This window comes from Peromyscus maniculatus, chromosome 11 (assembly GCF_049852395.1).
Source record: "Peromyscus maniculatus bairdii isolate BWxNUB_F1_BW_parent chromosome 11, HU_Pman_BW_mat_3.1, whole genome shotgun sequence".
Taxonomy (NCBI): Eukaryota; Metazoa; Chordata; class Mammalia; order Rodentia; family Cricetidae; genus Peromyscus; species Peromyscus maniculatus.
In genome coordinates, this window is record NC_134862.1 from 41,717,079 (window position 1) to 41,858,446 (window position 141,368).

General features: G+C 50.1%; 3 protein-coding genes and 1 long non-coding RNA gene across 10 annotated transcripts; all 4 read left to right on the plus strand.

Moving 5' to 3' along the window:
- Positions 1-24,829: 24,829 nt before the first annotated feature.
- LOC121821242 (uncharacterized) lies at positions 24,830-43,601 on the plus strand. 3 transcript variants are annotated; one of them, XM_076547363.1, is made up of 2 exons: positions 24,830-24,926; positions 38,228-43,601. In XM_076547363.1, the coding sequence occupies exon 2, from the start codon at positions 38,262-38,264 to the stop codon at positions 38,361-38,363; it is 102 nt and encodes a 33-aa protein (XP_076403478.1). In that variant the 5' UTR covers positions 24,830-24,926; positions 38,228-38,261; the 3' UTR covers positions 38,364-43,601. The 3 variants fall into 3 exon arrangements, with proteins under 3 accessions (XP_076403478.1, XP_076403477.1, XP_076403476.1); XM_076547362.1 differs by lacking the exon at positions 24,830-24,926 and adding an exon at positions 31,948-33,307; XM_076547361.1 differs by lacking the exon at positions 24,830-24,926 and adding an exon at positions 34,472-34,613.
- A 15,106-nt stretch (positions 43,602-58,707) lies between these two features.
- On the plus strand, positions 58,708-92,592 carry Lemd1 (LEM domain containing 1). Of its 4 annotated transcripts, XR_013043246.1 has the most exons (8): positions 58,708-58,820; positions 60,355-60,462; positions 61,075-61,275; positions 64,607-64,677; positions 72,406-72,489; positions 86,912-87,017; positions 90,855-90,928; positions 92,142-92,234. XR_013043246.1 is itself a non-coding variant. In XM_042258118.2 (7 exons), exons 2-7 carry the CDS (start codon positions 60,381-60,383, stop codon positions 92,401-92,403), a joined length of 774 nt encoding a protein of 257 aa, XP_042114052.2. In that variant the 5' UTR covers positions 58,708-58,820; positions 60,355-60,380; the 3' UTR covers positions 92,404-92,592. The 4 variants fall into 4 exon arrangements, 2 of the variants coding, with proteins under 2 accessions (XP_042114052.2, XP_042114055.2); XM_042258118.2 differs by lacking the exon at positions 86,912-87,017 and having other exon boundaries at positions 92,142-92,592; XR_006061945.2 differs by lacking the exon at positions 86,912-87,017 and having other exon boundaries at positions 58,709-58,820; positions 90,855-91,008; positions 92,142-92,255.
- A 31,837-nt stretch (positions 92,593-124,429) lies between these two features.
- LOC121821245 (uncharacterized) lies at positions 124,430-126,043 on the plus strand. Of its 2 annotated transcripts, none has more exons than XR_006061951.2 (3): positions 124,430-124,524; positions 124,645-124,739; positions 125,906-126,043. It is a non-coding gene; the product is annotated as an uncharacterized LOC121821245 (long non-coding RNA). The 2 variants fall into 2 exon arrangements; XR_006061950.2 differs by having other exon boundaries at positions 124,447-124,544.
- A 6,851-nt stretch (positions 126,044-132,894) lies between these two features.
- Positions 132,895-139,844, plus strand: Klhdc8a (kelch domain containing 8A). Its single transcript, XM_006988814.4, has 5 exons — positions 132,895-133,552; positions 136,325-136,489; positions 136,722-136,937; positions 137,515-137,616; positions 138,626-139,844. Exons 1-5 carry the CDS (start codon positions 133,177-133,179, stop codon positions 138,817-138,819), a joined length of 1,053 nt encoding a protein of 350 aa, XP_006988876.1. The 5' UTR covers positions 132,895-133,176; the 3' UTR covers positions 138,820-139,844.
- Positions 139,845-141,368: the final 1,524 nt, after the last annotated feature.

Here is a 141,368-nt window from a genome sequence, read left to right on the forward strand (position 1 = left end):
CTCTCTCTCTCTCTCTCTCTCTCTCTCTCTCTCTCTCTCTCTCTCTCTCTCTCTCTCCCTCCCTCCCTCCCTCCCTCCCTCCCTCCCTCCCTTCCTTCCTTCCTTCCTTCCTTCCTTTTTTTTTTTTTGAGACAGGGTCTCTGTGTAGCTTTTGAGCCTGTCCTGAAACTCACTCTGTAGTAGCCGAGGGCTGGCCTCAAATTTACAGAGATCCACTTGCCTCTGCCTCCCCAGTGCTGAGATTAAAGGTGTGTGCCACCATCACCTGGCCCATTTTTTGTTGTTTGTTTTCATGTCTGCAGGTATGTATGTACACCACATGCATGCAGTACCCTCAGAAGCCAGCAGAGGGCACAGGACCCTTGGAATTGGAGTTTTAGAGAGTTGTGAGTCAGCCTGTGGGTGTTGGGAGCACTCTACAGGACAGCAAATGCTCTTAATGGCTGAGCCGTCTCTCTCCAGGGCCTCCGTTTTTCCTTTTAACTGTGGCAAAAACACTCCTAATATAAAATTTACTCTGAGTGGCATTTAGTATGTTTACAATTGCTGTGGTTTGTATCCTGAGTGGCCTTCAAAGGCTCAGTCCACCTGGAGCATGATGGCACACGCCTTTAATCCCAGCACTTAGGAAGCCGACACAAACAGTTCTCTGTAAATTCAAGGCCAGCCTGATCTACATAATGAGTTCCAGGCCAGCCTAGGCTACATAGTGAGACCCTGTCTCAGAGAGAATCCCAGAGGTGGCATCATTGGGAAACGTTGGATATCTTTGAGGCATGGTGGCTCTTCCTTGAAGGGGAGTGTGGTTCTTTCTTCCTGGATTCTTACCTGTGAAGTGAGCGGTTTTGTGCCCACCCCTGCCCCTGGCATTCCACCGTGCTAGCTACTCTCACAGGCCCACAGCAACAGAGCCAATAGGCAAGTTCACTCAGGGATTTGTTACAGTGAGGGAGGAAAGCTGACTGACAGGAATTTGTGGTGTGTTTAACTTTTCATGTCTAGCTTCTAATATTTAGTATGGTATTTTAAGAGTTTCCCCGGGGGCTAGAGAGATGGAGATTAAGAGCACTGGCTACTCTTCAGAGGTCCTGAGTTCAGTTCCCAGCAACCATATATTAGCTCACAACCATCTATAATGAGATCTGGTGCTCTCTTCTGGCCTGCAGGCATACATGCAGGCAGAACAATGTATACATTAAATAAATAAATCTTTAAAATAAAAAAGAGTTTGTCCATGTTTTAATACATGTCAGTACATTATCTTTTTTGTCTATCTGAAAAATATTCCACTGAGGATTATGCTATGTTTTGTTACCCATCAGTCTATTGGTGGAGAATTGGGTTGTTTTCGGACAGTTCTGAAACACAGACAAACCCAAACATTGAGATTCCCGTATGTATGTGGCCTCCAGCAGCCATGTCCCATGTATAGCTTTGAGCCTTGACAGTCATTCTTATTGCTGGGACTAGTGGCTCACGCCTTTAATCCCAACACTCGAGAGGCAGAGGCAGGTGGATCTCTGTGAGTTCGAGGCCAGGCTGGTCTACAGAGTGAGTTCTAGGACAGCCAGGCCTACATAGTGGGATTCTGTCTTGAAAACACAGTCATTCTTATTAGTTGAGACAGAGTCACGCTGTGTGGCACCCCCTCCCTGGCTAGAATTCACTACAAATACTATGCTGCCTGTCTCTGTAGTCTCTGGGGTCACAGGCCTGGATCAGCCTTGACATCTGCCAATAGAACTGTATGTCTTTAAATCACTAGTATTCGCCCGGCGGTGGTGGCGCACGCCTTTAATCCCAGCACTCGGGAGGCAGAGGCAGGCGGATCTCTATGAGTTGGAGGCCAGCCTTGTCTACAGAGTGAGATCCAGGAAAGGCACCAAAGCTACACAGGGAAACCCTGTCTCAAAAAACAAAAACAAAAACAAACAAAAAATCACTAGTATTATTTAGAGCATAATAGAAAATGATCTGTCATCCACCAGCTTGGCCAACTGGGAAGAGCCTCTCACTCTCCAGACTCTCTTCTCATACGCTGTTGAATTTGGGATCGATGTGCAATAAAAATATTCAAAAGCCAAAGGCAGCTGAGCCAATGTCTACCGCTTTGCCTCCTGCCACCTAGATCACCTGACCGATTAAGAAAGAAGTTATTCCTTCATGTGTCTGGGTGTTTGCCTGTGTATGGGTATGTGCACCATGTGTGTGCACTGTCCAAGAAGGACAGAAGGAAGCAGGACAGGACAGGAGTCACAGTGGTCTCCAGCCACTGTGTGGGTGCTGAGAATCAAACCCCAGGTCTTCTGGAAGAGTTCCCAGCAGTCTTAGCCACAAAGCCATCTCTTTAGCGCCCCCGCCCCCCGAGCCACCCCACCCCTTACCAGCTTTACCACACATTAATTTTCAAGCTTTAACAGCTTTGAAATTGTCATGCAGCTTGGGAATGCTCTTTGCGTTCTTAGTGGTTTAATTGTGTCCTTTACAGTCGTGGCTCTAAGTAAGTGTGATATGCTGGGAAGGGAGGGCGGTAAAAGCAGACAGCCCGAGAAAGCACCTTCCCGAGGAGTACGTTAGCTCCGTCTCCTGGGCTGTGGACTGACTCCCAGCTGAATGAGCTGTGTGAGATGAAATACTGACTTCCTCTAGCTGACGTGATGTCAACTTCATTTTCAAAGCCAAGCGGGCCCAGCTCTCAGGCACTGGTGTTTCTGAAGCACAGGTCTGCTGTGGCTGCCTCGGCAGGGCAGCGATTCCGTGAGAAGCGTGTGTGTGTGTGTGTGTGTGTGTGTGTGTGTGTGTGTGTGTGTGTGTGTGTGTGTGCCAGGAAGGTTTCTTACTGTCTCCTCTCCCAAAGCCCGTCCTCCTGCCCCACCCTCCCAGCCTTCTCCCACCCCGGCGAAGCAAAATACAAACGTGGAATACTTTTTGCCTTCATTAAAATGGGCCAGATATTGTAATTACGTCCCAGGAAGCAAAGGGCTTTGCTGAAGGGAGGAAGGGATTCGGATGAAAGTCAGCACCACATGCAGAATTCATGAGTGGGGCTAATTGGGCTCCACTCGGAAGCTGATCTCGGCTGCTTGGGGGAAGCATACCTGAGCCAGACTGTCCTGGCCCTGCTCAAACCTTGATTCCTTCCAGAGCCTTCCATGGGGCCAGGGAGCCTCTGAAATTTAGAGTCTAAATACTATGGCAGACCAAGAGTAAAGCCTTAGCGTTCACGGCTCCTGGAGTCGTCTCTTTTCTGCAGTCAACCTGTGAATTGTAAGAGAGCAGAGGCAGGTCGTGACCCTTATGGGCCCCCACGGGTGTGTGAAGGTATTTGGAAGGGATACAGAAAGAGGTCAGAAAGCAGAATGGTGCTTCTCGGTGTCACCCAGGCCACCTGCACAGGTGCCACTTGCCTTCCCTGGAGATAGCATTTCCAGGAATCCACCCAGGGATGGAGGATGGTGTAAGAGGTAAGGGCAGACTCCACACATTATCAAGCTTCCCAGGAACTATACTCAGAAAGCGAGAGCCCCGCTGAGACCAGGCATTGAGCTGGGGATCTCACAGTGCTTTGCATCCCTGGTGGCCTATTATGGCCTGGATATGAAGTGTCCTCCTAGTGATCACGTGTTGAAAGCCTGGTCCCCAACTGGTAGGTCTAGTCACTGACAGGTGATTGGCTGATGGGGGCTCTGACCTAATCAATTCACCAGTTCGTGATGGATTCATAATTTGATGGCATTATGGAGAGATGGCAGAAAGCCGGAGTTGGGGCCGGGTTGGTGGAAGATCATTTGATGGCTGTGTCTCGTCTCTGGACCTTTTCTGTCTTCCCGCTTCCAGGCTGCCATGAGGTGAGCAGTCCCCTCGACCATATGCCGTCCTTCTCCTCGCCCCTCTGGTTTCTCTCGGTTCCCTAGCTGGGCTCTCCTGCCCTGCCATCTTCTGTCCCCTGCTTGCCCGTGTTTGAACTTAGTTGCAAAGAGGACATGGGATGCTGTGAAGAAAGCATGACCCACTCCCGTGACTGCACAAACGACAGAAGCCGGTCCCTCCTGCCATCCCTCTGTCGATTCACTGTGACACTCCTCGCTCGCGCTGGTCTCTCTCCAGCTCCCAGCGCAGTAGGGACCTAGCCTTCAGGCTCCCTGCTGCCCTGCCAAGACCTTCGGGGAGACACAGGCATCAGGGCCAGGCTGAGATGTACAGTCTCCGGTGCACTTAGGTCAGCTAGCCAGTCACCTCCTGGGACCAATTGCATGGAGAAGACGAAAAACCAGGCCAATATGCTGACCACATTTTTATGTTCTTCATTCCAATCCAGAATTTTCCCCATGGGCTTGCTGGGAGCAACTCAGAAGAGAAAAGCAGAAATCACCTCTGTCAGGCTGGGAAGGAGAGCGCCAGGGAGAGGGCGCCAGGGAGAGGGCGCCAGGGAGGAGGGGACCAGGGAGAGGGCGCCAGGGAGGAGGGGGCCAGGGAGGACGGGGCCAGGGAGGAGGGTACCAGGGAGGAGGGCACCAGGGAGGAGGGCACCAGGGAGGAGGACGCCAGGGAGGAGGGCGCCAGGGAGGAGGGCGCCAGGGAGAGGGCGCCAGGGAGGAGGGCGCCAGGGAGAGGGCGCCAGGGAGGAGGACGCCAGGGAGGAGGACGCCGGGGAGGAGGGCGCAGGGGAGGAGGGCGCAGGGGAGGAGGGCGCCAGGGAAGGGGGCCAGGGAGGACGGGGCCAGGGAGAGGGCGCCAGGGAGGAGGGCGCAGGGGAGGAGGATGCCAGGGAGGAGGGCGTCAGGGAGGAGAGCGCCAGGGAGAGGGCGCCAGGGAGGAGGGGGCCAGGGAGGACGGGGCCAGGGAGGAGGGGGCCAGGGAGGACGGGGCCAGGGAGGAGGGGGCCAGGGAAAGAGGACACCGGGGAGGAGGGCGCAGGGGAGGGAGGGTGCCAGGGAGGAGGGGGCCAGGGAGGACGGGGCCAGGGAGGAGGGGGCCAGGGAGGAGGGCGCCAGGGAAGGAGGACACCGGGGAGGAGGGGACCAGGGAGGAGGGGGCCAGGGATGAGGGGGCCAGGGAGGAGGGTACCAGGGAAGGAGGGCGCCAGGGAAGGAGGGCGCCAGGGAAGGAGGGCGCCAGGGAAGGACGGCACCGGGGAGGAGGACGCCAGGGAAGGAGGACACTGGGGAGGAGGGGGCCAGGGAGGAGGGCGCCAGGGAGGAGGGCACCAGGGAGGAGGGTGCAGGGGAGGGAGGGCGCCAGGGAGGAGGGGACCAGGGAGGAGGGCGCAGGGGAGGAGGACACCAGGGAGGAGGGCGCCAGGGAAGGGGGCGCCAGGGAAGGGGGCGCCAGGGAGGAGGGGGCCAGGGAAGGAGGGCGCCAGGGAGGAGGGCACCAGGGAGGAGGGCGCCAGGGAGGAGGGCACCAGGGAGGAGGGCGCCAGGGAGGAGGGCGCCAGGGAAGGACGGCACCGGGGAGGAGGACGCCAGGGAGGAGGGCGCCAGAGAGGAGGACGCCAGGGAGGAGGGCGCCAGGGAAGGAGGGCGCCAGGGAAGGAGGACGCCAGGGAGGAGGGCGCCAGGGAAGGACGGCACCGGGGAGGAGGACGCCAGGGAGGAGGGCGCCAGGGAAGGAGGGCGCCAGGGAAGGAGGGCGCCTATCGTGGCAGCGGAAGCTCTGTCCAGCTGGGCCGCTGCAATCGAGAGTGGTGGGGCAGGGTCTTAATTTCTCCGAATCTCTGACCCCAGCCAGTCACCACCTTTGGCCCTCCACTATGGGAACTCTGGGCCGGGACAGCCTGTCCAGGATACCTGAGTTCATTTTCCAGTAGAAGGAAGGGATCTTGTGTAGCTAGTGTTCTTTCCAAGTAAGGAAAAGTCTATTTCGGTCACCTCTGAGGATACAGGGCACTCAACACGTAGACAGAAGGGACAAACCGTTAGACGGAAGAACAATCTTAATTAAATTAGCATGGCACCATTAAAATGTCATTGGACCGCCTTTCTATGAGCGTTTTATAGCAGGGTTGGGAACCCTGGGGCTAGAGACCAGGATGTGGGGGTTGTCTAGGGGCCCGCCCTTGGGTGGGAAGGCACCCCGCAGATCCAGATGGGCGGGATTCAGCTTCTGTCTTCTCTGTCAGTCAGACTGTGTGCTGGTGAAAGGATAGTCGGGCATCCCTGGAAAAACAGCCTTGTGACCAAGGATGCCATATTCATGTCTCAGGACAGCCCAATGTAGGCGGTGCTATTATTATTATTATTATTATTACTATTATTACTATTATTATTATTTTATTGCAAGATCATCTCCTGCAATGGGGAGGCAGTTCTGGGACAGGGAGATGCCATCCTCAGGGACGCCATGGTTGAGAGGTGGCTCAGCAGTTGGTTTTCCTCGTAACATGTGACAAGGAATGGTTATCTTGCAAAATAAACCAATTTGTGTTTGCTTATTTCTAGGTCCCCAGTACAGTGCCTGGGACATAGCAGCAAATTGATTTGCTTAATAAACATTACAGAGCACTTACTACACACTCACTTTGAAATGGGAGTCGGATTCCAGCAGGAGCAGAGGCGGAGGTCTAATCTATTAATAGAAGAGTCATATCATAAACACAGAAGGCAGCAAATGAAGTGACCGTAGGTAAGGGTGTGTGAGACTGTGAGTTATGGGGTAGCCAATACTGTGAGCACGGGGCACTTTTCCCAGGAGTGACTCTGAACACGTGACTGAACAAGGAACGAGGGGAAGGGTGTGCCAGGCAAAGGGAACAGAAAACGCGAAGCCCCTTGTCAGGAAGAACTTGGCTGCTGGGGGAGAGACAGGGTGAGAGAGCTGTAGGAAATGAGGGGAGAGGGGTCAGGCCATGTAAACCCTCCTAAGCCCAGTTAAGAAGCTTGGGTTTTATTCTAATTCCGGTAAGAACTCTTCGGAAGGCATTAAACAGTGGGAGGGCTGTGATCTAATTCATGCTTTATAGCGTTCATTCTGACTTTAGGAGGAAAGTGGACTACATAGGGTGGTGGGTGGAGCTGGGAGAACAGAGAGGGGCTGGAGCATCTCAGTGAAAGGGGTTTCTAGACTCTGTGAGTATGGGGGGCACTGAATCTTTTGGGGATCAGGCCTTCTTTAAAAAATAATTTTATTTATTTTTATTTTATGTGCATTGGTCTTTTGCCTGTGTGTGTGTCTGTGTGAGGGTGTTGGATTCTGGAGTTACAGACAGTTTTGAGCTGCCATGTAGGTGCTGAGAATCGAACCTGGGTCCTCTGGATAGAGCAGTCAGTGCACTTAACCACTGAGCCATCTCTCCAGACCTGGGGTTCAGGTCTTACTGGTAGACTAGATATGAAGGGTGAAGGAGAGAAATCAGGATGTTCCCAGTGTTTTGAACAGAGCTGCTGGCACTGTTAAATGAGATGGGGGAAATTGGGAGAGGAACAGGCTAGAGGCAAGGGAAATCAGGGGTTCTATTATGGACATGCTAAGTTAGAGGTACATAGTAGTCTGTGGTCATGGGTTCCCCTAAAAGATGTGTTGAAGTCCTAACCCCCAGTAACTGTGAATGTGACTTTACTTAGCAGTAAGGGAGTTTGGCATGTAGCTTAGTTGGTAAGAGTGTTTCTCTAGCATACATGAGTTCCATCCTTGGTACCACATGAACCAGGCATGGTGGTACATGCCTGTAGTCTCAGTGTCTGGGAGGTAGAAGCAGGAAGACCAGAAGTTCAAAGTCATTCTTGAATACACAGGGTATTCAAGGCCAGCCTGGGCTACATGACACCCTGTCAGAAATAGGGGGATTGGGGGGGGGGAAGGGAAATAGAAAATAGGGTCTATCAGGCTGGAGAGATGGCTCAGAGGTTAAGAGCACCAACTGCTCTTCCAGAGGTCCTGAGTTCAATTCCCAGCAACCACATGGTGGCTCACAACCATCTGTAATGAGATCTGGCGCCCTCCTCTGTATACATAATAAATAAATAAATCTTTTTAAAAAAAAAGAAAGAAAAAAAATAGGGTCTATGTTGGATATAATCAAGTGAATGGGGGACCACTGGAGTAGTCCTGAGATAGTATGTGATAAGCATCCGTATAAGAAGAGGGAAACTTGTCCCAGGTGCACTTACAGAGGACACCATGTGAAGATCCAGACATGGGGAGGGACCACCATGCAAAAATGGAGACGGCAGATTAGCATACTACGGCCACACACGGAGGAAGGCTAGGGCCATCTGAAGCCAGAAGAGATGCAGAAGGAACCTTTCCTAGAGGCTCAGGGGACTTGATATCTGTCAGCACTTGGATTCTGAGCTTCTGAATTCCATGTCTACAAGATGATGGGTGTTGGTTGTTCCAAGATGCTTTCATTTGTGCGCACTGTGGTGGAAGTACCAGGAGAATCACACAGCATCCTAGCAAAGAGGCTCAGTGGCACTGGGACCAGTTGAGCCTGGAGCTCAGGGGACAGTTGTCTTTTGTTTGTTTGTTAGTGATTTTATTTTGTTTATTTATTACTTATTTTTGGTTTTTCAAGGCAGGGTTTTTCTGTGTAGCCCTGGCTGTCCTAGAACTCACTTTGTAGACCACACTGGCCTCGAACTCACAGAGATCCGTTTGCCTCTGCCTCCCGAGTGCTGGGATTAAAGGCGTGTGCCACCACCACCCAGCATAATGATTTTACTTTATGTGCATTGATGTTTTGCCTGCATATATGTCTGTGTGAGGCTGTTGGATCCTCTGGAACTGGAGTCACAGACGGTTGTGAGCTGCCATGTGGGTGCTGGGAATCAGCCATATGTCCTCTGGAAGAGCAGTCAGTGTTCTTAACTGCTAAGCCATTTCGCCAGCCCCATGATCCACCTCTTAACTACAAGGAGGATTGTTTTATATATATATATATATATATATATATATATATATATATATATATATATATATAAAAGTGTACGTGTATGGGTGTTTTACCTGCATGCATGTCAGTGCACCACATGCATGCAATGCCCCCACAGGCTAGAAGAGGATGTCAGATTCCCTGGAACTGGAGTTACAAAAGGGTTGTGCATTACCATGTGGTTACTGGAAAATGAAACTGGCTGGTGCTCTTAACCACTGAGCCCTCTCTCCAGCCCGGACAGCTGGCTTTTCAGGCTACCTATAGGACTAGATAATGATCTGGAGAGTGAATTAGGAAAGCTGGGAAGAACGGCTGGTGGGGAGGGCATAGGAATAGCCAGGGAGACAGGGCATGAGGGTATTTCAAGAAAAAGAGAGTCCTTTATGGCACCCCGGGACTGTGATTAGAATCAGGCTTGCTTTGGCCTTCCAATATGGCAAGATGGAGGCTGAGGCTGAGCTTCACAAAGGAACAGTCCAAAGGCTGTTAGGGTCACACGTGAAACTAGGGTAAACCGAGGAGACAAGAGCAAGACAGTACAGAGTAACCCCAGGAACTGCCTTGAGTTTACTGTAGCCTAGCAGAGGTAGGTGGGGCGCAGTGGCAGAGTGCCCAGCATGTGAACTGTCCTGGGTTCCATCCTCTGCACCGGAAAAAAAAAAAAGTTGCTTTCTAAAACATTATCCATGTATGTACCGGTGTGTGTGTGTGTGTGTGTGTGTGTGTGTGTGTGTGTGTGTGTGTCTGTCTGTCTGTCTGTCTGTCTGTCTGTCTGTCTCTGTGTTCAACAAAAATGAGGCTTCACCTGGGAAAAGATATGGGAGTCAAAGGAAGGTAGACTTTATTATTTATTTTTTTTAAATGTTTTATTTATTTTTTTGAGACAGGGTTTTTCTGTGTAGCCCTGGCTGTCCTGGAACTCACTCTGTACACCAGGCTGACATCAAACTCACAGGGATCCGCCTGCCTCTGCCTCCCAAGTGCTGGGATTAAAGGCGGGCACCACTGCTGCCTGGCTGGTTTATTTATTTTTATTAAATGTGCATGAATGTTTTGCCTGCATGTATGAATGTGCCTGGTGTCTGCAGAGGTCAGAGTGAAGGGTTGGATTCTCTGGAACTGGAGTTACATACAGTTATTAGCCACAGTGTGGGTGCTGGGAATCCAACCAGGGTCCTCTGCCAGTCAACTACTCTTGACTGGGAAGCCATCTCTCCAGCACCTGGGAGGTAGTTCTGAAAAGCTGGGAAACTTGAAGGCGTGGTTTTCCATTAGGGGCAATGACCTTGGAGTGAAGGAGAGGCTGGTGACTGAGTGCATGGGGGTATCTGCAGACACAAAGTCGAGGGAGCAGCAGAAACAGAAGGATCCGGGACGTAGACGGGGAGCCGCCTCTGACGGGACCAGAGACTTCATCTTTCATGACCGCAAGGACGTGCCAAGTGGAGATCTCTCAAGAGATGGCTGGATTCTGTGGTAGGGGGTGAGACTTGTTGTATGAGACAGTCTCATGGAGGGTGGGGGAGACTTGAAGAGGGGATGGTGATAGACAAGGGAGGGATTAGTCTTTGGGGAAGGGAAGAGCAATACTCTGAGGAGGTGTGGAAGGCTCTCCAGGGAGGGGTCGGTGCTTTTTAAGATCTAAAATGTTAATCCCGCTAAATCAGAATAAAGACCTTTATCCAAATTCTTTGGTCAAAGTAAGCAAGCTTTAATTTTCTGTCAGAGAGGGCTGTCTCCCTAAAGTAGGACTTGAGAAAACAACATCAAACACAGGAGAGGGTAGGGTTTATATAGTTCCCCCACCCCCACATTGCAAGATTAGGGGGTCTTCGAGGGTTGGGGAATTTCCAGAAGAATTTTGGTTAGGTAGGGACATTTCAAAATTATTTAGCAGAACATCTTACCAGGGTGGAGGTCAGGGTGGAGGGCGTGAAACATGTCAAATTCCAGAAAATGGATCGAGACCTTGCCAAATTCAAATTTTACAGAAAACAATATAAAAGATGAACTTATTTGACCTTGAAACAAGATGGCTTTTAATCTTAATATGGAGTTAGGCTGGTCCCTCACTCCCCCCTTGTCTTGTGTGTCCTTTTCAAATCCTTGATAGGGAACTCTCATTTTTTTTTTTTAACTTTTATTTTCTGTGCATTGGTGTTTTGCCTGCACGTGTGTCTGTGTGAAGGTGTTGGATCCCCTGGAACTGGAGCCACAGATGGTTTTAAGCTGCCACGTGTGTGATGGGAGTTGAACCTGGGTCCTTTGGAAGAACATCCAGTGATCTTACCCGCTAGCTAAGCCATTGCTTTGTCATTTCTATATGGTGTATGGGCTGAGAATGCACCATATGGGCTAATTATGTCTGATTGGTTAGCTAGAAAGTATAAATTTTTCTTAAAGTCATTCTCTTTGTTCTGCATAGAGCAGGTTGAGTGTCCTATCATATTGTAGAACTATTTCGGCTAATGAGTTTACCTGTTGACAGATCTTGTCCTATTTGGTTTTAACACATACATTTTTGACAGTAAGGGAGCCTGGCATGCAAATAGGCATTATATGTAGCCATTTTGTCCCTTTGCTACGAAGTCTCCTTTGGATCTAACATTTTAGTCTTTGTTGAGTATAGGGGGCAATGTATTCTCTTCTGTAACTGGTTCTCAGCAGAATTAGGATATTCAGGGCCCAGGAAGTGGGAACCTTAGTTAAAGGCCAGGAGGGGACTCAGGCCATGGGGCATTCGTCAGAAGCATCTGGTTTCTGACCCAGCTGAAGAGATCAGGATCAATTATGTCAGCCGGACAAGTTCATATCAGCTTTCAGCAAGTCCAGGGCTCTCTGATTTTGTAGGACTACCTGGGTCTGGCAATGGCGTAGATCGTCTTTGAAACAAATTTCAGTCTGTTGATTCCTGGATGGTGTTTCAGCCAGGTGGAAATCTGCTGGGACAGATAGAGACTAGGAACAGAAATCAAAGTTAACAAACTTAAAGGGAAATCATATTTGGAGCTTCCCCCTCAGGAATAGGCAATAGTCAGGGATGCTTAGGTTGCTGATTGACATTACAGGAGTCCTCATCTGGAGTCCATTTGACCTGTAACAGGTGGATTCAAGTTGTGATTCCATGATGTTTATTCCATTAAGTTTACAAAAAAGATAAAAGTTTTAGAGATATGAACATTACCATTGTTTGTAATCTGCATTGAAATCCATATTGGAGGAAGAGCAGCTGACAGGGATCTGTCAGACAGCTGGACAGCTGGAGTAGATGCGTGCCTTTGATCATAGCAAAAGCTATGGCTTTGGGTTAAAAAGCATGAACATCCTTTTTTTTTTTTTTTTTTTGTCCAGAGGGCTGGATACAGATTGAACAAATGTGTATTTAGCATGATGAGAAGCATCTTCAAGTCTGTATTTAGAAGACAACCAAAGGAAATTTACCATTTTGAGCTTGTGACTGATAACAGTAGTCAATGCTTTACTAGCTTACCAGAACTTCATTGATCAGTGTTAAAACTCTGAACTTTTACAATCTTAGTATAACAATAGAATAGAGGGGGAAAGAAATCTGAAACATTTCTTATTTTTAAAAAATATTCATCTATTGATTTTATATTCCATCCATAGCCTCCCCCCACCTCCTCCCCTCCCAGTCCCTCTCCCCCATTCCCTCCTCCCACCCCCAATGCCCTCCTCTTCCATCTCCATCCAGGAAAGGGCAGGTCTCCTATGAGGATCAATAAAACCTGGCGTACCAAGTTGCAGTAACACTAAGCACCTCCCCATGTATTAAGGCTGAGTATGGCAGCACAGTATGAGGAGTAGGGTCCCCCAAACCAGTAAGAGAGCTGGGAGATACCTCCTGTTCCTACTGTCAGGAGTCCCATAAGAGGACCAAGCTATACAACTCCAACATGTATGCAGAGTGCCTACGTCAGTCCCGTGCAGGCTCCCTGGTTATTGATTCAGTCTCTGTGAGCCCCTATGAGCCCAGGTTAGTAAACATTTCTTATTTAAAAAAAAATATCTTAAATAATTTCCTTCGTCCTTTATAACTTGCATTTATATTTTTAGACCTTCATAACTTATTTAAACTTTTATATCCTCAGATCTTTATAACTTGTATTGACCTTAGAACATTTTTTTAGACCCTCAGAACTTACATGAATTCAAAAACTTTTTATCTACTCATTTACCCTGAGACACAGGTGGTAGATTACTAAAAGCAGTCATTGCAAAGCAAGCTCCTTTAAACAGTAAAAGTGTCCACAGTTTGTGCCGGGCCCTGAAACAAGCGAGGTATGTGGCAGTTTCTTCCAGTGGTTACCGTCACCACGATCCAAATCTGCGCCCCATCTGTCTTCTTTGGAGACCTTAGGGTCACCTCTAAGAGTGGGAATTTTTGTCTATCATAGGAAGCTTTTTCCATTAACCTTCTCCCCCTCACAAGACAGGGGCTTCTCTGTGTAGCCCTGGCTGTCCTGGAACTCGCTCTATAGACCGAGTTGGCCTCAAACTCACAGATTAAAGGTGTATGCCACCACCACCTGGCCCTGTTAATTTTTTTTTTAAGATTTATTCATTTATTATGCATACAGCCTTCTGTCTGCATGTATGTCTGCAGGTCAGAAGAGGGCGCCAGATCTCATTACAGATGGTTGTGAGCCACTATGTGGTTGCTGGGACTTGAACTCAGGACCTCTGGATGACTCTTAACCACTGAGCCATCTCTCCAGCCCCTCACTAAACATTTTATTCTTTTATTTTTTTTTAAAAGAATCAATCTTTTTTTAAAAATTTATTTTTATTTTACAAGCATTGATGTTTGGCCTACATGTATGTCTGTGTGAGGGTGTTGGATGCATTGAAACTGGAGTTAGAGGCAGTTGTGAGCTGCCGTGTGGGTACTGGGAATTGAACCCAGGTCCTCTGGAAGAGCAGCCAATGTTCTTAACCACTGAGCCATCTTCCAGGCCCTCATTAAACATTTTAAATACCACATTCAGCAGATCTCTGAAGTTTTGAGGGCCATCTATTAAGCATACCTGATTTTAAATAAACTTTACTCCGTTTTAGTTACTTGTTTGAGGCTTAATCTTGAAAACATATTCAGAAGGTTAAATAAAGCTTACCCCTGTAAATGAATTACATTTGTACTTAGCATGACTATAAGTATAATTTAGAGCACATTAGAGAATTTGGTCATTTATAAGGTGACTGACTATATTAACTTGCCTGTCTTAATTCTTTCTATAACAAGTTATTAGCTTTTATAAGATTATAGGATTCAAACTTTGTGCGAAATTGATTAGTATTTTCAACACTAGCCCTTAGAAATGTTGAACGTGCAGTGGGAATCTTAGCTGAGGTGTGGCAGGCCCAGCAGAATTTAACAGGAGACACAGCAGCCATGGACGTCCCACCTGTATCCATCAGGAAGAGCCAGTCCTTAGCTTTTGCGTCCTTTGCTACCGGTCACCAGCACCTGCATATCAAAGCGTCTGGGCTTCCATCCTGTCATGTTGTGTGTGCTCAGCGCCAGCAACAGGCTCTGCACATTGCCAAAGTCAGTGTCTTCGCTTCAAGGCAAGACAGACTTTCAGAGGCCGTCTTTGCCCCCGAGGTCCCCATGGGGCCAGCACTCCTTTCCCCTCTCAGCTTCTTTTCTTTCTTTTCTTTTCTTTTTCTTTATCCACCATCTTCCTACTGTTGTGCTCTGGATCCCTTTTGGCCATTTTCACTTAGACCCTTAGCTGGGGAGTCTGCTTCCATGAGGACCTTTGGAGATTTTCATTTGGCTCTTCAGGTGGTGAAAATCATATGCATAGTTGTAGATATCTAAGGCTACCTAGAATCCATTCCATGTAACACTCCAGCAATGTCTGGCAGCAACAGTCCTCTTTTTTTAAGTGTGTGTAAAAATAACAAAGAGGAAGTAACTCATGAGTTAGAGGAAGTCGCTTTCTAGGCACAGTAACAGACTTCAGTCGGGACTGCGTGCTTTACCAAAAAGCAAATACCAGAACTATCTTAAGTTTTTGTACTTATAGTTGTGGCTCTTATTCATTAACTTTTTTAAATCTTTTATCTGGAATAATATAGATATGTGCCAAAACCCTGGCTGGATCCTATATCATGATGTTAAATCTCTGTTGGTCCTTCCAAGTTATATTTTAATCAGAAGACCCAACTAAGGATGCGGTTCCCGCTAGTGACTGTCAGGTGGGCATCCAAATCTGGCCAGAGAGGCAAGCGGCCCTAAGCCAGGAGGGGGCCTGGGCTGATTTTTTCCTGTGAGACAGTTTCTTTTTCCTACTCTCTTATTTGGTTTTGCTTTTGCCAGCAATTTTGTGTTGACTTTTAGAAAATGGATTATTTTTAGGCTTACTCCTCCCGTTAAAGTGTAAACCAGAATTGGCAAAATTATTAGAGGAGTTTTTGCATTTATCAGGTGACAGCATCTTTGGTTTGGTAAATGCAGACTCAATGAATTTGAGGATGTTTAAGGGTAAACATTTTGGCTCAATCCATGACATTTGGGATAAAGTTGTCATCCAGAAGACCTGTTACTTAGTTTCTTTTTAAGAACAGTTCTTGACCATAGCAAACAAAACTTCATTTTACATCTTGAATTATTGTAATCGTCTAGTGGTGTTTCCCAAGTTTTTCAAACAAAAGTTGAACCCAAGTCATGTGTACAGTATGTTGTAGTAAATTAAAATTACTCACATATAGATATTTAATTATCAACCATTTTGTTATAAGTTTTAAGTTAACCTTTTGTATAGACTTTATAAATCTTTAACCATACCCAATTTATAAATTTGGGGTACAGAAAATTCATGTAATAGTTTTATAAATCTTGAGATAAGTTTATATCTTAACAAAAGTCTGAGGAAGTCGAGTGAGATCAATAGTCTATTTTTGTTCTCTTTTTTTTTTTGTTTGTCACAAAATCAGGTAGCTCACCTGTCAGAGGGCAGACAGAAAACTTTTAAATAACTATGTTTGGGTCTAGAGAAGGGAAAATGTTACCACACTCCGGAGCCAGTTTTTCAATAAAGCGGAACAGCATAAGACAATATTTCAATATTATCTATATCAAAAAATTGAATTCAGTGAGCTGGGGGAGCGACCTGAGAACAGAGAATGCTCAGGGAGAGAAATTCTAGGCCCTGGTTAGTAAAGTAGCCATGGCAAGCCACCAAGCCCCCAGCACCCACGACGGCTGGGGCTGGGTCTTCCCTGGCTGCGTCCACTCTTCCTCCCGCACTTTGGGCTGCAGTTCTCTCTCTGCTGTGTTACAGCCCCTGAGTTCTTTCTGCTGCCCACCATCCTGCCTGCCACAGTGTGGCATTTTATCCCAGCCAGCACCTAGCGGTGGACGCAGGATGGGAAAGGAAAGCAGCTGTGACCAAGGCAGCAGATTTAAGAAACAGACACGGGGGCGGGGGGGGGGGGGGAAGCAAAGGAAAGAGACCAGTAAACATAAGACACAGAATATTCATAGAGTCAAAAGAGACTGGTCAAAAACAAAACTTGTGGCGGCCACCTTCATTCATACATTTAACTGGGCTTGGCTGATGTCCATCTCCATTCTCAGGACCCAAGAATCAGGCAGGCAGAGGACTTTTCACTAGTGTCCTGGGTAGGAGACAGACAAAACACAGGCACCAAAAACAACAAACAATTTTATAAAATAAAACAAACAAACCAATGGGCAGTGCAATGTCTTACTAGTGCCCTGGATAGGAGTTCATGTACCTCATCAGGTACCTGTAGCAGGAATCTTAAAAATTCTTATTAATAAAATCAAACCCGAGGCGAGTTATTGGGGTCCATGCTGGTAGATCAGAGAGACAGAACAAGTCACAGCTAACCTCACCTGGTCAACTTCTCAGCTGGTCTTGTTTCCTCAGACTGGAAGCTTCTGTGTCCTCATCCTGAATGAATCTCAGCTGAACTGTGTTGCTCCAAAGCCTGAATGCTTAACCAGCCAAAATCTTAACCAGCCAAAATCTTCTAGTTTCTGGTCCTCACGCCTTATATACCTTTCTCCTTTCTACCATCACTTCCTGGGATTAAAGGCCTGTGTCACCATGCTTGGCTATTTCCAATGTGGCCTTGAACTCACAGAGATCCAGAGGGATTTCTATCTCTGGAATGCTAGGATTAAAGGTGTGAGTGGCACCATTTTCTAGCCTTTGTATCTAGTGGCTGTCTGTTCTCTGACCCCAGATAAATTTATTAAGGTACACAATATTTTGGGGAACACAATACCACCACAGGTACCTCTCTGCCCCTGAGATGGGATCCCACCAGAAACAGTACCAGACATCATACAAGGAGATGCCTCCTCAGACAGGTGCTGCTGGCCTCTTTTTAGTGTGGCAGTTCGCTCTAACCCACCAAACCAAAAGCATGCCTTGGAGCCTTGAAACATCTTCAAGATGCACACAGCTTCCTGAGGCAGCATTCCAGTCCTGGAGCCCTGGAGTGAAGGTCTGGCTTCAGAATTTGGGTTGGGGTCTTGATCTCACTGGGGCTTCCAATTGTTAGTCCCACTGAACAAGAATAAAGATCTTTGGTCAATTAAGCAAGCTTTATTTTCTGTCAGACAGGGTGTCTTAGGGTTTCTATGCTGTGAGAAACACCATGACCAAAAATCAAGTTGGGAAGGAAGAGGTTTATTAGGCTTACACTTCCACATTGCTGTTCATCACTGAAGGAAGTCAGGACAAGAACTCAAACAGGGCAGAATCCCAAAGGCAGGAGCTGATGCAGAGGCCATGGAGGGATGCTGCTCACTGGCTTGCTTCCCATGGCTTGCTCAGCCTGCTTTCTTACAGAACCCAGGACCAGCAGCCCAGGGATGGCCCCACCCACCATGGGCTGGACCCTCCCCTATTGATCACTAAATGAGACAATGCCTCACAGCTGGATGGTATTGAGGCATTTCCTCACTGAGGCTCCTTCCTCTGATGACTCTAGCTTGGGTCAAGTTGACACCCAAACCATAGGGTTATCTCCTTAAAACAGAGTTTGAGAAAATTGCATCAAACACAGGAGAAGGTAGAGTTTATATAGCCCTCCAAACTGCAAGACTAGGGGGGTTTTCAAGGGTTGGGATATTTCCAGAGGGATGTTGGTTATATAGGAACTTGGCTGAACATCTCAAAATTATTTGGCAGAACTTCTTGTCAGTGTGGAGGTCAGGGTATATAGGGTGTGGAACATGTCAAAATCCAGAAAATGGGTCAAATCCAAGTTTTACAGGACACAGGAATGAACTTAATTTTTGACCTTGTAACAAGATGGCTTTTAATCTTAAGATTGAGTCAGGCTGGTCCATCAACTTGTCACTCAGTGTGATGGTGAGGCTTCCTTTAGAACATAGATGAAGGTTTAAGAAGCTGTCTGGGTTTAATCAGAAGTGGAGCTTTGTCCAGCAAGTCAGTGGAGGAAAGATGCATGAAGTCGATTCCTGTGAGATGGAAGGGTAGTTGGAAGGAACACATTTAAGAAATGTGATAGGAGAAAGACGGGGGTGGGGGTGGGGTCAGTGACAGATGCCTGGAAATGACAGTATTGAGAATGCAGAGATTGGTGGGGACCTCAACAAGCTTCTGGTCAAGCCGGCAGCAAAGCAGGTGCCTACCGTACTCCTGAGTAAGATGCTGCCGTTTCTGCAGGAAGAAGTCTGCAAACGGCTCCATGCCCCTCACTGTTCTCCACGCTTCAGCCCCTGTCCACGGGAGGGGTGTCTTCGGTGGTCAGGCAGGACAGAAAAGGGGATGATAAACGCCAGAGTTTAAGGACAGTTCTGGAGGATGCATTAGGAAGGGATGAGAAGGCAGTGAGGAGTGGGGGGTAGGGTTTCATCAGCAGCTGTTAAAGAGAGGTCTGCGCGTTCTGGAGCATGGTTGGGGAGGACATGGGAGGGGATAGGACTGTGTCAAGAGTCATGGTGGGTCTCGTCCTGACCCTGTTGCCAAGCAAGGTGGTTGATCGGTTAAGGCTACATACAGGGTCACTAAAGCGGCTCCGCCTGGGTTTAGGTCCTCGGCATAGGGAATAAATAAAAGCTGAAATACAGTCCACAGCTAGTTGGCAGGCAGGAAGACTGATCAAAAATTGAATAAAACTAATTGTTGTACTTTGTGTTAAGAGCTATGCCGGTACATGGTGTGTTCATCGACGAAGTTGAGGCTGTATATAGATACTTACGTCCCACGGGTAAGGCCTGGGTACTGCTGTTGGAACAGGCCCTGGCCCCAGGAAGAGCACACAGTGACTTCCCAGAAATCACTGTGGGTGATGGCAATCCCGAAATACCTCTGACTACCGTGGAAAACGTTTGTCCCTTCCGTGAAAGTTACAATGGCTTTTAAGACTGATTGAAGGCTGGGCTCTGGCTGGATTTTGCCTTAATTAGGACAAGGTAGACAGGAAGCAAAAAAAAAAAAAAAAAAAAAAAAAAAAACAACAAAAAACAGGTGAGGAAGTGACCTCCTCAGTGTTTAAACTGCAGTACCTTCCTGTCTGCTGATCAGACTCAGGCCCACACTAAAACAATGCAGCCTCAGTGCAGACCTTTTTCTGGAAATTTGCTGAGAAAGTAGATATTTTCTTTATTCTAGATGATAGCTATCCCAGCCCTTAGCTGCTGATCCTCCCATTTGTTTGTTTGTTCTTTTATTCATTCATTCACTCACTCACTCACTCACTTATTTATTTTTTTGAGGCCTGCCTAGACCTTTGACATTTGTTGGTTGGTTTGTTTGAGACAGGGTCTCACTGTGTAATCCCTGCCTGACTCGGAATTTGCTATATAGACCAGGCTGGCCTCAAACTTACAGAGATCAGCCTGCCTCTGCTTCCTGAGTGCTGGGATCAAAGTAGTACACCACACACCCCAACACACTCCCCCCCCCTTTTTAAAAAAAAAAAAATAAGATAGGGTCTTATTAGGCAGTGGTGGCGCACACCTTTAATCCCAGCATTCAAGAGGCAAAGGCAGGCAGATCTCTGTGAGTTTGGAGCCAGCTTGGTCTACAGAGCGAGATCCAGGATAGTCAGGGCTACACAGAGGGGGGGAAAAAATCCAAAAAACAAACAAACAAAAAAGATAGGGTCTCATTGTACAGCCCAGGCCTCGAATTCATGATCTTTCTGTTTCCACCTCTCAAATGCTGCAATTACAGAGCTGTACAACTGTCCTTGGCTGTTCTCCAGAAGGGTTATTCTCTCTCTCTCTCTCTCTCTCTCTCTCTCTCTCTCTCTCTCGCGCGCGCGCGCGCGCGCGTGTGTGTGTGTGTGTGTGTGTGTGTGTGTGTGTGTGTGTGTGTGAGAGAGAGAGAGAGAGAGAGAGAGAGAGAGAGAGAGAGAGAGATGCGCACGTGAGCGCTCATGTCCACTGTACACATGCAGGGAGGCCAGAGGTCAGTGCATGTGTCTCCCTCGGCAGCCCTTCACCTTAGTCTTCTGAAACAGAATCTCTCATAAACTCGCTGAACTCACTAAGTGCCTAGGCGGCATGACTGCCCAGCAAGTCCCCAGGACCATCCTATCTCTGTGTCTCGGAACTGGCTACAGCCCATCCTTCCCCTGCCTACTTAAGATAAGGGTGCTGAGGATCTACCCCAACACAGTACTGAACTTGGGTCCTCAAGATCGTCTCGCAAGTGCCCTTACCCTCTGAGCCATCTTCCAGCTCCCCCGTACTGACTTATTTCTGCTCTTCTAGTCTCTCCCATCATAACTGCTTCCTCCTTTGAACCGTGATGGGCTTTTCCTTCTCCAGGATGTGTCTTTCCTATTCCTTCCCCTCCCCCACCACCATCAGACACCAGTCCAAAGCTTTCTTCTAAGAGGCCTCTAATGTTCCCACTGATGTTATGCCCCAGTGTCTGAGGTGACCTGGCCTGGTCTTCGTGTAGCTGAGAGAGTGTCTCTTTGTGCTGGCTGATGAATGGCTGCCCTGTCCTGGCCCAGGACTCAATACCTGCAGGGTAACAGGAGAAGGTGCCCTCCCTCCCAAGTTCGCACCTGGCGCTCTCAGCTTTTCTTGGGGCCACAGGCTGCCAGGCAGTCAGAAAACTGCCTCACTAAGCTTGAGAGGCACAGCACAAGTTTGCATACCCGAATGCCTCCCATCCATGGGGAGGTGGGGTGGCCCAGACCTCATCACTCTGGTGCCCCCTGACTCGTCTGGTTCTCTGGAGGGATTTGGGTCTCTCCGCATCCCAGCATGCCTTGCACCTACTGTTTCCCCCTGTGACCCAGGGTTTGAACGACAGAGATTCTAGGCTAGAAAATATGTGAACTGGCTCACCATCGACACCTGTGTTTGGGTTGTGTGCAAACTCCCAGGCAGCGCCGGGCGTTGGTGGGGCACGCCTTTAATCCCAGCACTCGGGAGGCAGAGCCAGGCGGATCTCTGTGAGTTCGAGGCCAGCCTGGGCTACCAAGTGAGTCCCAGGAAAGGCGCAAAGCTACACAGAGAAACCCTGTCTCGAAAAACTAAAAAACAAACAAACAAACAAACAAAACAAAAAAACAAAACAAAACAAAACTCCCAGGCAGCATTCACTTCCTAAGAGCCGATGATTTCCGTCAATAGCACACCTTGGTATTTCAAACTGCAAAACCCCACCCAGTTCAACAAAGGGGCATGAAGTACTCACATTAGTGATGTCCTCATATTTTTACTATCTCATTAAAATGCTGCATTATTTATTTTGCACGGGTAATACGGGCCTTATAACTACTAAACAATAAGCCCTAAAAGGTAGGCCCTGCCCCGCACCCGGTCCTTCCCAGAAGTAACTACTGTCCCCAACCAATAGCTTGTGTGTTTTCCACAGATACTCCACGCACAGCACGTTACAGCCTCAGTCTTCATGAGACCCTCCCACATATTGTGAGTACCATTTGGCCGATGAAGGAATGAGCCATGCCCCAGGAAGGCTAAGTGAAGAGCGGGTAGTCACAGCGGCAAATCCAAAGTCCAAAGTTCATCCAGTGTCCACACCAACTTGCTCCTAAATTTATTCTTGAATTATCCCATTTCTTTCTAGGCAGACTAGACTCCGGGTAGCGGTTTGGGGCAGAAAAAGGCTGTTGGGAGCCCTGTCCCAGGTGCTGAATGAAGGCTTTTGGAAGAGGCAGAGGACCCCTTAGTCCCCCGTCCTCATCAGTCTCACTGACAGCAGCGGGGAGGAACACTGAGTGTTAGCAGAGAGCCAGCAGGAAGCCACACACTCTGCCTGGGCATTGAATCTGTGCGTGGTACCAAACAGGCTGCTCTCTTCTAACTGACTCAGTTTCTCATTTATCTGCAGGACAGAAACTTAGTCACAGGACTGTTGCGAGAACCCAGACTCAACAAAGGCGGAAGCGCCCGGCAAGCAAACAATCCCAGCTCACGGAAAGGGGTCCAGGCCAGTGCATGGTGGCTCCTCCCGTGGGATGGCCCGGTGCTACCGGATGAAGTGGTGTGAGCCCCTGGGGTGCCTGGATGAGCAGGCATCCATTTGGCTCAGTTGGGTATGGGCTGTGTTGGAAGATGGCAATGTGGGAGTGAGCCCTGGGTGTTAGTTTGCAGACCCTGAAGGTTAACTCTACGGAGCCCTAGTTCCCCAGGCCTCCCTCCTCTGCGTGTCCCGTCTACAGGGTGGACATCCGGTTACCTTTGAATGAGCAGTTACCAGCAGCTCATGGACCTACACGTCCCTCCGCTTAGAGCTCTCTCTTTTCCCTCCTCATCTCATCTTTCATCCTTTATCTTCCCTTTCTCAGAGAAACCTTTCTGGGCTCATTTCACACACAGACACCACGGACATACACACACGCACACTTCCTAATTAGCTCCTATCACACCAGTGGCCATCTTGCCACCAGACTGTGTGTTCCAGAGGACTGGACACCAGTGCATCCTCAATGCTTACTCTAGAGCCTGGCATGTAAGACATGCTCAATGATTTGTTGCATGAATGACTAGATCGAATCATTCCTGTTTCGGGGATCAGACCTTGCCTGAACACAGGAGGAGCACCACCGCCTAGGCCGAGCTTTGCCTCCTCTCAATCTTGCTTCTTGGCTTGGTATTCCTCCCTAGTTGCCACCACACAGGATGGTCCTGAATATTGCTTGCTAAATAAATGAATGGATTCTTCTTCGCAAGGAGCTTTTAGAGGGCATTTCTTGAGCAGGCAGTTTTAAATTCTCTTCCCTGGAGGGTCCAAGGCAGGCCCAGGGAGTGTGCAGCTAGACTGGGTTGGAGCTGAGCAGGCTGGAGAGAAGATAGGAACAACCTTTCTTTCTCTCTCTTTTTTTTTCCCCCTCATTGTTGCCTGTGGGAACGGAGGTCAGGGCCCAGGTCACTGAAGCTCTGTAAACCCTCCCTGGTTGTGATGGGCGAGGCCAGTGTGTGGGTCCCCAGCTCTACAGCACTTTCTCCTTCGGAGGAGTGGGTGAGAAGGGACAGAGAGATACCGAGGCCTTTCCCCCCAGTCTCCTGTCCCCCAAGACACCAGCCAGATTGGGAAGGGAGCGGGGGTCAGGCTAGTTCGGAGGAGGGGTGGCTTGGCCAGACGGCTGGTGTCCTCTGGTGTCTGGAGCCCAGCCCTGGGCTCTCAGCCCCCGCGAAGGGAGGCGAGCCGGAGCTGTGCAGTGAATGCAAAGAGCTGGGCGAGCTCCCAGCCCGGCGCCGCCGACGGCGTCCTCAACCGCGGCCCAATGAGAAGACAGCAGATAATTTATTCTCTAATCCCGGTTCGGGTGCCGGGCGCGGGCGAGTGGCGTGGGCTGGGGGTGGGGTGGTCCCCTCGTCCTCTCTCCCGCTCCCGCGGCCACCCCTCCCCCGCCCGCGGGCTCGGGCCGCGCACACACACACACACACACACACACACACACACATACACACACATTTCCTGACAATTAGCGAGCACACCTTGGCCGCGCGGCCTCCGGCAGCGCCGCCGCTTTTGTCTCCCGCCCGCCGGGCGCAAAGTTGCCGCTGCGCCGCGCTGCTCCGGCTGCCAGCCGCCCGCCGCCGTCGGGGGGCGCGGAGGGCGGGTGGGCCGGGCGCCGGCCCGGGGCTAGGGGGCCGCAAAAGAGAAGCGGAAGAAAAGTAAGGCAGCGCTGGCCCCTTCCTTTGTTACAGCCTGAGTGTGAGCGGGCGTGAGCGCGCGCGGGAGTGCCGATGCGCGCCAGGCGGTGCGTGTGAGTGTGCGCGCGCGTGTGCAAGGGCCGCGCGTGTGTGTATGTGTGTTTGTGTGTGCGTGCGTGTGCGCGCCCGCGGGTCGGGACCCAAAGGCGCGAGGCGGCCGCGCGGGCAGAGAGCGGACCCGCTTCGCGGTCTTTCTCGGCCGCGCAAGAACTCGGGCGTGCGGGCAGGTAGCCGGCCCGCTCCGGCTCTTCCCGGGACGGACGCAGCTCCCGGCTGCTCTCAGATGGAAACCCCACCCCGGCCGGGACCCGGCGGTCTGCCGGCGGAGGACTGGAGGGAGCGGCCCGCCAGGGTCTGCCCCGCCGCAGGGGGCGCCGGAGGTGCGGCGAGTTCCGGGAGGAGCCGGCCACGGTCCCTGCGAGCCCCGGAGGGCGCGAGGCTTGGGAGGTGGTTTGTGGGGCCAAGGTGCGAGCGGGAGGGGGGCGGGGGCGAGACGAAGTCTGTCTAAATGCCAGTTCCCTGAAGTTCAGCGCGTCGGTTGTCATTTCATCCCTTAATGCATATTTATGCCATGCCGAAATAGGCTTCATAATTAACTCCTGGAGTCATCTGCAGAGGTTAAAGGGACCCCGAAGATTTGTGCTTTGATTGGGTACCCGGGCAGTGTGTGTGTGTGTGTGTGTGTGTGTGTGTGTGTGTGTGTGTGTGTGTACGCGCGCGCGCCCCGTGCGAACCCATTGAGAAGAATAATTATTTTTCTCCGCTGGAAGCTACAGCCGAGAATCAGACGAGGAGGGAAGAGAGAGGTTGGAGAGGGAGAGGGAAAGAGGGAGACAAAGGAAGTGAGTGCGAGAGAGGAGCCGGCTCAGCATCCGAACTGTGAGTACTGAGCAGAGAACAGGCAGAAAGTGCTGGGAGTCTGGCGACCCCTCTGCGGGCCGGGTTGGGGGGCCGGGAACCGCCGAGGACTGGCGTCTCTGCTTTGGGTTGGGCGGGCCCCCTCCACCTCCGGCAAGGCTCACCTGGAAGCCAGATCGGATCCGCTGCTGCCTGTGCCAACCCCTGCCCTGGCTAGGCAGAGAGGAAGCCCCCCACCCAGGCTCGGTTGCCTTTGTTCCTTCTAAAGGATTTCACAGTTAGTGGGCTTCAGGAGGGAATGTGAGGGAGCTCGCCCTCCGAAGCTGAGTCTACCTCCCCTGGCTGAGTGAAAGCCACTCGGAGTGAAAGCTTCCCTCTGTCCTTCCGCTGCTGCTGCGTGGTGGAATGCGGTGAAGAAGGGGCTGTGACTGACTGAGGCAGGGACCAGGACTTTGCGGCACCTGTGCGTTTGTTTGGCACCTAGGAGGGGAGAAACAGCGGTGTCTGGTACCCCAAGAGCAGAAAGAGGTCCTGGAAGCCCTTGTGGAGGAGGCCGGGAGGAGCCATGTCCAGTGCAAAACCAACTCCAGCAAATGTGAGGCGAACATGTACCCGGGAGGAGGGAGACGCCAGCTGCTTCATTCTCCCTCCGACCCTCTCCAGTCACTGTGGTTTTGGGGGTCTGGTAGGACCTCTGAGCCCTGAGCTTCCTCCCAGGCCTCGTCCCCTTTGAGGGCCCTTGCATACCTAACAAGGGCCGGAGAGAAGCCACCCAGGAACCCGGGCTGTGGTAGAGGCCCGGCGAGGCAGCCTTGAGAGGATACTCCCCTTCCTGAGAAAGGGTCCCTGAACACGCAGAGTGCCCCCAAAGGAAGGCCCCTGCCTCTCCAGAACTGATCAGGAGAGGGCGCCAGGGGGCCAGAGGGAGAGCCCTCCTTCCTAACCAACATTCCACAGCCTCCCCTTGGAAGCACCGGGGTTCAACCCTCAGTCTTCGTTAGCAGGAGTCTTCCCTCCTGATCTGATTTCATTTTTCCCTGCTGAATTTTCAAAGGTACTTTCCTCTGCCGGTGAACAACTTAGTTCAGGGCGAACTTAGCAGGGGACGTCAGCTCCTTGGTGAGTGGGTTCTGCCTTGAGAGAAGAGGATGGTCCTCCAAGAAGTCCCCATGGTGCCAGGTTGTGGACTTAGGCCTTCAAGGGTGCCCCAGCTGAGGCACACGGCTGGACACAGCTTTTGCTTTTCAGATTGCCCAGTTCCATCAGGGCTGTCTCAGATGCAGGCTCGGACTCACCCCTTCTCGGGCTTCCTCCAAGGGGTTACTGAGCACTTCTTCCAGCCTCTGCCTTCTTACCACACATACAAAGATATGACTCTCCGGGATGCAGGCTTCAGAAGCAGGGTCATTCTCCTAAGAGCATGCTGAGGACACGGAGACCTGAGAGTAGGTGTGGTCAAGTCTGGCCTGTCCCTTGGGAGTCATGTCACAAAACTGATTGGTGGAGGGACCTAGAGCAGCTCTGCCTTGAAGTCATGGTCAGTGGCTTGTCCTTCGCTGGTACAGCCATGAGTCCCATCCAAAGGTCTTACACAGTGTTTGGCCCATTGTATATACTTAACGAACATTCGCTGAAGGGGTAGCTGTCCCCATTCATCTCATCATCTTTGGAGGATTAGGGGACATGGCTAAAAGGACAGCACTAGTCCTGGGCAGAGATGAGAACCATTTGATATTTACTCATGGTATTCTCAGGCAAACTGCATGCAGATTTGCCAGTGGATCCTTATCATGTTTTTCTCCAGCAGCGTGGCTGACTGGGAACCAAAACTGTAGCCTGCGTTCTGTGCTCGGGGAGCTTGAACTCTGGTGACGGAAGCCTCCTCCTTGCACTCTTCCTCCTATAACCCAGCCAACAGCTTAGTAAGGATGGGAGGCTGGTGGTACCAAGGTTGGGGAGACTTGTCCCCCATCTTCTCTACTATGATTCGCCTGAGACTACTATCAGGCTGCTGTTGCCTCCTCCTCCTTCTCCTCCTCTTCCTCTTCACCCTTCTTCAAGGTCCCAAGGACCTGCTAGGTTAGAAATTGCCTCCCTTTGCCTGGAAATGTTCTAAAAGGTCAACTGGAGAAGCCCCTGGGCAAAAGAAAATTTACGCCTGACTTCACTGTGATTTCCTGTTCGATGGATGAGCATCCGCCTCCGCTGGGGGCCGGGGGTGGGGGGCTCTCAAAGTGTTGGTGAGAGAGAACCTGAGCTGTTCATGCTTTGGGGTAGAAATGGAGGGTGAGCATGTCAGACTCCAACCATGGGAAAGGCTTCCTAGTCTAGGCCTAGAGAGAGGGAGGCCATGCTGTCCTCTGTGGTAATTCCTGATCTGTTTCTGGTCTGGAGGACAGTGTATAGGAGCCTACAGGTCCTTCAGGACCTAGTCTGGGTCTGTGCTGGGCCAAGGCTGTACTCACAGATCCATCCCAAGCACAGTTCCAAATTGGGAGGTCTATTTGGAGCAGAGGCAACAGATTGAATCTCTTGAGGATCCTTTGAACCTTCAGCAATGCCTCCCACCATGGTGGGTGGAATCGGATTGCTATATTGCTCCTCATCACATCCCACAGCCTGAGACCTACAAGCACGCAGGCTGGTGACAGCAAGTGCCTTAGTATCGTCCCAATGTCCCCTTGCTCTGCCACCATGGGCGGAGGAGGCAGGTCTCCTGGGCCCCAAGTAACCCCAGAAGACACATAGGTTGAGAAGAACCTCTGAGAATCAGTTCCATTGTGGACTCTTGAATCTTGATGGGACCATAGGTTTGGTTAATTGAACTTATGAAAGACTTCCACACAAGCATCCCGTTTATTATGGGCCTATTGGGTGTCCAGTGAGGATCTGGAGAATGTTTATGCACATGCGCTTGGCTGTTTCTGGGAACACTGAGTCCCCACCCGCCATGGGAAGGGTGCCATTCTACTATCCTTGGGCTAAGTCCCGTCTGTCCCTGGCCCTTCTCTCTTGTGGAGAGCGGGTATTTTATTGGCATATCCCCACCTCTCTCCTTTGAGAGGCCTGCTCTGCTTGGCTTATCTTTAGTTGGAACCATCATAAGTCCAAGACCCAGAAGTAGCCTGAGGCCCTTGAAGGGAAGTGTTTTGAGAGGTAGTTCCTAAAGAGCTAGCATTCTCCCAGCGAATCAGGCTTCAGTTCTAGCTCGACCTGCGTTCTCCAGTTTGGGCAGAGTTTGTGAGGAAAGGGGACCTCACCGGCGCTCAGTGTCTGCTTTCCCAACAGGCAGTGGGCTCCTGAGGGAATGGCCAGGGCTCAGGGACACTTGAGGCCTGTGTGCTGGGCCCTCTTCCTCAGTCTACGCAGGCTCCCTCACTCTTCTGCTTCCCTAGCTCTCTCTAGTGCCCTTCAGCTCTCAGCTTCAGCATCCCCTACTTCCATGTGTTTTCCTCTTTCCCCCTCCCCCTCCATCCCCTTCCCCTCTTCCCCTACCACACACCCCTCTAGCAAAAGAGAAAAAAAGTCTAGAAAGCCTCCGTTTTCTTAGCTGTAACTGTGGTGTTAACATTACTGGGCGTAATTAATAGACGGTGGGTGGGTGCGTGCACGAGACTTTCCACTCAAAAAAAGGAGACGTTCCTTTTGCCGGTGGAAGATGTTCTCACATTTCCATGTACCTTCCCCTCCATCCCCCGCAGTTTCCCTCAGTGATTCCTCAGAACAGCGATTCTGTTCCGACGACGCTACCATTTCCTCCACCCATCCCGCCTCCTGCCCTTGGCCCCTATCTCTTTCCTCTTTCCTGCCTTCTTTCGGCCCCTGCCCGCCCTCCCCCAGCACCTGCCACAGGCCACAGGGTTATAGTGCCAAGGGCAGGGCAAAGCTGATGTCTCAGCTTCTCATCAGAGGCCCAAGAATGTGTGGAGTCATGAGGGACTGGGAGCCAGCCACAGGAAGAATGGGGCCTCTGTTGGGACAACTTTCCCCAGGCCTGAGCTTAGCGGAATAGCACACCTGAGAGCTCCGGCAGCGTAGACACTCTCCGCCTAAGGTTGCAGAGAGGTGACGGAGACAGGATGCAGAACTTCAAAAATTCCATTTATTTATTTGGTGAGCGTGTATGTGTGCAGGCATGTGATCCCTAGCGTACATGTGGAGGTCAGAGGACGACCTGGAGACCAAACTCTAGACTTGGTGACGAACAGCTTTAACTACTGAGCCTTCTCCCCAGCCCAGGTTTGGGCTCTTGAGTCATTTACCTGAAATCCTTAGAACGCTGGAGAGACAGACCAGAGGCTGTGATGGGACAGGGAGACACTGCCGTGGCCCGGACAGAGGTCCCTAGGTACAAAGAATGTGCCTTTGGGAACCCAGGCTCAGGCCCCCACACCGACAGAGCCGTGGGTTTAGGAGTGGATCAGAGGGTGGAAATGGCGTCTGTGTGAAAGGCTGACTCCTTGGGGTCTCACAGAACTGTGGTCTTGTACTGCCTTGGGGTCAGAAAACAGACTTGAGGACCCAGGGTTTTCCTGGCCAAGGGAGGTGGGACCCACTTGACCTGCGTGTCCTTCCTCCGTATTTCAGGTGAGGTCCAGCCGGACCAGAGCCTGAGACCAAATGGCTGTCACCACCCCCCCCCCAAGCCCCACTAGGCCTCTGGTCCTAGAAATAGCTTAGGGAGCACCCCCATTCCAGAGCTTTCTTGGGGGTTGTTGCGTGTGCTGGGTCTGGCAGTCAGGACAGACTTCGATGGCCAGGAATTGGAGGCCACACTTGAGCTGTCTGAAGAAGGAACAGGGTTGACCTGTGCTGACCCGGGTTTTCTGAGGCAGGGGAGTAAGTGGGAGCGGGGTGTATGGTGAGGAGTGAAAAGAGGCAGGGGGGTGGGGTGGGGTGGGGGGCTGCAGGGAGCTGCCTCAGGTCTCCTGCCAAAAATTAAACCATTAAAAAAAAAAAAGAAAGAAAGCTGGAGAGGAGTGGCCCAGGAGGCAGAGGACCAAACAGGCCCTCCACACCAATAGCCCGGCAGGGGATGTGAGTAATACTCGGCTGGTTCTGAGGAGTGAGATCAAAAGCAGGGAGATACAAGAGGTTTGTGCTTCGCCGACCAGACAGCCAGAGGCTCAATGAGACCTTTGTTAACCCAGGCCCAAGTCGGAATTGAAGGAATACCTGACTGCCCGCCCACTGCCCGCCCGCCCCCACCAGTCGGCTAGGGGGAGAGGCGGGTCACCAGAGAGTCGAGGCAAGTTAGGCACAGCTAGGCCTGGCCAAGAGTGGGTGGAGGAGGGAGGAGGCCTGGGCCAGGCCCGGAGCTTGGAGTGAGCCGAGGAGTGAGTGAGTAGCTGCCTGGGAGGCCGGAAGTGGCTCTTTTGGAATTATAAAGGGAACTGTGGGGGCCCACCCGGTGAACCTGCCATCCCAGCCCCTGGCCACTGTTCCTTGGAGGGGACTGTGGGCATTTGACCTGGAGCATACAGCTTCCTGTCGGTCTCAGGGCTGGGGTTCTAGGGATCAGTCGAAAGGATTGAGATGAGAGGCTACCGAGCTGAGGGCTGGTGACTTCAGGTGTGAGGCTGGGTGACGCTTCATTAAGGTAGGCTGAGTTTGGTGTGCGTGTGTGTGTTTGTGTGTGTGTGTTTGTGTGTGTGTGTGTGTGTGTGTGTGTGTTGGTGGTGGTGCATGCTGGGAGTTCAGTTAAGAGGACTGCTTCACCATGCCTCCTGCAGAGTGCGTGTGTGTGTGTGTGTGTGTGTGTGTGTGTGTGTGTGCGTGTGTGTGTGTGTTGGTAGTGGTGCATGCTGGGAGTTCAGTTAAGAGGACTGCTTCACCATGTCTCCTGCAGATAGCTATCCCAGCTTGCTCGCCCCCGGCACAGGTTGGGGTTGGGGCTAAAGGAGGGTGCAAGCTACTTCTTGAAAGAGTCAGGTTCTGATCTGGGCCGGCCTCCCCCCACATTGGGAGAAGTTCAGACTGAGTCTGGAGGTCTGAGTCCCCTGAGGCCTTCCTGGTTTTGGATGAGAAGGCGCCTTTGGGGGCCCACGCTTTCATGGCAGATGCCTACCGCTGACCCATAGTGGGAGAGAGAAGAGGAAATTAACTTGTATTTAGGACGACACACTTTCCCCAGGGTCCCCAGACCCCTCCCTCCAACTCACCGGATGGATTGCTCAGAGCTGGCTGCCCTCGGCTGATGGGGATTTCGGCCCAGACCTTTTCTCACCTGTCAGTCTAGAGCAGCAGTTCTCAACCTGTGGGTCTCGACCCCTTTGGGGAGGTTGCATATCAGATACTTAAATTACGGTTCATAACTAGCAGAGTTTCGGTTATAAAGTGGCAACAAAATAGTTTTATGGCTGGTGGGGGGTCACCACGGTATGAGGAACTGTATTAAAGGGTCGCAGCGTTAGGAAGGTTGAGAACCCCTGGTTTAGGAGAATGGTACAAGTCCCTGTACCAGTTTGGGAAACATGAGACACCCCCAAACGGGGGAGGGGAGCGCAACCCTTGCTCCTCCTCTAAACGAAGCACACTGCTGTACTGGAAAGGGTTAATTAAGCCTGACCAAAAAAAGAAAAAGAAAAAAAAAAAAAAAAAGGAGCCCACTATGGGGCCTGGACATCTTGAAAAGACTGCCCTTATTTGCGAGGGGAGAGGGTAGTTAGGGACCTGGGAAGGGGCTGGATGCTAATTAGGGGAATCTGAGGAGGTCCTTTATGGCCAGGAAGCCGCACCTCCCCATACCCACCACGAGGGCCATTGTGTGGGGCCTTTGAAGGGCTACCCTGGAAACTCATTACTGCCGTAGCTTTAGTATTCTTGGGGCCCACCAGGTGGTGGGGGGTGGTGAGGGAACGCAGTGGTGGGGGTGGGGAGGAGGGAGGTGTGAGATCCCCCAGTTTCCTGCTCTTTGAGATTGCCGCCGCCGCCGCCGCCGGACCCCTCGGCTCTGCTGTGGCCTATGGCTTTTCATTCCTATGTGATTGCTGTTCCGAACTCATGTAGGGCTAAAAGCCATGGGCTACAGTGAGGGGCAAGCTCCTCCTACACCACCGCACTCCCTAAGGACCGGCCCCAGGGGGCCCCAGAGCGGGGAGCGGTCGGCACACTAGTAACTCTGGATTTGGGGCTAGGCTGTGTGACCTTGGCCACGTCACTTCCCCTCCTGAGTCCGGTCCCTTCGTTCTGAAGGGTTAGGCCCGGGGAAGAAGCGTCACGTGGCGCGAACGCCTTACTGAGGAGTCAGTTCCCTCTTATGGAGCTACGGAGGCCTGGGTTAGTGGAGATCGGGGGATGCCTTCAGCCTTAAGGTCTCGGGCCTGTTCCTCCGTCCATCTATGCTCTGCTTTGTAGTCTTGGTCTTTTATTTCTCCTCCAGCTTGACATCCTGAGCTGCTCTGTCCCGACGCTTAGGGGTCTTTTGAGGCTGAAATGGGAGCATTCGGGCCAGCTACGCTGCTGCTGCTGCTGCTGGTGGTGGTGGTGGTGGTGATAGCATGTTGCAGAATAAACTCTGAAAACTTCCTGAGTCCATCCGGGCCATCCTGGGGAACCACAGAGATGGGAATGAAGCGGGGCAGTCTGGCTGGAATGAGGAGGGAATCACCCCTCCTCCTACAATGGGCTCCCCATTCCAGTCTAACATGGACTGCTGAAGCATGTTCAGAATCAGAAGGCCGGTTACTTAACCTTGTCTTATTTAGAGCCTCCCATTCCCCAACTAGCATTTACCAAGTGCCTAGTTACCACAGTTCTAGCCAACTTACCTATATTAACCTGTTTGGTCTCCAAGACAGCCCTGTTTATTATTAGCCCATTTTATTGACGGGAAATATAAAGGCTAAGGGAGCTGGAAAACTGGCCCAGGGCATGTGGCTAGTAAGGAACCGAGATGGGAATTGAACCCAGATTGTCGGGTGCCAAGAACCTTGCTTGATCTTACCCCCTGCTGGAGCTTTGTGGGAGTCAAACCAGTACCAAGCACGCTATCACTTCATTCCTGGCGGTCTCTAGGGGATGCATGGCCCTAAATTTCACTCCGTTCTCTTACTCTTGAGCAATCACTGACTTCCTTTATTCAGAGTGGGCAGAGGACTAAATCAGAGCAACAGAGGGAAAGCGAAAGCCCACACCAGCTGGAGTTCTGCTGTGGCTCAATCAAGCTCCTTGCCCTCTTGGCTAGGCTTAGCGGAAGGACTCAGGGGTGATGGCTAGCCGGAGCCAGTCCCCTCCCGGAGTCGCTGACCAGACGCCTGAGTTGGCCTGGCGTTTTGTTCAGCTCTAGGAACCTCCTCACTGGAAAGTTTGAGCAGAACAGTCAGCTCCCCGCTGCCCTCTGCCTCTGGGCCTGTCTCACGAACCCCCTTTTCTAGTTTGCCCAGGAAGACCCCAGCACCCAGGTAGGGGGCAAGTGAATAGCTTCAAAGAGTTTCCCTCTTGTGAAGCAAGGCACATAGTAGGACTGTACAATAAATATTAATGGAAGGAATGGTGAGCTGGGGAAAAGGTGAGAGATGGCCCCCTGTAGCCTGGGGCTGGGGGATGGGCGCTGCCCTGGGATCACAACCTTGTCCTCCTTTGCTTGCAGCCTTGGTGCCCAGCCACTATGGGTGGGGCTGGCTTGGAGAAGATCTGCAATGGCGTATCTCCGTAATTGTTGAGATCCTCTGAATAGGCAAGCTGGCCTCGTGCCCTCTTTCCCTGAGGATTCACAGAGCAGCCCTGCGTCTGTCCTGCCCCTGCCTGCAGACAGCCGAAACCCAAAATATCCTAACTGAGCAATCTAAGTCTCCGAGCCAGTCATCAGCTCGACCCAGCATGAGGCTTCCCTAGGGAGACAGGTCCATGTTTAACTACACTGAGACAGGTCCATTTCTCTGGTGGTATTTGTCTGTGTCTGGTGGAAATGGAGCTTGATTGCTAAGCTTCACTTCTAAATGCAAAGGAGATCGGCACGACTGCTGCTTCCCTCTTTCTAGGGGACAACACCTTCTGGTGGGAGTCGTCTGCCTCAGGTGCCTGGCTCCGCCCTGCCGGGAGTCAGGGGTAAGCTGCGGAGCCCCTTCCACAGGGTGCAAAGACATTATTACAGAGTATTGCCTCTCTCACTCTGGCTCCCAGCTACTGTTCACTCCAAGTCCGTCAGGACCACTCTTAAGTCCTTTGCTGTCCTTGTAGTCCTGAGGAGGGGCTTTCCCTCTTTTTCTGTAGGTAGACAATCAAGGCACTTGGGGGGGGGGGGAGGCACTGCGGCCTCTACAGGCCGTGGAAGGCAGAGAGGCTTCCAGGTCCACGGAGCTCCTTCCCTAACAGCCCAAGAAGGGGTTAACTTCCAAGGAGAACACAGACTTCTCCAGACGAGTGCCCTGTGCCCAGCTTGGCGGATGGCAGCCCCGGGAAGAGGCCCTGGGATCTGTAGTTTGTGCTCCCACCCACCCCGGGTCTGCCTGTTTATCAACACTGCAGCGCAGACTACAGTTCCCAGAAACCTGGAGGCCAGGCTTTGGGGGGAAGGGGTGGGTGTGAAGCTGGGAGATGGCTGGGGAGGGGAGAGGAGAGGGAGGAGGTGGGAGAAAACCCAGTTCACCCCCTTCCTTTTGAATTCTTTCTGGTGTGTCTGCTGCTCCGCCCGAGCTAATCCCCAAATCCGGTCTCCTAAGCCGCAGCTGCTTCCCTTTGCAGGGATGAACGGCTCTGGGAGGGAAGGTGAATTCATATTTTAATTACTGAGGCTCGGGTGCGGAGGGCACAGGGGAGGGGTGGAGGGTTCGGCATTGTCTCCCCGGGGCTTAGGGCACCCCTCCTCACTGAGTCACTTCTGCTGGTTACCTGGGGTGGGTCTTGCTGGAAATGCCTCTTCTCCTGCCTCAGGAGGGTTTGGGGTGGAAGAAACAATTGTCAGAGATTCCTGGCTTGTCCCAACACTCAAGTCTCATATACCCCCCTTACCGCCCACTTTGGTGGAGGACATTGCCAACATTCGAGAGACACTGAAGAATTTTAATTCTGCCAGCCTGAAGCCCCGGCTTCCTCCCTCCTCGTTTTAGAAGTGTTTTCTTGCCCCTTGGTTCCTGCACATGTTCAGATTGTCCCCTTGAGGTGGGAGGGTCCGAGGAGAGTGGGGTCAGACAGAGAATGTGGTGTGAGGTCAAAGGCAGGCAGGGATGAGTCGTGAGGCTGGGAGGGGGGTGTCTATCGTTGGCTGGGAAGGAAGGGTGATCTGTGACTTGGCATCTCTTCTGTTTGGCTCCCAGGAAGCAGGCTTGGCAGAGGGACATCTTGGTCATTAGACCCCAGACCATTCTAAACTGGGCTAAAAAAGAGCCAGGTGGAGCTGAGGGGGCGTGGGGACAGGAGCATTGGCCAGTGTCAGCCCCCTCTTCATTTTGGAGTTTTCGGATGGCCGTTTGTCCATTGCTTACCCACTCTTGAACGGTGGCTTGGGTGAGGACGGGGTGGGGGTGGGGTTCCCACCGGAGCATAGATGAAGCGGGGTATTCCAGGATCTATAGGACCCAGTCGGTGGGGGATCATGGGATCTGACATCTCCAGGAGGCCTCCAGCCCGTGTTGAAAGTAAAGCTTAACTACCAAGTGTGGAGGATGCAGGCAGGGAAGGGCGTGCATGCCTGCCAGGGCAGAACACGGGTGCAGAGATTTGGCAGTGGGGCTCTCAGGGCCCCTGCTGGTGGGACCTGGGGGGGGGGGCTGGAATGAAGCCACAACACTCAGACACACCGATTGGAATTCTCTGCCCCATGCATCACCCACTTTGGGGACTAAGTCCAGTGGCCTTCGTGCCCGGGCTTCCAGGGTTATACCCCTCCCTGTATGAGACTCCTAGCAAGGATGAGAAGGAGAAGCTGGAGGACTTGAGGGCCAATATTTGGGCAGAGTAGCCTGGCTCTCTGCCTTGATCTCGCTGCCTTTGGGAGCAAAGAACCCAGGAGTCCCACTGAGCGGCCGTATCGCAGCTCAGCTCCTGGGGGGCTCTCTCCCTGTGCCCCATAAACCCTCCTATACCTGCCCCGACTTTCTCCACGGGGGGGGGGGGGGTAAAAACTAGTGTTTTCATTATCCCCTAAGGATTCTGGGCAAGAACAGGCATTAAAGGGGAAGAGGAAAGAGGGTCCTGGTGTCCTGGGACTGAGAGACTCTAGACCGGCTGTGGGGCGGGGGTGACACGCAGTTTCAAGAGCGGGTTTCCTCCTCAGGCATCCATGTGGTGTGTGTCCATTGCTGTTTTTTTTGTTGTTGTTGTTGTTGTTCTGATGACTTAAGAGGGCTTTCTGGATAATACCCTTCACCTGCACCCCAGCATGGAGTGTGTGCATTAGTTACCGATGACAAGGGACCCCACTGGCTCTCTCCCTCCCCTCCAGATCGAGGTAGGACTCCCAGGGCCCCACGTATTCCCTCAGGTTTGGGCTGTAAATGTCAAGCCTTGACTAGCCACCTGGTATTCAGAAAAAAAAAAAAAGAACTGGAGGCCCAGAGAGGTCTATGCCCACCTCAGCGTCAAGAATAGGACCTTGCGTGGACGGCCCCCACCCCTGCTTTGTCATGAGGGGGATCCAGAGATTGCCGCAGTCGGTAGATCTAGAAATATAGTAGTTGTGTCTCGGTTCTGTCTATATATATCCGAGAGACTTCTCTGCTCACTATATATACTCCGCCAGAGTGGGTGTGTAAGTGGTGCTGGAAAGCAGGTTATTAAATAGCAGGCTGCCTCCCTACCCGTGCTGACTCAAGCTGGGCCTCCTGCCCATCCAGCTGGTCACTGGAAATGCAGTATCCCTATTAATTACAGCGGTTGGATGTATTACCCGGGACTGGGGGTGGATCCTGACCGGACCAGCTCCACAGCAGACATTCTGCTGTGCAGGACAAGCACGTTGGAAGTCTGTCCTGAAGGAGTTCCCCAGGAACTGTCCAGACCGTCACCACAAGGGTCGGGACTGGTTGGTTCCTCAAGAGACCGGAAAGCCACTCCACAGGTGTGCCTTGAGCGAGCAGGGTACCAACTGTGCCATCTCTGCAGGAGATGAGGGGGAGGCCGGTGCCTTGAGCTTCCGCATTCCAAACCCTGTGTCCTCCTTCCTGCCCTCACTGGGTTTTGCTCTCCGGCTTTCTCCCGGTGTTCTTCCTAGGGAGAGAAGCCGTTCCCAGCAGGCCTGTGGTGCCGGCCTGACCTCTGGGTAGGGTGCCTACCTTCCTGGTCCAAGCTGACTGGAAGGCATCTCTTTCCCCCTCACAGCAGGATTGTTTAGGGACAGGATGGGCAGAGACGTGAAAGGGGGCGGGGAGGAGAGGGGGGACGACGACCATGCCGATGAGTAACACAAGGAGAACTGAAATGAGTGGATAAAGAGTAGGCTTCCCCAGCCTGAGCCCATAGCCCCGGCCAGACTCCTGTGTTCCACCTCAGGCCTTCCCCAGCCTCCACCTTCACCTCAGACTGACCCTTTTACCCGGGGAAGGGAAGGTAGGCCACCCTCCCGGCCCTTTGTGCGGTGCAGGAACTAAATGCAATGCCTGTTAGCTGGAGGCCCCCCTCCTCCTCACTGTCTGCATCCCACACTGACCAGGACAGCATCAGAGGGATTGCGTGCTGCCTCCTGTCCCCTGTAGGGGTCTCTAAGAGTTTCAGACAACTTGGGGTTGTTAGGGGAGGACAGAATCTGAGACTCCATTCTAGATCTGTAAGTAGAGGCTTCTTCAGCCTGTAGACTCCCGCGCCTGGAGTGTTGGATGTGTGATCTCAAGAATCCAGTGGACATCCCACCCCCACCCCCCATGTGATATTGGAACCTGCATGAAATGGCGTGTCCAGAGACTGTTTTAAGCCTGCTTGCTTCCTGTTCCCCAGCTGCCGCTGTGTGGGGATGAGGTGAGGCGGAAGGCCAGGCACAACACAGGTAGCAGCTGGCTGGCCTTCCTGGTTTGCTTTTTTTTTTTTTTTTTTTTTTTTTTTTTTTTTTTTTTCCCCAAGGTTTCTGGGTTTCTCTGTGTAGTTTTGGTGCCTGTCCTGGATCTCACTCTATAGACCAGGCTGGCCTTGAACTCACAGAGTTCTGCCTCCCGAGTGCTGGGATTAAAGGCGTGCGCCGTCACTGCCCGGCTGGCCTTCCCCTGAAGGTGATGCCAGTTCCACACGGAGCAGGAAATGAGAAGCTGTGGCTTGGTGGCGGAGCTCCCTTACTTGATGGTAGGACAGGCAGCAGCCTCAGGGAGCCCCAAGGGTTCTGGGAACGATAACCCCAGCTTGCTTCTCTTTCTTCTTGCCTCTCTCCTACTCTCCCACCCTGCCTTCCCCTACAGATATCTGGTGAGCATTCCCCTCCTGGCCCAGGGCATGCCCCAGTTCACTTTCGCCTGTTTCTGTGGTCTTCACGGCTTCTGCAAGATGAAGAGGAAGAAGGAAGACGTTCACAGAGAGCGGGAAACAGCGGTGTGAGCAGAACCAGGGCCTCCTTGTCAGCTCCCAGTGGCTCCGGGCCCGAGGCTGCTCACTGTTATGGAGCTCAGTGCCTGTGCCTTCCGTCTTCATCCAACGGGAGTCTGCCTACCGTGAGGGCATCCGCCTCTTGAGCCTTCTTATGGCCACCCCTATCAGCTCCCAGTCTTCTGTGCTCCTGGAGCGAGGCCTCAGCTACACAGAGGGATTTCCAGGACCCACCACTTGCCTTCTTCACCAGACTGGGCAAGGAAGGAGGCTCCCAGGCTCGTCTCAGGGCTGCGTCTCCCTTGAGGCTAATGTGGCCTCGGGAGAGGGAAGTAGCTGTTCTTACAAACGCCTTGAAGAGTTCGATGTTTGAGACACTACCTCCAAGCACAAGATGGAGTCTCTGCTGGGGCCCCAAGGTCTCCGTCCCCTCCCTGCATCCTCTTGGGCCAGCTGGGCCAGGACGGAGGTTGGAGGCCCAAGTTAGACATTTGAGGGGCCAGGCAGTGGGTGACTCTTCTCTGTGTCACAGGCCAGTCTTCCCTCAGTTCTGGTCCTGGATCACCAGTTCCGTATAGTCCTCACTTCTTTTGGGAGCACATAGATGTGGGGAGACCTCTCCCCAGGTACTAAGCCCCTCAGGGACTGTCCCCAGATCTAGGCCAGACCACTGCCCCCATTTTGTTCATTCCTCCCCGGCTTATCCTCTCCTCTCCTTGGGAAGCTGGAGAAGGCATTACGCTGGCATGTGGCACCTTCAGAGGACTCTTGGATCAGGGAACCCTAGGATTTCCCTTGACTTTTCCCCTCATCTTCCCAGTGCGCTGTCAATCTCCTGCTTCAGGGTCTTGTGTCCCATATTCATCTCTAGGACTTCAGAAGCAAAGTCTAAAGCATTTCCTTTCTTCCCCTTCCTCTCTCCTTCCTTCTCCTTCCTCCCTGGCCTTGGCCTTGTGCCCGGATCTCTCAGGTGCTAGAGGGAGAGCTGGGACCTAAGAACGAACTCCAGCAGTAGACATCCTTTCTGTAGCTTCTGGTCCGCTAGCCGGCCGCTCTCCTGATGGGAACAGTTCAGCAAGGAAAGGAGTCACATTCCCACCACCATCTGGGACAGAACAGATAAACAAAGGCCTGGCTGAGGAGGAGGAGGGTCCGAGATGAAGGAAGGCCTGAACTCAGTGAGGGCCTCTGAGCAAACAGAGAAGGGCTGTTTCTTTGGCTTTGTGCATAATCACTGGCATCAAGGTTGTCTTGGTAGAGCCTGAGCACAGCCAAGAGGCTTCTCTATCCTCCATCGGCTTCTCGTGTCTTCCTTAACACCTGAGCCACCCTACTGTCTGTTATTTTCTGTCATATTCAAAGAATCCTGAACAAATCCTTCCCTCAGGGAAACATCAAGCCTCTGCAGCAAAGGCCAGTGAGGTCACAAGGAACAAAGCAAAGATCCAGTTTCCTCTCAGACAGTGGAGTCCTTGGGTGAGGCAGAGATGGCGGAAAAGTTTTTGGGGCATACTTTGCTATTGAAGCCAGAGATCCCTCCCCGAGTGTTGCTAGCTGCGACCTGCCTTCCAGGCTGCAATCAGAGAAGCCTCTCTGGAACTGGAGGATGAAATCATATCCTCAGTACGAAGAGGCGTTGGGTGTTATGTCCCAACCACATAGGCTCACCCAGAGGACAGGTCAGAGAATGGAGAACTTAGGTCTGGGAAGGGTAAGGAGGGGGGCAGCTCTCTGGTGCTCGCTTCACAGCCCAAGGGAGGCAGCCCCGGGGGTTGGCAGAGAGCTGGCTCAGAGAGCTGCTTACCCCACAAAAGTGCCCTTGGTGTGGGAGAGACATTGGATATCTCGAGCCCTTACTATAGGACCCTGGGTGGTTCAAGGTTCTTGGAGTGTACGAGCCCTGCTGCTTGCAGACAGCTGGCTGTCCTTGCTCCCTACATGCCCGGTGAGGTGAGGGGTAGGCATGCCGCAGAAGACGTGGCTTGAGGAGGCGGCGGTAGCAGCGTCTAGCAAACGCACACTTATTATTTTGACTCTTTTCTCAGGGAGATGGGGAGTCTGTCCCTCTCAGTGTCTGGGAAGCAGCCGGAAACCTGTTCCCAATTCAGCTTCTGGCTAGGCTCAACCAATATTGTGTTTTCTGCTTAATGTTTCCTTCACTCTGCCTGAGGGAAGGCCAGCCCATGCATGGGTCTTTTTAGACTCTACTGAGGTGGCCCTCTGCTCTCAGGGTGAGGCACACCTTTCATTCCTACGGCGTGGTGCTCATCTTCCCTAGAGGATGGGTTCTGCGTTCCCCCTCTTGGGCTATGGAACTAGTCAGTGAAAAGTGTGTGTATATAAATGGCTGTTGAGGATTTTAGGACTTGAATGCCCTCTAAGACCCTGGCCCAGGACCCCCAAGGGCTTCTTGTCTTAGGTTCAAAATAGTTCATTAAAATGTTATTTCCATTCTCCGCTCCTAAAGGAGGTAGGCGTTTGAATGTAGTATATGGATCCATAGAAATATATAAAGACGTTGTTCATTTTTAGATGAAAATAAAAAGCAATAATTTAACTGAAAAAGATATATGAGATGCAAAGAGCCCTGAGCCAAAAGCCGGTTTCCTGGGTTCTAGCCTTGGTTGAGTACCAGTGATCCTGTGACCTTGGATGAATGAGTCAGGCCTTATTTCCGGGACTGATTCTTCAAGGGTAGAAGGGATTGCACCCATGTACTCTGGAGTCCAGGCTTTGTGGGGTTTCAGGTGTCCTGTGCCCCAGGGGATGTGTTCTGAGGGCAGCATAGTGAAGAGGGCGGGCTGGAGTCCCAGGCAGATCTGAGAAGTGCTGGAGTGTGAGGGGAAGCCCCAGCCCCAGCTTCTAGAATGTTCCTCCAGTGAGGGCTGGGACACCAGGCCCTGTGTGGGCCGCCACTGTTGCCATCTTTGTGCTCCTATGGCACACATACTGAAGAGATTCAGAAGGGCCTAACATCTGCTTGAGTTCGCTTTGTGTAGCTGCCCATGGCCCATCTCTAAGACGATGGAGCCTTCCTCCCCACCCCCCCCACCCCCCACCCCCGTCCCTCAGGCTGGGTTTGTACAGCAGTGGGTAGGAGAGGAGGCACTGGTGCCCTTTGTGTGGGGAGTTACAGTTTTCCCGCCTCCCCTGGGGTTCCTCCACTGACTCCTGACCACAGAAACTGCTTCCTCTCTCCCACGGATGAGTCCCACACCTGCCTTCCCTACCCAACATGAAGAGCACCTTGTATTGGATGTAGCCAGATATGGCTGAAACTTGGAGATGGACCCTTGGTTCCCAGCTTCACCGGGAGAGGGAGTCCGGACCGATGCATTCAGGGGCCTCCTAGCTGCTGCTCTTCACTCATCCTGGAGGTTACTGCTGTGCCTGGCAAGTGGTTGGGCTGACAGCCCCCCAGGAACCAAGAAGTAGAGTCTTCCCTAGGAATCCCCCTGCTGTATCTTCAACACACAGGAAGAGCAATCGTAGCCATCACCACCTGCTCGCTCCTAAAAGCTTCAAAATACATGTCGCTAAACGATCCAGGACCAGGGTGCCTGGCTTGTCAGAACAAGCCCTCTGGTCCCCCAGGCCAGCTCTGGAGTAGTTAGTGCCCACCATGCGGGAGTTGTGGCATAGGCCCCTTTTCTAGATTCCTGTGGGCTTAGAACCTCACGTGGAAAGCAGACTATCCACAGGGAGCTGCTCAGAACAGCCTTACACCAAAGAAGACATTTCAGTAGCAGGGGCCCTGTAACATGGGCAGTCTGGGCCCTGGCAGACGCACCCAGGCTCTGAAGTTCACGGGTTTTCCCAGTGGGCTTCCAGTCAGCCCCCTTCCCTGCTGGGGCGGCCTCTCTCCTCCCTCCGCTCATTCCCGCATTCCATCTGAGGGGCGGGAGGGATGCCAGCGGGGGAGATGGCAGGACCTAGACACATCCTCAGGACTCTCCCAGCCTCCCTTGCCATGGCAACGCTGCTATTTTTATCCTGTTGTTCATGATGCTCAAAGCTCTGACTTTCTCTGTTCCAGAGAGCCCAGCTGCCTTCTGCCCTCACCCCTCAGCGTAGCACCTTCTCGAAGAGGCCCGAGGAGGGAAAGGAATGCTGAGGGGAGGGGGCACATCTAAGTCATCCCTTAACCAAGGGGACCTATTTGGCTTGCTGGCTTCAATAATCAGTTATGTGTTTCCTGGGAGGTCAGAACTATGGTCAACCTGGGTGACTACCATCCGGATGTCTCCTCAGTGAGCCAAAACACACACTGCTGCTTCTGTTGGGGACACCCAGTCTCCTGAGGACTCTCCTGTTGGCACAAGCAATATATAAAGAACCCTGCTTGGCTGGTTACGGCAGTCAGATAACTTGATGTTGCTGTGGAATTTAAATGACTTCCCTTCTGTCCCTCTACCAAAGAGCTAGGACAAATGCATCTATGTCTTTGTCTAGTCATTTTGCCCAAAGCAAGACAGCATATACTCCCCAGGCTAGGAAAGCAGACTCCCTCTAATTTAGCCATATTCCCTTCAGGAAATCGAGGTCCCTCTTCCATACCCCTGCAAGGTGCTGGGGACGAAGCCCAAGGCCTCAGGACCACTGGACAAGTGTTCTCCTGATGAGCTGCATCTTTACCCTGTAGCGTAATGATGTTCTTGAAGGCAGCATTTAGTGAGAGGTGTTCTTAGCTGTTTCTTCTGCCTCTCCTCCAACGCCTCTGATTGTCTTCCTGTGTCCCGAATTCCACCACAGTGGCAGGGAATCCCTGAGAATCATTGGTGCTAATGGTCTCCATCTATATGCTCCTCTGTCAGTCGGTGAGATGTGAACTCAGCATGTGCGGTGGCTGGGTTATGGGGTACATTTTATGTATGTCCCCCAATACCTTGATCCTGGAAACAGGTCCAGATCTTAATTCAACGGACCGCAATCTACATCTTGTTAACCTCTGCTTCGGTTGAGTTGACTCCTGAACGGTTCTTCTTCCTAGGGTGACTGAGACCCATTTACCAAGCCTCGTTGGTTTCGTTTTGGCCCTAGCTGCACGGTTTCCGACATCTCTGCATCTGGAGTAAGCACTTTTCTGGTTGCCACTGGAAAGCATGCTGGCAGATTCTGCGCCGATAATTGCTGTAATAAACACACTTTATTACGTCCCTTTGCAGCGAGTGAATTATGTTGTCAAGGCATGTGGGGCATCCGCGTTGGCTTCACACTACAATACACAGCAGCAGAAGTCAAATGTGTCTCTGCCGATCGGAGAGGAGGGAGAAGGGAGCTGGGTGGCAAAGTCGGGAAGGTATACACAGGGGATGAGAGCTGGGGGAGCACTGGGGGACACCCGAGGCGCTGAGCCTTCTTTGTACTATCTGTAAACTGAGGGAAAGCCAGCCTCCTGCCTCCTAGCGTCTCAGGGAACTAGTGGGTCACACTGACTGGTGCTGGAAAGGGTGGGCAAAGGGGCCGTGGTTTAGAATTGCACTAGGATCTCATGGCTTACAGCTACTTCAATATAAACTAAAGATCTTTACTTGGGCTTCTCAGAACTATTGACAGGATGCACGACTGTCAGTCTTGCAAGGAAAGAAAGATGGAGGCACATTCATAACCAAGGTTACCAGGGGGTATGAACTGTGTGTCAATAGAGCTGCAAAAAAGAATTATTGCATTGAGAGTCCACTTGGATTGAGGGGCCAGCGCAGAGATTCTACTACTGTGAAGAAATGGGGCCCTAAGAAGGGACAGAGAGCTGGAGCCATCAGCCCTAAACTCAAAGCCTGTCTCCTGTAAGGAAGGAACAGCTGTAGATGAATTGATTAACTCGGGTCTCCTGATAGCTGGGGATTACAGGCGATGTGCGGTTTTTGTACGGCAGTGTGCACTGACTGTTCATGGCCAAGGTGGCTCTCTTCTCCTAGGTCAGTTTCCTTAATGCCTGGCACAAACTATTCACAAAGTGTTCCTAGGCTTGCCAGGAACAGGCCTACATCCTGTGCTTTTGGTTCAGGCGTCTTCTTGCATGACGGCCCCAGCCCCTCCGTTATCTGCATCACAGCTCTTACCCTGAGGAAATAAAGTGCGCTGTTGTCCCCTGAATTCATTAAGTCAGTATAGAGTCCTGACCCTGAGCAGAGCGCCGTGGGAGCCACTGCAGGAGGAATGGGAAGTCAGCCAGCGCCCCCACCCCTTAGGAGCTTCAATATGACAGAAAGCAACAGGACAAGGCTCAAAGAATGCAGGATCCTCTAGGCAGAGTTCAAGCAAAGTGCTTGAGAGCCCGGAGAGGCCTCTCGGAGGGGACGGATGGAGCTGAGCCTTGGAGGCCAGATGCACAGGCAAAAATCCAGCAGGATCGCTGTGGGGACCTCTAACATCACAGGTGGGTCCTGTTGTTCCCAAGTTCCTCTCCTCTCCCTAAACCTGCCTCTTGGCCTCTCCTTAGTGCTTTCACAGAAAGCTTTGACCCCATGGGGCTAGACTCCAGGAGGGAGGTGAATGATGAATTTATTCCAGCATCAGTGACTGCGTCAGAGGTTCTGGGACAGGGTTTGCTAGGAAGGAGAGAAAGAACCCGAGAGCAGAGCCGGGGAGATGGTGCAATGGTTAAGAGCACCCGTCGCTCTTGCAGAGGACCTGGGTTCAGTTCCCAGCCCCTGCAGGGGGCAGCTCATAACTGCCTGTAACTTCCAGGGGATCCAGCACCCTCTTCTGGCCTCTCGGGCACATTGCATGCACACGGTGCTCATAGAGTACCTGAGAACATCAGTAGACACTTAGCCGAGGGTATAGGGCACTGTCTGCAGAGGGAAGGGGGCACGGACCAGCTGGCTGGACTCTGAGCATGAATGCGCTCTGAGAATTGTACCTGGCTGGGCCACTAACACCCGAACACAGGCGTGTTTACTCTCTAGTCCGCTTCCTCCTTGCTTTCATTCACTCTTCTTTGAAAGAGCGAGTTTGGAACTCTCTAGGACATCATACACTCCCCCCCCCCTCACCCTCTATTGCCCGACAAGAAAGGGAGTAAGACAGCAGGTTGGCACACCAAAGTGTCCTTGATGGCCCTGGCTTTATCTTAGATGAAACACTGGTGTTCAGAGAGACAGACCTTGATGTTATCCGTCCCGTTCCCTACCTCTGGAGAGAGTGACTGCTGCTCTTCCCTTCACAAGGTTGGTGAGGACGAGGCTCCCCAGGTCCCGTCTGTCTCAGTGTTCGACTGGCCGTGGCAGCCCACTGAAGTCGCTTCACGTCCCACACCTCTGCTACTCACCTGGAGAAGGCAGACAGTAACGCCAGCCCCTTGAGTGTTTGTGAGGACCATCAGGTTACACGCGCGGGTGCTTCCTTAGCTTACAAATCTGTTCCACTGCAGCTAGCACAGTGCTCGGTGTAGAGAGACTCAATGAGCACAGGCCAAACTGAGCGGAGGACAAATAGGTATGGGGGTGTGAGGACAGCTGTGCACCTCTCTTAATCCCAGCACTGGGGAGGCTGACACAGAAGGATTGTGAATTCAAGGGCAGCTTGTGGTAACTAGCAAGATCCATCTCAAAACAACAGCAAACGCAAGAGTAGCTAAACAACCTCCTTTGTCAGGTCATAGACAAAGACATCGTGTATAAACACATTTGCCTCCAACTGCAAGGTGATGCTAAGTTGAAAGGGAATTCTTCCGCTGCAGTGCGCCTACTACCCTGCAGGAGGCGCTCTCGTCATCTCAGCCTCCGCGGAGCAGGGGCTAGGATTGGCACCGAGGATGGGGGGAAGCACGCAGGAAAAACAGCCCCACGCGTCACTCACATATTTACATCCCAACTGTCAAAATAGTTATTTTTAAGTCGAGTTCCGTCTGCTACAAGTTTAAAATCAAGCTGTGCGGGGGCGGCCTAATGAGCGTGCGCAGAGCCTGGGACCAAGGAGGGTGGCGCCTGGGGTTTGGAGGGGTGTGTGCGTGCATGTAGCAGCTCTTCTTATGGCCACTTTAGCCTTGGCTCTGAAAGCTGCAGACACCCAGCTCCTGCATTTCCAAGATGATGGACAGGTCGCTCCTGTCCCAAAGGAACCAACCGCACACGCGTGCAAGGACAAGAGGAAAGTCTGTCCGGTCTTCACTCCCTCTGGTCTTGTCCATGCGGCCCTGGTCCCTGACAGACCCCCCCCCCCCCCCCCCCCCGCCGTAAGATGTCCGCAACCCTACTCTTCGAGCTACAACGTGGGTCCATGTCCATCTCCAAGAAAGCCTCTATGTCGGAGCCTGAAGGGGAGGACCAGACATGGCCCACAACCACTGGCCCCATTAACTCTTCCTTGGAGGGCAAAGCTCCTCTGCATGAATTCTGTGTGGGCTGGTCAGCACTGGGGTGGGCCTGAAGCTAAGGACCCTTGGGTCCGCAAGGAGCAGAAAGAATGTCTTGCTCCTCAGTGTCAGGCCTGTCGAGAATTCGTTTTTCTCTGCAAAGAGAGGGGCCGGTGGGTTTGACACTCAGGATGCTTCTGTCTCTTGCTCACTCCTCGGGGGCCGTGGGATTTGAGACAGACGCTGGCTGGCCCTGCTGCCATCAATATGTGTCCCAGCCCTGTCCAATGTCTGCTCTGTAATGAGGAGTGCTTCGGAATGTCACCTCCACTAATGGGGGAATCGACACCTGTGCACAGCCAGAGCCACCTCTCTGTCTTCATTAGGCAGTCCCCGGCCTAGCTGCAGGCTGCTCTGGCTGGGTGACAGATGACAGGCAGAGGAGCCAGAGCGGCACACTCCTGCTGTCCAGGATGCATTTGCAGACAATGACCCCAAATGCCCCCTCCCCCAACCAACACCAAAATAGACAGCTGAGAAAAATGTCCTTCAAGAACGAGGCGCGACGACAAGGACAGTTAATGGCTGGAAAGCAGGCTAGAGAGAACAGAAGAGCCGATTCCTGGGACGGGCGCCTCTCCTTGCCACTGATCTTCCATTTGGGTTGTGTTGGGGGTGGGGAGGTGTCTCTGCCTCCTTATGGCCCCAGCTATCATCACAGGCTGCTTTTTTTTTTTTTTTTTTTGGCCTCTTCTAATAAATCTGTCTGCTACGCCAGTCACAGCATGAGCTGAGAACATGTTCTGATTCTAGACTTCTCTCCAGCCCAGGCCTACCCGTAGCCTTCCAGCAAACCCCTGCTCCCTTTAATTCTTGGCATTCTTGTCCTCCTGATATAATGGGACAGCAGCATAAGTCATGACACAGAATGGCAGCAGACACTGGCCTGGCTTCAGAGGACCCCTTTCCTCTTGTAATCTGTCCTTTGAAAAAGGCCAGCAGGAAAAGACTAGTGTCGGGACTGGAGAGCTGGCTCCGCGGTTAAGTGCACTGGCCATCCTTTCAAAGGACCCTGGTTCAATTCTCAGCTCACAGTTTGTCTGTAACTCCAGTCCCAGGGGATCCAACACCCTCCCCTCACACAGACACCAATGCACATAAAAAATATTGGAAGAAAGGAAGGAAGGAAAGAAGGAAGGAAGGAAGGAAGGAAGAAAGGAAGGAAGGAAGGAAGGAAGGAAGGAAGGAAGGGCCAGCATGTTGGCACCTGACTACAATGGGAGCACTCAGAAGTCTAAGCAAGATGATACAGAAGTCCCAGACAGCCTGGACTGTGTAGTGATACCCCTGTCTCAAAAAAACCAACAGGGATCTGGAGACCAGAATTTGAATCTCAGATTCCACATGGTGGCTCAACTGTCTGTGACTCCAATTGCAGATGATTTGATGGCCTCTTCTGGCAAGTTATACATGCAGGCAAAACACCATACCCATAAAATAAAAATAATTTAAAAAAATGAAGCAGGGCCTGAGCTGTGCAAGCCTAAGCACGTGAGTTTGCATGCCCAGGGCCTGTGTAAAAGCCGCCTGTGTCCCAGCACTGGGGAGGCATAGACAGGAAGGCACCTGGACCGCACTGACCATCAGTCTAGCTGAGTCGGTGGACTCCAGGTTCAGTGAGAGACTGTCTCGGAAAATAAAGAGGGCTGGGGAGACGGCTGAGCAGCTGAGAGTACTCGACGCTCCTGCAGAGGACCTGGGTGTGACTCCCAGCATGTCCTGGCAGCATACAACCCTCTCAGACTCTGGTTCCATCCTCACCTGGCCTCCGTGGGAACAAGGCACACATGCCGTACACACAGTATATTTACATGGATGCAGACAAAACAGTCATACGCATAAAATAAAAATAAATAGTTTAAAAAATAATGTGAAGAGACAGGGCTTCTGATATGCTTTCCCAGAATCCCCGGAAGACCCCTGACATCAGCTGCTGACTTCTCACTCCACACATGTGAGCAGATGTGCATGTGTGCCTGCACTTACATGTGCACACACCCATATGAATGCATGTATATATCATACAGAGAGAGAGATTACATGTGCACACACCCATATGAATGCATGTATATATCATACAGAGAGAGAGATTACATGTGCACACACCCATATGAATGCATGTATATATTATACACACACACACACACACACACACACACACACACACACACACACGCACACACAGAGGAAGGACTATTGTGAGCTTGAATGCAGCTGGGCTACCCTGTGGTTTTCAGGTTAGGCTAGGCTACAGTGTGAGACCCTGCCTAAGAAGAGGATTGCAAAGATAGTTTACGAGGACCTGAGTTTGATCCCCAGAATCCACATGTAAAAACTGGGAGTGGTGGTACATATGTGTGGCTGTGATTCCAGTGCTGGGTATACAGAGACTCTGGGGTTCCTTGGCCAGCCAGCATAGCATAGCTGGTGAGCTCCAGGCTAATAAGAGACCCTGACTCAAACCAAATGATGGAGCATGCTTTTAATCCCAGCACTCGAGAGGCAGAGGCAGGCGGATCTTTGTAATTGAGGCCAGCCTGGTCTACAGAGTGAGTTCTAGGACAGTCAGGGCTATGAAGAGAAACCCTGTCTCACAAACAAACAAACAAACAGGGGCTGGAGAGATGGCTCAGAGGTTAAGAACGCTGACTGCTCTTCCAGAGGTCCAGAGTTCAATTCCCAGCAACCACATGGTGGCTCACAACCATCTGTAATGAAATTTGGTGCCCTCTTCTGGCCTGCAGGGATACATGCAAGCAGATCACTGTAGACATAATAAATAAATAAAAATTTCAAAACAAAGGAGAAAAAGAGACCCTGACTCAAACATCTGGGTGTGGTAGTGCACATCTGTAATTCCAGCACTTGGTAGGTAGAGGCAGGAGAATCTTTGTACATTTCAGGCCAACCTGGTCTATAGAGAGAGTCCTAGGACAGCCAGAGCTACATAAAAGACAAAAGACAATGTGGACAATAAGTGTGAGGTTGACCTCTGGCTTCCATACATGTGGACAGTGGGGGGTGGGGGGGATGGACAGACACAGGGACTAAGGAGTCTCAGGGGTAAAGCAGTCTTCTATACAATTTTCATTAGAAACTGACTCAAGAAAATCTTTTTTAAAAAAGTATCCTGATTACTCTAGGTGGTGTTGGAGAGGTATTCTTGTAGCGGGGGGGGGGGGGGGGGGGATCTGGAATTGCCTGTGGTAACTGCTGGTCCAGAGGATGCGTGGCAGCTGGTTTCTTGACTGGGGACCTGGGGATAGAGGCAAGAGTGACCTCCCTTGCCAGGACCTCACTGTGAAGGGTTAAGAGGAAGCCCTGTAGGAGTCTAAACCTCTCCATAGCCTTTCTTCCCTGTCGTGAGGAAAGGCACCCCCATCTACTAAGATATTCAAGCACACATCTGAGTCCATGCACCTCCCCACCCTGTCCTCGATCCATCACCAATTCCTCATGGCTCTTCTCCCACATCCCTTTCCGGGGACTGCTCCCACCTGCTACTGCCTGAGTGTAAGGGTCCTTTCCCACCTGGCCTCTCCAGGACCCTCTGCTCCTTACTTTGTGCTGCCCTAGGCACCCTGACCTTCCCATCGATCCTGGACCACGGGCATCATCCTCCCAGGCCACCCCTTCCTCTCCAATATCCTATCTCCACATTGCTCTCTGAAACCTAGTTCACTCCCTTTGCTTACTGGTCTGCTTTCTCCTCCTAAGCCAAAAGCTCCAGGGGGCAGGAACCTCAGACTTTCTTTACACTTGAATCCATAGCAACAAGGACAGCAGCAGGTATGTAGTAAAATTTAGGAAATATTTATTGAGCAAATGAATGACTGAAAAACAAATGAATGGACCACTATAGCCTAATGACGCCCATGTACCCGGCTCTGCAGCATCCTTATCATCCTTTCAAACGCAACTGTCATCGCGTCATTCCTCTGTCCAAAGCCCTCTGGTGACAAGATGTTGACACCTACTGAAGCAAGGCTACTGTTGGCTTCATTACACGCGAGTGTCGTTTACGAACCCGAATATGCTTCAGCTGTTTTAAAATCATGGGAACAAACGAAAGCCCTCCATAAAACTGTCAGGAGCTCTCGCCGTCTCAGAATAAAGAAAGCCACAGAACTCCTGGGTGTGCTCTGAGGCCTTTTGCAGACTGCGCCCTGCCGGTCAGCCTCGCGGGCTGTCCAGCCGCCGTCCACCCTTGCAGTGCTCAGGAAACATCCACGCTTCTCTGTCCCAGGGGCAGTTAGGATTCCTGGAACCGATGTTTCCATTTCCTTTGGTGACTACAGAACTGACTAGGGCACTGGTGTGTTTCTCGAGAACAGTGTCCCACTAGAGGCCCCTCACGTTACTCCAGGTCCAGAGACTTCATTCCTCCTCTGTCCCTTGCTGCTACTTTCTGGTTTCTTTTGCCTCTGCTACTGCTGTCTTTCTGTGGCTGTGACAGTCCTCACTTAAAGTCCCCTTGCAGTTTAAAAGACAGGAGTAGATGTCCCACAATGCCATCAACGCCTTGGTCTGTTTCTTACCAAATGGTGTTGTTTTCTCCAGGTGCTTCTGGGGGGGCGGGTATGAACCCATTCCTCTAGTGTATTCTCTCTGATGTCACTCAGAGAAAGCGGCTCCCTGGCTGGGCTGGCTTTTACAATGAGGAGGAGCAACTTTGAACTTCCTAGGCAGAGGAGAGGGCAGCGGCGTCTATCCTCTCTCACCAAGGGTCTAGTGCCATGGGATAGTCATGTGCCTTCCTCCCCCGGTGAGCATTCGCTGATTGTGACAAGCACCTGAGACATGTTATCTCCTCGAGGAGTGACAGGGTGGGAGAGTGATACAAACAGAGACAGTGTTACAAAAGGTCCAGGTTGTAAACGAGGCCATGTCACCCAAGGCTAAGTTCCTAACTTCTCCAAAGCAGTGTCCTAGGGTCCTCTGGTGCCCCCTCCAGCAGACCCTGGCAGACCAGAGCCCTCCGCGATCCCTCCACCGCTGTTCGTGGAGTTACAAGAGCTGAGGCGGGGGGACCCATAAATGTCCCTCTCTGCTCTCTGTCTGCTCTGTCCTGCTGGGTATTGCCATCACTCATCCCAGCTGTCACCAACATGCCCTCTGGACATCTCCAGGTGCTCCCCATCATCAGTGGCCGGCCCCATAATAGAAAGACCATAGAAACAGAAGAGGCCTGGCACTGCCACCTCTCCAGAAATCTGAGTGTTCTGCAAACGATCACAACCCCATCCACTGGCCTCTCTAAAGCCACTTCCAGGGCCAACCCTGTATTCACAATGTGCTCTTACGTAGAATGTTCATCCCAGCCTGACCTCCTCCAGACAGCTTCCTAATCACCAGAGCCATAATCAGCGGTGATTTGGCTCTCCGACTAAGTGTATGTGAGCACGTACTGGGGGTGGAGCTGAGGACCTCAGGGAGGAAGCTTTTCCATTGAGCTATGTCCCCAGCCCATGAACTTTGACTTTTTACTTACATTTTTCCTTGTTTATTTGAACTAAAAAAAGAAAGGAAGGAAGAAGGAAGGAAGGAAGGAAGGAAGGAAGGAAGGAAGGAAGGAAGGAAGGAAGGGAAGGAAGGAAGGAAGGAAGGAAGGAAGGAAGGAAGGATGGAAGGAAGGAAGGAAGGAAGGAAGGAAGGAAGAAAAAGAAAGAAGGCCAGGTGGTGGTGGCGCACGCCTTTATCCCAGCACATGGGAGTCAGAGCCAGGCGGATCTCTGTAAGTTTGAGGCCAGCCTGGTCTATAGAGCGAGATCCAGGACAGGCACCAAAGCTACACAGAGAAATCCTGTCTCAAAAAACAAAACAAAACAAAACAAAACAAAAAAACAAAACAAAAAAACAAAAACCAAGAAGATCTAGAGTGTAGTTTCTTTGGGGTCTAGAGCCCCACTGTAGATGGCCTTCTAATCACAGCTTCTCTAAAACGTCTTGCATGTGGCTTTGTGCCAAAAATCTCTGGCTGAGGGCTGTGAACCCCCAAGACAATCACTTATCAGCATTAGAGTCTTGTCTCATTTGTCTTTCAACAGGCCAGGAGGCCAGACCATTTCACTGTTAAGGAGTGGCTTTGGAAAGCAGGGTAGATGGGTAGCTTCCTATCTCTCTGTGGCAGGGGAATCTTTCCTCAGAGTGCACTATTTTCAGGGTTTCCCATAAACTCAAGTATAGGCCATTGCCATTGCTCTTGGCTGTCCATCAGAACTTGCTGGAAAGACCCTATTGCTGAGGACACCATCCACTGTGGTCACAGAACGTGGAGTAATCAAGCTGGTATTGTCTAGGACGCTTTCTTCCTTTGGGCTAGCTTCCATAGTACTGGAAGGGGCTAGGCAGGTTGCTGGGGAGGATGGTAATCATGAACCTTACTCAATTGTGCATCCTGTGAGCTACAATAACAAGACACCTGGCAAGATATGGCCGTGGGTGCAATAGTGGTAGGTGTGTTATGGGAATAACCAGCTAGCTGTCTTCTGATTGGATCTGAGGGCCACTCCACAAGAGGAAACTCACACTCGGTGCTGTAAACCTGACAGAGGATCAATAGTTTGGGAGCCCGTGGGCCTCAGTTATTCTTTTACTAAATCGACGTGGTATCAAACTCCACATTCCTCTCTCTATACCCGTAGATTAGTGCAGCTCTCAGAGACATCATCAGAGACGTTGCTTCTGTGTGCAGCGGATTAATGCAGCGGTTAATGCAGAGACTCACAACTGAGCCAAGTGTAGAAGGTGTCTATGGAGTACTCGGCCACAAGGGGGACATCCAAATCATGCTCCCTTCTCCCAAAGCTCAGGGTCCGTTGTGGATGAGGGGACAGCAAGATTGTAAGAGAGGATGGGGAAGATCAGAAAAAAACAAAACAACAACAACAAAATCAAACAAACAAAAAAAACCAGTGTGTTCTAGACAAGATGGGACCGTTGTACTCACGAACACAGCCCCTGTATTGCCTGCACAAGACTAAGTCTATCACCGTGGAGGTGGGAGGGACTCACAAGCTCCACCCCTAGCTGAAGAGCTGTTGACACTGGATGACTTCTGGAGGAGGGGTCAGTGTTCTTTAAGAGTGTGGCCCCGGATAGGTAAACCATGCCTAGTGGATGGCCCCACCCCATGAATATAAGGGCAGCATTCTTTAGACTCGGCGGGTTTAAAAAGAGAGAGAGAGGATAGGAAGGAAGGGGTGGATCTGGGAGGAGTTAGGGGAGCATGTGATCAAAATCCATTGTATGCTCATATGACATTCTCAAAGAATTAATGAAACACACCCAGAAGAACACAATTTTTGTGGAGTCCAATAAGCAAAGCATTGACTGGAGTTGCTGGGGCTGGCTGCCTTTCTGTGTCCCGACTGCCGACTCATCAACTCGGAGGACTCCTTGCGTTTGTGAACCCTTGTTTGAAAGCACTGGGGAAAAGCTGGGTGGTGGTGACACACCTTTGTAATCCCAGCACTCTGGAGGCAGAGGCAGGCGGATCTCTGAGCTCCAGGACAGCCTGGTCTACAGAGTGAGTTCCAGGACAGCCAGGGCTACAGAGAAAAACTCCGTCTCAACAAAACAACAACAACAACATATCTAAATAAGGAAGCTCACATGCTTAAAAAAAAGATTTATTTTTATTTTTATTTTATGTCTAATGTGTTTTGCCTGGTGCCCTCAGAGGTGAGAAGAGAGCATCGAATCCTCTGGGGCTGGAGTTACAGATGTTTGTAAGTCTCCACGTTGGTGCTGGGAGACACCCCTGGTCCTCTGTAAGAGCAACAAGCGCTCTTTGCCGGTGGGCCGGACCTGAAGCTCCAGCACATGCTTTGTTAAAAACACATTTGCTTTTGCGTTTATACAGCGGCCATGATGTGACTTTCTCTTTGGTTTCACATATATTGTTGGGAATTTTTCCTCCTCTCTCCACATCTCTTAACAGGAAGTCCTCTTCTGGCCTTCACCATTCTGGTCAGCCATTTTTTCCCTTTCCCTGGTACAGGTAGCTCCCTGGGAGCAGACACTCCACCTTACTCCCGTTCTCACCTGCAGCCACACCCTGATGCCAGAGGCTTCGGCTGCCTGGGGGCAGGAGTCTGGAACCTTAGGGACCCCTGCCAGCACACAGTCCCCGGCACACAGTGATCCAGGGTGGCATCGATTTCAGTGGCATCCATCTCACCTTCTACCCCCCTCTGCCCCCTCCCCTGCCCAGCTGGCAGGGGCTCCAAGACCATTAGTTAATTTTAACATTCGCCTAAGAAAGATTAATTAGGAAGGCAAATTTTTAAAAGGTGTAATTAATCCCAGAGCCAAACAAAGGGAATATGGATTATTTGCGTCGCTGCAGCCTTCAAGTAGGGTGTAGCCAAGGTTGAATAGACTTAGGCCGATTCACTTTTGAAGTGTATGACTCTGTGGGCCACACTGGATATGGTCTCTTTTGAGACAAGAGACAGGGACAGGTGGAGCCTCTCTGAGAGAGCAGAAGAGACGTCTATTTGGGTGTCCTGTCCAGGATCGTCCTTTCCAGGTGCCTGCGGTAGCCCCTCAAATAGCTTCTAGACTTTTCTACCCGCTCGCCCTTCACTTACCGTCATCCTGCTTAATCTAAATAGGACTTCAGAGCCACATCCCACTTAGAAACTTCTAAACGCATCTAACGGCCAAGCCCCTCACTGTAGCCCACGAGATCCCCCACAGTTGGACCCCACACAGCCTGACTGGTTTTCCTTCTCACTCACCCCCTCCTGGCTGTCACCCAGGCTCCTTGTCACAGAGCACTCTGTTTCTGGAAGTCTCTGCCTGAATGACACTTTGGGGCCTCTCCTGTTGACACTTATCTTATTTTCTTTTAATGGTCTGTATTCTTTTCTCTTAACGGAGATGCGGAGCTCTTCAATGATACTGTGATTTTTTTTTTTGGTCTCGGTTCTGGCTTTTAGAGCTGACGGCAGTGGGCTTTGCTCCTGGAAACCCACGCACACCCAGCCTTCCCCGAGGAGCGGCAAATTCAGTTTGGAATACCTGAGGTCATGGCGGCTCTAGCCCTTTGCCTTGTAGCTGAGGCTCTGAGGCAGGTGGCTTCAGAACGAAGCTCAGAGACAGTGACTGACTCGACCTGAGACTGACAGCTGCTGGTCTTCGCTTTGGCTGAGTTCCCCTTTGCAAAACTGGAACTGCAAGTCTACTAGCTGCTCCCCTACGTAAATTGCATTTACATTTAAATTGTGTATTCTTCCGAAGGATGGGGTTAGTAAATAACTGGCAGATTAGGCTTGAGGAGAGGAAATTGTGCCCCGTATCAAATCTGAGACTGAAGAGACATCTGGCTTTTACTATTTCCATTATTTTGGTTTAATAACAGCATGTGGCATTAAGGGAAGAGAAAATTGGATCTACATTTTAATGAAAGGAGGAAACTCAGGATTTAGATACCTTATCATATTGAATACCTAGTCGATTGGCAATTAAGCTCACCTCAAAAAAAAAAAAAATGGGATAAAATGTCTTCACAGCTATGGAGAGAATAAAAACAAAACAAGCCAGTGCCCAGAACCTCACGGGTAAGACTGACAGAAGGCTGTGCACACTGACGCCAACGATTTCAGGCTTTCACGGGGCACAGGAATTCTCCGATGGAACAGCGTCGACAATAACGGCATGCATATGCATGAGGACGGTCTGTCTGAGGACGACTACAGAACGGGAGCTCAACCCAGAGATGCTGCTCAAAGTCGGCTGAGTTTAACCCTACTGGTCTCAAATTCCAGGGTTTGTCCAGAGAATAACTCAGAAATGCCTGTCTCCTTCCAACAGTCTCACTGTTTAAAATGGAAGTGATTCCACCTGCTGGCTGATTTTTGCTGAAAGCAATTCTGGGCCATGTAAACAAAATGCTTCCGCATCCTAATAAGGCAAGCCTATCATTTATTTGCTTTGATTGAAACGAATGTGTCAATTTTCTAAGCCTTTGTCTGGTGAATTCAGTGTTTGGATGTTGATAAATGATCACATCGTGTGTTTGGAAACTGGTGCTCTATTCAGAACTTGGGAGTCACAGTCTGGGAGCACTGAGACAGCATTCCTAGCACTCCACCCCAAGATGCTCCACTCTTTCCCAGGGCCTGGAAAAGGCTGGAGGCCCAGGACCTTCATGAGAAGAGTAAAGGGATGGGCCCTCCAGGAGGAGGGGACTGGATATGGAAACTCTGAGGCCAGAGCTCAAAATAATTAAAATCATGGAAATCCTTAGGCTTTTACTGGGTGCCAAGTACTTCATGCGTTTTAATTCATGGAGGCCTCATGTCAGTCTCATGAGGAGAGTTCCAGCTGTCATTGCCTCTGCAGATAAAGGGGGAACTCAGTCATCTGCAGATGGTAAGGGATGGAGCTGGGGTTCGACTCTGGGCAGGCTGGCTCCTCTCTTTCCTCTAGCCCCTCTCAGATGGCTTCCTTTCCTCTGGTGTTTAATGAACACACTGTGTTTTCTCACAGTTACATTTTGTCTTGCATAATTGTTTTGAAAACCACAGCAGTTTTTCTTGAAAGGCTCCAGCTACTAGTATGACGGCTCTTTCCCTAAAATAAAGCAACAATAAGATCTCCTCTTTGCAATGTGATGGTGATATATGTCTCAGCTGTCTTGCGGGTATCCAGAGAATGGAATGAGACATGAACGTGTTTTAAAGAGGCCCAAACTATGAGACTTCTGTGTGGTCAGAACATGCCCTCCATCCCAATTCTTTTCTTTCTTTTAATTAAAAAGACAAACAAGTTTGAGGCCAGCCTGGTCTACAAAAACAAAAACAAACAAAACCACATTCATCTATTGCATATGTATGTGTTGTACATTTGGACACTTGCATGCCACAGCGTGTGTGTGTGTGTGTGTGTGTGTGTGTGTGTGTGTGTGTGTGTATGTAGGTTGGAGGACAGACAACTTTCAGGTGTCAGTTCTTTCCATGTGAGTCCTAGGAATGAAACTCAAGCCATCAGGCTTAGTGGCAAGTGTCTTTACCCAGTGAGCCAGCTTGCCAGCCCCTGATTTCTTCTGTTCTTTCTTTCTTCTTTCTTTCTTTCTTTCTTTCTTTCTTTCTTTCTTTCTTTCTTTCTTTCTTTCTTTCTTTCTTTCTTTCTTCTTCCTTCCTTCCTTCCTTCCTTCCTTCCTTCCTTCCTTCCTTCCTTCCTTCCTTCCTTTCCTTCCTTTCCTTCCTTCCTTCTTTCCTTCCTTTCTCTCTCTCTCTCTCTCTCCCTCTTTAAATTTTATTTATATATTTTTTATGTATGAGTGCTCTGTCTGCATGTACACCTGCAGGCCAGAAGAGAGCGTCAGATCCCATTATAGAAGGTTGTGAGCCACCATGTGGTTGCTGGGAATTGAACTCAGGACCTCTGGAAGAGCAGTCATTGCTCTTAACCACTGAGCCATCTCACCAGGCCCTCCTCCTCCTCCTCTTCCTCTTCCTTCTTTTTCATTTTTTTTGTGGGGGGGTGGAGGTGGGATTCGAGACAGGGTTTTTCTATGTAATAGCCCTGGCCTGACTGTCCTGGAACTCTCTTTGTAGACCCTCAAATTCACAGAGATCCACCTGCCTCTGTCTCCCCAGTGCTGGGATTAAAGGCGTGCGCCACCATGCCTGGCTCTTAGTTTCTTAATTGAACAATCCTTCACATGGACCAGAGTCTCTTCCGCTCTCCTATCTTCCTGCCAGTCTGCAGATGGCGGCCTGGCTGCTGGCATTCCTCTGACTTCTCATTTGTCCTCCACATTTCTTGGCACTGTACAGCCGTGTGCTGCTCTTTACGCCCTGTGCACGATGGTAACTTGTAGCCTCTTCAAATTTTCGCTGCTGCCGCCGCCGCCGCACCCCACCCCTGAAGCTGGCCAGTGCCTCCTTCTGTTTGAACTTAGCTTACCTCCATCATCTAATTTCCCCATCAGTGTTGCGGGGGGTGTCACACTGCTGCTGATGTCACACTGTCATTGTGATTGCCACCATGTCTAACAGGCAAAGAGGGGACAGTTGTTCATGGCAACCCCTGGGTGAGACTCACCCAGCTTAGGTAACCAGCTTGACTGCATAGACTTCAGACAACCATGTGAAGGGGTGAGTGGATTAATCATCCAGTTGGATTCCATTTGAATATTTGTCTTCCATATGTGTGTTCCCTCTGGGCGATTGTCTAATGTCACTTGAAATTGATGAGAGCTCTTTGGAAGGTTATTTTTGGGAAGCCAGGGAAACAGCAGACAGCTGTTTTCTGGAACAAATGTCACCAGATCTGCCTAAGTGTGCCTCCAGTACCAAATAAATAAATAATAAAAAAATAAATAAAAATCTGAGCTGCTGAGCCAATGTGCCCTTTTCCTTTCCAACATTAGACTGATTTCTGGAAAGGTTCATCCAGCTTCCCAGACACACAGAGAAGGCGGAAACTAATGTTAACCAAGACCATGTTTGCAAAAAGAAGCATAGTTTGAAGCACAAAATCACCCAAGCAAGCGTTCCTGAGCACTCTGTCATAGGTCACAAGTCCCTGGCTTTTTCTAGCTTGTTTACGATGTGCTTCCTAATTGGACATTGATTGAGCACCAATAAAAGCAAAGTCATTTCTTAAAATGGGACTCTATCCTGCCATGCCGAGTGCTTAGCTTGCTATCACGGCAATATTAAAATCCTTGGGACCTGTTAGAAATGAGGTGCAATAAACAAGTCCTGCATGGCAAGCCTCTGAGAGGGCTCCCCAGATGAGTGACTCTACCTTTCTCCACCTCATTCGGTGGGTGATGGGGTCAGTTTGGCTGTTGGAATCAAGAGATAAAGGGGATAAAACTAATTGACTTGAGGCTGTACAGGTTTAGACAGATCAAGACTTCACAAACCTATATAACTCAATCTGTACAAAGAATTAAGCGTTGACTTTTTCCAAATGCCGGTCCATCAACCACAGTGTTTTCTAGTGGCTAATTTAAAAAATAATAATAATAACAGAAAACACCATTAGGCTGACAACGGAGGTCAGTAGGTAAAGGTCCTTGCCTGTCGATCCACATGGTGGAGAAAGAGGTGATTCCCAAGCTGTCCTCTGACCTCCATATGTGCCCTGTGGTACCCACCCCTCCACACAAGTGCATGTGCACAAAATGCATGTAAGTAAAAAACCTTAATCCTTTGAAAACTGCATCTCGTTGTGCTCAGTGTTAAACAACACACGTGAAAACCACCACAGCTTGCAATCCTGGATGTCCCTGAGCACCCGGTAGTCTCAGGAAAAGAAGGGCAGCGATAAATAACGTTCCTAGCTCACTGAAAACAAATCTCTCTCACCTCTTTCGTATGTAATTAACGGCTTATCTTCGGGGGGTGCTGGAGTCCTGAGCAGAATTCCAGAGCATCATGGAAATATGTTGCTCATTTTACCCACGTAAATTTTCTTACATTAGTTGAGTAGTAAAGTTAGAAATCACTGATCCTTAGGAACCTTGGGTAGAGTAGAAGAAGCCTCCCAAGCTCTGCCTCAAGACTGCCAGTCCCAGCAGGACTCTCTGGGGGAGAGCAGAGGGGTAAGGCGGTTCGCGCCTGAGCTGTAGTATGTATTTGTAAAATTGTCTCAATGAGTTTAATATTTTCCTGCTTCAAGGAGTCAGAGGCCAAGTTTCCGTCACCATGGTGGATGTGCAGTGTCTGAGTGACTATGAGTTGCACAAACAACTGAAGAAGCTTGGATTTTCAACTGGCCCAATACTACGTATGTTTACAGTTCCTATGGGGGGGGGGGCAGGCGGGGATTCATTCGTGGCTTAGAAACCACTTCCAAAGTTTAAATCCCAAGAGGAAAAGTAGGAACAACATATGCAGCGAAATTCACTAAAAATACAAAAAGGAAAACAGCCATATGGAAGCAAGATGTCACAGACAGCCCCAGGTCCTTACAGATTGGGAAATACAAGGCCGGAGGCTGTGGAGGGGGGATTGTTTGTTTGTTTGTCTTCTTGTTGTTGTTGTTTTGTTTTTATTTTGTTTTGTTTCAATGCTGAAAATCCAACTATTCCATTAGTCGCCTTGGGTTTTTAGATGTGCCCTGTATTTTCATTATCTCTATTCTCACAGACAACCACGTCCTGTTTGCTCTCAGATATATCCAGTACCTGGTTATTGATAATCTGTAGGCATTACCTGTTTGTATAATGGTAAAAGTGACTTGAGTGCCTGTGTGTGTGTGTGTGGGGTCCGCTTCACTGCTAAAAGCCATAATTAGCCAGTAATGTCTGGTCCTAGAAGGAAGGTCTGGGTTATAAGATACCTTCTGAACCCTGTGCATACAACACGGAACAGTTTAATTCTCCTGGTTGTTTCTCAGCTTCCACCAGAAAAATGTACGAAAAAAAGTTAGTACAATTGTTGGTCTCGCCTCCCTGTGAATTACCTGTCATGAAGAGACCCCAAAAGCCTCCCTGTGAACTACTTGTCATAAAGAGACCCCAAAAGCCTCCCTGTGAACTACCTGTCATGAAGCGACCCAAAAAGCTGCATGGATTTGAGGACAGCGACGACAGTGAAGGTACCAACGTCTGTTGTGCCGCCAGATGGCAGCTTCCCATTTATTAATACCCTGTCCAGCGTGACTTACACACCGTCGATGATGTGCATGCTGACCTGTGAAATAGCCGTGTGGCCTCGTTTTTTCTCACAGAGCTTGCACAGAGCCTACAGAATAAGCCCTTGGGCTGCAGAAGAATCTGAACAGCAATGTCTGTATTCACACAGAAGACAGGGCTGGATAAGAGGTTGGGGGAAGGACTGGCCAGTGTCCTTCACCTAACTAGAGTTGGCTTACGTGTGTGCATCCCTTAAAATTAGCTCCTACAGGCAGGGTTCCAGCCTCTGTGAGGTCTCAAGACCCGCTTTGTCTTAAACGGATACATCTCACTGCGATTTTCTCTGGATTAGGTGATTTCCCACCCAGAAAGAAGGATGAGTCAGCTTGCCCTTCTCTGAACTTCTTACATACAAATCGCTGACAGGCGTTTTGGAGACGAGTGAGTGGGTGGGAGGCTGTGGTCCCTGGAATCCCTTGGCTTTGCTTCTGGTGGCCTTGGCCCCAGCAGGCACACTGTGTAAAGCAGCACAAATCATACGCCCACAGCAGTCTCTGTCCCCAGGGCTCTCAGAGGATGGCCTTGGAGGTCCTCACTATATATCCCACAAATATTTCCTAAGAGTCCCCCGTTAGCCCAAGGAAACAGCACCTGGTGTGGGCCACCCACGTCTTCTGGACTGATGTCCATTAAGCCCTTTAGCTCTCCCAGTGCTGGAGTGATGTGGTGGTTTGAAGGAAAATGGCCCCCAAAGGGAGTGGCACTGTTAGAAGGTGTGGCCTTGTTGGAGGAAGTGCGTCCCTGGGGGTGAGTGAGCTTTGAGGTCTCCTATGCTCAAGCTACACCCAGTGACACAGTTCACTTCCTGTTGCCTTTGGATCCAGATGTAGAACTCTCAGCTCCTTCTCCAGCACCACGTCTGCCTGCAGGCCAGCGTGTTCCACCATGACGATTATGAGCTAAGCCTCTGAACTGTAACCCAGCCCCAATGAAATGTTTTCCTTGATAAGAATTGCCATGGTCATGGTGTCTCTTCACAGCAATAAAAACGTTAACTAAGTCAAGGCAATGGTGATGCTCGCCTATAATCCCAGCACTCAGGAGGCAGAGCCAGGCGGATCTCTGTGAGTCTGAGGCCAGCCTGGTCTACAGAGCGAGTTCCAGGACAGGTAGGACTGTTACACAGAGAAACCCTGTCTTGAAAAAGAAAAAGAAAAAAGAAAAGAAACCCTAACTAAGACAAGGGACTAGCTCCAAATCTTATCACTGAGAAGTGGCCCGAGGAGATGAGTGCACACTGGGCTATGACGTGAAGAGTCAGACCATTTAGCTTCACTACCACTCTCTGTCCGGCCTCACACAGCAGGGATTCAATATATGTTTGAGGGTAAAAAGGCAGAACAGGCTGTACTGGAGGTGTAGCTCAATATAGGGCACTTGTCTAGTGTACACAGGGCCTTGAGGACCACCCGGGCTCACAAGCACATGTACACACACACACACACACACACACACACACACACGCACGCACGCACACGCACACGCACACGCACACACACATGCGCGCACACACACAAATAGTGACAGAACTGAGACTTGAACTTGGGACTGCCTCTTAAAATTGTGCTTTCTACCTCATAGCCTATTCTTGATGAACATATTGTATTTTGGAGCATGTGAGATCTATACAAAAGGACAATTTCCCACACTTATTAACAGTTTAATTAAACAGTGCAAGTGCTTTCTGGGGAAAAAAATCTTGATATCAGAGGGACACAGAGATTTCTCCAATGGGCATGGACAACTCGTTTGGAAAGGACAACAGGATTTAGGGATAGACCCCACAGGCCAGTAGGTAGACCAGTGTACAAGAAACTGTGGGACAAATGGCTGTCTCAGACGGGGGTCTTCTCTGTTTCCTCCCTTCCAAAGAAGCTTAGGGAACTAGTCCGTCCACAGAAACTATCCAGGGCTGCCCACGAAGTCAAAGCTGTAGAGCTAATCTGTGGCCAGCTCAAGCTAGTTTGAGCCAAGGGTCCCCACCCCTTGGCCCTGCAGTTCCCAGGACACAGCCTCCACAGACGTGTTTCTGCTGGGACTGAAGAAAATTGCTTTCCATTGGGGAGCATGACTGCTTTCAGCTGGGTCTACCAGATGTCAACTTCCAGGTCAGAGGTGGAGACTCCACTTGTCATGAAGTCCTGGGTTATCAGCCACCAGTGCTTGCCCCAATCCCAAAACTGCCCTCCATGGGAAGCCTTCTAGTGCCATTGGAATGATCCCGAGTTTATGCGGGATCATCCCTGTCTCAGCCTGGACCCAGAAGGTCACAAAAGCCCCTGCTGGGGTTGGGGGTGGGACTGGGGAGGAGAGCAAGGACAGGAAGTTCATTAGGTCACACAAACAACCAGTGACTAGATTTTTCTCCTTATCATTCATTGTCTTGAGCAAAGGATGTAGTTTTAATTGTCCAACCTCTTTCGTTTTTTGAGAGGGTGGGTGGGAGATAGATTTTCACTATGTAGTCCAAGGTCTGGAATTCACCATATAGACCAGGATGGCCTTGGACTTGCAGTGACCCTCCTGCTTCAGTCTCAACTAGTGATGGAATCACAGGTGTGTGACAATACACCTGGCCACCAACCTCTTCTCAAAACTTCTCAGCTATCTCACTCGAAATGCCCATATTAGCCTGATGTGGTGGAGCACGTCTGTAATCCCATCACGGGGGAGGCTGAGACAGGAGGGCCTCGGCTGGGAGGTGGAGCCTGGAGTAAATAGTGAAACCTTGCCTCAAAAGAGCCAAAGAAAAAGCAAGTGCCTCTATGAATAGCCAGGCTGAACGTGCGCATCAGCACGTGTCTTCCCTGCACCCCAAAGTGTCACTATGGGTTGCCTTCTGCTGCCGGCTGTCTCCCCTTCTTCAGGGTGCTGTTCTGGAGAGGAGGCAGAAAGTCTTTCTGTCCTGACACTCAGGGACACACAGGGCTCACAGCTGGCACTGGGACACACAGGGACAACGCTGGCTGTAAACAGTCACCCAGAGAGCAGCCTGCTGGCTTCTGTCTCTCCGAGGCACACAAACATGACAGCCAGCCGCGTCCCCCAGGAGGCCTGGGCTCGGCTCACTCCACTCCTGCAGCTCTGGAAGGAAGGCTCTTTTCTCAATAAAGGGCACCGTGAATGTTCTCCCCCTCGTGAAAGCGCCCCACAGCTGAGAAAAAAAAACACTTAGTGTTTATCTCTTCTGCTCTCTTGTAGGTTCTCATGGCCTATTTTCCTTTCTTTCCCCAGATCCAGCGGTAAATATCGTTTTGAAAGGAAATATCAAATTCTCAAAAGACAAAGGCAAGGAATGTAAAAAAGTATGTACAATTCTAACTCACGAATGCTTCTACACATATGTTAAACAGAGGAATTTGCATTTTCAGATCTATAAAGAAGCTCACTGCATTTTGTTAGAGTCCTGAAGTCCTTGTCTAAAGCTGATCTTTTAATGAAAAACTTCTGCCTTTTGAAATGATTTTTTTTTTTTGTTCTAGCCTTGAACCCAGAGTATCAATGTTCCTTTTACCCCGTAGTGAAAGACTCACCATGGGCTCTGCCAGCCTCAGGCTTCACCTGCACGATTCCCTCAACATTCACATACTGAACGTGGGTCGGGGCCCACTATGAACACAGGATAAACATGAATCTCTAGTCTCCTTTCCTTGCCAGCCAGATGCTGAGGTGTGGCCAAACCCCCCACCCCAGCGAGGCTGGAGGCCACACATGTGAGGGGCTCCCTCAGGAGAGACCCGGCTGGTTCAGGGGCCCTGCCCACTGCTTGGCATGCCTTGGGGAAACCAGTTAGCTGCATCCAACAGACTCTGCCTGCTGGGGGTTGTCAAGCAAGCAGTGGGCAGGCCTGTGCTATGAGCACCTCACAGCGCGGCATTGGCACTGACTGAGGAGTTCTCACACTCTGACCCTCCTGGCTTCTTTTTCTGCCCTCTGTGGGTTTCTCTGTGGAGTTTTGGTGCCTGTCCCGGATCTTACTCTGTAGACCAGGCTGGTCTTGAACTCACAGAGATCCGCCTGGCTCTGCCTCCCGAGTGCTGGGATTAAAGGTGTGTGACACCACTGCCTGGCTGTCCCTTAGTATTTTGAGGTCTGCCTGGCGCCTCTGCTTTTGCGATTCTCAGTTTTGCTCCTCCAAGGGTTTCCTTCCTGACAATCGTGTTGCCCTCTAAATGTCCTTATGCCCGAGACCTCTGGCTCCAGCCCTCTCTTCTGTCTTTACAGGCTTCCCTGTCACTTCCTCCTGTGATGACTCCTCCAGGACCCTCCTCAGGCACTGGCCTGTGTCAGGTTGATTTATTCAGTCTCGAAACTTCCTTCCTCCCTGCATCCGCTCAACAAATGATCCCTCACAGTCATGAGTATTTGCAGGTTGGAGGGATGTGTTCATACCTTGCCACATGGCCGTTCCCCCAGCCATAGAGACAGGATAGGCGTGAGGAGCAAACACATTCCCACTCCCATCCAGCCACACAGGAGGCCTCTGCTTACCGCTCTCCACCACTGTCCAGGCTTAAGGCCCAGACCTCTGGTGGAATAGCCTCTCCTCATGGTTCTTACATATAGCCGTTTCCAAATGCCAGAGATTGGAATCAGGGTTTTTTTTTTTTAGAAAGAAAAAAAAAACAACAACAACAACAACTATTCCAGGCAGGTCCAGGTGGTTTGTACCTTTAATCTCAGTACTCAGGAGGCCGAAGCAGGAGGATGGTAAGCTCCATGCTAGCCTGGGCTACACAGCAAGACCTTATCTCAAAAAAATACATACCAAGCAACCAAGCAACCAACCAATCAATTAACCAACCAGTCAATTAACCTGGGGCTTCTGATATAACTCAGCTGTAACCACTGACTAGTGTATACAAACCCCGGGCTCCATCCCCAACCTCCGCCCTACAGAAACCTCTCTTCCTCTTCTTACTGCTGTCCCACCTCCCCTGGTATCGTTAGGTTTTTATTTGAACAACTGTGAGACCTCCCTAAGTGGTTCCTGCCCCTGACTTTCCCCAGTCCCAATCTACCCTCCGAGGTTCAGTCTCAGTCAGAACCCCGCTCACTGGTTCTACCCCGTGGAACACGTGGCTGCTTCCTGCAGCTTTTACCCCTCCTCACCCAGCAGATGCACCTGGTGTGTTTCCTGCAGCGGCTCCTGAGCTCCATGCCAGCTGGTCCTTGTGCCTCGAGTTCTTTTTCTCTCTTCTCATGCCCGGCTCTTTTTCTCCCCTGTTAAAATCCAGTAATTTTGTAAGAGATGCTTCAAAGGCCACTCATGTGGATCCCTTTGAAATGGCACTTTACCCCATTCATTAGCTGAGCCATCCCAGGGTCCTACACCTGCCAGGGGCCTAAAGTGTACTCGCTAAGCCTATCACACAGTCTTAGCAACCAATAGGTTAGTTGCGATTGGATTCTGGTATTTAAACTACCTGCTGAATTTGAATAAGTGAAAAAGAAACCCCAGGTAAACACGGCTGTAGCGGCCGCCTCCCATTCAGAAACAGTTCGGATTTGATGAAGGGATTTTGAGTGAGCATGGCATTTTCTAAAAGGATTTTTAAAAGTCTACTAAATGGCTCTCTAAAGGAATCCTTCCTATTCACTAATCCCCAGTTCCTCAGAAAGCCCTTTTGTCTAGATCTTACAAGGATGGAAACAGCACAAAAAGCAGCCTTCTTACTTGAAACACCTAAAAGTGGAAGCAGCGGCCCGCCGTCTTCGCTTTACATAAACCCGAGACAAAGCGCCATCGATATTTTCAACTGGCAATAGAATTTCAGGGAAAGCTGGTGATGGCACAGAATCTTTCAATGGGGAGGATTTATATAAGGCATTTCGATTGTTCAGAAGGCCCCCACGACATCTGTTCCACTTTATAGCTGGAAGGAAATGTGAATAAGCATTTGGGTTTCCTCGAAAAGGTGATAGAAAGTGGGTTTATGCAGACACTGCTGTATGCACAATTTGGAGCAGTGGCCTGCACCAAATAATCTTGTCAGTGCCTAGGAGGGGAGGCTTTGTGTTTGTTCAATACACTCGTCTATCATTTTCGTAGGTCCCTAGTGAAGTGCAGCCATCTTGAGACGTGGACTTTGACCGTGGCAACACCCCACTTAACAGAGTGAACATGTATTTTGTCAAACCACTTCCGTAGCCTGCAGATTTGGTCGTTAAGACCACCCACAAAGCCAGTTCAGTAGTAAAGCACATGCCTAGCAAAGAAGACAAGCTAGCCAGGTCTCTGTGTAGAAGTCCGTAGCACTTTTCATCAGATGGGGACTGGACACGGCTCATCTCTCTAGCGTTGGGGTGAGAGCTAGGTTTGCATGTATAACTCAGGCCCTCCCTCCTTCTTCAAAGGGATTTACCGTCGATTGTAACAGCGCTAACAGCCTCCACTGGCGGCTTGTATAAAGTAGGACTTGAGTAAGGTGCCTGTGTGATTTATCACCCCAAACAGGATGAAGAAAGAATGGAGGTTCCTAGTCCGGGAGACTGGAACAAGAGTAAGACAGGACTGTCTTGGTCAGAACAGGCACGTGGTCATCTGGGGTCAGTCCCAAGGACTGAAGCATTTGTGTGTGTACACCTCACCTGGAGAGGGGTGCTATAGCCAAAAGCCAGAGGGCTGCTGGCAAGCTGGTAGGGAGTGGGTCTGTCTGTCTGTCTGTCTCTCTCTCTCTCGTGTGTGTGTGTGTGTGTGTGTGTGTGTGTGTGTGTGTGTGTGTGAGAGACAGAGACAGAGACAGAGACAGAGAGACAGAGAGAGACAGAGCGATGCTGCCCCTTCAAAGACTTCCTTTCTTCTGTCCAGAGATAACCTGTCTTTGTGGCCAGAACCCCAGTGTCTCTGGCCTTCAGCCTGGGCGGTTTCCTCTCATTTGCCACTTTCCTACACACCCCACCCCAAGCTTCTCACACACACCCCGTGCCTAGGAATCCGCTTTTCCCGTCAGCCTCCCCCAACCGTTTGCCCAAGAGCTTTCTCTCTAGGTCATAAAATGTTGGAGATAGAAAATTCGTCTTTGCTCTGAGCTCAGTTCAACTCCAGGCATATGAAGAGGGTCTTCCTGGTCCCTACTGGCCTCTTTGGAAGGAACCTTAGTCCTACACTGAAGTATGGCCTCTTTCTCTCATTTCCTATTCCACGCCTGTTATTTTGCCCCTTAGACAGACAGTACAACTTTGAGAGACTGTGCTTATGTCTAGTGAACGGACAACAGTTCAGAAGACAGACAGAGCTTCCACCCAGGCTCAGCTTATCAGCTAAGGGTCACTTCTGGGCACAGGACATTATCTTAAATCTGCTTGAAGAAGAGCGTGGGCACAAAGAGTGATATGGTTTCTATGCCGAAGAAACCTTTTTGTTATTGAGACAGCATCTCACTATAACAGCCCTGGTTGGCCTGGCATTAACTGTGTGGATTAGGCTGGCCTTGAACTCACAGAGATCCCCTTGCCTTTGCCTCCTGAGTGCAGGGATTAAAGGTGTATACCACCATGCCCAGCTATGAAAAAACTTTAAAATGTGCTCTAGATACAAAAAGACATATCACAAAGTATGGGTGCTAGAGACAGACTGCCAGGGCTCAGTCCCAGCTCTGCCTCTCACTTGGCTAGGTCCCACCCTTGCTGTGTGTGAGCTCCCCACCTGTAAGTAGGCTAAGAATGGTTTCTGCCTTGTAGTGAGGTGTGGAGGTGGAGTTCAGACATATAAGTCAGGCTGGGGATATAGCTCGGAGCAGAGTAGTTATGCCATCTAATAAAAGATACTTAGCTACAAATGAGGGCTATTGTTTTTGTTAGCGGGATTGTTCCATAAAAAGCACAGTATTTAATTAGCCACAATACACAGCGACACAGTGAAAAACTAAAGTAATGGAAATAAGATCTTCAGCGCTGAGCCCAGAGTGCTGCAGAATATGACTTACCAGAGCGCCCGGAGGAATATTTATATAAGTAAATACTCAGGCCTAATTAAAGACTGCTTTCTGTATGCAACGGAGGCAGGCCGAACCTTTAACAGTCTAGTGTGTATAAGCAGGGCGTGGTGGCACACATCTGTAAACCAGAAGCACTCCAAGTTCAAGGCCACCCTGAGCTACATACTGAGACATCGACTCACAAAAATTAGAACAACAAGACAAAAGTTTTTGTGCCCCCAGGTAATGAGGGCTCCTCCTCCATCTTCTACCTATATCCTCTTCCATTTCTTTGGAACATTTTAAAATTAAGTTACTTGGCAATAATTTTACAGCTCCAGAGTGGCGAGAGCTGTAGAAAGTACTCTGCATTCTTTCACCAGACTCCGTTGTTGTTACGTTGTTACCAAGTATCATTTTGGGGTGGCTTGTGTCTCTGAACCCTCTTGAGAACACACTGCAGACAAGAAGCCTCCAGCCCTTGGGCAGGCACTCTGCTGACCTCAAGGCAAATCACCCTCTAACACTCCAGAGATCCCCCCGGGGCCGAGCCCACCTCCAGTGCCCAGACCCGGCTGGCTGCAACGATTGTCTCGGCAGCATCCTTTTGCTTTCTGGTCTACTGTCCCAATCCAGAAACACCTCTCACATCTAGTTGTCTTGCTTCAATGTCCTTCATCCTGGCAAAACAATACCTAAGTCTCTCCCTATAAATCATGCCCAGGCCAGTTTTGGAGATCAGTGCTTTCCTTCCGTTGGGTTAGTATGCTCTACTTTAATTGCGGACTATTCTTGACACCAGATGTGTGTGTGTGTGTGTGTGTGTGTGTGTGTGTGTGTGTGTGTGTGTGAGAGAGAGAGAGAGAGAGAGAGACAGAGAGACAGAGAGACAGAGAGACAGAGACAGAGACAGAGGCAGAGGCAGAGGCAGAGGCAGAGGCAGAGAGATACAAGCCCATATTCCAATTCTTCGTACAGAAATGGACAATTCAATTCGACAGCTACCTGGAGTTAGCATCAGGTCCCGCAGGTTGAGAGCTCAGTCTCCCAGACTGCTTCCATTGAAGGTTCCAGTCCCACTCCTTGGCTCTCCTGTGCTTTTGATGAACCAACTTTAAGTCTGGGTTTCTATGACCCCTTTCTCGGGCCTGATGATTTGTGACAATGCCTCACAGATCCCGGGGATAGTGTGCTGGGTAGTTTTATGTCAACTTGGCACAAGCTGAAGTCATCTGGGAAGAGGTGAAGCTCAAACAGGAAAAGGCCTCCATAGGACTGAGTCGTAGGCAAGCCTGTGGGGCGTTTTCTTAGTTAGCGGTTGATGGATGAGGGCCCAGTCCCTTGTGGCCGTCCCTGGGCTGGTGGTCCTGGGTTCTGTAAGAAAGCAGGCTGAGCAAGCCATGGGGAGCAAGCCAGCTGGCTGCACCCCTCCATGGCCTCTGCATCAGCTCCTGCCTCCAGGTTCCTGCCCTGTGTGAGTTCCTGTCCTGACTTCCCTAGAAGTGTAAGCCAAATAAACCCTTCCCTCGCCAACTTGCTTTTGGTCATGATGTTTCATTGCAGCAGCAGAAACCCTAAGACAGGTAGTTTACTTGCTGTGTGTGTACAAATATACACGAGTCCCTGCTAGGGATCGACCCTCCAGCATGTTAAGCACACACCTCACCATGGAGCTACATCTGAAACCTTCTAAGTATCTGGTTTTGTTTTTCAAGACAGGGTCTCTCTGTGTTGCCCTGGCTGTCCTAGAACTCGCTCTGTAGACCAGGCTGGCCTCAAACGCACAGAGATCCACCTGCCTCTGCATCTTAGTATCACTCTAATGCTTGACTTATCCCAGATTTGGCCAGAGGCAGCCTTGTGAAGATGGATGTGGTACGCTTTTTGACAAGTCTATATCATTTCTTAGTTTCCAGCTCAGAAGACACTTCAGACTTACCTTGCTCTTCCCCTGTCCCAGAAATCCCTTTACTTCAGGCCCTGTGGGCCAGCAGGGTGGTACTTAGAAACCAAGACTGAGGTAGCATCACTACTGGCCTGTTCAGAATGCTCATATGTATTGTTCTGTATATAATGCATGTATTTATGTACGAATGCATTGGTCTCTGACTATTTATGTACGTGTGTCTGAAATTAACACTGGTCTCCAACTGCAATCAACACTTCAGTGGTCTGTTCTTTCTAGCAATTTCTCTTAGAGGGTCACTTCTCCAACCTGAATTCCATGGGCCTCTGATTGTGGATTCTATTATCATCAACGTATTTATTTTTTTGCTCCATTTTCCGTTTTTCTCATGTGTAGATAATCACCCTGTCACAGTAGCCTCCTCCTCAGCATCACCCCCTTGCCGCCTTCTTGGCCTCTGCGGGTAGCAACATTCCCGAGTCGCTCCTCCCCCTGCCCCTTCCGTGACTCCAGAGCACATGCCACCCCAGTTCCTCTGCTCTGTCATCTCAACCTGGAGACACTCGGAACCCCCTCCTGCCTCGCTGCTCCATTCTTCTGCTCACACACCTGTGTCCCTGTCCCCTCTCCCCACTTCCTTAATGTACAGGGTACGTGGATACTCGGGAGAAAAACCTTCAAATTCTTAGGTTATTCCCAGATTAAAGTGGAATAGGATTTTTAATAGGATTTTAATTCTCTGTGCCTTACTGTCTGTTTTGCCTTGTAGATACCCAAGAGACCTTGTAGGCCCACAGTTAGCATGTGTAGGGTTAAATGTTGCTATCAGAAGGCCCAATGAGTCAAGGGAATGTAAATGGCTTCCGTTAAGTGTGTGGATCAAGTAGTGTGTTCTAGAAGACCTGATGTTAAACATCACTATAATAGTTTGTTAATTAACTGATAAACATTCTTAGTCCCAATAGGAGCCGTAGAGTCTAGCTGGGCTCAAGTGAAGTGTAAACTGCACACTCTGTAACTACTTAATAAGGCTCCTCTTCTCCCCTCTGACATACGCTAATGGGAGCTAACTGCCATTCTGGCAAGGAACGTTATTTCACCTCAACAGCCTACCTTAAAAACGCTGGCCTCCCAGGAGAGGGGATTTCATGTGACCGTGGTGTGTCGTGAGTTACCTGCTAACCTGTGGATTTCTTTCTATGTAAAAGAAGCCGGTCAGTGAGACGACATGGCAGCAGGCAGACACGGGCAGGCCGAACTCTGACTGTAAAAACTGGAAGATGCTAATCAAGGTAAACCCATCCATGTTCCTAAAACCGAACAAATCGTGGGGTCTCCTGCCATTAGGAGCACACGGCCCAGCGTGTCTTTCCCGTCCCTTCCTTCCAGGAATATAGCCACACTGACTTTACTACCATTTCCCTTCTGAGAACATCCATCCATCTTCATTTTATCGGAAGGAATTTCCTGCTGTCCTCCCCATAGGGCACTCACGGGGACAGCTTCATGGGCACTAGACACCATTCATCATAACTCATGAGCCCAGATGTGATTTATTGAAGATAATTATTGATGGTGGAATTTCCTCCCTGACAAGCTTCTTGGCTCTCTTTACAGATGAGGAAGTGTACAGGAAGGAGATGGTGTGCCCAAGAGTATATAGAAAGCTAAAAGAAAAACTGGAAATAGAATTTCTATTCCCTATTTCCACCCATTTCTCTTAAGTGACCAAGAGGGAAGAAAGGTGGCCTTAGTGATGAAATCGCTCCCCCTGGTGTCTGTTTTTAGGCATTGACAGAGGATTTGTGTCGGGGAGCAAAGGCCTTTTCCAGAGGATTGATTCCTTTGATGGGTGGACCAAGGTACACCATGGTACACAAGTCCACAAAGCTAATATATGCAAATGAATGGATGGAATTTGTCTAAAAAGGCTGAATCTGAGTATCTTTTGATACTCGGTTATAAAATGTCTTATGATTTGAAAAGGGACCCTCCATCTGTGGTCCTAGCAGCCACACATTAAATTCTGATAAGCGGGGTGTGGTGGCACCCAGCTCTTAGGAGAGAGAGACGGCCTGGTCCATGCAGTTGTCTGAGGACAGCCCAGGGCTGCATAGTGAAGCCTTGTCTCAAAACAGATCAACAATACCATTCTAAATCTTCAAACTTCAGCATTGCTAGATTTAATTTAATTTTATTTTTAGGCTTTCAAGACAGGGTTTCTCTGTGCAGCCCTGGCTGTCCTGGAACTGAATCTGTAGACCAGGCTGGCTGGCCTCGAACTCACAGAGATCTGCCTGCCTCTGCCTCCTGAGTGCTGGGATTAAAGTTGTGCGCCGCCACCACCTGACTGCAAGACTTAACTTTGATCAGATGTGGTGGTGGGGTGTGTTATTCATGATTGCAAATGGGATTTCTCTTATTGCTAATATTTTCTCATATTAATTGGTCATTTGTATTTTCCCATTTATGAAATGCCTGTTCATGTCTTTTGCCCATTTTTATTAGATTGTTTACTTTATTGGTTTATAGGCATGATGCAGACATTGTAGATACCGGTCGTTGTCAGTGATGGATGTAGCACATACCTTCTACTCACTTTGGTTTGTCTTTTCGCTCTTTTAAAAATGTTTTTGTGCCGTGCAGTGGTGGCGCACGCCTTTAATCCCAGCACTCGGGAGGCAGAGGCAGGCGGATCTCTGTGAATTTGAGGCCAGCCTGGTCTACTGAGTCAGTTCCAGGACAGCCAGGGCTGTTACACAGAGAAACCCTGTCTTGGAACCTGCCTCCCCCCAGAAAAAGTTTTGTTTTGAAATTACTTCAAATTTACAGAATGTCCCCCAAAAGAAAACCTATTTGATCCTCATCCAGATTTACCCATTGTTTGTTTATTTGTGGTGTGTGTGTGTGTGTGTGTGTGTGTGTGTGTGTGTGTGTGTGTGTGTGTAATGGGTGGGGGGTACCAGTTTTGGGGGGCAGTGAGCATGGGCCAGCCAGAGGTTGATGGTGAGTGTCTTCCTCAGTTGTTCTGGGCCCTGAGTTTTTGAGACAGGGTCTCGCTGAACCTGGCGCTCACCATTTGGCTGCAGGAGCTGCCCCAGAGCTCCAGGGATCTGCTTGTCTCTCTGCCCCCTTCAAGTGCTGGGGTTAAAGCTGGGCCATGGCTTTTTATATGAGTGCTGGGGATCTGAACTCAGGTCCTTGTGCTTGTCTGGCAAGCGCTTTACCCACTGTGGTGATCTGAACGAGGCTCCCCGTAGGTTCATAGATTTGAATACTTGTTCCTGGTTGGCAAACCTGCTTGGAAAGGATCAGGAGGTGTGGCTTCGTTGCAGGGGGTGGGGTGGGGGAGCCTGTCATTGGAGACAGGTTTTGGGGTTTCCAAAGCTCATGCCATTGCTGCTCTTTCTCTCTGCCTTGTGCTTGTGGATGAAGGGGTAGCCCTCAGCTACGGCTCCACTTCTGTACCTACCGCCGCTGCCATGCTTCCCACCATGATGGCCACGAGTTCTAACCTTTGAAACCATGAGTCCCAAATAAAGGCTTCTATGAGCTGCCTCAGTCATGGTGCAATAGAAAAGCCACCAAGACACCCACTGAGCATCTCCCCAGCCCCCAACAGGAAGTGATTGGTGGTGAGGAAACCCAAACACCACAGTGCACAGTCACGGGCGAGACCACCTTTATTTCAGATCACCACCTCCGTCTGAAATAAAGCTCCCTTGGGCAGCGAAGCCTGCACTGCCCATCTCCCCCTGCACCCCCAGTCTCCCCTGCACCCCCAGTCTCCCCCTGCACCCCCCAGTCTCCCCTGCACTGCCCATCTCCCCCTGCACCCCCAGTCTCCCCTGCACCCCCAGTCTCCCCCTGCACCCCCCAGTCTCCCCTGCACTGCCCATCTCCCCCTGCACTGCCCAGTCTCCCCTGCACCCCCAGTCTCCCCCTGCACCCCCAGTCTCCCCCTGCACCCCCAGTCTCCCCCTGCACTGCCCATCTCCCCCTGCACCCCCCAGTCTCCCCTTGCACGCCCCAGTCTCCCCCTGCACTGCCCATCTCCCCCTGCACCTCCCAGTCTCCCCTGCACCCCCAGTCTCCCCCTGCACCCCCCAGTCTCCCCCTGTACCCCCCAGTCTCCCCTGCACCCCCAGTCTCCCCCTGCACTGCCCATCTCCTCCTGCACCCCCAGCCTCCCCTGCACTGCCCATCTCCCCCTGCACCCCCAGTCTCCCCCTGCACCCTCAGTCTCCCCCTTCACCCCCAGTCTCCCCTGCACTCCCCATTTCCCCCTGCACTCCCAGTCTCCCCCTGCACTCCCCAGTCTCCCCTGCACCCCCCAGTCTCCCCCTTCACCCCCAGTCTCCCCTGCACCCCCCAGTCTCCCCCTTCACCCCCAGTCTCCTCCTGCACCCCCAGTCTCCCCTGCACCCCCAGTCTCCTCCTGCACCCCCAGTCTCCCCTGCACCCCCAGTCTCCCCCTGCACTGCCCATCTCCCCCTGCACCCCCAGTCTCCCCCTTCACCCCCAGTCTCCTCCTGCACCCCCAGTCTCCCCTGCACTCCCCAGTCTCCCCCTGCACCCCCAGTCTCCCCTGCACTGCCCATCTCCCCCTGCACCCCCAGTCTCCCCCTGCACTCCCCAGTCTCCCCCTGCACTGCCCATCTCCCCCTGCACTCCCCAGTCTCCCCCTGCACCCCCAGTCTCCCCCTGTACCCCCAGTCTCCCCCTGCACTCCCCAGTCTCCCCCTGCACCCCCAGTCTCCCCCTGCACTCCCCAGTCTCCCCCTGCACTCCCCAGTCTCCCCTGCACTCCCCAGTCTCCCCTGCACCCCCAGTCTCCCCCTGCACCCCCAGTCTCCCCCTGCACTGCCCATCTCCCCCTGCACTGCCCATCTCCCCCTGCACTCCCAGTCTCCCCCTGCACTCCCCAGTCTCCCCCTGCACCCCCAGTCTCCCCCTTCACCCCCAGTCTCCTCCTGCACCCCCAGTCTCCCCCTGCACCTCCAGTCTCCCCCTGCACTGCCCATCTCCCGCTGCACCCCCAGTCTCCCCCTGCACCCCCAGTCTCCCCTGCACCCCCAGTCTCCCCTGCACCCCCCAGTCTCCCCCTTCACCCCCCAGTCTCCCCCTTCACCCCCGTCTCCCCCTTCACCCCCGTCTCCCCCTGCACCCCCAGTCTCCCCCTGCACTCCCAGTCTCCCCCTGCACTGCCCATCTCCCCCTGCACCCCCCAGTCTCCCCCTGCACTCCCCAGTCTCCCCTGCACTCCCAGTCTCCCCTGCACCCCCCAGTCTCCCCCTTCACCCCCAGTCTCCCCTGCACCCCCAGTCTCCCCCTGCACTCCTCAATCTCCCCCTGCACCCCCCAGTCTCCCCCTTCACCCCCAGTCTCCCCTGCACTCCCCAGTCTCCCCCTGCACTCCTCAGTCTCCCCCTGCACCCCCAGTCTCCCCCTGCACTCCTCAGTCTCCCCCTGCACCCCCCAGTCTCCCCCTGCGCCCCCCAGTCTTTTAACCTTACACGGGATTTCTGTGATCCACCCCCATGCTGCAAGCGTTTCCCTTAGCACCTCCTTGCTTGGAATATATTCTGTTCCGTGTCTGAGCCACAATTTACTATTGGGCACTTGTGTGGGGGCCTTTAGGTGACTTGGAGTTTGGGGTGTTGCAAACTGCGCTGCTGTGAACATTCTCGCCCACCCCTTTGAGCACCTGGCTGCAGTGCTTTGGGACCCGGGCCGGGGACTTGCCGGGCCACAGGGTAGTTGGGTGTTTAAAGGAGTCACCAGGCTCCGTTCTCTGGCTGCTGCCCTGGTTCGCATTCCCAGCAGCAACAGGTGAGCTACCGACGACCCCACTGTCTTCACTAATACTTGTTCTTTCCCCTGCAGTTGTTCATGTTGTAAAGATGTTATCATTGCCGATGTGTGTTAATTGTTCGATTTCCTGGCTTTATTGTGTATTTCCACACACGTGTGCATCGTTTGTTGATACTATCCATCTCCTTTTCTTCTGCCTCCTCCTCTCTTCCCCTTTGAGTGCCTTGTGCTTTTTGGTTCATTTTTTTTTTTTGTTTTTGTTTTTGTTTTTGTTTTTTTTTGAGACAGGGTCTCATACTCTAGTCCAGGCTGGCCTCGAACTCATGAAAGCTTCCTGCCTCAGCCTTTCAAGTGCTGGTATTGCAGGTGTGTGCTACCACACCCAGTCCCTCTTCTCTTCTTGTCTTGTTTGTGTTTGCTTTTAAAGACAGAGTCTCAAGTATCTAAGTCTGGCCTTTTACTGGCTGAGGATGGCCTTGAACTTCTGATCCTCCTATCTCCATCCCTGTGTGCTGGCAGATGTGTGCCAATGTGCCTGGCTTTGGATTGAACCTGACTTTGTGTATGCTGGGTAAGCATTTTACACCCCCCCCCCCATACACACACACACACACATGCACACGCACACGCACACAAACACACACATTCTGGTGGTGAGGTCATTTGGTTTGAATTTCCCTTATGACTAATAATACTGAGTGTATTTTCACGGGTTTATTGTCTGTTTCAGTATCTTCCTCCAGAGAAAGTCTTTCCAAATCCTTTGCTCATCTTTTTGTTTTGTTTGTTTGTTTGTTTCCAAGACAGGGTTTCTCTGTGTAGCCCTGCCTGGCCTACAACTTACTGTGTAGAACAGGCTGGCCTTGAACTCAGCCTGCCTCTGCCTCCCAAGTGCTGGGATCAAAGGTGTGCGCTGCCATCACCACCATCCAGCTTCCTTTGCTCATCTTTAGAAAGGGATTTTATTCTTGTGTTTGTTGGGATGTAAAAACTCTTTACATATTGTGAGTTTTTATCAGAATATGACTTGAAGTATTCTCACCCTGCAGTCTTCCACCTCACCTTCTCCATGATGCCCTGTGCAGAAGTCTTCAGAAATCACGTGATCGTTCTTGACTGGATTTCTCCAGGCGTTTCCCCTCTGTGATTCCCTTGGCCTCTCAAATCTCAATGTCATTTTATCGAGTTTGGGTCATTTTCAACCATTATTTATTCGACTCCTTCTTCCAGGCTCACTCTGCCCTTCTCTCTCAGGGATTCTGTTGAGATGAATGTTAGATATTTTCTTAAGGCTCCCCCATGACTCTGAGACCCAGCTCATGTGTCTTGGTCTGTTCTGTCTGTTATTTGGTGATTTTTATCTCTCTGTCTTGGAATTCATTGATTCATCTAGTGAGGCTTTCTTTTCTTTTAATTCATTTCTAAAATTCACACTTGGCTGTCACCCATACATTCTGTTTCTCCGAAGAGAATCTTTTTCTATCTGTCTCAGATATGTTCAGCCAAGCATGTTGTGGTGGCTGCTTTAAATCCCTGGGGAGATAATGGCAGTGTCTGTGCCATCTCGGCGGCGCTGACGGCTATTTAGTCCATGTTTACCGGCTTCTGGAGCCCAGGCCAGGAAATCTGAGTTCTCCCGCTGAGCCACCTGCCTGGATGACTCAGAATCTCCTATAAACCTTCTGCTTGGCGGACCTCACTGACTCTTGGAGGTGGCTGGGCTGCCAGATGTGGGTATATGTCCAGATTCACCTCTGGGGACCCCTGGTGTGTGTGTGTGTGTGTGTGTGTGTGTGTGTGTGTGTGTGTAGAAGGTCCCACACACAGGTTGAAGTTCCGGGCTCTTTTCACATGACTGACGGACTGTTCGGCCTCAGTGGGGCGATTACTAGCAGAACGTTTTCTGTCTTACGAGACTGTCTCTTCACGGCTTTTCTGAGGGCTCCTTGGGAGGATTGCATCAATTGCCATTTCTAAGGCTACAACTTCTCCTGCACTCTATGCTGAATAGGTGAGGTAAAGAAGCCCACAGATCCGTCAGCGCTCTGCTCCTGCGATCTGCCTCCCAACAACTTTTCTCCACAAAGACTTTTGTGTGCCTGTTTCATGTGTATCTGAAGGTGTGGCCTGTACCTGGCCAAGACATCCATCTACCCCACCATGGAATAGTCCATCCCTGTCCGTCTGTAGTGTTGTGCCTGTCGCATGTCAATCTTCCATAGATATACTTGTTTGTTTGATTGTTCTTTAAAAAAATATTTATTTATTTATTTATTATGTATACAGTGTTCTGTCTGCATGTATGTCTGCACGCCAGAAGAGGGCACCAGACCTCATTATAGATGGTTGTGAGGCACCATGTTGGTGCTGGGAATTGAACTCAGGACCTCTGGAAGAGCAGCCAGTGCTCTTAACCTCTGAGCCATCTCTTCAGCCCTGTTTGACTGCTTTGACAGATTTGTATTGACAGCCACTATTAGTTCTCATCCACACTGATTATAGATTTTTTTTTTTTAACCATGGTAGCAGGTTACCACAGTGTAGAGCTTCTTTGTTGAATACTCATCCTTATGATGTTGCTTGGACAAATAAACACAGATATGATATGGGACATTCTTTGTTTCTTTGTCCCAGACAACTTTGTTGAGCCTGGTATAAATGCACACATTTGGAAACCCTGTATGTTTCATGGAAAATGACTGGATTTCTTCTGTGCCTGAGGGGCACACTTCTGGAAGCTCACTTCATGGATATTTTGGGTCACCTTCTCCTTGATGGCAGAAGGGCCCTATGTTCCTGGCTCAATCCTGACTTCAGCACAGATGAAATGACAGCCTTGTGTCACTAGGCCTTGCTGAGAAGGATGGTTTGGAAAAAGAGGATTTGAATTGCTCCGTGCTGATGCATAGACGTGAAACTTATTGCTCTTGTAAAACTGAGTTGTAATTTTAATTTTTTTCAATTTTGTTTATTGTTTTATGTGTACGAGTGTTTGGCTACATGCTGACTGGTTTTATGTCAACTTGACACAAGCTATAATCATCTGAGAGGGGGGAATCTCAGTTGAGAAAATGCCACAATAAGATCTGGCTGTAGGCAAGGCTGTAGGACATTTTCTTAGTGATTGGTGAGGGAGGGCCCAGACCATGGTGGGTGATGCCATCCCTGGGCAGGTGGACCTGGGTTTGATAAGGAAGCAGGGTGAACAAACCATGAGGAGCAAGCCAGTAAGCAACACCCCTCCGTGGCTTCTGCATCATCTCCCGACTCTTAGGGTTCTGCCCTGTTTGAGTTCCTGCCCTGACTTCCTCAGGGAGAGACTGTTAACTGGGTGTGTAAACTGAGATAAATCCTTTGCCCCTTAAGTTGATTTTGGTCCTAGTATTTTACCAGAGCAATAGAGACCCCTAGCTAAAGCAGCCTGAGCACACGTGTGTGTGTGTGTGTGTGTGTGTGTGTGTGTGTGTGTGTGTGTGTGTGTACCATATACGTTCTTGATACCTGCAGAGGCCAGAAGAGGCATTGGATTCCCCGGACCGGGAGCTTTTGTGTAGGCACTGGGAATTGAACCCAGGTCCTCTGGAAGAACAGCCAGTGCTCTTAGCTGCTAAGCCACCTCTCTGACCTCCATACTTGTATTTTTTTCTGTAGATTCTTTTGTAATCTAGTTCTGCACCTTGGATTTCTGTTTCTCTTTGTTGGCACTGCACTGGCTAAGACCTCTTTATTACAATATTGACTAGAAATGAGAGCCGTGAGCACTTTTTCCTTGGTCCTGATAATCGTGATAGGTCACTTTGGAGCATGAGTTCTCATGTAGGTTTTAGGAGACACCTTTGGTCAAGCTAAGGCAGACCTCATCAGAATCACTTGGAATGGTGATGTCATCAGGTTTTCATGCTGACGACACTGCAGTTATTTTTAAAGCTTTTAAAGTCATTCAGAAACCACTGCTTGGGGGCTGGAGAGATGGCTCAGTGGTTAAGAGCACTGGCTGCCCTTCCAGAGGACCTGGGTTCAATTCCCAGCACCCACATGGCAGCTCACAACTGTCTATAACTCTTGTTCTAGGGGATCCAACACCCTCACACAGACATACATTCAGGCAAAACAATGTACATAAAATACAAATAAATAATTTAAGACATCACTGTTTAAATTAAAAGAATACAGTATAGGTGCTTTGTTTTGATTTTAATTTTTTTAAATTGATATGTTTGTGTATATGGATGCTCATGGAGGCCAGAGGAGGAATCCCCTGGAGCTAGAATTGCGGGTGGTTGTGAGCTGCCCAGCATGGGTGCTGAGACCTGAGCTCGTGTCCTGTGCTCTTAACTGCTAAGCCATCTCTCCAGCCATGTTCTGCTTTTGTTTTTTATCATGTGTATGAATGTTTTGTCTGCATGTATGTCTGTGCACCACGTGCATATACCTGGTGCCTGCAGAGGCCAGAAAAAGGTATCAGATCCCCTGAAACTGGAGTTTTACGACTGTAGATGGTTGTGAGCATCTACGTGGGTGCTGATGTGGGTGCTGGAATCAAACTGGGTGCTCTTAACCACTGGGCCATTTCTCTAGCCCCTGTCTTGGTTTTCTGATAGAAGAGTCTCGTGTGGCCCTGAGTGGTATCTATCTTCCTTGCTGTGCAGCCCAGCCCACCTTGGCTTTGAACTCCTGATCCTCTTGCCTCTACCTCCCAAATGCTGCCAGCACAAGCATAGCTTCATCTTCTAAATGAAACTTAATTCTAAAAAGATTCAGGTAAAACCAGTAAAGTAAAAGTGGAATGTTATTATGAGAACTTTGGCTCTAATCATTTAAGTGAATAAGGGATTTGGGATTAACCCAAATTTGTTTTTTGTTTTAGTTTTTTTTTTTTTTTTTTTTTTTAGACAGAGTCTCATGACGTAGTTCTGGCTGTCCTGCAACTCTCTGTAGACCAGGCTGGCCTCAGACTCACAAAGATCCTCCTGCCTCTGCTCCTGGGTGCTAGGATTAAAGGCATGGGCCACCAGCGCCTGGTTTGAGATTAACCCAACTTTAGGGTGCTCTAAGTCAGACGAATTTTTTGCTGTTGTTGTATTTCCTGAGAACTGGTCATAACTTCAGATTTGCTACATCATCCATGTAAATGTCCAATTCTACCTATAAACCATATGCATACATAGCATTAACAAACTAGAGTGGCTAGGGACTCTGTCATGTTAGAGAGACTGCCATGCCCAAGCCCTAGAACATCCTGACTCTACCAAGTGCAAGGGCAAGACGTCCCTAGAAGAACAGGAACAAGGAAGGGCAGAAATTTGTCCAGCCCCTTTCTTCACTTCAGTAACTGGAGGTGTCGGCCCACGAAATTTTGACTAGCTTTGCATCCAAGGTATAAAGAGCATTTCAAAATGCAGCCTTGTGCTTCCCCGTGGACAATTAGTGGTGGCTTTTGTCAAGTTAGGCCGTTTTCAAAAAATCAAGTATAATCTCGGTGCGGTGGCGCATGCCTTTAATCCCAGCACTCGGGAGGCACCGGCAGGCAGATCTCTGTGAGTTCGAGGCCAGCCTGGTCTACAGAGCAAGTTCCAGGACAGTCAGGGCTACACAGAAAAGCCCTGTCTCAAGAAAACAAAACAAGTGTAATTTTTAAGAGTTCCTTTATTTTAATTATGTGCTTGGGGGTGAGGGGGTTGTGTGTGTGGAGCCCTTGGAGGCCAGAGACTTTGGCTCTGGAGTTATTGATAGCTGGGACATGGGTGCTGGGAGTCAAACTCCGGCCCTCTGGGAGAGCAGTTCCTGCTCACAATCACTGAGCCATCTCTCCAGCCCCAAATGTGAGTCAGGGCAGAATGACTTAATGAGAATACAGGCTGATTATTGTTCACGCTGGCCCTAGAGGGTAACCCAGTGTTTTGTAGTTAATTAGAATATAACACAGGGTGATTCAGTATCTTATATACAATCCACTTTCAGAGTCAATATGATGTGCTTAAGTAGGCCAGAATTAGTGTGAGATAGTCCACCTGGAAAAGTCTTCAGAAAAAGGCTGTTTCTCAGAAATTTCAGAAATGCCCAGAAACAGAACAAATGACTGTAAACATTGCTTCCACTGGGAAATAATGATTTGATAATTTATTAATTAACGGAAAGTTTAAAGAGATGTTTTGGTGTGTTTTCAATGACAAATTTTCTAATAGGGGGAAAAAATCTTCAGGGTTTGAAGGCATAATATCTGGGTTTAAGATGTGAGTATCAGAGCGACTGCTGAGTTCAGTCAGAAAGTTTTTCCCAGCATGCTTGAGGCTATGGCTTCTAGCTTTAGTGCCGCAGAAGGCAAAAACAAAAAAAGAAAGAACAAAACCAAGCTTTAAAAAATCTAACTATTCCTTTACTGATTGAGTTCGGGCAAATCATTTAACGTCTTGAGTTTCTGTTTCTCCATCTACAAAACAGTGCCCATAATTACTTCCTGGGATCTTAGAGGGAGTCAGGGACTCTGAGGTACACCGAATCCCGAAGATAATAGATGTTCAGAACGTACTGTTTCCAACCGCCTAATGGAGCCGCACTGCCGCACTGTCTGGTGCGGTGATGCTGAGCGAGGACTCGGCTGTGCAGCCGGGGCGGCCTCCTGGCACCAGCCCATCACCAGCCCCGGAGCCAGAGCGAGCTGCTGACATTCTCCCTGCTTCCCTCTGTTTCCTCATCTGTGGACGAGCTTCACAGAAGCCCCTTCCTCACAGGCTAGCTTCGAGACTGAGCTCATTTCCGTAGTAGCTAGTATTACAGAAAGAATGCATGGCTTACTGCCTTGGCAAATCTTTGACATCTTGTATTTTTCATGACGGCCATGGCCAGCACTGGGCTCCTGATGAGCAGGATTCTCTGGCTTGCTTCAGGGTGTAGTGAAGAGAATCAAGAAGCAAAGGAGAACACACCTTCCCCCTCCTCTGCAATCCTCTTAATGCTTGCTTCACTCAATCTCCAGCAAGATAGATGGCCCACACCTTTAAACACAGCACTTCGGAGACAGAGGCAGGTGGATATCTGTGAGTTCTAGGCCAGCCTGGAATTCATAGAGCAAGTCCGAGGACAGCCAGGGCTATAAAGAGAGACAAAAAAAAAAAAAAAGTTCTCTGTCTGTAGTCCAGTCTGGTCTTACACTTGAAGGGATCCTCCTGCCTCAGCCTCCTGTGTACCACCATGCCCAGGCCAGCACTGGGCTCTGAATGTTTTATAGATTCCAGCTCTGGACCCAGGTGTAGCTGGAGTTTTCTCCAGTCCTGCCTAGCACCACGGACCCTGCAACCACTTATAAAATAATCACTCAGAAACTTACATTAATTAAACTGCTGGGCCATTAGCTCAGGCCTACCACTGACTAGCTCTTGCACTTAACTCAGCCTATTTCTGTTCATCTATATGTCTCCATGTGTTCCGTGGCTTTACCTGTTGCCTTTACATGTTGCTCCCTGGGCGGCAGGCTGGCATCTCCCCTAGGCTTCCACCTCCCATTCTCTCTTCCCGCTTATCCTATCCTTCCTGCCTGGCTACTGGCCAATCAGTGTTTTATTTATCAATCAATCATAGCAACATATATTCATAACATACAGGACATCCCACAGCACGTGGGGAAAAAGAAGCATAGATATTCTGGGCAGGGTGGTGCATGTATTTAACAGCAGCACTCTCTGAGTTTGAGGCCAGCCTGGCCTACATAGTGTGTTCCAGGCCAGCCAAGGATATGTCTCAAACACGGGACCACATCTCTGCTTATCAGGAACCTGCTTATCAGGAGCCCAGTGCAGGCCATGGCTGTCGTGATAAATACGAGATGTCAGAGATGTGCCGATACCATAAGCCATGCATTCTCTTTGTAATACTAGCTACGGAAATAAGCTCAATCTCAAAGCTAGCTTATGAGGAAGGGGCTTCTATTAAGCTTGTCCACAGATGTGGAAATGGAAGCAGAGACATATGGGACCTTGTCTCAAACAAAAATAAAAATTGCAAAGGAAGCGAGGACATTCCATCTTGCCGGGGTGTCTATCCTGGCTCGGTCATTATTATGATGAACTCCAGTATGTTTTTGTTTCATTGTAAATGGTGTTTATGGAGGAGATCAGATTATAACATTAAAGAAATTTTTAAAAAGATGAAATATAAAGCTGGGTGGTGGTGGTGCATGTCTTTAATCCCAGTACTCAGGAGGCAGAGGCAGGTGGATCTCTGAGTTCCAGGACAGTCTGGTCTACAGAGTGAGTTCCAGAACAGCCAGGGTTATACAAAGAAACCTTGTCTTAGGGGGAAAAGAAAAGATGAAATATAAATCATCCACAGATACCAATTGTTGCAAAACCTTGTTTGGTTTTGCTTTTGTTGTTTCCTTCTAGATTTATTTGTGTGAAGATCCAGTGTGTGGACAGCTGATGTTGCTGCGTGTATAAGATTTTTTATTTGCCAGTTGACATATTGGTAACCCTTTTCCTGAGATACAGTCTTTATAACATTATTGGTATTTTAGTAGTTCTGATGATACACATTCAAGTGGACAGGCCATAATTATTCTATATTGGAAAAAAAGTTCACCTTTTATATATTACACAAGAACTCTATATGTGAATGAGGTACATATATATACACACATATATCTGTATAAACAATGTATTTAAAAATAGGGTAGACCAGTACTCAGGAGGCAGAGGCAGGAGGATCTCTGTGAATTCAAGGACATGGTGAGTTTCAGGATAGCCAAGGCTACATAAAGAGGCCCTGTCTCAAAACAAACAAAAACTAGGGTAGACAAGTGCATGTTCCACACCTGTAGCCCAGCTTGTCAGATATTTTAAGGCACAAGAATGGCTCAAGCCCAGGGATTCAACCATCCTGGGCAACATGGAAGGTTGTCATCTCCACAAAAAGGGAAAAAAAAAAGGAATAAAGGAGCTAAAACTACTTAGGACAGGAAGAAAGAGGAGGGAGTATTTGATTGCTTAAGAGCCGTGAAATCCTGTAATTTTATTTTGCAATAGACTTCTATCTTAAGTGCTTTATTTAACATTCCTATTTCTATCTTCAAGAAAAAAAGCGGTGTACGACAGACGTGCGGAGGCTCGCTACACTATTGTCTACTTTTGTGTATGTTTAAATTTTCCTCTAAGTCAAAGGCTTTTAAAGATGGAATTTGCTCAACAAAAAGATCTTCCGGGACCCTTGAGACCAGCACAAAACGCTCTGGCTGAGCAGGCATGGCTGTGGGGACCCTGGAGGAGGACTGTGCCTGAGAACCTGTGTTTAGGAGGTGGCTGGGACCAGCAGGCCCGTGAGCAGAGAGGGACACGGGTGCAGGCCTTTCGGGAAGGCAGGGACAGACAGATCGCAGCCTTCCCATGGCTCTGGTCAGAAATAGGTGGGTGTCCATACCTTTTTGCTCTACTAGGCCAAATCCCTTGGATCTGCCGATGGGTCCGTGACAGTCCAGTCACCAGGTTTGGTGTTCCAGTGAGCATCATGAGAGCATTCAGAGGCCGGAGTTTTGCTCTGGAAACCTCAAGATGCCACTGTCCTCTGTGTTGTCCCATGTGCCACACATACCCAGGTCTAGCCTCTCTGGTTTTGTGGTCAGATGTCCCCTTGGTTGGCCTTGGCTATTGTTCTATTGAGTCAGCCAGTCCTCTCTTCAGTGATTGGCTGATTGCCCTGTCAAGTCCCAGGATTCCAGGGGGACAAGAGAAACCGGACATAATGCTGTGAGAGCCAGTTGACCAAGATCCAATGGAGTGCTTACACAGTGACTTTCCATGCTTAGCTGTCTGTGGCTTGGCGAGTGTGTGGTCTCAGTAACCACAGACCTCCTGACATGTCAGCAAACCAGAACAGATAGGTGGGTAAGAGCACTTGCTTCTCTTCCAGGAGACCTGGGTTCAGTTCCAAGCACCCACTTGGTGGCTGACAACTGTCTCTAGTTCCAGAGGATCCAACACCTTCTTCTGGCCTCCTTGGGCAAGGCACAAACATGGTGTGTATTCATACACTCAGGAATGAATATATACACATTAAATGAATGGGAAGATAAAGAAATAAATCTTCTTAAAAACACAGTAAATGTTTTCTGAGTAGATAAATAAAATGTCCAGTTAAGTACACTATAATGTATATAGGTTATGGCCACAAAACACAGAGCCAAGGAGGGATGTGCAGGCGTAAGAGTGATTAAGATTCCTACAGAAATTCGTTTTAGAAAGTGAGAGGTACAGAGGAGGCTGCTGTAGGGTTTGAACACAGGATTCTCCGTTAATGATGCTGTGTGACTCCAGTCAAGGTTCCTAACCTTTCTGTGTCTCAGTCTCCAAAATGGACCAACAGCCTTACCAGGAAAAGGGGGCGTGGTCCTTCTCCTAGACCTCTGTGAGTTAGTGGTGTTTGGGGCCTAGGGCTTGGTGAATGGTAGTTAATGAGAGACCTGGACATCCTTTGAGGACTGGATAATAAGTATGAATGGACGACTGAGGAAAACTAGAGTTTGATCCCCAGCACCACATGGGGAGGGAAAAGAAAAAGGAAAAAAGAAAACCAGTAACGTGAAATCATTACAGTGAAAACAGATGTTAAGGTTTAAAAAGTCAGCTTGGGCCAGGCGGTGGTGGTGCACGCCTTTAACCCCAGCACTCGGGAGGCAGAGCCAGGAGGATCTTTGTGAGTTCGAGGTCAGCCTGGGCTACAGAGCGAGATCTCCAGGACAGGCTCCAAAAACTACACAGAGACACCCTGTCTTGAAAAAACAAAAACAAAAAAAAAATTTAAAAAAAAGAAAAGAAAACAGGATAACAAATAAAAGGGTTTGCAGCTGAGTGGGAGGTAACTTAGGTGACCAGTAAGAGGAAGCCAGAACTCAGACCAAGCAAAGCCGGTGTCTGCAGGTCACCAGCTCTCACCACGTCCCACAAGGAACACGTGGAGGAGTCCGCTGCCTTTTCACGTATTCTTAACTGTAGGCGAAACGGCTTGGGAAAAGCCTCCGACTACTACTGCAGGAAGGAGGCTGCCCCAGACCCCCTAGACAAGGAGCCAACTATGAGCTCACCCAGAAGAGCGGCAGCTACATCTCAGTGAGCTGACGGCTGGCAGACCCTGGCAAGGGCAGGGACTGGCAACGCTGGCCACGGCTAGCAGCTAGCAGGCCAGCCGAGGTCAATGCCTGCTGAGCAGGGAGCTCAAGGTGTGACCACTCTCCTGTGGTGAGCGGTGTGTGAGCCACTTGGGATCGCCTTGCTGGTTGGGTGAGGGAGCCGCGCCCCGAGGGAAAGCCCCTGCACAGCTGAGTGACAGCTGAGTGACAGCTCCGTTCAGGGCCCTGTCCCGTAGGGTGCTCATCCATCCGACTTTGCTGGTGTCCTTTCTTGAACTCCTCTTTCTGCAGCAAACTCTTCTCTTAAATTTTTACTTTTTTAACTTAAAATATAATGGCGGTTCTTTTCTCCTTCCCTTTTCTTCCTCCAGTCCCTCCCAAGTCCTTTCTCTCCAGCCCCTCTGTGTCTCCCCACCACTTTCAAATCGGTAGCCTCTTCTTCCCTAATTATTACTGTTACAAATATACATATATGTATATGTGTGGGAAAAATATATAAGCGCAACCTGCTAAGTCCATTTGTGTTGTTGTGTGTATGTGGTTTGGGGGCTTACTTTGACTGGATAACCAATTTGGGGTGCTCACCATGAGCTAGGCTAAGCCTTCCTCAGCCCTCAGCTGCTGTCTATAGCTCCTGGTCCAGGGGTGGAACCCGTAGGATTTTCCCTCCTGCGTGTTAGGATGCCCTGTTAATGTCCGTATGTTCCGGTCTTGTTTTTGTGGCCATTTCTACGAGAGACAGTTTCACGGCAGACTTCCTGGTGTTCTGGCCCTTACCAGCCTTTCACCCACCTCTTCTGAGAGTCCCTTCAGCCATCGATGCAGGAACTGTGGTACAGGTGTATCTGATGAGGCTGGGCTCCCCACCGTCTGTTGATCTCTGCGTCACATCCCGGTTGGTTTTCTGTGATGTCTCCATTTGCCGTAAGAGAGCTTTTGATGAGGGAGGTAGCTACACTTACCTGTGGCTATAAGGATAAGATTTAGGATGTAGTAAGGAATTATGCTGATCTTTAAGCTCTCTCTATAATCAAAGATTTTAGAAATTCACTCTTCGAATTTTCTCAGCAAGGACCTGGAACCTGCCTCAGTGGAGGCTTTAGTGAACATCCAGAAACTTCAGTCCCTGAATTATGCACACCTGAGATGAGACGGTCTCTGTTGCTCCCAAGGACCTCTGTGTATTTCTGTTTCAGAATTGATAATAACTAACACAGTCGTTACTACAAATATTTATTGAATGTTTTCTCCATGCCAGGAAGGGTTTTAGTTATCTGTATATGTTAACACCTTCATCTTGACAGCTCTGTGTCACCAACAAGAAACCAAAGGCTATTGCTTTTCACTTTATTGAACAACATGGGCTGGAAAGAGGGCTTAGTGGGGGAATGCATTTGCAATAACAGTGTGAGGACCAGAGGTCAGATCTCTGGCACCCACATAAATAGTGGACACTGGGAGGGTGTGCTGGCATGGACCTGAAACCTCAGCTCCTAGGAAGCAGAGACCGTGAACCCTGGAGTAAACTGCCTGGCCAGAGAGCTGAGTCAGTGAGCTGTGGGCTCAAGTGAGAGACTGGACCTCAATACACAAGGTGGAGAGCAGCTGAGGAAGGCAGCTGATGTCAGCTCCAGGCAGCATCAGCCTCTAACACATGTGCATGTGCATCTCCACACAGGCATCCAAATATGGAAATACAGGAATTTACACCACACAGACAGACACCCAAAAATACAATACCATAAAAGATGGATTTTTAACTTTGAAAACGACTTACTTTTTGCTTATTTTTATTTATGTGTGTGTGTGTGTGTAGGGGGGTGTGCGCGCGCCTATGTAAGTTTATGAGCACCTCATGTGGGTGCTAGGAACCTAACTCAGGTTCTCTGCAAGAGCAGCAAGTGCTCCTAACTGCTGAGCCAGCTCTCCAGTCCCCAAAGGTTTGTTTTATTATTATTATTATTTTTATTAAAAGAAAAGACAGGGGCTGGAAAGATGGCTCAGCATTTAAGAGTGCATCTTGATCTTACAGAAACCCTGAGTTCCATAGCCAGAGCCCTATGTCTGGTAGCTCATAACCACCTGTAACTCCAGCTCCAGGGCATCTGTCACCCTCTTCAAGCCTCCCTGGACACCTGTATAAACAAGACAGACAGACATACAGATAGACAGACAGACAGATGCACACACACACACACACACACACACACACACACACACACACGCAAATAGAAATACAGTAAGTCTTTGAAAAAAGAAAACACAGTTGTTCCAAGTTATGTTCTCGTAAAGAGAAATGGTTCATTTCCTACATTTTCTGGTACTTGTTCACAGACAACATTTATTTCAACAACTATTATTTACATGGAAATGACACGCTTATTTTTTAAGTGGAAGAAAGAAAGAGAAAACAATTTCCAAGTAAAAAATTAGTTTAAAAAAAAAAGACAAAATGGAGTTCATGCTTAATAACAGAACACTGTTTTCACCATGTGACCCCAGCCATCCAGGTGTCTGTCGTCCCCCTGCCAGTCACTAGAGTAGAATATCACTTCGTGGCACTGGGTGCTTTTGCTGACCACCGAGGAAAGACAAACTCGAGTATTAAACTACCTGGTGTGCCTCAAACTTGGGCCAGTTTTCAGGTTGATTTTTTTTTTCTAGAACAAAAACCAAGTTATAAGACATTGCAAATAAATTGTTGTTGGCATTTTCTTTTTATAACAGAAACCCGAGGCTTCTCCTAGTAAAAGAGGGACCTTAGACATCTACCTGAGCCAGAAACCCACCAAGGGAGTCAGGTAAAGCCTGATATTCCTGTGTCCTAGGGTCTTGGGCATGCTAGCCAAGAGCTCTACCCTGAACTGCACTCCAGCCTCAGGTAAAACCTTCGGTAGCATAATAAGACCTAGATACTATTGGAGGGTGGGATTCATTATCCAGAGGTCTGTGAAGGGTTTGAACCTGAAGAGAACCCGCTGAGAGAGAAGACACACTTGAGACCGCATAATTTCAAAGTCTGTATCTCATCATCATTCATATTTGGAGATTAAAAAAAAAACAAAAACAAAAACAGGTGTTGGAAGAGGGAGAGTGTTGATGGGATATCAAAAGTCTCAAGGAACCCAGACCAGAACCCAAGGCCTCATTTGTGCTCATCTGGAGCGATTTGTTGCTGGTTGTGTTTTGGAAACTGGATAAGAGCTCCTATTTTAAAAGGGCCATGGCTGTGATAAAAGTCAGACCACAGGTGAGTTTATAGCTCAGAAGTGGGGTCTAAGGTGTGGCTCAGTGGGAGGGCACGAGGCCCTGGGTTCAACCTCCAAATACCAACCAGTGACTCAACCACAGAACTCCCCTAATGTTCTACAAAATTCCATAACTTTTATGGGGGGCTGGGGGGTCTTTAAGACATGGTCACATGTATCGCAGACTGCTTTGAATTTGCTCTTTAGCAAAGGATGACTTCTGACTTCTGACCTTTCCGCCTTCCCTGGCTGACGTTCTCTAACTTCTGAGAAAATGTTAGCTGGTCTTGCAGGACTAGAGTAGCCGGAATGTAAGGTCCAAGGTCACACAGGTGGTCCAGCAGGGACTTAACGCTAAACCCTCTCGCTGCTTTAAATGTAGAGTTTAAGGAAGATTGGAAAGCACTTCCGTGTGCACCCGGGAAGGTGGTGCTGAGTCTGTGCAGAGAGGAGGTCAGGGCCTGTTATGACTCCCCGTCATGTGTACAGCTTCCCAGTGGGGGATTCAGAGTCCCTCAGTTCCTGGAGCCAGACTTTGCCAGCACGGAGTAGTTCAAAGGCCAGGGAAAGTGGAAGGAAATGCCCTGTAGCACTGAGAGCCCGCCTCTGGGCCGACACAGCTGCCTTGATAGATGCAGACATTAGCACAGGTTTTCAGTGGGTCGAGGGCTGTTCCCGTGGGCCACCGGGTTGCACACATTTACCCTAAAAGACGATCAAGAAGCACCTGATTACAATCCTAGGAGCCTCTGCAATGTTTCCACAGGTATGCTGCAAGACTAATCCCGAGGATCCAGCATGGGTGCTTTAACAAAGAGGACTCCTGCCAACGGAACCAGAGCCCAGGGAGCAGGTTCCTGTGCCGGAACCCTGGGGACAGCATCCCGTGCCGGAACCCTGGGAATAGCATCCCGTGCCAGAACCCTGAGAACAGCATCCCGTGGAGCTTGAAGCTGGCCATCCTTGGCATTTTCATCATCGTGTTGTTCGTCTATATAACCGTGGAAAAGAAGCCGCTCTTGCGTTAAACCCTTTAGGGGCAAAGCCGAAGGGCCGTGGCTACAGCCGGGCAGCCCCCCACCCCCCTGCCCCGTGCGCTCCCTGCCCTGTACTGGCTCTCCAGGCTGCATCGGGGTTCAGCTAGGTAGAGGAGCAAGGGCTATGTGCATGATGGTCTGTAAGTCAAGTAAGCCATCATTAAATGTGCTAACACATCAGAGCAGAGAGCTCTTCTGTAAAGTGCCTGGGCCTCCCTCCCTCCCTCCTTCCCTCTCTCCCTCCCTCCCTCTCTCTCTCCTTACCCTGTTTCCTCCCCGGGCCCCCTCCCCCCCGCCCCCGTTTTCCTCAAACAAAGAGGCTTCACATTCTTATATCAGATCACTTGTTAGTACAGAACATAGAAACAAAGAAAAAATTATATTCTCAATAAAATGTGTCCAACTCTCCAGTCAGTGGTGACATTTCCAGTTTGGCATGGTGATGACAGTGACCTTGAGAGGCACAGGTCTGCCCCTCCTCACTGCAATCCCTCAGACTCACATGGGTTCTTGCTCTGTGACGGCACCTGACTTTATCTCTGTTTTCCATCCTTTGGGGAAGAGGATGTTTTTTGCAATTTCTTTTGGTACTCTGTGACTTTTCCTGGGAAGATGTAAACAAGTATCTGTTTGCCCCAGATAGGACACTGAAGACAGACGGAAAAGAAAAAAAGAATGTAGGACTCCAGTCCAGCTTGGTGAACCTCCAGGTTTATTGTGATCATTTCTGGGTGCAGGAGTGAAGCTCTCCTTTCGGGAGCATGGGGGAGGGCTGGGGAAAGCTGTGCTTCTGGGCTTCCTGAAGAGCATGCGGGCAGCTCCATCAGAGAGGCCCCCCTCTCCAGGGACCATTTCTTCTGTGAGCTCAGAGAGGAGCCTCATGAGCCTGTTGGGGAATATGACTTTAAGATGTGTTGCTTTTGTTGATGTTGCAGTCTGTGAAGCTGTGTTACTTTGCCTGTCTAAAACACTTGATGGTCTAATAGAGAACTGAACGGCCAATAGCGAGGCAGGAGAAGGGATAGGCGGGGCTGGCAGGCAGAGAGAATGTATAGATGGAGAAATCTGGGAGGAGAGATAATGGAGCAAGAGAAGAAGGTGGACATCAGGGGCCAGCCACCCAGATACACAACCAGCCATGGAGTAAGAAAGAAAGGTATACAGAAATAGAGAAAGGTAAAAGCCCAGATGCAAAAGACAGCCGGGTTAGTTCAAGTTAAGAAAAGCTGGCAAGAAAAAAGCCAGGCTAAGGCCGGGCATTCATCATTGAGAATAAGCCTCTGTGTGCAATTTATTTGGGAGCTGGGACTTTCTGAGTCTTAAGAAGCCTCCTCCAGGATGACATTTTATTTCCAGGAAACTGCTATGTCAGGATAGGAACGTATCTGCCAGTCAGCGCACCAGGTGAGTTTAAGGAGTCTGCTTACACAGCCAGGGATGGATCGTTTAGACCAGTCACAGCCAGCTTGGTGTGCAGCAGGAATCGGTCTTTGAGGCTTCTCATCAGTCCTCCGTCGTAGTCCCTCCACTGGATAAGCGTGCCCCCTGTGGCCAAGTTAGAAATGGTTCTTCCAGGCTTGTGAGTGCACGGTCTGACACAAACTGAGGCTGTGCCTCTCAGCTGCTGTCTTTTGCAGAGTTGTCCCAAGGCATCTACGGAGTGTTCATGATGGCTGGCGCTGGCTTCAGGGTCGTCTAGGCAGCTGTTAGACGGACAGTCCTGTTGCTCAAGGCAGCCTGGGCGGTAAGAGAGAGTTCAGCTGCTGACTAGTGAGTCACATAGCCCCATCCCCAACAACTCCGCTTACTTACAAGAAAGTGAACATGAGAGAGATCACAGAATAAAGCCTTAGAACATACCACTCATGATCACAGCAATTTTAACAATGTCCCAACAATCCTTTGTACCCACCCAGTGCCCAGGGATACATCTCATTGTGATTAAGAAACTTTGAGGGGCTGGAGAGATGGCTCAGTGGTTAGGAGAACTTACTGCTCTTCCAGAGGACCTAGGTTCAATTCCCCAGTCCCAGGGAGATCCAACACCCTCTTCTGGCTTCTACAGGTACTACACACACAGTACAAAGACATTCATGTAAGCAAAACACCCATACACATACAAATAAATCTTAAAAGAAAAGTTCGTTTGAAAATAACTACATTATTGGAAATATTGAGAGATGCTTACAGCAACTATTCTAACCATGAAGTGAGAAATATAAAAGAGGGGTTGAGGAGTTGACTCAAAGGTTAAGAACACAGGCTGCTCTTCCAGAGGACCTAGGTCCGACTTCCAGCACCCACATGGTGGCTCACAACAGTCTGCAACTCCAGTTTCAGATGTAACACCTTTCTCTGGTCTCCATGGGCACTGCATGCATATGATGCACAGATATACATGCATGCCAAACACCTGCATGTATATCTGCAGGTGTATATCTACACACACACACACACACACACACACACATACACACACACAATTTAAAAAAAAGAAGTTTATACTTATGCCAGTTGTGGTGGCACATACCTTTAATGCCAGCAGAGGCAGGAGAATATCTGAGTTTGAACAGGTCATCCTGTTCTACTGAGTGTAGTCCAGGACAGCTAGGGCTATACAAAGAAACTCTGTCTTGGAAAAAGAAGAGGAGGAGGAGGAGGAGGAGGAGGAGGAGGAAGAGGAGGAGGAGGAAAAGGAGGAGGGGGGGGGAAACAACTCACAGACGTTGGCCTGATACCTTACTACTGCTGCAACAAGCTCTGCCCAGGCTATCAGACCAGCATTTAAGGCAGGGCGTAAAGGATTATCTGGAGCTCATCACCAGCTCCGTGTCATATATTTAATCCAGAGCAGCGAGGAAGATTGGGGGAAAGAGCTTCTGACTTTAACACCCTCTATATTACAGACCAGGGGGAAGAGCACTGGACAAGGAATGAACCAAATGAAGGAAACACCCCGGGAAGCTGCCAGAGTGCATGCGTGCCTGTGTGTATGTGTGGATGCTTGTGCATTTGCGCATGCACCGGTGGGTTCTCACAGATCAGAATCCTGGAATCAGTTGAAAGAAAGTGCACATGACCCAGTTTCATGATTTGTCACTCTAGGGCTTCTCCGCTGGCCAGCAGCAGCTCAGACCTCCACCTCACCTCAACCTGCTTGCTGTTTGTTTTGAGACAGTTATCACACTCTGATGCTTAGCTGGCCTGAGGGTACAAAAAAAAAAAAAAAAAATCAGGTTCAGTCACTTGCCTAAAAGCCAAATGATTGGTGCACATAGCAAGTTCCAAGCCAGCCATGGCCACAGAGTGAAATCCTATCTTAAAAAACAACAACAGGGGCTGGAGAGGTGGCTCAGAGGTTAAGAGCACTGCATGCTCCCCCAGAGGTCCTGAGTTCGAATCCCAGCACCAACATGGTGCCTCACAACCATCTGTAATGTGATCTGATGCCCTCTTCTGTCCTGCAGGCATACATGCAAATAGGGCACTCATCTACACACATAAACAAATAAACAAACAAATAAGTAAAAGAAAACAACAAAACCAAAAAACAAACAAACACAAAAACAAATGGGAAGTGATGGTGAAGAACAGGCAGGGACTTGAATCAGCACAGAGGGACGAGGCAGAATCAGGGACAAAAGGCATAAATGGCTCATTAGCCTCAGTCGGAGTGTGAGCCGGTTGATTATTATCTCAGAATTGGTCAAGTGAGCCTTATTGGAAGAAGAAAGCCATGGCAGGCAGCCTGGGGGTAGATTCCACTCCAGGTCCACTCCAGGCACAAGATGTTTCTTGGTCAGACCAAGGTTGTTCCTGGAATCTATGGTGAACAGAAATACCCAGAGCAAAGAAGACAGGTGCAAAATGGAGGCGGAGATGCCAAGTTCTTAATCAGCTTTTAGTTCCCCATAGGCCACCTGCAGGCCCAAGTGAGGAGGAGTCAGCAAAAGCAGCCCGAGAGTCCTTGCTACGGAGCCCAGCTGGGCAGAGGCACAGGTTGCACATCCAGACATCTGGAAAGGCTGCATTGGGACTGAGCTGCCACCTGTGGAATCCCTCCCCTCTCCCCAGGGAGATAGTGTCAGAAGTGAGTCGGGACAATCAGCTGGTGTGTGCTGGGGAGTGTGGCATCCGAACGGCTTGGCCTGTGGGGAGGGAACTCATTTATCAGGTGTCAGGAGAGCTTTGGTTTGTGACAGTGGGAGACACCTTGGGTTTTCCCATCTCTAATAGACACTGACAGGACTCGGGATAGAGGGAACGGAGGGAGAAGTCTCTCAGGAGCCTGAGTGTGCCGAGGCTAGCTTCCAGAGAGGGACGAGCCTGTCTGTGGAAGACACTCAAGAGGTGCAAATTCAATAACTGATTTGCAGCCCTGTGTGCTTGTGATAAGGTTGACAAATAAAATTAACAGAAGACACATTTCCTGCTCTCAAGGAGCACAGTGTGGTGCTGGGATGGGGAGGTCAAGAGGCCGTTATAATAACGTTGAATAACGTCCTTTGACGATGGTGCAGACCGTCCTGGGGGTCGTCATCACAGACACCACGTGTGAGAACTTCTGGAAGAAAATGATGTCATGGCTAGGGAGGAAGGATGAGTAAGAGTCGGTCGGAAGAAAGAGGTGGAAGTGGGCGAGGCTAAAAGTCAGCCCAGCAGAGTGACACTGGAGACGGAGGGACCAGAAAGAGCGAGGAGCGGTGAGACACATGGCCACCAAGGAAGGAACGATTCCCATAATGGAGTCTTGAAGGTCAGCATGGTCTACATCAGGGTAAACTGGGTAAACTGGTGCTCCCAAAGAACTTTCTAGAATCAACAGTACCAGGTGCAGTAGCACCCAGCTATGTTCTGAGAACCCAGGAGCAGCGGCAGGAACTCTTGCTGTGAACTCAAGGCCACCTAGGTTGACACTGCCTCCCTCTCTCTGGCTGTTTTCATGCCAGTTTCCATCGCCACCCCTGAGACAGCGGCGGGGGGGGGGGGGGCTCTAAAAAGGGGGCAACCCCAGGAGCTGTAGCTGAGAGACTGAGAGATGTGAGGAGTGCTCGTCAGTTCTTAGAGTGTGACGCCTTGGCAGTGCCAGGATCCAGGAGCTGCTCATCCAGCATGTATGGGGGGAGGGGGGGAGCGCGCTTCCACCACGTGCAGAGATGGCCTCAAGGGATCTGCCCAGAGGCTGTGACAACTGCCGGTGAGTGGGTAGAAAGGCAGCTCCAGGGGACCCTGGAGTCATCGGGAAGCTTTGCTGCAATTGAGGGGTATGAATAGGGAGGTGGGGAGGAGACACCTTTAACTCCTCAGCTTAGGGAACTCTACGAACATCCCTGGCTGTCTACTAAGTGTCCACATCTTTTACATCCCTCTTTTTCAGGCTCTGTTTTCCCCAGTGACTGGGAGAAATATGCAGGCGTAGCGCTGACTGATACCCCAGAATCCACGTTCTCCATCCTGGCCGCCCACCTGGCTGATGCAGGGAATGCACGCCACTTTCTCTGCAGCTGTCCTGTCTAGAAACTGGCCACACTACAACAATATCAGCTCTGCTCGTGGAGGTTGCTCACGTGTTCGACACTTTGGAAGGAAGAGAAAATTCAAATGTCGGAGGGAGGAAGAACCACACACTAGATGCTGAATAAGTCATGCCCAGAATCCTGGGCAGACGAAAAGTCTAACCCCAGCCAAAAGGGTCCTCTCCCAGATGCCTAGCAGCCCCCAGCCCCACTTTCCTGTCTTGGGGATCTTTTGGAGGACATTACCTTCAGAGTGAGTCTGCACAGTCATACCCACCTCTTCAGCGGGCACACAGTGTCTCAGACTCCTGGTGGAGCCCTATAAGAAGCATTTGCCTCGTCTCAACACAGTACACTAAGCTTCCATCTGCTTCCAACCTGGACAGTATGTGGTTTTAACTCTGTGCCCTTCCCTGCTGCACACCTGGAGTCCAGGTGAGTAACAAACAGGACATCAGTGTCTCATGCTTCCAGAGAGCCATGAACCACCCCCCCACCCCCACCCCCCGCAATTTCACCTTCAGCTACTCAATGACTCTGAAGAAGCCATCGCATTGAGATTTTGAGCTTTGGCCAAATCAAACACCAAGGCGGGGCTTCTCCCTGGCTGTTCTCAGTAATAGGAGGAAGTCAACTCGGGTTTTCTCCTCTTCTTGTTTAGAGCGAACTCCTGGGTATGGGGCGGGGGAGTGGGGGGTGGTGGTGGTGTTTTTCCAGCTCTGACTGTCCCACTGTCTGCTTGTAGACTGTGGAGCTCCTGGGTGGAGAACCGTGTCTCAACAGTCTCTCGATCTCGTGTCAAGCTGAGCTCCGCACTCACTCCAGAAAGAGCTTGTTTCCTTTTGAGCGCTTTCCAGTCCAAACAGACATTTGAAACCACGAGACTATGACCCAGATCTTGCCTCTTATTTGTTCCCTGGAAGAGAAGCCCCGAAAATGAACAAAGGGCTTGCGAGACATTCTCGTGGCCTCCACCCTGCAGCCTCAGCTTGGAACAGGCTGTCATCCCCAGGGCCTCGGGTGTGCTCATGTCTGTGAAGGTCACTGCCACTGCTTATCTCAGGGCCAGACCCGCCACCCAGTTAGAGCGATTTCCTTGATGGTGAACAGGTGTGGGGAACACTGGCTAAGAATCCAGTTCATTGCATGTCACCCAGGAGCCCTGGCCTGTGTTCTCCATCTAGGGCAGTAAAGCCTGTGCTGCCCGGCCGTCTGTGCTGTGTACGTCTCTATTCAGCCAGTGTGCAGGCTGGCAGATGGAAGGCATTCTTAAAGGCTCTATTTTTGTTGTTTTGTTTTTTGACATTCACAGCAATGCTGTGCTACCTTTTAAAATAATTGACTATGAACCAATTTCTTCTCATCGCCAGTCATAAATAGAGGAGTGTCAGACCACATTGTCCAGATCTGTAGAGGCTGCCCGTGAGTCTCCGCGTCAGAAGGAAGGGTTATTTGTGTTTGTGGTGCTGTCTTTATTTTTAATCTTCTCTTCTTCCTTCCCCGCCACCCCCACAGCCCTCTAAGGGAATTCTTGTTGAGCTGCTGGGGATGTGGTTCAGTGGTAGGGTGTTGCCTAGCATGCGTGAGGCCTAGCTTCCATCCCAGCAACTCTAAGAAAAGAAAATACACCTAAAAATGGAAAGTCTTGTTGATTCGAGGAACTGAAGTAAAATTAAACTTTACTCTCTCCTAAAGCCAGAACTTACCCCAAGACTAAAGTAAGAAAGTGCTGGGGTGGGGGAGATCTTTTGGGGGTGGGAGATGACTTGGGGGTGGGGAGATGACTTGGGGGTGGGAGATGACTTGGGGGTGGGAGATGACTTGGGGGTGGGAGGTGGTTTGGGGGTGGGAGATGGTTTGGGGGATGGGGAGGTGGTTTGGGGGTGGGAGATGGTTTGGGGGATGGGGAGATGACTTGGGGGTGGGAGATGGTTTGGGGGTGGGAGATGGTTTGGGGGTGGGAGATGACTTGGGGGTGGGGAGATGACTTGGGGGTGGGAGATGGTTTGGGGGTGGGAGATGACTTGGGGGTGGGAGATGGTTTGGGGGTGGGAGATGACTTGGGGGTGGGAGATGGTTTGGGGGTGGGAGATGACTTGGGGGTGGGGAGATGACTTGGGGGTGGGAGATGGTTTGGGGGTGGGAGATGACTTGGGGGTGGGGAGATGACTTGGGGGTGGGAGATGGTTTGGGGGTGGGAGATGACTTTGGGGTGGGGGTGTAAAGTACTTCCAGTGCAAGCGTGAGGACCTGAGCTCCCACTGCCAGCGTCCACATAAGAAGCCAAGGGTCGTGGAGCACACCTGTAACTCCAGGACTGAGGGCAGGAGGAGACAGGGGGATCCCGGGAGCTCAGTGGTCAGTCAGTTCAGCCTTGTACAGGTCCAGGTTCAGGAGAGACCCTGCTCAAAAACCTGAGATTGAGAAGAGATACAAAAATATACCAAGGCCAACCTCTGGCATTTTCATGCACGTAACACACACACACACACGTGACACACACACACACACACACACACACACACACACACACACACACACATGTGCCACGCACACACACCAAGAAAGTGCCTAGCTGACTAGGTGATTGACTGGGAGGAAAGGTCCCTACAGACACTCAGGTGAAAGAAAAACCATCAGTTGGTGTGAAGCAGCGTCGCCTGAACAAGAAAAGCACCTGTAAAGAAGGTCATCTCGGGGGAGGGGAGGGGGTCCCTGCTGCTGGTCACACAGCACAAGACAGCTTCCTACTTGGCCCTTTGGGCAAAGAGGTGAGTGAGCATGCGCAGGAAGTGAAGAGGCTGGGGCAGGGCTGCCCCCTCCACGGAGGAAGACAGAGAGACAGCTCCCAAGACTGTTCGTGCGCACGAGGTCACCTAAACGCAGCCCAAGCCAATGCATCAATGTCTGGAGAGCCACGGGGAAGTATTTTCGGCATAGGCGTGGATGAGGACGTTGCTCTCCATTGCCTGGCAACAAGGGTTAGCGTGACAGCTTCAGTTCCTAGACAGCACTTCTTAAAACTCTCTCTGGAGTTAAGGGTTACCTAGCGCTGTGGGGAGGGCACTGGAGGAATGCGGGTAGGGATGGTCTATTCATATCCTGTTCCTCTTCTAACTAGAGGATAGCTCCTTCCCCTTCCCCAAGAGAGATGTTGGGCGGCCCCTCCAAAGAGCACACAGAGAGAAGGGCACTTGGCACCTTTGTGAGCGAGGACCCTGCTCCTGCTCACACTACTGAAGAGGGAAGACTTTCTATGGAGTCAGAGGAGGGCGGGGCCGGGAATCTATGGACCCAGATTCCGATCCTCACTGCGCCCGCTCCTTGTGAGACGGAAGGGTTTCTTCGTGTGTTCGAGCACCAGGTTCTTCCGGGTTGACACTGGGCTCACGATAAACTCAGGGGATGTTATGATGAGTGAAATGTGCCGGTCACAAAAGGACCCACACTATGTGAGTCCATAACTGAGACCTAACCTGAGTCAAATTCATGGGAAGTGTGTGTGGGGGTGTCTGTGGGGGTCTGTGTGGGGGAGGTGGGGCTGTTGGATCAGGGAATTACTGTTGGGCAGGAACAGAGTTTCAGTTTGAGGATGAAAACAGTCTTGAGACAAGGGGGGGGGGGTGATGGCTGTACAGCCCTGTGGTGTGCTCAGCTTCCTGAAATAAACGCTTACATGGATAAAACAGTAAACTGTATATTATAGACATTTTACCGTAATGTACAAAAGAAACTAAACAATTGTTCATAGTATTTTCATGTATTATTGAGACCCAAACACCTACATGAGCTAGGCAAGCTGTATGGATGAATGAGTGAGCTCAGTGACCAACTCCAGGTCAAGAGGAGGCGGCCAAGTCCAGCCCCAACAGTACGTAGGAACGAGCATAGGTTTTTCAAGAGAAAAAGAAATTTCTGGCCAGGTGTGGTGGCTCATGCCTTTAATCCCAGCACTTAGGAGGCAGAAGCAGGTGGATCTCTGTGAGTTTAAGGCCAGCCTGGTCTACAGAAAGAGTTCCAGGACAGCCAAGGCTACACAGAGAAATCCTGTCTTGGAGAAAAAGAAAAAAGAAAAGAAATGTCAGAATATTTCTATACAATGCTAATTCTCATAGATTTTTTTAAAATTGACAATTAATTTAAAATTCCAAAAGAAGACACAGACACCGCCTGCACAGAGCAGAGGAAGAGATGAGTAGACGCCAGTGCAAAAATACAGGCAACAACATAAAGACCTATATGACAACATCAGAACCTAGTGATTCTACACCTGCAAGACCTGAACATACCAAGACAGAAGAAACAGAGGAAATCAATCCTAAAAATGACTTTAAGAAGATGACAGAGGCCCTTAAAGAAGAAATAAAAAATTTCCTTAAAGAGGAAATAAAAAAGTCCCTTAAAGAGGAAATAAAAAGTCCCTTAAAGAGGAAATAAAAACTCCCTAAAAGAGGAAATAAAAAATTCCCTTAAAGAAATGGAAGAAAAAACAAACAAAAAATTGGAAGAAATCAAAGAAAGCCAAGAAAAAGTAATTAAACAGATGAAAGAAACATTCCAAGATCTGAAAAATGAAATTGAGACAATAAAGAAAACACAAGCTGAGGGAATGCTGGAAATAGAAATCCTGACTAAACGAACAGGAACTACAGAAACAAGCATAACCAACCGAATGCAAGAGATGGAACAGAGGGGCTGGAGAGATGGCTAAGAGGTTAAGAGCACTGGCTGTTCTTCCAGAGGTCATGAGTTCAATTCCCAGCAACCGCATGGTGGCTCACAACCATCTGTAATGAGATCTGGTGCCCTCTTCTGACCTGCAAGTGTACATGCAGACAGAACACTGTATACATAATAAATAAATAAATCTTAAAAAAAAAAAAAAAAGAGAGAGAGATGGAACAGAGAATCTCTGACACTGAAGACACAATAGAGAGAACAGATTCGTCAGTCAAAGAAAACACTAAAAACAAAAAAGTTGTAACACAAAACCTCCAAGAAATTTGGGACACCATGAAAAGACCAAACCTAAGAATAATAGGGATAGAAGAAGGAAAAGAATACCAACTCAAAGGCACAAAAGATATATTCAACAAAATCATAGAAGAAAACTTTCCTATCCTAAAGAAAGAAATACCTATGAAGATACAAGAAACTTACAGAACACCGAATAGGCTGGATCCAAAAAAAAAAAAAAAAAAAAAAAAAAAAAAGAGTCCCCTCATCACATAATAATCAAAACACTAAATACACAGAACAAAGAAAAAATATTAAGAGCCGCTGCTGTGGGATGTTCTGTATGTCCTGTGGGAGCCCTTCTTGGGTTCTTTGTGGCGTTACCCAGCAGGTCCGCATAGAGGATGATTAGGACCATGGGCCTGAGTGCAGGTGTCTGAGATGGTCTGCACTTGGCTGTGCTGGGGGATGGTCTGTATGTCAAGTTGTTCTGATTGATCAATAAATAAAACCTGATCGGCTGTGGCTAGGCAGGAAGGATAGGCGGGACTAACAGAGAGGAGAAATAAAAGGACAGGAAGGCAGAAAGAGAGACTGCCAGATGCCGCCATGACCAGCAGCATGTGAAGATGCCGGTGGGCCACGAGCCACGTGGCAAGGTATAGATTTGTAGAAATGCGTTACTTTAAGATATAGGAACAGTTAACAAGAAGCCTGCCACGGCCATACAGTTTGTAAGCAATATAAGTCTCTGTGTTTACTTGGTTGGGTCTGAGCGGCTGTGGGACTGGCGGGTGACAGAGATTTGTCCTGACTGTGGGCAAGGCCGGAAAACTCTGGCTACAAGCCGCAAAGGAAAAAGACCAAGTAACATATAAAGGCAAACCCATCAGAATAACACCAGACTTCTCAATAGAGACTATGAAAGCTAGAAGATCACGGACAAATCTTATACAGACACTAAGAGACCACGGATGCCAACCCAGACTATTATACCCAGCAAAACTCTCAATCACCATAGGCGGAGTAAACAAAATATTCCAGGATAAAACCAGATTTAATCAATACCTGTCCACAAACCCAGCCCTACAGAAAGCTCTAGAAGGGAAAAATCCAACCCAAAGGAGCTAAACACATCCATGAAAACTCAGGCAATAGATAATCCCACACCAACAAACACCAAAGAAGGACAACACAACACAACCACAAAAAATAAACACAACACAACCACAAAAAATAACAGAAATTGACAATTACTGGTCATTAATATCCATCAATATCAATTTTCTCAACTCACCTATAAAAAGACACAGACTAAAATTCCAAAAGAAACTCTAGGCCTGGTGGTCCCAGCCTGCAATCAGAGTTGCTTAGGAGGTTGAGACAGAAGAATTACAAGTTCAGGGCCACCCTGGGCAATTTAGTGAAATCCTGTCTCAAAGTAAAAAATAAAAAGAAGGGTCTGGGGAGATGGCTGAGAGGTGTAGAGCACTTGCTGCTCTTGCAGAGGACCTGGGTTTGGTTCCCAGCACCCACGTGATGGCTTAAAACCATTATGATTTCAAGGGATCTGATGCTCTCTTCTGAATTCTGTGGGCACCAGGCATGCATGTGGTGCACATACATATGTCTAGGCAAGACACTCATACACACAAAATAAAAATAAATCTTTTTTTTTTTTGTAAGTAAAAAGAAGGCTAGGGTTATTTATGACCCGGTAGAGTGCTCTTCTAGTATACACAAAGCCCTGGGTTTGACCCTCAGCACCGCCTAAAATGGAGTGTGGGGTCAAGCAAGATAGCTCAGCGGGTAAAGACACTTGCTGCCACGCAGGACCAACTGAGTTCGATTCCCAGGACCCACACTGTGGAAGGAGAGGACCAACTCCCACAAGTGGTCTTCTGATTTCTTTCTGTGATAATGACACACATACCCCCTACACACAAGTAAACTGAAATAATTTAAAACAAAAACATATGGTTGTACGCTAGCGATCACTGTACTTGGGAGGTAGAGGCAGGAGGATCGGAAGTTGGAGGTCACTGTCAGCTACATAGCAAGTATGGAGGCAGCCTGGGGTATAAGAGACCATAAGTTAAAAAAGAAACAGAGAGAGAGAGAGAGAGAGAGAGAGAGAGAGAGAGAGAGAGAGAGAGAGAGAGAGAGAGGAGTGTAAAAGGAGAGCTGGATCTAGTTCATTGGCAGAGTACTTACTCCCCATTCATTATTCATGAAGCCATGGGTTTTGGGTTTCATCCTCAGCACCTAACTACTAACTAACTAACTAACTAACCAAGTGAGTAGATAAATAAAACTGGGTAAACAAGATGCATCTGCAGTTTAGAGGTTATTTACAGAACCCAAGTTGTACCTCTGTGTAGATAGCCAATCAGATTTCTTCCTTCTCTGCCAGCACCCCACTCCATACGTCTCCCTAAAAGCATGCTGTAACCAAGACAAACTGTGCCTGGATAAATCCCTCCCCCCTGTTTTCCACACTGTCCAACCAGAACATGCCAGAACAGTCGAGGTTGACTGACTTGGCACTCTGGCCTCAGCACTGCATGTTCTGGTAGAGCCCACCAGAGGCTTGTGGGTTGCTTGTATGCATTTTTTTTTTTTTTAGCTCCAAACTCATTTTCTCAGGAATTCTACTAGTAGCATTCTTCTCTAGGATTTCTTCATGGAGACCCATGGAAATCCTTGGCTGTCTGTCCGTCACATTCAGTGCCTCTGATTGTTGGCGTTCCTCGCTGTTTCCCATGTCTGTCCTCACTACCAAATTCAGAAGTCAGACATGATCTCTTTCTTGATTGTGACAAGTGTGATAAATACATCTCAGTGGGTGAGCTCACAGGGGAGGGGATTCCCCTTTATTTGAGGGGTGGCAGCCCTGCAGATTCCAGAGGTTGTCTCTATTGTATTTCCCTCGTAAGCATGATACTGCAGCCTGGTGAAAGGACATGGGTAGCATTCTGCAGCTGCTAGCAGCTTTCTTGAAAGGGGATGTTGCTTGGGAAAGTGGGCCATTTGGAACAGTGTTGGGAACACATCTTTAATCATCTATCACTCAGCTGTTGGCTTTCCTGAACCCGGGAGCAGAAAGAAGAAACCTGGACTTCCCCCCAGGCTAGGCTTCTGTTTAATCCTCAGTGACAGCACAGGACTCCTGAACATAAGCAGCCATCAGAAGGTTCCTTTTATGTTATGCACTCCCAAAATGGGGACAAGCTACTTAGATGAACAGATCTGCCTTTTTGGTAACCTCTTGTCTTAGGGTTCTTGTTGCTGAGAAAAGACACCATGACCACGACAAACACTTATAAAGGAAAACATTTCATTGGGGCTGGCTTACAGTTCAGAGCTTTAGTTCATTATCGTCATGGCAGGAAGCATGGCAGCATGCAGGCACATGTGGTGCTGGAGAAGGAGCTGAGAGTTCTACATCTTGATCCACAGGCAGCAGGAAGAAAACATGACACACTTCCTCCAACAAGGCCTCTCCCTCAGGACCTAGGGGGGCAATTTTCATGCTAACTGCCCCATCCCTGCAGTGGTGGGAAGGCTGTAGCCTGCTTCACTGACTCCTAACTTACACCTCTGTGGTCCAGTATGGCCATTTACCTCGCGATACCTCATGCAGCTGGCAATTTCTTTCTTTCTTTCTTTCTTTCTTTCTTTCTTTCTTTCTTTCTTTCTTTCTTTCTTTCTTTCTTTCTTTCTTTCTTTCTTTCTTTCTTTTTTTTTTAAGATTTTATTTATTATGTATACAGAAGAGGGGTGCCAGATCTCGTTACAGATGGTTGTGAGCCACCATGTGGTTGCTGGGAATTGAACTCAGGTCCTCTGGAAGAGCAGTCGGTGCTCTTAACCTCTGAGCCATCTCTCCAGCCCCGGCAATTTCTTTTTGATAGCTACAGTTTATTGCTTTAGAAGCTTTAGCGATTTTCCTCAATTGTGTTCCATCCTATTGCAACTGATGGAGGACTTGCTGTACCAGATGCTGCTAGGAGGTGGGGTATGATGACCAGTCATGGCTTCTTCCAGGGGCTCAGGAAACGGTGGAGTGAACAGAGACACAAACATTATTGGTTATCGTGACCGAATACCTGGAAAACACTGACTTAGAGCAGCAGGATTGACTTGGATTCATGCATGGTTAAGGAGACATGGTCCAACATGGTAGAGGGAACATACAGCAGGGTTCCTCTCCTTCTCACATCTCAGGGGTACAGGAAGCAGGGATGAGACAAAGGACAGGAAGTGAGGTCAAGCTATAAGCCTCAAGGTCCACCCTGTCTACTGATGTACTTCGTCCAGAGAGGCCCCACTTCCTACAGGTGTCAGAACTTCCCAAACCGGAGCCACCAGCTAGGGACCAGTGCAGGCACCTGTGGGGGACATTTTGGACCCAAACCATAACAAAAGTTCATTATAACTTATCCAGAGTCTTTGAATGCAAGCTGTTTGGTGATCTGCCTGAATCTCCATCCAGGGCCAATCTCCCTGGCCCTGCTGTGGGGACAGGCAGATAAAGGCTCGGGGACATTCCTCTCCTGAGAGTGGACCTCAGTTGTTGGGAGTTGCTTCTTTCTCCTGGTCAGCTGTACCCACCCCTGTCCAGCTCACAGCTTGATACTGGAAAACAAAACAAAACACCAGGCCAGGCTGGTGGCCTCGGGCTGGAGGGAAGACAATGCTGCATTGTCCCCGAGGCTCCTGAGAAGCCAGCGTGCCCACACTGCTGTCAGGCCAGACCCCAGCTCTCCTTTCTTCCCCTGCTGTAGACACTGAGAGCCTTGTTCTGGGGAACTCACCTATGGCAGCACACTGTGGGACCATACTGGGGAAGAATCATCCTGCGTCTTTACCGTTTCTTTGCCTTTTTAGCTTCATTTTTTACTGTGTGAGTGCCCGTGTGGGCATGCTCATGCCTGCTCTGTGGGGCTGAGCTTTCTCTCCAGCCCCCTTCTTTGCCTTTTTAAACGAAAGATTTCATATACCGTTTTTTAGTTGAGGAGGGAAAGAAATACAGGGGAAAATAAGGAGACACAGGAAAGTATAGGAGTCCTTTACTCCAGAGCTTGGCTGGGAGCCACCAACTTCTACACAGTGGATAAGATCGGACTTGTCAGCCGGGCAGTGGTGGAACGCACCTTTAATCCCAGCACTCAGAGGCAGAGCCAGGCAGATCTCTGTGAGTTCGAGGCCAGCCTGGGCTACAGAGTGAGATTCAGGACAGCCAAGGTTACATAAAGAAACCCTGTCTTGAAAAAATAAAACAAAACAAAACAGAAAAAATAAAACAAAACAGAATTGACTCCAGAGACAGTGTTTGTCTTCCTACAGACATCTCCAACAAGGATGCTAAAAACAAGCTATGGGTCAGAAAGATGTCGCAGTGAGAAACAGTTCCAAGACCTTTGACCCAAATTCACATACACAAACACTCATCACATAGGCACACAGGCACACAGACACACAGACACAGACACACACACACAGACACACACACACACAGAGAGACACACAGACACACAGACACACACACACACACACACACACACACACACACACACACACCATCCATGGTAAAGGAGAAAGGCTTAATTAAATAAAGGTAAAGATGGCGGCCTTGCCTTTTCCCTGCTTTAGTTCCCTTGTGGGCCCAAGTGAGGGGTTGATGCTTCCCAGCAAAAGCAGCTCCTGAGTGCATCTCAGTGTCTGTGTGCTGGGCTGTTGTAAGGAAGACTGCATACCCAGAACATCACGTAAAGTACCCAGGCCGGAGCATCACAGAAAGTACCCAGCCTGGAGCATCACAGAAAGTACCCAGCCTGGAACATCACATAAAGTGCCCAGCCCGGAGCATCACATAAAGTGCCCAGCAATTGCAGTAGCTGGTACAATACCAAGAGTTTTAGGACAAAAGTCCCGGTTCTGACAAGGGAGAGTAAAAAGTGGAGAAAGGAGGTCTAACGCATAGGTGGGAAGAGGAACAAATAAAGGAATCCATGAGATAATTCCAGGGCGCTTTAGGCTTAAATGGAGGAAAACTGGGGTAAGGGGTAACGGCATGCACAAGTAACCTGTCTTGGCCAAGGTGTGGTCCCACACATCACTGTCACCCATCACTGTCGCAGGCACCAGGGTTCATCTTGCTTTGAGTTATCTACGGGCTCAAGCATGAACTCAGTGTGTTCAGCAAAGCAGATCATGCTTGCCTGTTTCACCACCGTTACAAATGTTGTTTTCTATTAGAGTAAAGATGCCTGCCAGGGACTACAGCCGTGGTTCTCAGCCCTCCGAAAGCTGTGACCCATTGATATGGTTCCTCATAACTGTAATTTTGCTACTATTGTGAATCATAATGTAAATATGTGTGTTTTCTGATGGTCTTCGGCCACTCCTGTGAAAGGGGTCATGACCCACAGGTTGAGAACCACTGGACTAACAGCTATCCCTACAGTGGACTCCCAGACCAGTGTGCCTTCTGAGTCGGTGGCTGTGGTGGTTTGAAAGAAAATGGCCCCACAGACTCATAAGGAGTGGCACTATTAGGAGGTGTGGCCTTGTGGGAGGAAGTGTGTCACTGGGGACGGGCTTTGAGGTTTCAGATGTGTAAGCTAGACCCAGTGTCTCACAGTCTCTTCCTGCTGCCTGCAGATCCAGATGTAGAACTCTCAGCTCCTTCTCCAGCACCATGTCTACCTGCATGCTGCCATGCTTCCCACCACGATGACAGTGGACTGAACCTCTGAACTGTAAGCCAGCCCCAATGAAGTGTTTTCCTTTGTAAGGCTTGCCGTGGTCATGGCATCTCTTCACAGCAATAGACTAAGACAGGGGCCTTGCTTGCTTCGTTCCCTGCTTTCAGGAAGTCAGCTGTCCTGAGCAGTGTTTCCCACCATTTGAATTTTCTGACTCTAACCTGCTGTAGGTTGGAAGAAACCAGAACTACTAGGACTATTAGTTTTATTGTGAGCACATCATTCACTCTTTTGATCTAACCTGGCTTAGCACTGGTAGGTTGTAGGTGTGAAGCTGTCAGTTCCAGATAATGACAGTGTCTTCTTCACTTGCCTTGAACGTCCAGCCCTGGAAATCCCAGCACTCAGAAGGTCCACTGTGGGTGTACGGCCAGACTAGGCTACAAATGAGACACTATCTCAAAAAACAAAATGCCTATAGACAGATGTTGCTAGGCATGGTGGTATATTCTTGTAATCCTAGCATTTAGGGAATTGAGGCAGGAGGATTGAGAGTTTGTGTCCAGTTTATGCTATATAGCAAATTCCAATGCATTCTTGGGTATATAGTCAGACCCTGTCTCAAAACAGAACAAGAACCATAGTAACATACTGTCATGGTCAAGGAGAAATTAGTGTTTAGGCTTGAATTTTATTTTATTTTAGGTTTTTTTGAGATAGGGTTTCTCTATGTAACAGAGTTCTGGCTGTCCTGGAACTTGCTTTGTAGACCAGGTTGGCCTCAGACTCACAGAGATCTGCCTGCCTCTACCTCCTGAGTGCTGGGATTAAAGGCATGCACCACCATGCCCGGCTCTTGAATTTTATTAATTTGGGGACTAAAACAGTGTATTAAAATTCTGCTCTCTTAGATCTGTAGAGGTGGCTCAGTGGCTAAGAGTACCGACTGTTCTTCCAGAGGATCTGGGTTAGATTCCCAGCACCCACACTGTGGCTCACAACTCTCTGCAACTCCAGTTCCAGGACATCCAATGCCCCCTTTTGGCCTTTAGCCTTTGATGGGCACCAGCTACACACCTGGTGCACAGACATACATGTAGGCAACACACACACACACACACACACACACACACACACACACACATACACACATACACACACATATAAAATAAAATAATATTTTTACAATTCTGCTTTCTCTCTACATAATCTAGTGGGCAAGATAATTTAATAACATGAAGTTTAAGGACAATAAGAATCGGGAAATCCCAAGGAAAAGCCACATGAATGCTTGTCTCTGTAGCTTCTACCTGTCACTGTCCTGTGATATTTTTCTCTCTTGCCCCATGGGCTCAGTTGTCCTTTTTTTCTTAAAGGCCAGACAGAAGCCAGATGAGGGCGCTGCCATGCTTAATCAGCTGCCCAGCGTTCAGGCCATGAGGCAGGGATCAGAGCTTTGATCGCTATGAGTTTGGATCCTAGAAACGATAGATATACTAAAGACATGTTGTTCACAGCAAACTGGTCAAACAGCTGGGTGGCCCTGGGATGGCGGCTTAGAGTCCAGGTTTGTCCACCACATCCATCTAGCGTGCAAGAGGCTCTCCTACCTCAGGGCTCCTATAGGAGTCTCCTCTTCTGTGACCTCAAGGTCCAGCTCCTGAGCAAATCTGCTCTGGCCCAAGCCCGCTGGAAGCAGTCGCTTCTCTGAGTCCTTCCTGGCACTGCTTTGAACGGAAAGTGCCAGTGCGCTGCCACACTGTCCTTATCCCAGTGGGCCACAGCCTTGACACCTGTGAGGGTCATCTGGAGTCCTTTGATGTCCCCTCTGATGCCCAGGCCGCACCCCAAGTTGATTGCATCAGCCTATCTGGGGGAAGGACACCGGCATCCATGTGGCGCCAAGGTCAGCAATGAATTCCACTTTAACGAGGATTAGAGGATTTCGAACGACTGGGCTCAGAGAACAGGAGAGACCATGACCTCAAGGTCCTTTTTCATTGGTGAGCTGGACCAAAAATAACTGTGGCCCTGAGATAAGGAAGGCTTCTGTCGGATTCCAGCTCCGGCTCTGGTGCTGCCGATTTTTACCTCTGTGATTTTGAGGAAGTTGCTGTGGTCTTCCATTTTCTCTTCTATACAATGGGGATTAAAGTATCTCCCTGCCCTGGGTTTTGTGCATAGATATGTCTATAGTAGATATTCAAATGCTGACATTAATAATAAATAATTACTCTTTAATTTTTAAAAAGACTTTATGTATTTTTTTTTTTTGTTATGTGTATAGTTGTTTGTCTGAAGCATGTCTGTATACTACACTCATACAGTGCCTACAGAGGCCAGAAGAGAGCATGAAGGAATCCCTGGGACTGGAGTTAGAGATGGTTGTGACCCACCATATGGGTTCAGGGAATTGAACCCAGGTCCTCTGGAAAAGCAGCTAGTGCTCTTAACTGCTCTCCACCTCTCCAGCCATATTATTGTTGTTGTTGTTGTTGTTATTATTATTTTATGAGACAGGGTCTCACTATGTAGCTCTAGCTGTCCTGAACTCAACTCACTGTGTAGACCAGGCTGGCCTTGAGCTCAGAGATCCGCCTGCCTCTGCCTCCCAAGCACTGGGACTAAAGGTCCCCTGCATTTATTCTCAACACTGAGGCACCCCCCCCCGCCCCGAGATTCAGACTCCTTTGCCTATTTATCTTCCCTCATTTAAACTGGTAAAAAGATTCAGAGGGCGAGGTGTGGATGTACCTGTCATCCCAGCACTGGGACAGCTGGGGCAACTGAGTCACAAGTTGAGGCTAGCCTGAGCTACACAGTATGGCCCCATCTTAAAAAAATGAAAGATGGGGACCACCAGAAGGAACGGAAGCCGAATGCTGTTACTTGTGATTTCCTCTTCTGCGGTTAGCTTTCTACAGTTATGTCCAGTCTGACCAGGCAGCAGGTCCTCCCACAGGCTCACAGGGAGCTGTGCTTGCTCAGACGACCCTGCCTACGTAAATGTAAGTATTGTGCTTCCGTGGTCACATTTAAACAGAAGAAGAATAAACAAAGTGAAAGCTGTGGAAATCCTGACATCTCCTGGCTGTTCTGGTCCAGATTACGAAGCCTGAAGTGAGTCACACTCCTACCTGAAACAGCTTCGTGGACGTTTACCAGAAAGATAGGTACGATCTTTGTACATATACCTACCCATAGTGAGCATACCCCAAAACTCCCACAGTATTAAACCCTGGCTGTCTCCTGGCTGGGGTTTGTAACTGAAGTGTGTGTTTGTACAGCTGATAGGTGCACAGGCATTTCTGGGAACACTATGCATGGGAACACTTACAACTTCAGAGCCTAGCTACCCTGTGTGGCTGAAGGTGCTGGGAGTCAGGGTGATCTGTGATCACATGCAGAAGCTGGAACTCGTCCAACCTCAGTAGAATAAGCAACCTCAATAAAGAGCTTGCAATATGCCTGGAGTTGTGCTAAGTACTTTACATGAATTATTTCATTTCCTCCTCTCAGCAATTTTGTGAAATAGGTGTTATAATAATGCTGATTTTCTTTTTCTTTTTTCTTTTCTTTCTTTTTTCTTTTAATGGTTTTTTGAGACAGGGTTTCTCTGTGTAGTTTTGGTGCCTGTCCTGGATCTTGCTCTGTAGACCAGGCTGGCCTCTTGATTTTCTATACAAGGAAATTAGAATCAGAAGACTGGTTTGTGACCAAGAGAGGATACAAACCTCTGTCTAGCTAATGCTAAAATCCTTTGTTCTTTGAAAAAAAAAACCAACTATTTATTTATTTACTTATTTGTGTTAAGGTAGATCCTCATTGTATAGCCCTGGCTAGCTTGGAGCTCACAATGTAGACCAGGTTGGCCTTGAAACACACAGAGATCTGCTTGCTTCTGCCTTCCAAGTGCTGGGACTGAAGGCATCTGCCACCAAACCCAGCTATCATTTGCTATGTTGCCCAGGCTGGCCCAGCTGTGACTGCACAACATTGCAGCTGGCTTCCTTTTCTTTTAAAGACAACTTTAATGAGGTAGCTGATCCATATGCCATACGATTTGACCACTTAAAGTGTACAATTCTTCATTTTCAGAGGGCAGAATTGTCATCCAAAGAGAGATCCCGTCTATCAACTGATGAGTGGATAAATGAAATGGGAATATCCATAGACTGAAACATTATCAGGCAATAAAATGAAGTAAAGCCGTGAGACGTGTGAAAGTTGATTATTCAAAGATGAAATCATTCTTGTGATAGCCCAGCAAAATCAGAGCATGGAAGTTACGCAACTCAGAAAATATTTCTTTGTACTCACATGCTCCGTGCTTACATGTATGCACAGATTTCTGAAACGAAGCCCGTCTTTAATGTTCTCCAGAAGTGCAATAATTCCCACAGCATGCTCTAGACAGGGCAGGGGAACAGCCCCACATCCCGGAGGAGCTGAGCCAACTTCTGCCTCTGGATTCCCAGGCAGTTCACTTCCTGTCCAGGCACCATTTTCATCTTTGGCTCTAAACGCTTCTTGCCTCACAGTCCTAGATCATGCCCGTAGTTTACCATGGCCGTACATCCCACTGCAATTCTTTGTCATTTGCAAATAAATATCATTGCCTTTTATGAATCCCTCTCTAGTTATTATTTAGGCTGACACATTCAGCAGCATATTTAATTTCTCTCTTTTTGCTTGTGCGCCGAGTTCATAACTAAGAAACCATCACCTAACCCAAAGTCAGGAAGATGTGAGCCTGTTCCCCCCCTAAGGGTTTTATATTTTTAGCACTTGCCTTGAAATCTGTGAAGCTTTTTCTCTTAACCATGATGCTTTGCTGTTTTGTCTATGACTAGATAAACATATAGATGTATCCACAACCTGTGGGATGAGAGAAGAACATTGTCTTAGTTATTGCTGTGATGAAACACCATGACCAAAAGGCAAGTTAGGGGGGGAAAGAGTTGATTCTGCTTACACTTCCACAGCACTGTTTATCACTGAAGGAAGTCAGGGCAGGAACTCAAACAGATCAGGATCTTGGGGGCAGGAGCTGATGCAAAGGCCATAGAGGGATGCTGCTTACTGGCTTGCTCCTTATGGCTTGCTCAGCTTTCTTCTTCTTCTTCTTCTTCTTCTTCTTCTTCTTCTTCTTCTTCTTCTTCTTCTTCTTCTTCTTCTTCTTCTTCTTCTTCTTCTTCTTCTTTTTGGTTTTGGTTTTTTGAGACAGGCTTTCTCCATGTAGTTTTGGTGCCTGTCCTAGATCTCACTCTGTAGACCAGGTTAGCCTTGAACTCACAGAGATCTGCCTGGCTCTGCCTCCCGAGTGCTGGGATTAAAGGCATGTGTCACCACTACCCGGCTCTCAACCTGCTTTCTTATAGAACCCAGGGCTACCAGTCCAGGGACAGTGTCACCCACAATGGGCTGGGCCCTCCCTCACCAATCACTAATGAACAAAATGCCTTACAGTAGGATCTTATGGAAGCATTTTCTCAGTTGAGGTTCCCTCTTTTCAGGTAACTCTAGTTTATATGTCAACTTGACATAAGATTAGCCATCACAAACATGCAATGCATGAGTAACCAAATTTGGGATCTATCTGGATTTTAATGGTCTGTGTTTCTCCTGCTCCAACCCTCCTTGTAATTAAGAGTTGGATCATGGGACTGGGAAGATGGCTCAGTGGTTAAGAGCACAGACTGCTCTTCCAGAGGACCCGGGTTCAATTTCCAGCACTCATGTAACAGTCCATAACCATCTGGAACTCCAGTTCCAGGGGATCTGACATCCTCTTCTGGCCTTCAAGGGGCACTGCATGCATGTGGGGACAAACATTCAAGTAGGCAAAACACTCAACTCTCACAGAATAAAAACGAAGCAGAGGGTCCGGCTTCTGAATTTGGGTGGCCTCCATCATCATAGAAGGAAAAACCAGGTAGTGTCCTCATTGCCAGATTCCTTGACATTGTGCAGTCTGTGGTCATGCTAATCCTCCAAATACTGCTCTAGCCCTTCCATTTGCCTGTTCAAGAACCTTCAAAGACTTCAAGATCACTCAAGAAACCTATATTTTTGTTGTTTGTTTGCTTGTTTTTTTAATTATTATTACCTGTAGTTGTGAGCCACAGAACATAGATTCTGGGAACTGGACTGGGTCCTTTGGAAGAACAGGAAACCCTGTACCACTGAGCCATCTCTTTGGCTTGAGACCTGGGTCTGTCTCAACCTGCCATCCAAGCAAGGGCTCTCTTGCGCCCTCCCAGTCTCCTTTACCCGACTTTTCAGTCTGCATTTGGGAGCTGATCAGACCTAGGGTAGATCTCACCCTGCCTCTTATTCTCTGTTTGACTCCGCATCACAGTGACTTGAACCCTCCACCCCCTAGCTCCCAACCGTCCGTCTGTGAAGCAGATTTGCTCATTTCACAGAGACGCCTGCAGACATTAGAGATGTCAGGGGCAAGGCCTTTGAACAGTGCTGGGACTTGATGGGTTAGGGCAGTTATTTCTTTTTGATACAAAATCAACAAGTTAGTAATAAAAATAAAGAGCACCCACTTAAATCTGAATTTCAGTCTATAAATAATTTTTCAGTCGACCCTAGCTATTCCCACTTCACTGGGTTTTCTAGAATTTAACTGGCAATCCTCACTGCACACCTGTTTACAAAGGTGGACCCCGAATGTCTTGAGTGGCATCCACTCTCTGAAGATGGATGCCCTCCACCTTGTGGGCCCCTGGGCCCCGACTGTCCAGAAATAGGGTGACTTTTGTTTTCTTTTTCAGTATGTTATCCCCCCACCCCTGGGGTTAGGAGCATATGGCAATCTCAGGCAAGTGATTCGGCTTTTCAGAGTCTTGATCTTAAATCTTCCAATTTGGGAGAAAGGGAAGGAACCTTAATCTCTCCTTGGACAAGCAAATGAGTTTATTCAAATGAAAAAGTCAAAGAGAGTCTTGGCCTTGGCAAGTACTGTTTGCAAAATTAAATACTTATTAGCTAGTTAAATAATAATTAGCTTCGAAGGGAAACATGCCTGTGTGACCCTACCTCACAATCGGATGTATTTCCCTATCAGTTCGAGTAGCTTTACACAGAAAACAGCCTGCAACCTCCCAGCACTGCCTGCAGAGGGTCACTCCCTTCTCCGTGTGTTCCAATTAATTCCCAACCCCCCAGCTCCCAAGTGCCTGAAAGCTGCCCATTTGTCTATGGGTTTAAGCAAAAGGGAGAAATCTCTTCCAAAATAGTCCACAAGATGGCCTGGCCCCCTGGGACGGGATCTGAGAGAGCCAAGGAACCGTGTGGACATTTTATGGAGGGTGTCTGGCTCGGGTGCCCTGTTATGTGGAAGGCATCTGCTGGCCCCAGTCATCCGCACATCTCACGGTGGTAATCCTCTATTGATCTCTGCTTTACACCTCCCTTGCTCCATCCCTCCCCCGCTGTGCCCGGTCCCGCTCTGTTCCTCTTTTACTGTGCTAATTGAACGGTTTCTGATTGGAGCCTCTGCCCGGCTGATGGCTTCTGACCAGCGGTAAGGGCTGACATTTACTTACTTGATGTCCGCCCTCCTTCTGTTCTCGGGCCTCTCTCTCTCTGTGAGCAGAGTTTAAATTAGGCAAGATGTCAGCTCCAACCCTTGTCTTTATGTCTGCTCTGGCCCCTTGTTATTTGGGTGGGGAGGGAGGAGCTGAGTGGATATGAACCCCGGAAACCTGCGCGGAGCTAATCAGTACCGACCCCCACAGCAGAGCCCGCTCGGTTATCTGTTTCCCTGACATCCCACCTCCCTTTGTTAGTATTTCAGCCTGGCCCCAGCCTGCAGTTTTTTACTGGAACTGATTTTATTTTTGTCCCCAAGTATCCAACCACTCAGTTCTTAATTATGGCAAAGGTTCTGAGCTGAGCATTAGATAGCTAGCTCATCATGGCGATGTTACGGGGGAATCGTGATTGGGGCTGCAGTTATCTTAAAGATTGGTTTTATTTTCATCTCTCCCTCCCCGCTCCTTCCCTTCCCTTCCTCCCCTCCTTCCCTTCCTCCCCTCCTTCCCTTCCTCCCCCCTCCCTCCCTTCCTCCCCTCCTTCCCTTCCTCCCCCCTCCCTCCCTTCCTCCCCCCTCCTTCCCTTCCTCCCCCTCCTTCCCTTCCTCTTCCCTCCTTCCCTCCCCCTTCCTCCCTCCTCCCCCCTCCTTCCCCGCCCTCGTGAATGTGTGTATGTGCTCGGGCAGATGCTTGAAGAGGTCAAAAGGGAGCCTCAGATCCCTTGGATCTGGAGCTGCCAGATGTTGCGAACCGCCCACCATCTCTCCAGCCCCAAGTGGCTGTTGTCTTGGTGGCCTGGTTGTCACAGTCTCAGCCCATGACATGACCGTCTCTTCCTTGTTCCTAGATGGGAGCATCTTTGGAGAAGTGAGGGAAGGACTCCTGAAGGGATGCCACACTGGAAACACCTTCACCTTTGAATTGGTCTCACGTCTTATCATCCTCTTCTTTTTTCCCCAGAGCTGGCTGGTCCAGCTTAGGGCTTTGAATGCAATAGTTGAGAGCCCCGCCCTGACCTCCATCCCCTGCCCCTCTCACCAAATCTTGTAAATCCAAATGAAGCGGAAAAGCTGGCACCCTGAACGATTGTCTTAGACTGGAGAGACCCAAATTGAGTTCAAAATTATCCTCATACACGGTTTATTGAATTTATATTCATTACTCCGTAGAATGATGCGAACGGCAAACTACGAGCTCTCCCAGGTTTGGGGGCTGCTTGGTCCGATCTCTAACATCTCCCAAGCATCTGTCACTCAGGCAAGATGTTAGCTTCTGGCCAGTGCTCAGGGCACATTTTCCCTCGATTTACCTGATTCTCACACTCTGCTCTCCAGCCTCCAGTGGATGAGCGCACATGCACACCCCTCACGCAGGCACACACACACACACACACACACACACACACACACACACTTCTCTTTAATTGAGCTGTAACCCATCTTTGCCGGGCATTCCTAACATGCAGCTCACAGATCATCCCGGGGCTGCTGTGAGAGATGATTGTCTCCCTGGGCCAACGCTTCATTAAGAGTGACAGCCTGCAGCCCCTAGTCACCAGGCCACTCTGCCCAGGGACCAAAGAATGGCTCAGCAGGAAGGCTGGGAGACAAAGGGACAGTGGCAGTGGCGGTGGACATACAATAGTGATGGAGGGGCCTCTGGGACAAGAAGCAACTAGGCTGCAGGTCGCGGAACGACCCTGGGCTATGACGTCAGAGCGAATGCAGCAACTCGGTCGCACAGGCACTTCCCTTGCAGCTGAGAGGCCGATGTTCAAGCCCCAAGAAGCATCCAGAACACCAGAGTCTCCATAGGCCGTCATTGCTTGGGAAATCAGCACAGCTTGTGACATCCCCTCCCTGTGCAGACCTGTTTCTAGAGTTGCCTTCTCTCCCCTCTCTTTCCAGGCAGAAGACCAGGGACCAAGAAAGGAACAAATACTTCCTATGCTGTAGGGCTGATTTACTTAGTTACATAAACTCACATTTAAAAACAAACAAACCAGGATATAGAGGGTGCAGCCTTTTCCAGTGATTAAGTGCTTGCCTGGCACTCATGGGGCCTGGAGTTCCATCTGCAGCATGGCGAAAAAACATTTATTGGACCATAATGTACATATAATAAACACATGAATAAATATTGGATGCTTTTGACAAACATACACGCCCTGTGACTACCACCCTATCAAATACGATTGCTTAACGAAGCCTCAAATTCAGTCCCCTTGGGAGACCGGATCAGTTTATAGCTACAGATACTGAGGGTTGGAAGGGTTCAGGACATTGGCCGGGAAGATGGCAAACACCCTAAACCTGCTGGTCTGAGAACTTAGCTCTATCATTCCATTAACTACTGAGCCCCAACCCACTGGTCCCCTTTCCACGGTTGTTGGAGAGGGATTTCTGGTGTGCAGGTTTTTTTTTTTTTTTCTCCCTGACCCTGTTTTCTCCTGAGATTCACTCCAGAGAGAAAAATCCCCTGAAACAGCACTAAAAGTCCTCAGTGAAAGGTCAGTGCGCAGGAAACACAGACAAGGGAACAGGTGACTTCAGACAGTGCAGGATTTTCTTTGGGGGGGGGTTCCCATAGAGGGGGCGCCTTGTGAGAATTGGCTGGCCGACCATGTACAAGCTAGACAGTTACAGGCCAGAGAGGGATGGGATGGGGAAGAAGGCTGAGCATGTCCCCTTCTGGCTTGGGGGTGATCAGTGAGTAGTTAAAGGATGTCAGGTGATCCATAAACGTCTTTCCTGTGTGGACTTTACTTGGGGGTACAGGGTGGGTTATCAAGAATCTATAAACTAATTTATTTTTTAGAAACCCAGTAACTTGGGCTGGAGAGGTGGCTCAGTGGTTAAAAGAGCACTGGCTGCTCTTCCAGAGGACCTGGGTTCAGTTCCCAGCACCCAACATGGCAGCTCACACCTGTCTGTGACTCCAGCCCCAGGGGACCTGACACCTTCACACCAATGCGCATAAAATAAATAAATAAAGCCAAAAAGAAAGAAACCAAGTAACTTTAGTTGCTGAAATTGTTGCAACTTGACCAAAATGGAGGTGCTACATCAAACAGTGTGGTTCAAATGGTGTGGTCCTGGCTCTCACTCAGAAGGCAGAGCTGTATGCTGCACATGCACGTTAGCTCATGTTCACTCACTCTAACTTCCATGATAGAGAAGGTAAGCTTAAGGAGCCTGTTGACACTGGATGGTGGTGACAGAGGCAGGCGGATCTCTGAGTTCAAGGCCAGCCTGGTCTACAGAGTAAGTTCCAGGACCTCCAGGGCTACACAGAAACCCTGTCTCAAAAACAAACAAACAAACACCCAAAACAAAACAAAAAGGAGCAGCCTGTTGGTCACCCACTGAAAAACCAGGCCCTTCTCTTTTTCCTGAATTCTCTTGTATCTGCTGAGAAGTCCAGCTCCCTGGCCTCTTTGTTGTTGGTATCCATGGCAGTTACCGTCTGTGTGAGGTGAGCATGTCCTCCCCCTCACCATCCTACAGAGCAGGCCCTGGCAGCTGGGCGCATAGAGAGACACTCAGCCATTCAAACAGGCCTGAGCCTGAGGGTTTCCCTCCTGTCTTGGGGGGCATGTGCGGGTCCTACATAGCTCCTTCTCCGGTCATCAGATGGAAACTGCTGTGGTAGATCGTTCACTGCTAGAGAACCCCCAGGGGATCCTGCCTACACTACAGTAGGAACAAGACTCTGAGCCAGCCCAACGGGGGATAGGGGGTGCGGGGGGGGGGGGGGGGTGTACCCAGGCCAGGTGGCTGGCATGAGGCAGCAGGGAATCTTTTGCGGGGTGTGGGGGAGGGATTTCTACCAGACTGTCATTTCTGCTCCATTGTGTATCCTCTCTGGCTTTGAAGTGGACTGTTTCTTGCAGCCTGGCTTTAACCCAGCGAACTGCATTCAAGGATCACTATTCAGACTCACCGGCAGACAGCCAACACTCAGAACGTCTGGCTTCTGGTCCACTTCAGCGGGGTCTTTGGATAAGCAGCTGTGTACGGGTGCTGGCCTGAGCTTGAACAGGTGTGCTTGATAAGAGTGACAGACACAGCACATGGTTCCTGCCTTCAATGTGTCACGGCTGGTCATCCAGATAGAGGGGTACACTGACTCTGGGGCCAGACAAATGGGATTTCACACATCTCTCTAACTCTGTGGCCTTGGGGTAAGATGTTTGCCCACTGGAAGACTCAGTTTTTGCATCTGTAGAATGGCAGACCTACAGGCTAAGTTGCTCACAGTACTCAGATCAGTTCTTTACATGTAATAAGTAGTATGCCCTTCTTAACCACCACCATAATTATTCTAGGGGTCTTATGAGTGGGAAGTTATATAGACTATATAAAAGATTTTTTTCACGGTGCCCTGAATGTCTATGGTGGTTACTTGTTGCTGGAGGGCTTCTCTCCAGGTTCCCCAAGCCCCGCAGTCCCACAATCCACTTATAAAATAATCACTCAGACGCTTATATCACTTATAAACTGTATGGCCATGACAGGCTTCTTGCTAACTGTTCTTTTATCTTAAATTAACCCATTTTTATAAATCTATACCTTGCCACGTGACTGGTGGCTTACCAGAGTCTTTACATGCTGCTTGTCCTGGCAGTGGCTGCAGTGTCCCTCCCTCCTTCTTCCTGTTTCCCCAATTCTCCTCTCTCTTTGTCCCACCTATACTTCTTGCCTCATCATTGGCCATCAGTGTTTTATTTATATAGAGTGATATCCACAGCAGTTACTACTGTGAAAGGCTATCATCATACATGCTTTCCAGTCACAGGGCACATCCCATGGAAACACAGGAAAGATGACTCTTGTCTGTAGGGATCACACCAGTCCCTCGAAGGTGGTGTTCAGGCTGAGCACTGACTGGAAAAGAGGCTTGAATAAGCAGGGATGAGCATGTGAGGCCCAGCACCCTTGGCCATCAGCTCAGCGACTGCCCTCAGGCTCTCAGCCTGGCAGGGAGCTCAGCTGCCGTGTGGGCTCCCCACGTCATTTGGGCACCCTGCACTGAAAGGCCAGGGCCAGTCTCAGGACAGGATGCTGTGAAGAACCAGCCCAGGACAGGGACAAGGGGGAGTGGGGCAATTGAGAGAGAGCCAGTGAGGGAGCCCAAGGCCAAGCTCACACTGAACTGGCTGTCACCACAGGGCTCCGCTCTTCACCTCTGTGGTTTTGTTTTCTTACTTTTGAGTGGGGAATAACACAACCTGACTCACCTTCCAGCTGTACTACAATGATCAAATACGAAGTTCAATCAGCGTGTTCATGGCAAAGCACTCTTCTTCAAGACCAAGAGAAATGTTAACGCGGCATCTGCAAAGCTCCAGGGAAATGCAGAGGCAAAAACCATTTAACGGAGAGGCTCAGACCAACTACTGGGACCAACACACCTGACTCATCCCAGCAGTGAACCAATAACACCTCCCCACCCCCACCCCCGCATAACATATTGACTCTACTCACTCATGCAGCAAATACTCCTTGTGTGCCCACTGAGTGCCAGCCTAGGGGCTCCCTACTGGGTGAGAGAGATGGATGGGGACCCTGCTTTGGGTTGTCTTTAAGCAATTTGAAAAACTGGCAACCTGAAGACTTCTATCCCACTGGCCACCTTCCAGTTCCCAGGACTGTCGCTGTTCATTCTGAGCTGAGCCAGGCTACCAAGGCATGTCCTCAGGCCAGCATAGATCCTGTGAACACACCCCTCTGACCTCTGCTGATGAGGAGCTCCAAAGGCCTCCCTCAGACTCCCCCACGTCCCTGGTGCTTTCCCTGACCTCCCTCCCCCCAAACACTAACCGAAGTGCCTTCATATTTAAAGAGGAATGAATTTCTAATTAGCACCCAAACACTCGAGCGTGGCCCTTCCTGGCCTTTCCTATTTAAATGCAAATTAGTCTTTCCCAGAGGAAAGCTGATGAGTGGAGGGAGCCTCAAAGGGTGCTGATCAGAACTGTCACTTTTGTCATGGCTACAGACTTTGCTGCCCACCACCTACACCTCCTCTCTCCTCAACGCCAGGCTCTGAGGCTGAGGGAGTTGGAGGCAGGGCCTGAGTCCTTGTCCCCAGCATCCAAACCCCTATTCTCATGTCTGTCTGGGAGGATGGCTAGGCCTGTAGGAGGTCATCTTAGACTGATGGGCTGGAGAGGACATAGGCATTCAAGTCAGGAACACCTGGCTTGGAATTCAGGGTGCTCTGTCTCCCCCTTACACACACACACACACACACACACACGCACGCACGCACGCACGCACGCATGCATGCATGCATGCACACACACTAATCCTTGCATACCTATGGAGGTCAGAAGACAGCGTGCAGCAGTTATCCAGTTCTTTCCTTCCCCCATGTGGGTCCCAGGGAGACAAATCAAGTTACCAGGGCTGCCAGGCAATCACTCTTATCCGCTGAGCCTTCTCACCAGCCCACGATGCTCTTTTCAGAAGTGCACATTCTCTACCAGCGTGTTACACCTCCAGCCCGGGAGGGACGCTCTTCTAAGGAGCTGTGAGGGAGGGTAAATTTCTGCTATGTTGCCGTGCCTTCCTCATGGAAATAGGACTGGTAGTGTTTCTCTCAAGACTGTTGTGAAATCACACAGTAATGAGAAAAGGCGCCCATGCACAGTAAGCGACCCACAGTGGGCACTGACACCGAGTGGCCTTCTGTTGCTCTTATCAGTGCCAGCTTACTATAAAATAAGTGTGGGACAAGTTGTCAAGAAAAAGGTGGCATCCCATTTGTCCCCCTAAAAATAGCTGAAGGTGAAGAGAAGGTTTACAAGGGGCCAGAGAGGAAATACTTTATGCCTGTGGGCCCACATGCTGCGTAGACTACTTCAGGCTGTTGGGGAGGGGGGGGGGAGCTGTGGCAGACAGTGTGTGGGACTGTGTTCCAACATAATTTATAACTTTATTTATAGACATGACCAAGTCATGTCATTTTCACATATCCTGAAGCATATTTTCTTTTGTTTCTTTCTCCTTGACAATTAAAAAACTACAAAGACTGCTACAAGATCACAGGCCAGACCAGACCAAGGCCTTGTTCTCTGACTGCTGCCCTGGGGCGTTATGGTCCCATGGTCTGGGGGAAATTGTGCGAAGGCACCTACCCCTAAGAATGTCGGGTTCTCAACTGAAGTTGGGACTATGGAGGAGGGATGTCATCCCAGGAAAGAAACGGTGTGACCTCGAACTTCAGGGGAACGAAGGACACACAGGGTTTATGATGGTAGCTTCTAGAACACCAGCCATTAGATTCTAATCTGAATAGGGACCACTCTGATCCTTATCTACTGTGGTGCTTTGAAAGAAAATGGTCCCCATGGCTCATTGGGAGTGGCACCATTAGGAGGTGTGGCCTTGCTGGAATAGGTGTGGCCTTGTTGGAGGAAGTGTGTCACTGGGAGCGGGCTTTGAGGTCTCCTATGCTCAAGCCAGGCCTAGCGTGATAATCTCTTCCTGCTGCCTGCAGATCCAGATGTAGAACTCTTGGCTACCTCTCCAGTACCATGTCTGCCTGCATGCTGCCATACTTCCCACTATGGCGATGGGCTAAACCTCAGAACTGTAAGCCAGCCCCAATTCAATGTTTTCCTTAGAAGAGTTGCTGTGGTCGTAGTGTCTCTCACAGTAACAGAAACCCTAACTAAGCCGGGCGTTGGTGGCGCACGCCTTTAATCCCAGCACTCGGGAGGCAGAGCCAGGCGGATCTCTGTGAGTTCGAGGCCAGCCTGGGCTACCAAGTGAGCTCCAGGAAAGGCGCAAAGCTACACAGAGAAACCCTGTCTCGAAAAACAAAACAAAACAAAAAAAAAAAAAAAACAGAAACCCTAACTAAGACACCTAGTAACATCCAGGATAAGGACTGAGGACTCACTGGCTCTAAACAGGAAGCCCCGTTCTCCTGGTGACAGGCTCTGGTCCCTTGGGGTTCCTCAAGTCCCACAGCTGCATACCTGACTGGCCTGGGAGTGCCCGCTAATAAAGACCGGCGACCCTTTGGTCCACCCACAGCCTAGCCTGCTGCTCACCTTTCTGGATGCCCATCTATTTTTAGGCCAGCACAGCCCACACACAGCCTGCCCGTTATGCATCCCCTCCTCTTCCGTGTGAGGCATGGAGGAGACATGGGTCAGCACACCAGATGGCAGCCTTGCTGCTGCAGCAGATTGCCTGTCTCCCAAGGGATTGGGATAAAGCAGGGCTTTGGATGAGGCCTGCTCGCTAACCCCACCCCTCCACAACTGTGCCTGTGAGCTATCTTTTCTTCAGTACCTCTGGGAAGGGAAAGGGGGATGAGGTAGGTGTGTGTGTGTGTGTGTGTGTGTGTGTGTGTGTGTGTGTGTGTTTTATATGAAGGGAGGAGGTAAGAAGAGAACAGAAGTTTCCTTCCCCTGCACAGGCCCACCCAGTGAACCATCCGTTACGTCCTGCCTTGCTGGGGGCATGAAGGATGGGTGGGATCTTGGAGGGAGCAAGAGTCCCCAAAGCCCCTGGCATGGAGAGACATAGAGGGTGGGTACCTCAGGGAGTGACCACTTTCATTCCCTGGCACCTTAGAGGCCTGGGGCTGAATGTCATCTCACGCTAATCAAACTGGAACCCCTGTCATTTCCTGGTCTCATCAAATCTTGGGCCTCAGCATCTTTCATGAGGTAGAAAGTGGGTGAAGGAGAATTAAGTCAAGGAACCTGCCTCTCCCACCCCACCCCTCCTTTCTCTTTTTGAGACAGGATCTCATGTAGCTCCGACCAGCCTCAAATTTACCAAGTCGCCAAGGACACCTTTGAACTTCTGACCCTCCTGCCTCCACCAGTTAAGTGCAGGGTTTTACAGGAGTGTGATGTCATACCCAGTTTTATGCAGTGCTGGGGGGTGGAACCCCAGGGCCTCATGAAACTCAGACAAGCACCTACCAACTAAGGTACAGTCCCAGCTCTAGCCCCAGGTAGCCTCCTCTTATAGTTAAAAAAGAGGAGAGAGGGAGAGAGAGAGACACACACACACAGAGAGACAGAGAGAGAGGGAGGGAGGGAGGGAGGGAGGGAGGGAGGGAGGGAGGGAGGGAGGGAGGGAGGGAGAAAGAAAGGAAGGAAGGAAGGAAGGAAGGAAGGAAGGAAGGAAGGAAGGAAGGAAGGAAGGAAGGAAGGAAGGACAAGAAATCTGATGAAGTCTAGTCTGTGGTGTGGTCTTGGTGGGGAATATCCCTGGTGGGTGCCTCCCTGGGATAAGCAGTATCTCCGGGGAGTAGGCCATTCTCTTCTGCATGGAGACACAGCCTTCAGGCCTGAACTTTCGCCCTTCAGAAAAGACAGTTCTGCTGGGGTGAGGAAGCTTCAGCAGGAGCTCAGCAGCCTTGCCTACGGCCCCACGTGGCGCTCTCTGGGACTGGGTGATGATGGATCTGTGACCCTGCTCACTTTGCACCTGCCGGGTAGGAAAGCATCCCCCTGCCCCTGCACACATACACATGCACACATGCGCACATTCACACATGTGCGTGCACTCACTAGTGAGCAGGCAGGCTGGCCCATCTGCCAGTCAACCCTCCTTGCCGATTTCCCGGCTGGCAGCAGTGGAGGTGGTGTGTAAATCATTCAGAGCCCCTATCAGCTCCGCCAGGACATGGAGCTCTTTTTAATGAAGAAGAATGGAGGATGCTCCTGGCTCTGGAAATGGCAACATTAACTTACTAATGAGTCTTTAAAGAGACGTGTCTGAGTAGGCTGTGCCACCTGCCCATGTACAGTCTCTGATACTCTGTAGAGCAGACTGGACCCTGGGGAAGACTACGTGGGGTCCGGGGAGGGGGTCAGAGAGGGGCCCTGCATTGAAGATGGAGAAGAAAGGACCCCTCTTGGCCCAGGAGCTAATGTAGCCCAGCCTAGTGAGCTGGGACCAAATGGTATATTTTCCTCTCTAAAGAAAGGGCCGGATTGCAATGTGAGTTGAACCCTTGAGTCCTCCCAGAGAGCTGTGGGGCACAAGAGGCATTCCAGAAAGGTCAAAACACAGTAGAAAGCATGATTAGACTTCCAGACAGGCACTCAAACACCACGAGGAACAGACTATCACTAACCAAGTGGGCAGTAACAGCCACAGGCCAGGGCAAGGCTCCCCATACGGCCCCTGCAGTGGCTGGACCCACTTTCCTTTAGGAGAACAGCTGACACAGAGAGGGCATGCTATGGCCCTGGATGCACAGCCCAGGCAGGTATGATAGATGTGTGTCCTGTGTCCTTTCATCTCCACTGTCTCCCAGAGGCACCATGGCCTCCCCGCCCCACTCCGTGTGGCTGTTCTCAGTGTCTTGCACCGCTGGCCAGGAAATTCCTCACGGTTTATAACTAACGCTCAGGCTTTATTACAAGCCCCATTTCCTCTTCAATGCCTGCAATCAACACAGGAAACTACCTCAGGTCTCATCCCGCGCACAGAACAAGGGAGGAATGTGCGGCTCCTACCCCTGCTTCTCAATTTCCAGGAGTCTAAAGACCAAGAGGATCCTGTCCCCACCCTGTGGGCAGAGACATTCCTTAAATGATATCCATTAAGTCCCTCTAGGTTCCGGAGTCATGCTATGAACTGGAGCGGGAGGCAGACCGGAGATTGGTGGGGAGGAGGGAGAAGGTCCTGAAGGAATGTACTCAATTCTCTCTGACCGAGACTGCGTCCTAGAGACTAGATGCTCCAATGTTCTCCCTCAGGTGGTGGGGGCTCAAGATGCAGGTCATGCCTCTGATTACCACCTCTGTGCTGCTGACCCCATCCAGTTTGATTGGGCCCTAATCCTTCCCTGGGCTGATTTCCAGACTGACGGGGCGGGGCTGGGGGCCCACCAAGCTTGGATTGCTGGTGATGAGACAGCCATCTTCCCTCCCAACCTTATGCTCGGATCAAGTGTCTGCTTAGGAACTCCCCCTGGCGACCACCCCGTGAAGGGCCACCGGTGTCCTCCAGATGGACCTGCACTTTCAGGCCTCAGTGGAGCAACCTCAGTTAGTGGAGAAGAAAGACATCCCCCTGTAAAATAACCCCAACACGATGGGCTGCAGGAGGCTGTGGACCTCCAGGCCACCTACCCTATGGAGGTGGGTCCAGTTCCTGGGCACACTGGCCTGAACAAAGCAAGCTAGAGACACTCACTATCTCAGGAAAAAGGAGGAAATGCTCCTTTCCATAGTCCCTACAACGTGCTCAGTGTTCAGCGACTCTCGGAGGTTAGGGTGTCTCCTCAAAATATACCCTACTCTGGGACTCCGTAAGTTCCCCAACAGGCACCCATCTGTGTTCTCCATCAGTGGGGTCACCACTCTGAGAAGATGCTTGGTATTCTATACTGTGTCTCCACTCACTGCCTCCTCAGAAGAGACCTGGCTTCGGCAAGGCTGGAGTCCATGGGAAAGTGAGCAGGCACTTAGTAGGTGCTCCCCCAAACTGCACCTGCTGCTTATCATATGACAGTTGACCTTGACAAAGGCAAGGTCGGAGTCTTTTACAAAGTGACTGACTATCTGGGGCTAAGCAGCTTCAAGTTTGATTAAGACTTCAGTATCACAATAACACAGGTCCACAGCACCACAGACCTACTCTGTGGGGACACTTGGGACATTTCTCTCCCGTCCTTTCCTCCTCTCATCACATCTAAAAGTCAAACTCGCTTGTTTTGGTGCTGGGAAGGTGACCCAGGGCTTTGGTTATGTCACAGATACCCTCCACTAGGTATCCCAATCAAAAACTCTACAATTAATTCGTTAGTTTATTTATTGATTTACGTGGGGGCGGGGCATGGCATGCATGTAGAAAACCTGGGAGAGTTGGTTCTCTCCTTTCATCATGTGGGTTCCAGAGATAGAACTCAGGTTGTTAGGTAAGCACCCTTAATCACTGAGCCATCTCGTCTCCCAGCCCCCAAGAAATACTTTTTTAAGAGAGAACGGAAACCGGAAACCCGTGCCGGGTTGCTGTGCGAGATCTTAGAGCAAGAACGATTTAGGTTTGACCTGAGGAAGAACTTCTGATTGGGAGAGTGAGTCCGCAGCAGAAAAGGGTGGTGAGAAATCAAAGGACACACTGGACTCCCTCTGGGCCTGGCACTCCTGCCCCCCCCCCCCCCCCATGCACCAGGCGCAGAAACTGCAGGTGACTCAGGGAATCTTAAGCGGTGGTTGCTAGGTTACAAGCTTCTTTAATGTGCCTCAATGTAAAGACTAAGGGATGGGGATGTTACCTGGTTGGGAGGAAGAGCATGGGGGAAGGAGAGAGAGAAAAGAAACCAGCCAGACTTCCAGAATTAGCAATTGGGCATAGCCTGGAGGCAAACTGTTTTTTGTTTTTTTTCTCTACTTTTCCACAGTGAGTCTCTTGAGCCCTATGGTTTGCACATAGTAAAGCCTATGGATGTGAGCACTGAGCTGGAACAGCGCCCTCCAGGACTGGACTCTGGTGTCTCCCCAGGTGAGACACTTAACAGTCACTAGGGTCCCTATGGGCTCTGTTCGCCTTCCCTCTGCAATTAGACAGATGACCAGAAACCAGATGAGAACGGAAACGCCCAGCCTCCTCACTAACGCATAATCTGTTCATTTGTGATCTGGACTCTTCAGCCCAGAGGCTTCTGAATGAGTTGCCAGCTTTAAGTGAAGCACTCCCCGAGTGTCAGACCCTCCTCTGCAAAACACAGATGCTCGAAGATGCCTGGCAGTCTCCCTCCAGTTGAAGATTATGAGAAAGTGGATGTGCAGGGGCTGAGCTCCGGGAAGTCTGCCCACCTGCTGGGAGGGTGTGAGGGTGTGAGAAATTGCTTGGCTTTGCTGCTTCTGTGAAGCTCATAGGCAAGTGAGGCTGAAGACAGACCCCAACAAACACATTTGAGAAGACTGTGCTCCCCTTCATCCTGGTCACCCCAAACTACAGCTATGAAACTGATTCAGTTCGAGCAAAGAGTCCATCCACATTTCTCTGGGCAGGCTAGGCCTCTAAGAATGTTGGGAGGTACCCACCAGAGAAGACTACTTGGACATGGCCTCAAGCCACTAGAAAGTCTTTATACACTGAGTGTTCAGGACCCGAGGACAGTCCTGAGACTTTCTCAGAGTGGGCTTTTAAGCACAAAAACCACATCCCGAGTTGACATATCGCATTTAGCAAGAACAGTTAGCCAGAAGCAGAACTGCAGAAGCACAGAATCAAGGTCAGTACATTCAGGGACTTTCCCAGAACTGTGGACTTTGATGGATTTAGGTCTTTGGTCTCATTTTGGCAGGTGGTCCTGCCTGCATGCTGGGTTCCAAGGCTTGAATGGTTCTTCCATCATGGTCTCAGTTGTTCTAAGGTCTGGAAGCCTTTCACATGAACATGAAATGGTTGGTATTGTCTGTGAAACTTCGTGAATTTAGACTACACTCTCAGAATTTGTGAGTTCTTACCGAATAGGGGAAAACAGAACATAGTCTCTTCTGTGGATGATCTAGATGTTGATTTTGCAAATACATGAACTAAGCTTTAAAAATAAGTAGAATTGTTAGCTCTAGAGCTCAAGATAGTAAGATAGGCCTATTTTGAGTTACAGCTTCTATTTCTCACAGAAGTCGCAGTGGTAGTATGGGCACTGACAGAAATGTACCAGGCCTGTGCTCTCTGTCAGAGGGTCTGGGGAACACTTGACAACTATTACCTCTTTTAACCCTCACAAAAACTTATACCATGGAATGCCACAAAGAAATACAGGAGAAAAATCTGTTATAGAGGCACACACCTTTAATCTCAGCACTCAGGAGGCAGAGGCAGATGGATTTCTGTGAATTCAAGGCCAGCCTGATCTACACAGAGAGTTCCAGGACAGTCAGGCCTACATAGACAGACCCTGTCTCAAAAGAAAAAAACAGGAAAGGAAAAGAAGAACTGGGTTTGGTGGCACAGGTCTGCAGTCCTTGCACTTGGAGGCTGTAGCAGGAAAATTGAGTTCCAGTCAAGTGAGACCATGTTTCAGAAAAACAGAGGAAGGGTGGAGGGGGCAGGGCAGAGATCCTTTCCACAACTTGGATGATGGTACTCCAGGAGTGAGTTTAGGGGTAAGGGGACTCTAAAAGTTTACATGCTGTATGATTTTATCCATAGAACATTCTTTTCCTTCTTGAGACAGAGTCTGAATAGTCCAGGATGGTCTGGAACACAATATATAGCAAGGATGGCCTTGAACTTCTGATCCTCCTGTCTCCACCTCCCAAGTGCTGCGATTGTGGTCATACCTCACCGGGTTTTCCGTCACTGTGTCAGGCACCAGGTTTTATGCAGGGCTGGGGATGGAATCCAGGATTTTGTACACGCTAGATAAACACTCCACCAAGTAAGCTACAGTCCCAGCTCCTTGTACAAGATGGCTGAAGCAACAAGATTTCAGAAATGGGTTGTCAGGGGCTGGGGAAGGAAGAGCGAAGAGGAAGTATGGAGTTGGACCAGATATCAAAAGGTGACACGGGACCCTTGTAATAATGAAAATGTAATTTGCTTGTGGATTGTACTTTAGCTTGCCAGGATATTAGCACTGGGGGACCCTGGATAAAGAGAACTTCTTTCTTATAACCACGTGTGAATCTACAGTTGATCACAAATGAAAGTTTAGTGCCTTGCATGTGCACAGCCCTAAGATCCATCCCCAGCTTTGGGGGAAAATACACACCATACCACGCACACACAGTGCAAAGTCTGTCCTGCTCTCAAGCTTGGGATTTTCCAGGTGGAAGGAAACCAGACAGGAGGACCCTGTGGACTTGGAGAGACACACCACTAGGTGGTCCGGTGTGTTACTGGCACTTGTATTACTGGGGAACCACAGTTCTGAAGGGTCTGTTGCTGGGTACAGGTTTGAAGAGGTTGTCTATCCAGTCCTGTGGTTGGTGCCAAGAGCCAGGATTTGCTAATCAGGTTTGCCCTTCTAGTGATGTGTGTGAAGGTTTTGGGGTGGGGGTGGGGGAGATCCTCCCAGTCGTCTATTGGTATGTTCAGTTGTGGTCCCCCTGTCTGTGACTTTATCAGCGGCGTTGTGGACGTGTCCACTCAGGAGGGAAGGCAGGTTCTGGGTGAGCTGCATGCATACGCGTGCCGATTGTTCGCTCTGCGGGTCCCCTGCTACATGCATGTCACTGCCTCCTAACTCGGCTCTGAGGTTTGACCGTGTGAGAATACCTCCCCCCAAACAAAGCCAGCTTGTCACGAACTGGGTCTGTGTACTGTAGACAAACCGGGTAATTGGGCTCTCCGCCTCCTCACCCAAAACAAACACTCGCAAACGCCCGCCCCCACGCTGGCGGGATCTGCCTGTCATCTGGGCACCGGCTCCTGCTCCGGCTGCCTCCGACCCCGGAGACACGGCAGGCCCTGCCCTCGCCCGCCCCGGCTGCCGGGGCTGACGCACAGGCCACAGCCTCCGCTGCGGGGCGCGTGGGCTCCTGCCCAGGTGTGGCGGCTGCGGGGAGGCGGTGCGGGGAGCCGGCGTCCTCCGGCCGGCCGGGACTCGGTGTCTAGCAGCCGCTCGCCTGCGCGGGTGACAGCGGCGTGCGGGCCGGGAAGAGCAGGGCACGCTGTCCCCGGCTCCGCGGCTGCCGGGCTGCCGGTGAAAGCCGTGCGTGGCTTGCGGGCACCGCCCGGGAGCTAGTGAGGGGCGAGCGCGGCGCCCACGCGCGGCGGGGTGGGCTCCGCGCTCCCGGGGACCGGGCGGGGCGGGGCTCATCCTGCAAAGTTGACCCAGGGCGGGCTACCGCCGGCGTCCTGCTGCCCTAGATTCGCCGGGTTCTTCCCGCGGAGCCAGGGGTGGACGTCGCCGGCCCGCTGACACCCGAGGGACCCGGAGAAGCCAGCGGGCGTCGGCGGAAGCCCGCGCAACGCGAGATGGAGGCTGCAAGAGGGGACGTGCGGGCCGGCGCCGAGTAGCCCGCGGGCCCCGGGGCTGGACCTTGCCCGGACGCTGTGAGGGCGCGCGAGCAGGGCCCTCCCCCGGGCTGCCATGGAGGTGCCCAATGTCAAGGACTTTCAGTGGAAGCGCCTTGCTCCACTGCCTAGCCGCCGGGTCTACTGCTCACTGCTGGAGACCGGAGGGCAGGTCTATGCCATCGGGGGATGTGATGACAATGGGGTCCCGATGGACTGCTTCGAGGTCTACTCCCCCGAGGCCGACCAATGGACCTCCCTGCCCTCCCTGCCCACAGCCAGGGCCGGGGTAGCGGTTACTGCCCTAGGAAAGCGGATTATGGTGATCGGGGGTGTGGGCACCAATCAACTGCCTCTGAAGGTCGTGGAAATGTACAATATCGATGAGGGCAAGTGGAAGAAGAGGAGCGTGCTGCGTGAGGCTGCCATGGGCATTACTGTAACAGCTAAAGGCAAGTGGGGCCAGGGTTGAGGGTGGGCGTAGAGAAGGAAGTAATGGGCCACAGGGAAAACGGATGGAATGCAACATGATTTGGGCGGCCAATAGCACGTTCCCCGTCACATTTGAGCCTTACATTAAGTACTAAAACTAGAGACCCATTGCCCTTATTTTACAGACTGGGAAGGGAAGCTGAGCAGGTGAAATGTCTAGGAATTCCATCTGATGCCAGGAGTCAGCTCCAGCGGGTTCCTCCTGGCAGCCTGGGCAGGCCACTGCAGAGGGAGCACCAAGGTGTGAGCTGTGGGGTTATCTGCAATGACTCTGCATACCCTGGCATTCAGCCGAATGACCACATTCCCCGTTGGCACCCCCCACCCCCAACCTACCTAAGTAGGTTCCTGAGGATGCTCATCCCATCCTTCTACCAACACCAGGTCTGCAGAGGAGGCTTTGGGACCGGATCCCAGGATCTTCTTTAACTCCTGACTGCAGTGTCAGTGGTGCTGAGGGCAGGTCAGAATGTCCCAAAGGTGGATTCGTGTGGTGGAGCGTCCGGGTCCACCAAGTTCTGTGGACTGCATGTGGTTTTTAAATTCTCATTTGACCTTTTTTGGGGGAGCTTCTAGAGCCTATAGAGGGGGTCCAACAGCTGTTTTGCTGAAAACACAGAGTTTGATGGGAATGAGGGTTAAGAGACCCCCAAGTTCACATACGCTTGCCCCCACCCTGTAGACGTTGCTTCTTTAGCAACACGACCCCAGCTGCCTGTGTGGCATCCAGCAGATCAGAAACCAGCCTTTCTTCAACGCCTGTTCTGTCCCTGGCACACTCCTAGGTCACAAGGAGAAAGGAAGAGAGTGGAAAATCTGGGCCCTGGAAGTAATTGGCGAGAAGTTGGGGCCCAGAACTCCCTTGGGCAGGGTAGACAGTAGGGTTTCCATGATCTGCCAGTTAGAAAGATGAAAAGCCAGGCCTGGTGCTGAAGGCCTTCAATCCCAGCTACTCTGGAGGCTGAGGCAGGGGAGCGGCAAGTTCAAGACTTGCCTAGGCTGCAGAGTGAGTTCAACAGACGGAGGCCAAAGGATTGTGAGTTCAAGATATATAGTAAGAACCTATTAAAAAAAAAAAAAAAAAAAAAAAGGATGGGAGGCCCAGAGGCCCAAGGGGACACTGAGAATAATGAGTATGGACTATACTCCATCCCTAGCTTCGTTAAATCATACTAAAAGTTAAAAATCAAGGCGTACCTTTGGTGCTTTATCCCTGTATCCAATGAGATAAGTGCTATTTTTATTCTGTTTCAGAAGAAGCAGCAGGAAGCCCTGAAAGGTTAATTACCCAAGGTTAAATAGATAGTAAGTCACGACCATGCTCCAAACTAGAAAGTCAAATGAATTCAACAGTTAGGTTGGTAAACGTGTACATGTCAACCGTTGTACTGAGTTCATAGATTAACAAATTCTCAAGGACCTTCGTTGTATTGGGAGGAACAGGTCAAGCTGGTATCAGTTCCATGCAGTCACAGAGCAATGGAGATACCATTACCCAGGAGGCACCAAGCCAAGTCCCCTGGGCCCCCTGCTTTGCCGCTCAGGGAATCCCAGTTGAGGTTCAAAGGATGGGTCAGAACTGGCCGCCGGCCTGAATGACTGTGGAGTGGATAGAGTTTTTCCAGAAGGGGGTGTTCCTAGAAGGGAAGGTGGAATTTGTGCTAATCAGGTGCTCGTCATCAGGCCCTTTCCCAGCCTTAGGCTTAGGGTTAGGATCCCCCTACCCACCCCTAGTATGGCTAGAAAGTAGAGAGAGAGATAGGGTTGCTCACGTTGTCCAGCGGTAACATCCAAGAGTCAAGGCACCACAGAGAGAAAGGCTGTGAGCAAGGGCTGCTGGGAGCAAGAACCACAAACAGGTACTGAAGATTCCTGAGAGGAAACCCATTCAGGCAAGGGCTGGGGAATCGCGAATGTTAGTCCATGCTCTTTGGTACAATGTGTGGAGTCCCTGAGAAGCTGCCTACTGCCAAGAACAGAGGAAAAAAGAGGGGACTCCCTGAGGGGACTCCCTGCTTAGAGAACCTAGCTCTCTTAGGGCAAGGTTTCTGAAGGGTCAGTTCCCCAAAGCCGCCTCCTCCTCCTCCTCCTTCTCCTCCTCCTCCTCCTCCTCTTCCTCCTCCTCCTCCTTCAGACCTGGCCTCATCATCCCGTTCAGCACAGGGGCCTCCTGGATCCTGCAAGCTTCTGTACATGTGAAGGAGAATGCCATTCCCCCACTGGGGTAGCAGACAGAACTGCTGACAGGCCAGGGCCGGTGACTGGGGCCAGCTATCGTTCTGAAGGACTTCACCATGGCTGGAGACTTAATGTCTGAGAGTTCCTATGGGATCCTATGGGACAGGTCACCCCTGGAGGTCTCCCCTCGCCTTCCCTCTGGGTGCCTGGACAGGGGGACAGGAGGACAGGGGGACAAACCTAGACTTAGGCTTCCCTGTCATCCGTCTCTGCGCAGGGTTTAGTGTATCAGGCTTTGCTAAGGACTTGGCACTCATGAAGGCCGAGGCACAGTTCTGCCACAACTTCAGGAAGACCCAGATTTAGCCATAACAGGGACTTTGAATGGTGTTACCCACCCCACCAAGACAGCTGGGATTCATTAGCAGAGCAGTGTCCGGAAGTTGGCGTGGCCTATGGAAGGAAGGTTATAGGTTCTGTTGGGCCTGTCTCTGGGTGCCTGCAAGCCAAACTGTCTCAGTGTATGTGTGTGTGTGTTTGTTTCTTTTTCTTAGATTATCGAGTGTATGCTGCAGGTGGGATGGGCCTGGACCTTCGTCCACACAACTACTTGCAACACTATGACATGCTAAAGGACATGTGGGTGTCGCTGGCACCCATGCCCACTCCGAGATATGCTGCCACCTCCTTCCTCCGGGGCTCCAAGATCTATGTGCTGGGTAAGGACAAGCTCATTGTTCATTTCTTCTCCTTGCTCCCTTGGGTGAGTTCCCTGGGAAGCAATGCCCACAGCCCAAGAATTTCCCTGGCCCTGGGGGATAATCACACTGTTCCAGCCCTTGAGGAGTCTTTCAAATGACCGAATAACAGAAGGGAAATCCCAGTCCTATTGGTTCTCAGGGACTGCTTTTTTTTTTCTTTGTCCACCGTGTACCCTGTTCCCACCTCCAGGGGGACGACAGTCTAAGTATGCGGTCAACGCCTTTGAGGTCTTTGACATAGAATCTCGGTCCTGGACCAAGTTCCCCAACATTCCCTGTAAGCGGGCTTTCTCCAGCTTTGTGACCCTGGACAACCACCTGTACAGCCTGGGAGGCCTGCGACAGGGTCGTCTCTATCGGCAGCCCAAGTTCCTCCGGACAATGGATGTGTTCGACATGGAACAGGGTGAGCTGGATTCCCACCCCCTTGGCTGCTTGCCTCTCTTCTGACTGATGCCCACTTTCCCCAACCTGGCAGATATTTCTGGGGCCGCTTACATATCCAGGCAGGCCTCTCTTCAGTGTCTAAGCATCCTTCCTAACTCACGGATGTGCTTGCAGTCAAATTCTATTCCAGGCTCCTTTGGCCTGGCTGGCTCTTTCCACGATGGCCCTTCCGCCTCCACCCCCAGTACCTGTGCAGGCCCAGGTTAGGAAGGGACTCTTCCTGTGCTGATGGAGAATCAGAGGGATCCTGGTTTCTCCATTCACCACCTTTAATCAGATTCCTCTCCAGTTTAGAACCGTGGAAAACCTAAATAGAACAGGGGCTCATGGGAACTAAATACATTAGACTGTGTCAGGCACCAGAGAAGGCTGAGGTGGTAGAGGGTGTCATTTCAATCAGCAGGGGATGTTCTCTGCATCCTGAACACAAGGGAGTAGCCACCCAGGGTAAGAGCCACTTGGGGTTCATCTGTATTTGTTAGGGGACATGAGCACCTAATCCTCCATCTCTGCCCTGTCACTATGCATGCTTGCAGGGGGATGGCTGAAGATGGAGCGCTCCTTCTTCCTCAAGAAGCGCCGGGCAGACTTCGTGGCTGGTGGCCTGAGCGGTCGGGTCATAGTGGCTGGGGGACTCGGTAAGGATACATCATCGCCGCTGTGCTGTGCTGTGCTGTGGTTCTGGTCCTTGGCACTGCACGTGAGCGACAGACGGTAGTGACTTCTTGCATGCCTCCCGCTGCTTTACTCCAGAGAATTCAATACAGTCTGGACTTGACCTTTCCACGTGGGCCCCCGTGGGTTCTTTCAATTCCGTACTAGGAAAATGGAGACCCAGAAAGGATAAGGGACATACTGATAACTGTGAACCCCTGTGCTGGACCCAGGTCCCCGAGTCCCTTTCTGGGGATAGCTGGAGACAAAGGGTCAAGGGATCAGTTGTCAACCTTCATGGACCCAGCTCTTCTTGGACATCCAGCTGGATCTTGGGATGGCAAAGCAAATGATCAAATAAATGGTCCTAATTCTGGATTTGATGTATAACTCCTCCCTCTCAAAGACTGCTGGTATTTTGAAGGCTGGACTGCAGCGTGAGGCACACTGAAGTCACAAGGGCACTGTGACAAAGGCAGTGGGGCTTCCAGGCAGCCGGCGTTTACTCGATGTAGACATACCCCACTATACTCATTCATGAACAACCATATAAGCTAGGTTAGTGTGTGTGTGTGTGTGTGTGTGTGTGTGTGTGTGTGTGATCAGGAGGGAGGAAGTAGTGCTCTAGAAACCCAAACGGTAACCAAGAGTGAAGAAAACAATCTCCCCCAAGACAGGGTTTCTCTGTGTAGTTTTGGTGCCTCTTCTGGAACTTGCTCTGTAGACCAGGCTGGCCTCGAACTCACAGAGATCCGCCTGGCTCTGCCTCCCACTAACACTCCTGTCCTTAAAATGCAACTGAAGAGAGAAGGAGCACAGGACAAAGTTGCTTGACAGGAATTCTTGGCCCAGGATGCCAAAAGGGGGGACCATCCTGTAAAAAGACAAGGAAGTTGCCTGGCTTTTGCTTCTGGGTTGGGAGATGGTCACTGTGGGACGTGGCTTGGCGGTTGGGCTCCCGGGTCTAAGATCCGATTCTCCTGTTGTTTTCAGGAAACCAGCCCACTGTCCTGGAGACGGCAGAAGCGTTCCACCCAGAGAAGAACAAGTGGGAGGCCCTCCCCGCCATGCCCACCCCCCGCTGTGCCTGCTCCAGCATTGTCTTCAAGAACTGCCTCCTGGCGGTGGGGGGTGTCAGCCAGGGTCTGAGTGACGCGGTGGAGGCGCTGTACGTCTCTGACTCCTAGCTGGCTCGAGCTTGGCCGGACAGCGTCACTCCGCTCCCGACACGAGGAATAGTCTCATCAAAGCAGTTGGGACTACATCCTCGGTCTCCAACTCCTGTTAAGAGCCAGTGGGGCCAAGCCCTAGGGCTCTCAGTGACCTCCCTCTGTCCCCTAACCTGCCGTCCCAGAAAGCTGAAGAAAGTGCAGTTGACTCCGCCAGTAAGTTAGAGCTGGGCTGTGGTCTGGGGAGAATCCCCACTCAGTGTCCAGACACAGAAAGACACGGGAATGTTCCCTCCTCTCACCTACCTCCCGGGGTAGGGGGCAGTTGCCACCCGGAGGGGGTGCCCTTGTTGTCCTTCCCCATCTCTGAGCTAGTCTGAGTGCCATGATGAACTCATGAAGAATGGGGCATCCCAAGCCCCTTCCCCATACAGAAGTCAGTCGCGGGCCTGCCCCAGACCCCACCGGCTTATCAGGCCCTGGACTTGAAGCTAGGGTGGGTGTGTAGGACCAACAGCCTTGGCAGGAAGGACCCTTCCTCTCGGGTCCTTGTTGGGCATGTGGTGATGGAGTGCCAATATCTTCTGTGTTCTGCCTTCTGCCACGCTCTTCCCACCCGAGGCCTGGCCATCCTGGCCATCCTCAACAACTCTCGGCGTGTGTCCAATTGAAACCTTCTCATTTACACTGTGGCTTCCAAATCCACCAAGGGTGGATTAATTGCACCCTGGTTAATAACAGCAGCACAATGATGGACATCTTTATGCCTGTCTTCTTTGGACCCTGGAAACAAGGCAGGGGTCGTCCTAGTTAAGTAGATAGAAAATCCCGTGAGACCACCTGCCCCGTGTCCTTACCCTAAAGAGGGGCAAATTGGCCACCTGTTCTCGACCATTCCTGTCCAAGAGTTTTACCTTCCCTCGGCTGTAGCTGTCCGGCTCACAAAGAGGGAGCCCGTTTTTAGGCATATTCAAAGGATGCAAGAACTGTCCACTTGTTTTGTTAAAGAACAAGAGAGGAAAAAAACAAGTCCAGAAGGACGGATACAGCTGTGCTTTCCCTCCGGCCTGTACAGCACCTCCATGTGCTTCCCCGGCCCAGTAACTCACACTTCCTCCAGAAGAGCACTTACCCAGCATGCTCAGGGACCTGAGTTCCAACCCCTGCACAGAAACCAAACCTAACCAGTTAGCCCTGAGGACACAAAGCATAAAGACCCCTGTTGAGGCTGTGGAGGAGAGGGAGGAGCCAGGGAGCCTGCTTCTCTCCTCTTCACAAGGCTCAGGTGATTAATGACCTCCTGGGGAGCCTGCGCTGGAGGAGGGCCTATCAGGGGCTGAGGGATCAGAAGGAGCTCTTTCTCGTGTGGAGCGAGGGGTGACTTCCAGCTGGATCTTCAAGGACTGAATGAAGCTAGGTCTCTGAGGAATGGTGGGTTCCCCGCTCCTTTCTCGAAGACCTTGATTTCTTTCTTCTTTGGGTTCCAAGAGGACACTGCCATCTGCTGGTCTAGTCTGTTTCTCTCACCAAGGTGAGGAGGCAGATTGTGGCCATTGGTTCCCCTAAAGAGCAGATCACAAAGAAACCTCCGTTGCTTATGGATCCAGTTCCGTTCAGCATCCCTGAAGTAACCATTAGGGGGGAAAATGGCTGGGAGATGCAGCTGCTAGGGAGGACGGAGAGTGTGGGGGGTGGGGGTGGGGAGGTGTGGGGGGTGGGGGGTGGGGTGGGGGGTGCGGGCTTCTCGGAGCAAGCCCTTCCCCACTTCACTCTCTCCCTACCCCCCTTTCACTTCTGTTCTGCCCACTTCATCCCCAACCCAAGAGGAGCCAATCCACACAGGGGCTTTCTCCAGGCACAGTGGCCTCGTGTCTGTGGATAGAGCTGAATCCTTTTAAGACAGGTGGAAACTTACAGCCCTCTCTAAGGCTGAATCAGACACTGGGATTGTCAGAACAACTCAAGGCTGGAGCTGGTATCCGCCAGGGTCACCCCCGCCTGAGTTCCGTGTGGGAAGACCAGGGACACCACACTGAGGAGTGAGGGACGCCGAAGCGTGTGGTTCTAGACGGTTCGCACTGCAGAAGCAGCTCAGTCGATGATGGCCTGCCTCAGCCACGGCCACAGGCCTCCCCACACCACCCACCTCAGAAGGTTCCTTACCCTCCTCGTCTGAACTCTCACAGGGTGGAGAACAGCGGAGGAGGTGGAGACAGCAAGGCACCATCCACGACCAAGAGGAACTCCGGAGTCATGCAGGCCACACTTCCCAAGACTTGTTTTCTCCATCCAATCCATCCATGGAGCAATCAATCCCGGGTGGCTTCAGAATCAGAGGAGAAAAGGCTAGCCCACACCAGGGTGCTTTATTCCTCCAGGCCTCTTTCTAATGGTCTTGCAATTGCCTTGATCTTGTGGAATTCCCCACCCAACCCCCCACCAATGCCAGCTCTGGCCTAGGCAGAGGGCTGTGGCCACTTTTCCAACCCTCCTCCTGCCTTTAAAGAAGAAACTGACATCTAGGGACCCTGAACTCCTAACCTTGATGGTACAGCTGATGCATATTA

Excerpts from the sequence above, each read along its gene's own strand:
- LOC121821242 (XM_076547363.1), top strand. The coding sequence starts at position 38,262 with ATGCCCCAGTTCACTTTCGCCTGTTTCTGTGGTCTTCACGGCTTCTGC.
- Lemd1 (XM_042258118.2), top strand. The coding sequence starts at position 60,381 with ATGGTGGATGTGCAGTGTCTGAGTGACTATGAGTTGCACAAACAACTG. Across the intron at positions 60,463-61,074 it reads TTCAACTGGCCCAATACTAC|CTTCCACCAGAAAAATGTAC; the intron begins GTATGTTTACAG and ends GTTGTTTCTCAG. Across the intron at positions 61,276-64,606 it reads GGACAGCGACGACAGTGAAG|ATCCAGCGGTAAATATCGTT; the intron begins GTACCAACGTCT and ends TTCTTTCCCCAG.
- Klhdc8a (XM_006988814.4), top strand. The coding sequence starts at position 133,177 with ATGGAGGTGCCCAATGTCAAGGACTTTCAGTGGAAGCGCCTTGCTCCA. Across the intron at positions 136,490-136,721 it reads CTCCAAGATCTATGTGCTGG|GGGGACGACAGTCTAAGTAT; the intron begins GTAAGGACAAGC and ends TCCCACCTCCAG. Across the intron at positions 137,617-138,625 it reads CATAGTGGCTGGGGGACTCG|GAAACCAGCCCACTGTCCTG; the intron begins GTAAGGATACAT and ends TGTTGTTTTCAG.